The 105,293-nt window shown below is 37.6% G+C and overlaps 5 protein-coding genes and 1 non-coding gene across 16 annotated transcripts in view; 4 read left to right on the plus strand and 2 right to left on the minus strand.

The window, feature by feature from the left end:
• LOC110448996 (ring-infected erythrocyte surface antigen-like) overlaps positions 1–8,943 on the plus strand; it is a 15,795-nt gene extending 6,852 nt beyond the window's left edge. Inside the window, exon 2 of the mRNA XM_021495569.1 lies at positions 8,653–8,943. Coding sequence (XP_021351244.1) covers positions 8,653–8,943 — 291 coding nt within the window. The remainder of the gene's footprint in view (positions 1–8,652) is intronic.
• Positions 8,944–22,549: 13,606 nt separating this feature from the next.
• Positions 22,550–22,622, minus strand: Trnas-aga. Its single transcript has one exon. It is a non-coding gene; the product is annotated as a tRNA-Ser (tRNA).
• Positions 22,623–36,659: 14,037 nt separating this feature from the next.
• LOC110448974 (baculoviral IAP repeat-containing protein 2-like) lies at positions 36,660–45,232 on the plus strand. 6 transcript variants are annotated; one of them, XM_021495525.1, is made up of 7 exons: positions 36,660–36,827; positions 40,989–41,127; positions 42,724–43,179; positions 43,417–43,598; positions 44,044–44,164; positions 44,431–44,601; positions 44,945–45,232. In XM_021495525.1, exons 3-7 carry the CDS (start codon positions 42,864–42,866, stop codon positions 45,139–45,141), a joined length of 987 nt encoding a protein of 328 aa, XP_021351200.1. In that variant the 5' UTR covers positions 36,660–36,827; positions 40,989–41,127; positions 42,724–42,863; the 3' UTR covers positions 45,142–45,232. The 6 variants fall into 6 exon arrangements, with proteins under 6 accessions (XP_021351200.1, XP_021351194.1, XP_021351197.1 ...); XM_021495519.1 differs by having other exon boundaries at positions 36,662–36,827; positions 44,431–44,622; XM_021495522.1 differs by having other exon boundaries at positions 36,662–36,827; positions 42,754–43,179; positions 44,431–44,622.
• Positions 45,233–46,655: 1,423 nt separating this feature from the next.
• Positions 46,656–49,068, plus strand: LOC110449012 (baculoviral IAP repeat-containing protein 7-A-like). Its single transcript, XM_021495586.1, has 4 exons — positions 46,656–46,668; positions 47,114–47,234; positions 47,501–47,692; positions 48,015–49,068. Exons 2-4 carry the CDS (start codon positions 47,141–47,143, stop codon positions 48,209–48,211), a joined length of 483 nt encoding a protein of 160 aa, XP_021351261.1. The 5' UTR covers positions 46,656–46,668; positions 47,114–47,140; the 3' UTR covers positions 48,212–49,068.
• Positions 49,069–49,135: 67 nt separating this feature from the next.
• LOC110448971 (classical arabinogalactan protein 2-like) lies at positions 49,136–59,842 on the minus strand. 4 transcript variants are annotated; one of them, XM_021495509.1, is made up of 4 exons: positions 59,755–59,842; positions 50,811–50,920; positions 50,204–50,356; positions 49,136–49,712 (listed from the first exon to the last, which is right to left on the minus strand). In XM_021495509.1, exons 3-4 carry the CDS (start codon positions 50,340–50,342, stop codon positions 49,342–49,344), a joined length of 510 nt encoding a protein of 169 aa, XP_021351184.1. In that variant the 5' UTR covers positions 50,343–50,356; positions 50,811–50,920; positions 59,755–59,842; the 3' UTR covers positions 49,136–49,341. The 4 variants fall into 4 exon arrangements, with proteins under 4 accessions (XP_021351184.1, XP_021351183.1, XP_021351185.1 ...); XM_021495508.1 differs by lacking the exon at positions 50,811–50,920; XM_021495510.1 differs by lacking the exons at positions 50,811–50,920; positions 59,755–59,842 and adding an exon at positions 55,090–55,415.
• A 1,033-nt stretch (positions 59,843–60,875) lies between these two features.
• On the plus strand, positions 60,876–95,701 carry LOC110448975 (monocarboxylate transporter 6-like). 3 transcript variants are annotated; one of them, XM_021495526.1, is made up of 5 exons: positions 60,876–61,011; positions 64,849–65,057; positions 65,808–65,951; positions 66,430–67,218; positions 95,514–95,701. In XM_021495526.1, exons 1-5 carry the CDS (start codon positions 60,971–60,973, stop codon positions 95,699–95,701), a joined length of 1,371 nt encoding a protein of 456 aa, XP_021351201.1. In that variant the 5' UTR covers positions 60,876–60,970. The 3 variants fall into 3 exon arrangements, with proteins under 3 accessions (XP_021351201.1, XP_021351202.1, XP_021351203.1); XM_021495527.1 differs by lacking the exon at positions 95,514–95,701 and adding an exon at positions 67,326–68,496; XM_021495528.1 differs by lacking the exons at positions 60,876–61,011; positions 64,849–65,057; positions 65,808–65,951; positions 66,430–67,218 and adding exons at positions 88,051–88,194; positions 91,067–91,210; positions 92,679–93,470.
• The last annotated feature ends 9,592 nt before the right edge of the window (positions 95,702–105,293 follow it).

Below are 105,293 nucleotides of genomic sequence, written 5' to 3' on the forward strand. Positions count from 1 at the left end.
TTTTGCAAATAAATTCAGCTCTTTTATTGATTCTTTTAATGATTGTTTCGTTCCATCTAAAATGAGAGAGGTATCATCTGCATATTGTGAGAGAAGTAGTGGAGAGTTGTCTATATTTATACCCCTAATATAATTATTATTTCTAAGTCTTATTGCAAGTATTTCTGAACACAAAATAAAAATGTATGGAGCTATCGGATCACCTTGACGGCAACCCCTCTTAATTTCAAAAAAAGATGAGAGATTACCACCTTGATTAATTGCAGACATAGAATTTTTATGTAGTGTTTTTAATGCTTGTATAATCTAACACGTGTTGTATTATAGAACTTGTGTTGTAGTGAATTTGACTAATTACTTCGCAATCTTGAAAGACCAGCATAGATAGTGGAGTTTGGTTGGTTTTTGTCTGGCAAAAATTCCGAAAGTAACATTATACATTGCTTATAAAGTCTGGTAATAAGCTTCACTTACGCAAAAAGTTGAAATCAAATTACCTCGGAGAGGCAAGTTTAAGTCTGGTTTTAGCAATTCTTAACTGTGTTAGCACATAACATGCTGTTATTTTTTCAATCAAATCATAAATAGTGACATATTTTGAAAATACATCTATTCATAAATTTAACAAGTCGATTACAGCAAAGTTAAATTTTGAACCGCATCATATAACCATTTTGTCCATGTAGGACTAATCAAATGTATTGCCTTTCTCAAACATATGTGAAAACACAACTAAATGGGCAAGGTTCCTATAACACTCTTCATAACGTTACACATGTATAACGTTTGGCTAAACCAGCTTATTATTCTTATAGTAGTATTTCATGCAGACCATGTCCGAATAATTTCCAGATACAGGAGTTTATTGGGAAAGTCAATCCCCTCAGCTTAACATATTCACTGGAAATCAATATGATGGAATGGAAACTATTTAAATGAGAATAGGAATGACAATCACAAGGGAAATAACTGATGTAAAAAACGAAGCACTTTTATCATAGGAGAGATATTATACAACAAACATGTATCTAACGAACTAAAGCTCCGAATGAAAATAAAAGTAAGATTTATACAACAGGATATATTCACTTTATTTACTATTCGAAATATTAAAGTGAAAGTTCATATGTGTCGGTATATTGCTAATTATGATGGTGTTGGTGTTTTTTCGCAACATAAGGCTACATACAAATGTACCTAGATAGTTGGACCATTATTGTGGCCTTCCCCAGAAGGGCTAAAACTCGCTAGGTGTAATTAAATAGAGCCCTTTGACCTTTCAGACAAATGACCCCGAAATGTCACGGGACCCCAGTATAAACCCAAACAAAAAAACAGGATTATCCGAAAATATGAGGTTTAGGACATCTCAGAGAGATTGTCGTGTGAATGACAGTACTTGCATGACAATGATACAGTATACACGGCACATTTCATCAAACTTTATAACATTAAGTACGACTGACTCGGGCAAAATCTTAGTATGGAGAATAGTGCATTAATAACAATAAACAATGTTATACACTGTAGCAGATCAGGGTAACATGTAATAATGCATTGATAACAATAAACATTGTTAGACATAGTAGCTCAGTATACAACTGGACATTTATAGTTACAAACATGGTCATATACTGTAGCGGACCAGGACAGAATGATGGATTAATGGCTATAAACAAGGATGGAGGGTGTAGTGGATAAGGTTTATATTATGCCATTAACAGCATTATTTGTAACGAGTGCATCGGTTTCAGATTATTCTGTCTTACACGAGGGACCATATGTACTGTCATATATCCGAGGTTTATCGAAGCTTAAGGGAACATGGACAGCCTGAGACGCTTAACAAATGTTCCAAGCAAATGTTTGTCAAGCATTGTTTCTTCTTCTTATATTTCTTCTCATTCTTCTTATATTTCTTCTATTTGTTTTTTATTTCTTCTTTTTCTTTTTCTTCTTTTATTTTGTCTTGTTCGTCTTCCTTTTCTTCATGATTATTTGGTCACGTGAGCCTCCACGAATACCACCGTGACTTCTGTGAGCATCATTTATGACTTGGGGTTCTTTTTTGGACTTTGAATCGCCTGTCTTAATAATCATAACTTTTTGAATTTGAAATAATCACTCACTTCTATTTTAATTGATGCTCTGTTTGAGATATTTTTTTAAATTACACCCATGCTTAATTATAAAAGATAAATCACATTCGAAATAGCAATATGTGTACGAAATTTTCTATACAATAAACAAAAGGCTCAACTGCCGAAAGACATTAGCACATAGAACTACTTAAGTATGGTTTCTAGTCTAAAAAGGAAAATATACCTTGTATTGGCATTTCTTGTGAATCTATGTACACAGCCTAAACAAACTTCATATTGTATAAATCATTCCAAGGTTTGTAACCATCATACATTGTACAAACAGCACAGTTTGTAAAGTTAAATGTATAGCGTGTTCGGATTGATAAATACAAGTTGTTTATGGACGAGAGATACATTACGATCCTATCTGTTGGAGGCTTAGATACAATTATAACACGTAAAATGTAACGATACAACAATAGTTGTATGTGTTTGAGACAGAGATTAGGATACAAAAATAGTTATTTGTTGCTTAAAGAGATTACAATACAATACTTAATGATTCTGGTTGAGAGAACTTTCTATACCAGCTTAATAATCAAGTTTGTTTTACAAATAATTGTATCAAGGGCTTTTTCGCAAATGATAATGCACAGAAATGAATCGCTCATGCTGACTATAAACAAATATTGCAAGATGAGATGTTGAAAGAGTTGTTTGGTAAAACAGTTGCATCATCGAACACCGGCGTTCAAATATTCCCTACAATTTCATGTAATGGGTGTAGGTTCAAAAATAGCTCGGCAAACACAGCTATACATCCCACACGATCATCTCTGTAATGGTAGCAGACATCAATGCTTTGTTCTATAACACATACAGGGTACTGCAGTACACCTGCACCAAACACATGTCTTAATACATGTAATTCCTGTCTCAAATCAAACAGGCGTTACAATACCTCTCAAAGCATAGCTTCGTATGTACAGCAAAAAATGGAAACAAATCGGCTTGTGACTCCTTAAGCTGATCCCGATGTGGGAAAGCTCGCAATATCAATTGATCTGTTATACATTTCTGTAAAATATTTAAGCATTTACTTGAATATATTTCTCATGATAAGGAGATATAACACAAAAACCCAGAGTGTACTCTAAATAAACCGCGAAGCGGTTTATGATGAGAGTACACTCAGGTATTTTTGTGTTATAGCTCCATAACATGAAAAATATATTCAAGTTAATCCTTATAATTTAATCTACTTAACACAATCCTTGTGGAAATCTACTTTTATTGATGGACTCTTTTCTCTTAGAAATTATTGCACTGCTGTATCAGCCAATCAAAAGCGACGTTACAAACGGCGACGTCATTTATTTTACGCTATGGGGTGATAACATAAATGTTTAAGCCAATGAAAATGCTTGTTAAGATTAAATTAAAGCTTGATATTCGCGTTTGGATATTTTCGCATTAATTTACACAATGCCACAATCACGAGCGTTTATAGTAGAAAATCATCATCCGGATCATTCAGACCAAAACGTATTATGGTTTTTGAAAAGTACAACAAAAGTAAGCCCACTGTCTATAACGGTAGGAATTTATCAGAGGAATGATGACTTTGTTTCCCTTTGTGTTATCCAAGCCTTACTACTGACATTTGTCACCACTTACAACATCACTGGACAGCATTAAAACCTTTGCCACAAAATTAATGCATGTGTCAAAGTTAAATGTGTGGATGTCGTAATCACGGTCGTATGAAAGTGTTTGCGCCGGTTGTTGACAATTTATGTTGACGTTATCAAGTGAGTTACTTGTTTTCTTTTTTCTGTATAATTATCGTCACTTGAACATAAGCTGTATAGGGTGTTTGTAACCTATGAATGACGTGACATGATGGCTTTAAAAGTACAACATAGACAACTGTCTATAACATCACAGATATACCAAGGGAATGCTGGTTTCTTTTTTTCTGTCTTGTATCGGGACGTTATCATTCGCAGCAACATACTGGGAGTGTTTTGTTGTACTTAGACTTAGACTTGTCTCTCTTTTATCGAGACAGCAAGACGTGTGTCCCGCTCATCGCATCCGAAGTTATTTAAACCACTGTCAGAATCTTAATCCAATCTGCTTCTGTCAACTTTGAGTGATTGGGCAACGTTATCACTGTTGTATGGGAGTTGTTTTTAACCTATAGCCGGTATGATATGTTGACTTTAAAGTACAACTGGCACTTTTCTTATTTATAATTTGTCACTTTATGACTTTTGTCACTACCTTCAGCACCTTCGAATGTGTTTTTTTTTAATTGTCACGACATTAATTCAATGGTCGAATGTCAAAGTTTGTATAACGTAAATATACTGTTCTGTGGGTGTTTTTAACATTGGCTAACACGACTTTAAAAGCGCAGCCAAATTTCCCTTTATTTTATCTGAATGTTAAGAGTTGTCCCCACTTACACTATTTATTGTCAATGCTAAAACTATTTCTTACTAATAACCACATTATTCGATTGTCAACAATGTACAGGTGGATGAATTAAACACTGTTGTATGGGAAGTTTTGTGACGTACGCACTTTTGTATGTGAGTATTTTCTGACGTAAGCACTATTGCTAGGACAATTTTGAAGCGTAAATACTGTTATGTAGGAGTTTATGTGACATCGCACTGTTGTATTGTATTTTAGTTACGTAAATACTATACTATTGAATGGGACATTTTGAGGATTAAGCACTATTTTTTTTGTTTTATGTTTTTAGCGTACGCATTGTTGTATGATAGTTTTTTGTGACGTAAGCACTGTTGTAAAGGTTTTTGTGACGTTCGTAATGCTAGATGGTAGTCTTTGTGACGTTAACTGTTGTGTGATAGTTTTTAAAACTTTGGCTAACAAGACCTCGACGACTGTTAAAGTACAACTCATACATTTAGATATTTTGTGTTTGGTGAGTAACGATACAANGGGGGGGGGGGGGGGGGGGCAATACAAATGCGTCGTTGTTTCTGACAGAAATTATTATTTGGGAAACATTTATACATTATAGACTGTGTTATGTATCATATTAGCGACTAAATATCGTAAAATGCAGAGCTCGATTACAATTTAAGTAAGTGATGATATCATCAATATCAAACACATTAATTCATGCTAGTTTTGTAAGTGCTCATACCACACATCTGTAAAAATGATTAAATATATGAATAAATGTTTAACAAAACTAGGAAGTTATACATCTAAAATCAGCGGTTGTAAATGTTATATTTCAGACTCTAACGAAAATATGGTTGTTACCCTGACGTCATATAAAATATGTTTGTAACCCTGACGTCATTAGAAATATGGTTGTTACCCTGACGTCATTAAAAATATGGGGCTGCATCACTGACACAATTAAAATCGTGTCTGTATCAATAATGCCGTAAAAAAACAAAGGTTTTGTTTTGTTTTGTTTTTATTTTGTCATTTAAGGACGTGCCTCCATGTGTGTTGTGAATAATTTATGTACATGTGTGTTTGTGTGTTGGAGTCAAAGCATGTTGGTGTACTTGCCTCCTTGTGATAGAGCGGATCTGATACCGACTTTATAGTGCTATCTCACTGAAATATCTTGTCGAAGGCACCAAGCACAGCATTCCGCCCGGTCATATTACACTGAAAACGGGTGAACCAGTTGTTGCCATTCCCCTAAATGCTGAAGGTTAAGCAGCGAATAACAACAACCATTTTAAGGAGTTTGCTATGTCCCGGCCTGGGGACAGAACCCATTGCCTTCCTCACCTATGCGAACGCTTAACATCAAAGCCAAACTTGAGGTATTACAAAACAAGGCAGTAGGAATTAAAAAGTAGTTATAAGTAGAGAGAAATAATAAGATCCCAACCATTACAATTAGTGCAGCAGATATATTTTGGTCGCTTTTGTGTCCTCAAGTATAGGGCACAAAAGCGAATCCCCAATTCTGCAGGGGATTCCCACATTAGTCGCCTCTTACGATACAAGCAGGTGTATTCTTTCCTCGATCCCCGACCTGTAGGGGTGAAAAAACATAGGACTTTATATCTTACGAAATAGGAAACATTGCGGCCTAACCATTATATCTTAGAAAACGTTGATCAATTATTGACGTCATAGACAATTGTACGGTATGACTTATATGAGATAATAAAAATTACCATATTGATTTATAAATAGACTTTATATAGGTTTTTGTTGTTCAAGTAATACCGCAGCAGGGTCTCAATACAGCAGGACAAAATATCATCTCCAACTCGACAGGAATAGACAACCCGCCATGATATCTCCAGTTTCAATTTCTAGGAAATATAAAGTGTCCCGTTTCTTTTCTGAGCTTTCGAATAGGCACATATATTCTCCTAGGTAACTAACCCCTTTCCCAGATCGTTCAGACGAAACGTTAATGCGTATTTTCAAAAGTCGATTACCATTATCTTAGCGTTAAGGATGTATTAAGAAAACGCTTTTCTCTAATTCCATGTCTTTTATCGTGGCGTTATTTTGTTTGTTACTATTTGCACAATGGGGGAAAAGGTTAAAGATTGGTTCCTGGCGGTTTTGGTAATATTTCACTGTCTAAAAATCAACTGTTATGGTGGTTTACCACGAACGAATCAGTTTTAAACTTTCTTTAAATAGCAACAGTAAAGGAAAAGCCATATATAAATGCTAAAATAACACAAAATAATTACAGATTCAATCTAACAGCTATTTGTTTTCATTATATTTACCATCAGTTTAACAAAAACGTGAAACGGATGGTCGTGTATATCATCGGCATACCGATCGAGACAAGTTTAAATGAAAATTAAAAGTTTGAAAGATAAACGTTAGACTCAAACACAGGTTGGTGATTGATAGATTTTGCCAAAAATAAACTACACTTCCCCAGCTGTTTCGTCCTTCTAGAACTTATCTGTGGTGCTGGGGACTAAGCCAGAGAAAAATCAACAGAACCCTTGTTTAGAATCACTGTCACAACAACGCAATATCTGGCAGTCTCCTTTGCCTGTGGTATTACCATGTAATACAACGTCTGTAAAATTCAGACTAGTCAAATTGTTTGGTAGTATTTAAGTAATAGAAATGGAAAATATAGAAAGAATTGCAATGATAAAGGTTCGTGGTTCACGTAAACGTGAGCCATTACGATAATATTACCGGGTATACAACATACTAGTATATGAAGCAATAACAAGCAGTTGATTTACGCAATATAACTTTTTTTAATGGTATTACATTATGTAACAATGATGTAATGAATAAACAATAATAATAATGATAATAATTTGAGGTTCTTATATACCGCTTTATCACAACCTAGTCCGTAGGTCGTCTCACAGCGATTCACAAAATATTATCCGTGGTTTTAGGGCCTTTGCAATCAGACAATATCTTTCGCAACTCCCCGGGGAGCATACTGAATAACAAAGTGGGTGACAACACGGCGATTTCACAGGTGAGGTACCCATCTAATTACTGCCAAGTTTACTGCAAATTACAAACAGGGGCATGCTGTTTGATGTCCTGAAACCCTGTCGTCAGATGGTACAAAACCGATTTTCCCCTACACACCTCCCTCTCCCTTCCGCTCAGGTATCGGTTTGAGGTCAGTGATAGGACGCTTGTCCAATAACATTGACCTATCGTTGAGAGTTGACATATACTGGAGCTACAGGTATCGGTGTGAGGTCAGTGATAGGACGCTAGCCCAATAACATTGGCCTATCGTTGAAGGTTGACATATACTGGAGCTACAGGTATCGGTGTGAGGTCAGTGATAGGACGCTTGTCCAATAACAGTGACCTATCGTTGAAGGTTGACATATACTGGAGCTACAGGTATCGGTGTGAGGTCAGTGATAGGAAGCTTGTCCAATAACATTGACCTATCGTTGAGGGTTGACCTATACTGGAGCTACAGATGTGTTTCTTTCCGAATCTCAACTGCAAGACGGAGTCTGTGCGATTTGTGCTTGCGGGTATATAAAGCATTTGTAATTCTGCGCAGGAAACACCTCCCTTCGGACGACGCGCAAGTTAACTGTCCATCAAAGGGCTATAATTTTGTGTTTATAATCCTATTTTCTTATAAGATGGAAGTTAACTTTCCTTCCGAGACCAGTAATTTCGTTTTGGGAAGCTTGATTGATTCAGTAATTATGTTACACCCTAAAAAGTATTTTTTGTAGTGGGGCCGACCACTTAATCCAGTTATCGAAAAGCCAAGCAAACCCAATATAGTGTTCAATGCATGTAGATACTCGCTTTTAGACAGATTTTTTTTTAAATTTTTCACAGCGGAAGATGTCAACAAGTACGCCACAAGTTCAAACCATCATTTGTCTCGTTCTCCGGGACTATCGATGAAAAATCCAAGGACCGCAGTTTGAACCAAAACATCTTACGTGTATCTACATTTATTTAATGAAAGTGAAAAAAGGAGAATAAACAATTGGCAAAGCAGTAGGATATTGACGAGAATATACAATTGGCAAAGCAGTAGGATATTGACGAGAATATACAATTGGGAAAGCAGGAGGATATTGACGAGAATATACAATTGGGAAAGCAGGAGGATATTGACGAGAATATACAATTGGGAAAGCAGGAGGATATTGACGAGAATATACAATTGGGAAAGCAGGAGGATATTGACGAGAATATACAATTGGGAAAGCAGGAGGATATTGACGAGAATATACAATTGGGAAAGCAGGAGGATATTGACGAGAATATACAATTGGGAAAGCAGGAGGATATTGACGAGAATATACAATTGGGAAAGCAGGAGGATATTGACGAGAATATACAATTGGGAAAGCAGTAGGATATTGACGAGACTATACAATTGGCAAAGCAGCAGGATACTGACGAGAATATACCATTGGCAAAGCAGTAGGATATTGCCGAGACTATACAATTGGGAAAGCAGTAGGATATTGACGAGACTATACAATTGGCAAAGCAGCAGGATACTGACGAGAATATACCATTGGCAAAGCAGTAGGATATTGCCGAGACTATACAATTGGGAAAGCAGTAGGATATTGACGAGACTATACAATTGACAAAGCAGTAGGATACTGACGAGAATATACAATTAGCAAAGCAGTAGGATAGTGACGAGAATATACAATTAGCAAAGCAGTAGGATATTGACGAGACTATACAATTGGGAAAGGAGGAGGATATTGACGAGAATAAACAATTGGCAAAGCAGTAGGATATTGACGAGAATATACAATTGGGAAAGCAGTAGGATATTGACGAGACTATACAATTGGGAAAGCAGTAGGATATTGACGAGAATAAACAATTGGCAAAGCAGTAGGATATTGACTCTGTGATATGCATTGTGAACTGACGGGGTATGTTTGTCTTTGTATGAGGTTGCTTAGATACATGTTGTTCTTTAACGTTGAACGATGCATTTTTTTCAAGTGCTGTTTTTTACTCTGTGGCATGCTTTTACCAGCGTAATGGCGCACTGGATTTTTTTTCTTTGTGTTGACATTGTGGGATATTCGGTCACTGTGTGTTGTTGCTGTGGTATAATATAACCTATCACTCCAAGGCGATGTAGTCAGAGACATCTTTATCCGAGGGTCAGGTTTTTGAAGGCTAGCACGATGCTTTACCGAGTGTGCGCTTTTCCTGCTTTTACAAATGGTATCAGTCTAAATTTGTATGCGCCTGCGCAGATGCTTGCATAATGTTAATAAGGTTTTGCTGTTGAAACACTTTTTCCAAATGTAACTTTTTATTTATCATTGATTAGAATAAATTGAAACAAAAATTGTTGTCATTCTCGATGGATATTTGAATTATTATCTAAATCCCTGCTACATTAATAAAACCGCTATTTCCCTTCTGTTATCATAATGTGGCTTCCTCCATGTCTGTTCCATGTCGAGTGGGATGAGGAGTTAACCATCTGTCCTAATCGAAAACTCGTGTCCATTATGGACCTGTAGTTTGTAAGCAGTTCTTGTCTGTGGTTTTATTATAAAATAGTAAGCGGACAATTCACCAAATATCATTGTCTTGAATTATTACACCAATCCTACATTAAATCTCTTGCACTGGATATTACCTTCAAACAACTAGATCAAATGTCATTGTCTGGAGGTGTTACATTAAACGTATTGTCTAGGCTGCTAACTACATACAATTGGTGTACGTTGAATAGTATAGTGTTGGATTGTTACACAAATTATAAATTAAATTAATCTTACATTAACGAGTTATATGTTTTGTTACCTACATACAACTGCGTCATTGCCTGGAATTGTTACATCAATCTTATACTAAATCAACTGTACGGGGTGTATATAAAAAAGCAAGGATATTGTCCTAAAGAGTCACATGGTTACAACAAACATACACTAAAATAACTGTTCGCTACATACAAGTACGTTAGTCTGGAATTATGGTACCAAAATTACATCCTATTTACAGTATGGACTGTTATTTACGTACAAGTACATCTACATTTATCATGAAATTTCTATTCCAAAAGAATATTGAAGTTCAGGCTGTTACCTACGTAAAAGTATGAACTGTTATTAACATACAAGTACATCAGATCTTAGTGTAGCCTGTTGGCTTGATTTTCTTCTGGAATGATTTACGTGAAGAACTAGAATTAGTAGTTTAAGTTTGGTTAATCTGTTGTAGACAAACGCGTTAAGTTGGTAGCGTAATGAAGGATTTTAAGAACATCCATATATTTTCGCTGCATTCCATACACTCAAGACGTGATTTTTTAACAATCTGCTGACCTTAAGTAACACTTATGGGGGGGTTAGTGTGGGAGGAAACCGGAGTACCCAGATCGTGGGATGGAACCCCAGCCGCCTTGGTGAAAGGCAAGTGCGCTATCCACTGCACCGCCCGACCAGCTCTTTCTTTCTTTTTATTGATATATCATTCATTTATATTAGTTTTCTTGGCTGTTACATATGAGTTCGTCTAATCTCATTATCTGAATTCGATACACTGACATAGCATTACAACTCATTTTCTGGTCTGTGATTTACATAGCTACGAAATACAAAAGTGATGAGAAAAAATGTAATACGCACTAAATATCGATGAAACAATGATGAATTGTTAACAAATGGCAGATTGATACGGACACCTTTAATAACATACAAGGACATTAATACCAGGCGTTCTGGAAGCGTAAGCGTCTTATGTTTCATAGACGACACCAGACATGCTTATCAATATACATATACATCAGATGTCATTGTCTTCAATAACAAACATCGAAACCCATAGTCTGGACTGTCAATTAACTTATCATTATAGTAAATATCATTGTCCGGATTTTCGACACCGACATAACTTTGAAATTGATAGTCTGGACTGTTAAGTAGATACATGGTCGAATTTATCAGGTATCTTTGTTTGGATTTTGTTAAAAAAAATCTTGATTTATTGTCTAGAATTTTATTTCAGTGTACATAGAATATCAATGTCTGTTTAAAAAGAATTCAAATAATAAAAAGCAAACCTACATTAAAATTCATTACATGAGCAAACAAATTCCAAATAGTAATTAAGCAGAAACATGTTGTGTACTTAATTGTTTGTTACTGTAATAATATAGGGCTTTTTCATTTTTTATATATATATTTTTTTTAAATCATCTAAAACCTTGACAGAAAATCAAGCTTTAATCCTACCTCGATATATGCAATTGTTCCATGAATATTCAGATCACAAAATCCAGTCAAAAGACGCTGTGTGTAAAAAAGTATATTTCAGAAACAGAACACTTGATTTACGTAAAAACAATATGGTTTTAAATTCATTTAACGAAACTTCACACAAACATTGCCTCGAATGGCGATGCTTGGAATGGATCTTTTGAAACGGAATACCACCATTAAATTCAACTACATCGGTTGAATTGGGAATTTTGGACGGGACACCGCCATAATTTAGATAGAGTTCTATATTTCAAAACAATTCTTTTCATATTTTTGTTTACATTGCAAACAATTTAACATTATAATTATAGACATGCACAAGCATACTATATAGATTCAAAAAACTTATTCCTACAACTATTGATAAGTAATAACAAATATATTCTTTTGCATTGTTATGTCAAGGTAAAATATAAATAAATAAACAAAATAATAATAAAACCGCAATTCGAACTGAAAATCGATAGAACTAGCGTAGAATATGAACAAAGGAAGTAATTACATTGATACCCTAGCAAAGAACAAGATTGATAAGATGATGTTAAGGAAGGGTAAGCGTCTTCGTCTTCTGTTACATCGACGACACCCGCTAACGGATTTCGCATTTCATAATCCTAACGATGTACTTTTCTATTGATTTTCTTATTCAATAAGGGTCATATAGACAAAAAAACTAATAAATCAAACATTCCTATGGGATGTAGACAGAGAAATTTTCACTCGATTTGAGGATACAATTTTGAGGCTCAGTAACAGACTGTGCATGAGGCATCGTGGTTTATATGGCTATTCTTTTATGAAATGTTAAAGTTTTCAGAATGAAAGCGCGTGTGAATTGTCTCTCGTAAGAAAGGTTAATATATAGAAATATTTGCCCTTAATAATAGTGAATGTCACTCAAGTGTGAGAGAAAAACTATTTTTGTGTTGAAGCAACAGGGAGAAACAATTAACCTTATGATGAAAAAGTTATACCTTGTAACAGAAAGATTATTACGTTTCACGTGTCTAGTGTAATGTATTGCTTCCATATTATATCCGTTACAATATGGATAATGGACAATATCTCCCTTTAAACTAGTACGGGTTACTTGATAATTTTGATATGTTTAGTTCGTTTGTGCTTTACGTCCTATTTACAGCTATGGTTATAGAGTTATTTGTTAAATTGTAACAATGATGAAGCCTGCATTGGAACCATTGTAATTTATTTTATTTTATTTATTTATGTATTGAAGAAAAGTGTACTACTTTACTATGTAATCAATAAAAATCTTTTGCTTTGCAACATCAATTGTTTTCGTAAATATGGTAGTGTATAGCTGGGGAATTCTGTGGAACTTATGACTGCGAATAATGATAATTATTCATTTGTCCTGAAGAAGTTAGAATTGATGTCAAAAGGCTGTCTATTCTTAAAACGAGAAGAATATAAAATTGCATTTTTGTTTATGTCGTTGACAATGCTTATTTCTTTATTGTCCTTTAACCTCGAAAAATTGTCCTAGGCGTGAAGTCACAATTGCAACAACAGAAACTTACAACCAATCACAGGGCTGATATCACATGGATTAATACGCAACAAATATGACATTGATATATTCACTGGATAACACAGTACATAATATGATAAAATGAAATACATAATAGTCAAGCAAAGTATTACAATACACATCTTAAAAAAACAGCTGCAAATAATAATGCATTTTATAGTGTAAAAGTTTGCAAAACCATACATTATAAGTAATGACAATGAAATATATTAACGGAAATGGAAACTGCGCGTATATGGAAATAAAGTATTAATAGTTAACTGAATTTTTGCTCTCACAAATATGTGTGCACTTCTTAACAACTTTGACGGATAATGCGTTTTGTGCACTTACATTTTTTTGTCCTTGTGCGCGTGTCGAAATTTGCATTTTTCGCAAGTTTGACAATCTTTATTGACTTTGTTACTTATTTGCATCCATGACAAACAGAAAAAACCCAATGTATCTCTGTTGAAAGTGTTTGGTAAGCTATGCTTAGACTTAGTTAAAGTGGTTTGAATGATAGAGGCTGGTGTTGCTCATAATGTTGTTGCTAGACGCTTTGGTGTGCATTGGAACACTACACATGCCTTATGGAGACGTTTCTAGCGGCTGGTAAAAACTGAGACCGCCCAGATCGAGACTTCTGCTTGTGACGTCATTTAGTCAGAACAACTACATCTAGGTTGCATTTTTGCAGTCCCACATCCAAACTGCTAATTTGACGGCAAGAAGAATTTCTTGATTATAGAAGAACTATGAGAAACCGCCTGTGTGAACGGCACCTTCGTCCACATTATCTTGCTCTTCGCTGCGTCCTGCAACGACATAGTCTGGTTGCACGTTTTACTTGGTGTAGAAGACATCTGCGCGTTTATAGACGGGATTGCGTGCGTATCTGGTCCACAGACGAGCTTCGGTTCCTCTTGGACAGTTGTGACGGCTGCTCCAGAGTGTACCATTGGAGAGCGTTTTAAGGACAATTGTGTCGTGGAACGTCGTCCCCTCGGAAAGGTAGTGAGATGGTCTTGGGCGGCATAATAGCGAAGATCATCTGGGGTCATTGATGCAATTGTCACTGGTACTGCTAACCGCGATGAGATCCTGCAAACCCACGTCATCCCATTTGTTCAAAAACAACATGTTACGCTGAAACTCGCCGATTACGCTAGAACACACGTTGCACGTGTTATGACTGATTTCCTAACTCAGCAGAATGTTAATGTGTTGCCATGGCCCGCAGTATCACCTGGCCATAAGTAGCTTATGCAGTACGTGTGAGACGAGATGCCATTGTCGGACCAGACTGTGGTGTTGGCTGAGATTCTCCGAGCGTTACAATCTAGTTCGCATCTGAAACGACATCCCCAAAGCATTTTTCAATAATTGTGTTCGGTCGATGTGGCGTTGATGCAATGCTCGCAATACTGCTAACGGTGGACATACCCAATGTTTACGTTGTGAACTAAAGATACACTAAAGGTACCCTCGCGAAGGGTGTTCTTTGGACAAATTGGAATAACAGATCTTTGATGAAGTGTGTCTTGTACAATTATGAAACAAATTGTTACTGTACGTTTTGAAGGAATTGCTCCTTACTTTATTATATAATACAGTGAAAACAACCTATGAAGTCCTTCGAGTAGCAGACATTATACCCTTCTAGCATTTGTAATGGTGAAATGCATCATAATCAAGTACAGTAAGATACAATGCCCTATCATATCATACTATAAAATATGCAGTTTAAGATAGCATTATTGTTGTTTTAAGAGACCATTCAAATAAGATGAACACCTGTGCACGTACATTTACATGTTAATATGCTGATGCTAAAACGGACGGAAAATTATCCAGGTGTATCAAGATTAATCAGCCTATCATCAAATCACGATATAATTCGATTGTTTTTCTTGTATTTTCAAAGTTTTAACAATAAAAACTCAAACACCCAGGTATTAGGATCGGATTATCCAAAAGTATGGTATTCAAATAAATGATACGATAAAACGTGTCACATTGTAATTCTGAAGGAAACAATTATCCGGGAATAAGACTTGATGTGTCGCAGAGGTGATCAGCTTTAACAGAGCTGTTCCCCAACGTCACCGTCAGGTAATATAGGAATCTCTGGTGGGCTTTTAAAATTGAAATCACAGAGTAAATCTTAATGTTCTGTTAAACAATAGGATCATTTTGAGACAAAGGCAGTATTAGGCTCGTACGCAAGTAATGATTGAAGGAAACAATCAATTTAGAAGTTTACATATTTTTTCTCATTACCATGATGAATGTTGATACGTTTTTTTCGAAATTCCGCCGTATCAATAAACTAGTGTAATGCAACCCTTACAAATGTAAGGAGCCCCGTACAGCCGTCAAACACTGTACCTAAGTATTGGAAACTGTTGTCGGCAATGCTATGGCTTTGATAAATCATTTATGAAAAGCTAACAATACGTTGCGGGACTTTTATGAAAAATGATAAAGATGAAATAAGCAAAGAATAACCAACCTCGTCGATTGAAATCAGAAGCAAAAGGCTGAAATTGATGACCTCACACTTAATACACAAACTACGACCCCCTTCCACATCATTTTATACATGTTTGTAAATTGTCTATGTACTAACTTTTTTTCCCATATCAAACAAGGACGCAACACCACCTGCTACGACACCTTCCAGAGCACCAACACATACGCTTCCTACACGAAAAACGGTCAGGTTTATCGCTTCCTTCAAGATTTGTGACTAAAAATGAACCAATTATATATAAAAAAAATAAAAAAATCATAACACTTGTTATAGAAATAGCCAATCAAAAGCCTCGTTTCAAAACAAACATTCCGATGATAGTATGAAGGATTCTATACAAAAAACAAAAACAAAATGATGCCGACGCGCATCGACCCGCGACCACAGACCCCTTCCGCTAACGTTCTAACCTCTGCGACATGCGGGCGTGAGTAAAGAGCGGATATCGATAGATGATAGTGATGTCACGTTCGACGACCGTGACGTCATCAAAAGATTACCGTACGACTCTGACAAGCTCAGACATTGACGACACACCCTTCATCACCGAATCACAAGACAAGCTTATACAGTCTATCCAACTTCCTCCACAAATACCAATACAACAGCAAGCAGACATGTACAGGAAGGAACGACAAAACATATCAAACAAAAAGGAGCGCATTAGGATATAACATCGCCGAAGAATGTATAAACAAGGACGTGCAAGCGGCCAGTATTATTACACACTACCCTGGAAGTATATTGTCCAAATAGAATCAGTTACTCTATTATAATACTGTTAGCTAATGTATTATTGTGAATTGTCTACGTGTTGTCTATTATTTTTAGTTCAAACAAGGACGCAACACCACCTGCTACAACACCTTCCAGAGCACCGACACACTCACTTCCTACACAAATAAAAGGTCATCTCAATTTAATACCACACTAGAAAACATTGTAAATATGCCGTGAATTTCATATTGTAAATAGCGTATGTTTTAACTATTTGTTGTTTTTAAATATGGTTTATGCATAAGATTTTTAAGGAAAATGAAAATACATGATTGAATAAATAGCAGAAAAAGAGTAGAAAAGGAAAGAAAAAAGAAAAAAGAACAACGAAACAGCGGCAAGAGAGTCCTGGAGAGAATACCTGAAATCAGAAGCAAAATGCTGAAACAGGGGAGTTAATTCCGTAATCAACACTTAATTGTTGACGTCACACGCAATACACGCACCGTATTGAAAATAGGGGAAGATAATTCCGGCGGTAACGCGAAAATTGATCGAGAGAGAGAGAGAGAAAGAGTCCCGGAGAGAATACCTATTCTGGAAAAAAATCAATTAACTAGTCACACGACTTGACTTCCGGTTGGCCTTTATTACTCCATACTGATGACGCAGTATATACCCTGATGCGTTAGTGTTTACGCTTCTTGTTAAATTGTAGGATTAAATGTGTTATTCTTCACCGTGAACAAATATCCCTATCATCTCTCCGATCTCTCTGGGACGGTATCAATTGATTGTGAGACACATGTAATTAAACATGTTATTTTACTGCAATAATCAAAGTTGACTATTAATTACAGGGAGTACCGAGTGCAATTTCTATCACAACATTATCGCTTGTAGGCGCTTTCCAATTGCAAGAGTAAAAACAGGTTAGACTGAGTGATGCGAATTAACATAGGAACATGTAAAGACAGTCTAATGGATCCTGGGTAATCCGGCCATTATTGGTTCCCGGCAATACTGACCTGGTTGTGAGACGGTTAGAGAACTGTTACGTTACTGTACAGATTTAAAAAAATAAATGCTCAAATTAACATAAGAACTTGTAAAGACAATAAAATCATTATATTTATTTGTATTAGACTTCGTTTTATCAAACAATTTATATTTTCATTTAAACATATTTTATTGAAAATAAAAAAGGATTGAAGGGATTGAGCAAAAGTTCTTACAACTTACTAAGCCCTCTACCGACAATTTATATCGGTTTTACATGATATAAGGGGGCGGACTATGTCCTGAACAAGTTGGATCTGTAGACAATAAAGACTTACCCTAAATTGGAACAGTATCAAGAACTGCTCCAGATACAGAAATAAATAGTGACAAAAATGGGAGATAATATAATCTATAAAACTGTGGACGGATCGACTAAAGAACTCCAAGAGCAAGGGTCTTAAGATAACAACCTTATCTTGTCCCAAATCACCAGAAAAGTAGCATTAGGACAAATATCTAGACTAGAGGGGCACGAACGCCCCGAGCCCACAAAAAAATAAATAAATAAATAAATAATTTAAATGTAAAGCTAAGCTACAGAGAAGGCCGGATGAGTTCTAAAATGAACCTGATATTCATCAACGATGAAGGAGTAGCAGAGAGTTTCACATATCGCCCGAGTCTCGTAGTTCTATCTCCCTGGTGATGGTATTATACCTCGCTTCCTACACAATACTTAACACGACAACCGTCAAATGGCAACGATTCACCTTTCATAAAGGGGAGTCTGAAATGTTAAAAACAAATTGCAACTGAAATCTAGATAAATGTGTAGGAGTATCCGAGGCATGAGATTTATCTAATGCAATAAATAATAATAAAATAAAGCAAAACGTTCCAGTTAGCAAGAATCAAACGGAAATAAAATTCAAAAAACAATTACGCCTACCTACCTGTCAAAATAATAACCAATCCTAAAAGTATGTTCCCTCTCAGACAATTTGAAATACTTTCAAACCAACGATATAAACAAATAGAAAAGAAAAAAAAAGATTGATGAAGATATTGCAAAGATCATGAGCTATTATTTTGCAAGCGTTTTTCTTTAAAAATGAAATTCCTAATAACATTACCAACCGCCCATACCATTATCACTGCATTTTTAGTTTGAACCCTAAGTCCAAAAGTGCCTTGTTCATTGTATATAACAAATCCATTCGAGAAGCAAGCAACCAGAACTGTGAGAAAAGGCCAAGGGATGTTGCAGCATTTTGATTTTGCTATCAAGGGATTGTATAATTAAAGCATTAGAGATGGGTACCTTGCAAAAAGTAAGTAACTCGGGGACAGAAAATAGACTCCATTTATTGATTCTTAAACTATATACAAAAATGCAAAAGGCAGATTACCCAAAACCTCTCGATAGACAGCATTATTTAAAAATAAGTCGTCTTAAAATCAGCCTATGGTTTGTTGCGGTTTCGAAAAATGGTCGGCCTTGAAATTTGGCAGTTAATAAGAAAAAAAGTTCGATAGCTTTGTGATTGTGCATCCCGGCTCCAAATTTTATCTTAAAAAAATGAACAAATAACACGATTTTTTACGGTAAATAGTTTAAATATTTGAAACAATAATGCAACTAGGACATGGACCGTTTAGAGAGTTTCAGAAGTAAAGCGGTCTTGAACATAAGCCGTACACGTTACACAGTCGTAATGGCTTCGAAAGAAGACGAACTCGAAAATGAGACGGTTTCGAAAATAAGCCAGGTTTTTCTTACTAAAAACGATTTTTTAGGGTATTTCAAGTCGAAAGAAACATCTCTGGGTGGAACCCTTTTGGTGGTACATTTCTAACGCCGATATCGCATGTCCGATACCATGCTTGTACGGCGGACGGATGGAGAGTTGTTACACCGAGATAAAATGGCAGGTTTTCGTGCTGCAAAGAAGGTCGTTTTTCGCTGTAGAGTTTGTAAATTCCTACTGGATCTGTACCCTAGATATAACTAAACCCTTCTTTGTTGTGTACACGTAACAGTTGAATATCGACACTCTGAAACCATACCAGCCAGGTCGCCGTAACATGAATATGTTTTACTGCTTTCCACTATAATCTGTCAGTCCATTACTCACTAATAACACGTTTATGTTTCGGATATGTGACAAACGCGAAAAGTTGATGTTATTTTCAGACCGCCATTAAGAGAACCGTATCGATCAGGAGTAGACGAACCTGTAATTCTGAAACACTAAGTGACAGTGATTAAGCTTGATACCAACTATGTGTGTCATTACACGCCGCATAACAAACTTAACTGACCGAAAACGACAATTCGTGACGTATATCGTTTCCGTGTCTGCCAGGAAAACATTGCCGAGCTTGTTCATATACGTAATGGATTAAGAGTAAGTCTACCTTCACCATTGCCGGACTCTACAATTCCTGCTATCTCTAGAGTTGATAGTAATAGACTTGTCCCCTTGTCATTTGTTGCCACAATGATATCGTCTGGATAGCATGTCTCCTCTAGCATACGCCTTTATTCTACCCCTGATTGTTTCGTCCCTCATCCATCATTCACGTTTCTCACCCTCGTCCTTTCTTCCATTCCTCGTTCCTCATCCACATTTCGATTCTACATTCATCCACCCTTCATATTGTTCGTTCGTTATCCGTCTTTCCATTCCTCATTCATTCACTCATCCCATTACTTCCCCCAATCCGTAATTCTTATTCTCCCACCTTAACCTTCCTTCCAGTTCTTCGTAACATATCCTACCTCAGAGACGTATTTTGATATGTCATTGTCTACCTATTTCTTCTCTTCATCCAATCTTTCCATTCCTTTCATTCAGCCTTATTATCCTAACCCCCCCCCCCCCTCCTCCTCCTCCTCCTCCTTCTCCTCCTCACTTTCGACTCGTCCTCCCCTATACATCCCCTATACATCTAATCCCTATATAGGGTATGGAATGAATACCGTTAAACAATATCGTACAGCACGTATTGGCTTGAGACGTATTTAATCCCATTGAAATGTCAGTTTCGGACAGTTGGCGTGAAACCATCACAAACCATCACTTACTGTCTTGGAATGTCTGAACGTGACAGGGTCCGTGATTCCTGATCGATACAATACGCGTAATGGTGGCCAGAGTGTAACGACAAATTCGAAAGCTTGTCAGGTGTCCGACAATTCACGTGTGATCATTCTGTGACACAAAATAGAACAGACATGACACACTGATGTTACGACGACCCGATAGGTGTATTTTTTGTTATGATAACTCGATTAATGTCGACGTTTCTATTTTTGCTGCTGGCAATTCTCAGACATCCTCGCTACTGACCTTTCAACCCAGGTCCGATGTGGATGGACACTTTAAGGTCACTGTGTGTTTTTTAAATATAGGTCGTTCTCTCCCATACTGTATCATGTAATAGCGATTGTTATCAATCATAGTATTTCAGTGAACATACAGGGATTGGTCGACGGAAGTCATATGTCAGAGATCGGTCAACCGGAACTGAATATTGAATATTTGATCATTCGCGATGAAAACTAACAAGTACATAAAAGGAAAATGTGAGCGATTTTCCAAAGCACCAAGATGAAATTAAGTATATATAACAAAGTGTAGGGATGACATTATACATATCAGAAAACATGAAGATGAAATCAAGTATATATAACAAAGCGTAGGGATGACATTATACATATCAGAAAACATGAAGATGAAATTAAGTATATAATATAGCATGAAGATATAAGTATATATACATGATCGAAGAGACCCTCTCGTTTTGATATTTTGTAAAACTAACTTAGCCGATTACAGTATGGCGGACTATGTCAAAACGACAAGTACGTAAACATGTAACTTTTTTTATTCTATTTCCTTCCTAATACCGGTGGCTACATGTTTTCATTGTTCAGCTATTTTTCACAGTGCTCGTACTGTGTATCGTCCCATCTGATAAAAAAATTACGATGTCGGTCTAACCTCGGGTTTGTCGAATACCATGTATTCCTCGAACTATTGATCTTGACCCCACGAGTTCGAGTTACCGGGGTTTTACTGTATAGCAAAGCATGAAGATAAAATGTGTATCTTACAAACCATGAAGACGTAATATATACACACATATTTTCTAATGTCATTGTCATTCTGTCGAACACCTCCGGTGTTTTTTTTATGGTATTTTGGCCAATTTCTAAAGCAGTGATAGGTATTCAATGATCTCTTAAGGGAAATTTTCTTAACACTCTAGTATGAATTGCTGTTCATTGCCTCTATCTTCATTACATAACATCTCCGTCTAATTATATCAGTGTTACTTCTATTCCCATTTCTACACTGAAGCTTTTGATTGATTGACTTAAATTCAGGTCGAAAAAAAGGTGAGATAATGCAGTAAGCAACTTCCTTTTCCTTGAGTTTCCACAATTGACATGTCATAATTGTAAAGATTTCATTCCACACATCAAATTGTTGAACTAAAAGAGTTGTTAAAGTTACCGATTTTTGTGCCAAATTTCATAAAAGCGACATGTATTGGAATTTGATGTAATAATCTTGACCATTTTTGACAATTAAAAAGTAACTAACAAAGTGTATTAACCATATTCAGAAAACAGGAGATTTGACGTCAATGTTGACGTATGTATTGTTCTGTAATAACGGGAAGTGAATTGTTCATTATCTGCAAGTTGTACTTTGTCGCAAGAATTAACGAAGCAACGCTATTTCTTCATTTTATTTTGTTTCTATATGTATTTTTTTGTTAATTGTAAAATGCAACGAAATTATTCAATCCTTGTATCTTGATCATAAAATAATATACCAATTATTAAAGACAGAATTCGGTCTACAGAAATACAAAGGCGAAATTTGCAATAACTATAAAAGGAGAAAGAGAAAGGCAGCGGCCAGACCGGGATTCAAACCCAGAACCATCCGAACTCTAGTCGGACGCTCTACCAACTGAGCTACCTGGTCGCCAGCGAACGACTCAGTCTAGTTGGGCTACATTCTTCCCTCCTTTTTCTACGTCTTCGTCCCCGAAGACAACAGTATTTACAGCCCAGGTTCGGGTATCCCTTTGCTATCCTATGCATTAATCAAGTAATTGAAACAAGGGTTGGCAAGCTCCCCACGTTTGTAGCAGGGGAAAGAGAAAAGCACCGTTCAGATCTGGATTCGAACCCGGGCACCTCTGAAATATATAGAGACGCTGTACCAATTGAGTTACCTGGTCGCTGAAGATCGACCCAGTCCAGTTTCGCTACAATGGCATGTCAGACATGCATCTTTGATGAGTATTTAATCAAAATGAGATACAACATTAGCTTTAAACGGAGACGTGGTATAAACGTTGTTTGAATCATATCATATGTACATTATATTCTTGTTGTGTATTGTATCACATGTAATTGTTAAGGAAGCAAAACAAAGTATCGTGACTTTTGTTAATTCATTATCTTCAATATAATCGAGTGGTTTAAAAGTAATAATTACAAGATATTATAATATCAATTAAACACATGGGTCGAAATACATCAGATATAATTGCTGAGTAATAATCACATTACAATAAAAAAGCGAAGATTGGTCGACAGAGGTAAGATTGTATTGTTTACGAAAAGTGTATGCGACAAGGTCTTACTTAATTTTAACGGCTTGAAGACTTTCAATATGGCGAAAAAGGGTAATTGACAAATTGTGTTAGCTGAATTTAGAACAGTAAAAAGATATCATAGAAATAAAAACAAATAATAAGTGAATAGAGAAAAAACCCACTATGGGCGGTCAATTGTCTTGTAATATTATCAAAAGTAGTAGGAAATTGCCGCTTTTGGCGCAGTGTCATCCGGTGCACTCCCCTATATAATCCTTAGCACCCCTCCCTGGCACCCCCCTATTGGCACCCCTCTTTGGCAGGGGGGTACCGATCGATGACGTCACAGGGGGTTTCTCATGTATTTGGGTTTTCCTGACTGCATCTATTGATAGCGACAACCTATATACGAGGGGGTACCGATCGATGATGTCATAGGGGGTTCTCATGTATTTTCTTATATAGCGATCCGATTGCATCATGTTTAAAAATACCCAACCGGTTATGAAAACCACAGCGAGAAAGGCATACCGTATTCCCCATCCTACTTTAAATCCATGCCATTATTGTAATAAATTGATGTAAATGACGATTAAATCGGCTACAAATGGTCACAACCATGGTCTCTCCGAGTATGCATTTTTTGTGTGTTTACTGAAGCGGTTGTATACGTATATGCGTCCACTCTGAGTGTGTATTTTTAGCGTGTACACAATTGTACAGCTGTTATCTCTAGAGGCCCTATTATGATGACGTCACGGGCTTCCCCCGATTGCATCATCCGGTGCGATCCTCTATATATCGTTACCACCGTTATGGTGACGTCACGGGTTTTCCCGATTGCATCACGTTTTGAAATATCGAAACCGGTTTCAACCGGATCGGAACCTTCTAGCAGCATAATACAATAACAACACAAATATACGTACAACATGTTATTGTCTCTGTCAATAGAACAGACACGGGTCAGAGAGCCATCCACACGTCCATTCATACAACGAAGGGATATCTCTCGTTATTTGTTTATGTATGACTCCGTCGTATAAAAACAATACAGACTAGGTCACACACACGTTGTATGTTAACCAAGCATTTTACACTCATACAAAACTGTATTATAGCATTTCCTACGTTCTTTATACGTATGCCAATAGTACTCTCACTGTATGTGTGAATCAATCCCACATGTACATACGCTACCAACAGACAGACAATTGTTAAACAAATATCGTGTAGAAAAATGTAGTATGTTCGAGCAATTCACTGTTTCAAAAACCACAATTACAAAGATGTAATTTTGTTCTTTAGAACCACTCAAGCTATAAGGTACATCCATTTTTTTTACCTTTTTTTCCTCACACAAGAATGAATTCCATAGCTAAGGGGAGATAATTCATACAATTTGTAACAAAGAAGGTATTCAACGATGATAAAACTGACCGAGACTGGATTGAGTACTGTGGCATTAATTAGTAAGATATGTAGGAGAAAACGTGGAAATGACTTATCCTCGACTGTCATGGACATGCATGTACAAGTATAATTGATAAACATGTTAATACTTAAATGTCTCGTATCACCCGACTACACAAACAATTCAGCTTTTATTCATTTTTCATGAGTCTATGTCCCCAAATCATCTGATATGTCTCTCATATCATACTTTTATCATTCTTCATATACACAAACACAGATCATGAATGCTTCACAATTAGATGATACGTTATATACATCTTTTATCATGTATTAAACTTTCCAAATTAATAATCCAGTGCAAAATATTTACAGCAGTATTTATGTACATATGAACCTTACAGGGCGACAAGTACATAACGGGTGTTCAGTCAGGAACAGTCAAACCACCTGATATACAGGTAAATAAGTACATCAAATATCTACCTGATATACAGGTAAATATATAGTTCTCAGAAACCTATCATAAAAGGAGCACTTTACAAACATATCGTTAAAAAACAACAGATTTCGGGCGAAGTGTCAAATAAACCATAATGTCAAAATTGATAAAACTACTTTTGAAAAGTTTTGGAATCTTTGGAATCCAATACAAATGAGGTAGGTCCGTTTGATTGTAATACAGGGTTATTTGCTAGTATTTTATCGTTTCGAAAAAAAATTGGAAAATGTATAGGCAGAGTTTCGTTTGTATCTAGCAACCCTAGTGCTTTCTGCAAGCAGGCAATATATAACAATGATGATATGCAGACGAGCAATATCATGTTTTGTATTTGCCAAGTTGTAATTGATGTCGATATATCCTATCTGTAGCCGGATAATAAACTAAAGTCAGGTAAAAATTAAAAACTGATTTGACCATCCGGCTGTACTTAGTGTCATGGATATGGGCTACACTAAACGTTACTGACTAAAGCAATTACAATCTACAAGAAACGGAATGGTAAGTTATCATTATCGAACGAATTCTTAAAACAAACACTCATTTTGATTAATTTTAGTCTTTTAAATCCGTTTCGAGTGCTGTTAATTGTTATTGCCACTGACTGTTTTATTTTTTGTGTATTCATTTTTACTGGTTCAACCCTATAGAAACAGATTTAAGCGTCGAACTCCATTGCCTACAGTTAGGGAAAATCAATACAATGAAAACATGATACAATTAGTGTCAAAATGGTGTTCGATGTTTTCTTCTGATATAATAACCTTCTCAGAAATGATCATAACTTAAACGGGTTTGTTTAATTTTAGACTTATACCAGTTTCTGTTCTATTTGACCTATATTGAATTATTTGTGTATATTGATTATATATTTGCTTGTTTAATCCTAGGAACGGATTTAAAAGCCGAAAAGTTATAGCCAATCCAAGAAAAAAACAGTCACGTGATTCCCGACGACTATATTGAACAGACTAAGGATAATGAAATAGAAACGCGATGTTAAAGTAAAAGTGATCTGACGGAACTAATTACGGCAGCGGAAAGTACCACTAAAGGTAATCAGAGATGTCAAACGTGTAAAATTGTCTTTTTTTATAACTGCCGATGCTTGATTTGTTTATCTCAAAATTATTGGGCTATTTAAACACATTTTAATAATCTTGAGTGAATAGTAACATAAGTAAACATATTGAATATTTATATTTGCTCTAATCAGGGTTCTGTTTCCACAGGTATTGATGGACTAACAAAAGAAAATCGGGAACTTCGTGAACAGAAGAGATGTAAGGTTGGTTTTGACGAGGAGGCTAGTATTGTGTTCATTTGGTCACGTGTCCCATGTGTGGCTCGGCCTTACGGAAGTGTCCAGTTTGTCGGACTTACATCAGAGGCACGGTCAAGGCTATCATATCGTAATCTACCGCCCCTGTTCCCTTTCTTTAGCACCAGAGACATTCTAACAGATATAGGTCTATTGAAGGTCCAGTTCACACTGCTAAATATAACCAACCGTGGTGTAGCAAATCATGTTTCGGCGTGTACAGAGGGTCGAGCGTCCGCGGCGCACAGCGCCGGAGGAGGGCCAGGGTGTGGGAGGAAAACAATCCTAATAGACCCTAGAAGCAATATCCCGTACTCTGGGAACTCCAGAAAGACTGATTATTAACAAGTAGAACCTTATTTTTTAAATGAATAATATTAAATTTTGTACTTTACTCATAGTTTTTTTTATTAACATTAACCTTCGAGATTTGTCAATGTGTATAGACATACCTTAACGACACTATTGTATCAGACTTAAAGTTTCAAGAAGATTTTTTTATCGTTTTTTTTATGATTGATACAGGCGGTCCATGTTAATCATAAAAAAAGAAATTAATAAAAATATATGATTAAAAAAAGATTGAACATTTTAGTGTATGCTTGAACATACAAGCATACATGTATGCTACGACATGGCCACTGACATACGGTGTCGGTGTTCTTCGCTAGCTAACCTGTCCTTTATCCTACAACAACAAAGATTCCACTAACCTCATTGGAATGCGTTGCATTTAATACTACAGGAAAAACACGTCTAATATTTGTTCAACATGTGCTATGTTTCTAAAAATACTAAATATCATTTCAAAATCGGTAAGGGATCTATTACGGTTGCCGGAAATCGTGATTTAATGCGAATGTTGCCACTTCTCTTGTTTTGATATATTAGAGCTATCTAGTCTTTCATCAGCCTTAGTGTATTACTGAAATGGTAATTACGAACCAGGTTCCTAGTTGTACGAGCTGACCTTTAGGATGTGATGCCTATAAAAAGATTCGGATGTCAAGGAGATACATGGTAGCGGTGAAAATACACAGACCTGTTAACTCATTATAGTTAGTATTGTAACAGGAGGCACGGCAGCCTAGTGGTAGGATGCCGGGCTCGTGACTGAAGGGTTGCGTGTTCGAGTCACGGAACGGCACTGTGTTGTATCTTTGAGCAAGATACTTTACTCAGCTTGTTCCAGTCTACTCAGCTGTAAATGAGTACGGGGTTGGGGAGAGCTAGAATGGTTGAATGCTAGCTATTAGTGCCGAATTGGCAGCTCCGGCTGTATGCTCCCCAGGGAGTTGAGAAAGATATTGACTGGTTGCAAAGGCCTTATAACCACGGATAATAATTTGTGAACCACTTTGAGACGACCTGCGAACTTGGTTGTGATCAAGCGGTATATGATGAATAGGATATTTATAGTAAACCCCTCCCTGACGGGATGGATCAGTGAGGGACCAGTGAGGGATGAGGGACTGACCCCATGACCTTTCATAGGAATTCATAGGAATTCCCTCTCAAAATAGATTGAATACCCCATAGGGAACATTGAGGGACGAGGTATTACCTTACGTCAAGTCTATTTTTAGTGCAACTGGTTATAGCATGTAGACATATATTCGCTGGATGCTTTATGGGATGTGGATCTTGCTGATGTATCCAACCTAGGAAAAGAAAACGATGGGATGCGTTATCTTTTCATCGCCATTGACGTGTTTTCACGCCACTTATGAGTAGTTCCTCTTAAAGGCAAGCTTCACAACACAATCATCGATCGATTCAAAAAGATTTTGAACCAGGGCAGAAAACCTAGAGAAGTGAGATCGGATCCAGGAAGTGAATGGGGGAATAGATGGGTGAAGCAATATTTAGATAAAGAAGGGGTGCATGTATGAACCATTACGTCACTCATAACGCTACGCATGTAAATTATGCCAAAAGGGTGATCAGAACATTGAAAACACTCATCTACCGCTATTTCACGCACACCAGGTCCTATCATTACTTGGATGTTTTGCAAGATACGTCCGGAATTACAATGCAAGGCCTCACAGTACACTTGATGGAAAATCTCCAGACGAAATCAATACGTCAAACCAAGAACTCGTATGGAAACATTTGAACGTAGATCACAAGAAGGCTAGAACTCCAAAGTAAAAGAAATTCTCAAAATCTTTCAAGTTTAAAATAGGAGATGTGGTACGGATACCTAGTAACAGACGCACGTTTCAACGAGATTATGGACAGAAATGGACAGAATGTTCACCATTAAAGCGCGATACCTTCGACAAGGTATACCCGTTTACAAAATCGTGGACTACGACGGAGATCTGATAGCAGGGATGTTTTATAATAGTGAGCTACAAAAGGTCGGAAAGGGAAGAGACGACCTGTTTAAGGTGGAAAAGGTATTGAAACGACGCAAGAGAAATGGAATTAAGGAAGTCTACGTGAAATAGCTCGGTTACCCGAAAAAAATTAACAGCTGGATAGAAGAAAGCGACATCCAAGACCTATAAAAAGGACACCATATAAAAGTTGTCTTCATTTCCTTTTTAACAGTTTCTCACCAAGAGATGTTCTCTTAAAACACATGAAAACCATTCACGGGGCAGTCAACCATATCTGCAAATCACTCATGCCGTATCCGCCGCCGCAGGAGGTACAGTTGTTGCTTTTATCGCAGGGATTAAAGTCACCGCCGCCACCGTCGCCACAACTGCAGCATCGGGACTTTGTTTTTAAACATCCCTTCACAGCTAACGTGTCTGGTCCTACTTCCTGTGGGAAAAGTACTTTGTCAAAACTATGCTACAAAATTGTTTGACAAAAATAACACCAGGTCCTCAAAGAATCATATGGCTCTACAAACGATGGCAACCTCTATATGACGTCATCAAAGTATACCCATCAGTTGAATTTATACAGGGGATACCCCTCGACCTAGATCAAGATTCTTTCATTAATCCGAGTGTTAGAAACCTTATCATACTGAACGACCTAATGTCCATAGCATCTAAGGATCCACGAGTTGTTTACGGAGGGGAGCCACCACAGAAACCTATCCGTCATCGCCAAATCAAAATCTTTATTATAATAAGGATCCTACTCTAAGACGAAATTGTCACTATTTAGTGATGTTTAATAACCCCGTGGATAAGCAGCAAATCATGACGTTGGCCCGGCAAATGTATCCAGAGAATACAAAGCACTTAATGAGACAATTCAGTGAAGCTACAGACAAACCATACGGATATTTACTGGTGGATCTGAAACCCACTACCCCTGAATCTCTACGTCTGCGCCGTAATGTTTTCCCGGAAAAGCATATAAAAGGACCCATGCATGTTACTTCGATTCATTCTGAGGATAACACTCCTACCGTGCAGACGTATTCAGGAGTCTCTGAAGAAGATTCGTATTTAGCTGCTGTAGTAGAAGAGTCACAGATCAATATGATCAGCTGTGAAGATTGTGGTGTTGTCTTCAAAAACTTGCATGATCTCCAGAAACACATTAAGAATTGGTGTCCCGATCAATCTTCATTGAAGAGGAAAATGTCTGAGGAAGATTCTTTACATGACAAAAAGATTAAATTAGAGAAAATGATCTCGGAAGACAGCGACACGTCGCCTGAGTCATATGATGACTATGACGATGACGTATTCACGCAGTTTGCAGAAATAGCCAGAGTGAAAAACGAAGAACAATGGTAAATTAGTGAAATATGAGAATCAAGGAATCTCACATGAGGCTAAATCGAAGGCTGACATAAAACTTAAGGACGAGGACCTTAAATAATTCCTAGGTTACTATGGAAAACTGCTGTCCTATTTATTGCAGTTAAGACACGGTAGATTACACGGAGAGGTTATAGATTCCATTGAAAACTGCATGGCTGATGGCATGGATAGTGAAAAGGCCATTCGAGTAATAAAGGCTATTTGGATTCCATCAAAGACACTGATGACGAGGAGAGTTTTAATACTGATTCCGAGGGATCGGACAATGAGGAAGATTATGAAATGGATGAAGACGATGGTGAGGCTGAGGATTAGATTAAATTTTCAGCCCGAAAGTTTTGATTGAGTTAATTGTATATACAAAAATATGATTGAAAATAATTAAGAACACGTGTAAATAGTTCCTGTGGTAAATAAAACTTTTATGCATATCTAGTACCATATAGAACAAGGGGTGTTTATTTTAAAAGTAATTTACAAAATATATACGGACAATGATACAGATGTACATTAGAACATTTCCTACTTTCATGCATATATACTATCATATCATAGAACAAGAGGTGCTTATTTTAAACGTAATGAACATATCTTATACTATTTACAACCATGAAGCAAAATTAGCATTAATTAACATACATACTTTGTGAAAATAAATAGACACACGAATATATCTATATAGTTGTACAAACGATAACATCATAAAAGGTAAGATTTTGTTCTTTCATGTCAAATGTATGAAATGGTTCATCACTGTGAAGTTTTATAATGACCATAAGCCAAACTCTCTATTCCAGTGAAATACCGTGTGTCGTCGTAAGGAGACAGACTGGTCTTGTTGACCGTTATACTGTAGAGTATGTGATCAAAACTACGTATAAGATTCATTTAATGTTTGCAATTGCTTTCTTCAAAAAGACATAGTAAGTACGTTTGGTGTCTCAATTGCTTTTGAATAACAGATTTCTTCACTCCCTTGTCTGTACGTTTACTACACCCCCACACGCCAGACTATACATTTTGGGGGTTAATTCAACGAACTGATCCATGATGCGACCATTATTACACTCGTCTTTCATTTTACCGAGGACTTTGCAATTGTTCATGCTGAACATAGAACTGTCTTTTGGGAAATTGCTTGTTTCAAACAGGTCAGCGTTGTCTTGCATGTCTCTGTACCAGTCAGGTGTTTCTATACTGTATGCGAGGGAGTCCATGTCAGTGAATAATAATTCTGCTTTTGATCCATACTTTTGTTTGATGAAATCATAATTGAACTGATACATGAATATTTTCGATACCTCTAGAATACAGAACCCTGCATAAATAGACCAATTTAAAACAATGTTTGTTTTCTTCATGTTGACGGCGACCCTTTGTTAAAAAATTTGAAAGACTTAAAATTTGGTTTAGCACACACTTTTCTTAATCGTTTTGGTGTATTGACAAGTTCCACTGAAACTGGCTTTTTCATGTTTTCTATTGTTTTGCCAAATACATAGTTGTTTATAAGTTTGAAAAAGTCCTTCTCGAATCTGTTTCGTGCTTCTTTTCTTTTGAATGTATTAAAGTCAATGTAAGGCTTCAGCCAAGCGGATTGGGTAAATTCAATAACACGCAGAATTTTCGTAAATATCATACCTTTAGAAAGGTAGTATTTTAAATTCCGGTAATGGAGAACATATTGCTGCTTGGAGCAGAGATTTGGAACAAGTTTTCCGGAAGGTTTACTTTTGATATTCAACTTCTCACGAAGCTTTAGAGAATGTGGAGAGAGCATGTCCTTTGTTATGCTGATGTTCTCGGGTGCTAGGGGATATTCGTTGTGCTTGTCGTGCAAATGAATCGGATATTCAAGGTCAACTTCCAAAATGTAGCCCGTGTCCGCATTGTCGTCAATATTAGATACGTCAAACTGTGCGATTTGTTCTGCTGTCAACCATGCACAGTCCTTTTCCGGTAGGGATTCAGACATGCTTGTACCATATAGGTTATTCATGTAAAGGTACGTGAGCCAAGTGTTTGGTTTGGACGGATCGCATTCCGGCGACTTGGGATTATTAGCCTGTGCAAATTTCTTTGAAATCATTGCCACACCACCTCGAATACCCTTTTCAAACATCAGTACCATGTCGTGTTCATAGTCTGTTTCGGATAGATCTGAATCTATCAGTTTATTATAAAACCGATCCTTTCCGGGCAATTCATTTCCGTCAAACGTTTCGGGTGATGTCACGTAATCGTACGGAAACACTCCCTTCCTAAGAAGAACTTTGAGATGTTGCTTTTTTGGGAAGCGCTTTGACAAGTTTGGGAATTTATCTATTCCTTCGACTGCTAAATTTGACACCAGTTTGTCAAGCGGTGCATTTAGAAATTATAAGGAATCTATGAATCTCAGATTCCCAAGGGAGAATAACGTATTTTTCCATATGGCTTGGTATACAAGACAAGGGTTTCGATTTAAATTTCCCCGCCGATTCCATCAACAAATGCATATCATAACCACGCAAGTTATGAAATACCACGGGGATGTAAAAAAGCGAGTGTGTATGTACATACGTCTACACATCTGGAAAGTTAAAACTTTAACTGCATCCTAAACTATATTTTGATGAATCTCAATTATTAATGTTTCTAATCATAAACACCTAGGTTTGTTTTTCAACAGCAAGGCTAATTGGTATAACCACAGAAACTATTTATACGAAAAAGCTTATAAAAGAATTAATATACTTAGAATGTTGAAATACAAAATTGATAGAAAATCACTCGAAACTATATATATCACATTTATACGTCCAATTCTGGAATATGCAAATATTATCTGGACAAACTGCACGCAGAATGAATGCAGTGTCTTGGAGTCTATCCAACTAGAAGCAACACGTATTATTTCAGGATTAAGACGTGGAACAAGTCATGCTATCTTATATAGAGAATCTGGTTTTATAACACTTAATAGAAGAAGACATTTGCATCAAAATATTACTTTTTATAAAATATATAATAGGAAAGTTCCCTCTCATGTCTATGATATAATTCAACCGTACATTAATGATAATACTGGCAATTATCATCTTCGCCTCAATAGAATTTTTGATGTTCCTATACCAAGAACTCAGTTATATAATGCCAGTTTTTTCCCGAAACTGATGTCTGAATGGAATAATCCAACCTGCCTGTATCCCACAATGACATCCATTGGATCTATAAAAAGAATTTTTTTACACTCAGAGAAAATGGATTCTCAACCCCAATGTACTGATATTTTTAAATACAATGGTGATCGAAAATTTAATATTACCTTACGTCAAGTTAGAAACTGTGCCAGTAACCTGAATTCAGATCTATTTGAATCTCACCTAATTGATACCCCTGCCTGCTTATGTAGTTCTCCTGTTGAGGATTGTGATGACTTATTCTTACATTGAACTCTGTGTACTAATCAAATGCAAATTCTCCTAAACTCCATTTCTGCTCTTAATGACATTATTCCATTAAATACTCAGACTTTTCTTTATGTATGTCGAAGGCTCGATATCAATATGAATATAAGTATCTTGGAGATAGTTCAGAGATTCGTTAAAGATACAAGACGCTTTAACTACATTACACTTACTTGTTTATCTTTTTTCACGTGACTTTGCTGTAGGGAATGATTCCAGTACATAATTGTACTATGTGCTGTCCACCAGCATATTTTCAATTGCCTTTTTTTGTAAAATCTAGTTTTTGTACAACCATTACCAAAAAAATAAAATAATGACATGCAAATATTAATATTAATGTACATAATATACATGTTTTATCATTACTTCAATTCAATATGATGTGTGTAAACTGTTTATAACTGTAAGGAGAGGGCGCTCATAGGGTTTGCCTGTTGACCAATTCCTTTGTATCTAAGATCTGAACAATAACTATTCTGAAATGAAACTGATAACGCTTTTGTAAGTAAAGGCGTCTAATATACACAAATTGGGAAAACCCACACCGGGCTTAAAATAACTTCGATACAGCAATATAGAAGCGGACCTAACCGGTTTCTCTGAAAATAGACTTGACGCAAGGCAGTCACTCGTCCCTTACTGATCCATCCCGTCAGGGAGGAATTTATTATAAATATAGAGGGAGGGATAAAGTGGCGTAGAACTCTCATTTCCTATGCATCATCAGATATATAAAAACCTCGAATTATTATTATTATCATCATTATTATCATATATTACACCTTTATATCAAAAATGAAAGATAACAATATTGTATAGGAGAGACGAAGTCAATGATACACCACTGATGTTACAGTGGCGGACCCAGAGGATATTATTGGGTTTCAGCAAACAACCAAAAATCTTGTTCGTTTTTCTCAATTTCCTAATTGGAATAACCTTTCCAAGGAAAATTTGAATCCCCTCCCTCACGATTGGCGTTTGAATCTACCACTATACCGTATTGGGATTTATAATGCAGTTTTAGTGAAGACTGAATTTACCAATATCTGGCTTTATAATGAAAATGATTTTTTGTTATATCGTTAAGATATCATTGTAATATTTTTATCATATATGTGTAATGTAATTCATGTCTTTGAATTCTCTCCACATTGTATTTTGTATCATGTAGACCCATATCCTAAAGCACTAATACTAATTTAGTCATGATGATTGGTCGTTTCACACACTGTCGTACAATGTAGTAAACCGAACGATTTGTTTTCCAAATGTCGGTAAAGTTAGGCTTCATATACTTTCTATAGCATGTGTCGTTATACAAAAGTTGAAAAAGATATATCAAAGTAAACCCGCAATAAAAGTTAATTAAAGAGAGGAATTGCGGAAACACAGAGCAAATGAGAGCAGGTATTCCGGAAGTGAAAGTGTTAAAAAATATAATTAACACTTCATAAAGAATGAAGACCGCTGTCGTGGTGAAATGATGTTATCAGAATGCCAATTACTGCATATGAAACATAACGGTGATTTCTCAGGACGGCCGTTTGTTGATATAATTGTAACGGTGATTTCTGAACGGAAAGTGGAAATCAGTACCTTATCGTCTATTATTAACATGTATCAGTCAGATATACTGTTTTGTAACACCGTCTATTATTAACATGTATCAGTCAGATATACTGTTTTGTAACACTGTACTTTAAGCATGGATCAGTCACAGGCGTTCTGTTTTAAACAAGATAAGTAAATATCATTGATCAATGATATGGGAAATCCTTTTTGTCATATTTTTCAGCTGTGGCATATATTCATAGATGTCACATGAATTCCTCAAACGTATCATGTATAGGCTAAAACAACTCCTTGATTAGTGCTTCAGAATAATAGGTAAAACACGGATTTCCCGTAAATAGACATTTAAACCGTAAAGTAAATCATGTATTCAAATACCAGCCTGTAGCTATTAATAGAACATTATATGAAAGAAAACAAATTTTCTGTCCAGCACTATAGAATAATAATCATACATCACGATTAGTAGTACGTAGGTGGTATTTGATTAAAAATTAAGCAGACTATATTTACAATTTACAGAAATGTGTTATACGTGTTCCTACTGTTATATACAACCGTGACCAGACCTAGATGTTCTTAGCCACCAAGAAGCGTCATTTCGTATGATAAAATGATGGGTAATTTTCATGTCTTATTATAAAGTGATGAAAACAACTTACATTTAATGGGTTTTTTTGTTAATTATTCCATATGATTCAAATTTTCATTCTATTGGTATTTCAATATGATTAATAGCTGGAGATATATCAGCTAAATGTCAGACACTGCTCTACAAAGTGTATGAAAATTGAGAAATATCCATTCATTATTGTATCTCGGACAGAACACTCCAGTATATAGATATTAATATTCATTCATTGTTGATATCGTGAGTAAATTGTACTTCAATAGTACGTATTATCATTTGGCTGCCACATACATCGCTCAATATTATAATTGAAAGCATTTAAAGGCATAGTAGCAGTAGTGACATCCCAATGTCGTTTATTGATATATCGGGAATAAAATCAATATATTTAGAATTCTCAATCTATTTCATATTATATGTTCTGTTATTATTACGTCTAAGGGCCTCCAATTGTATGTCACGGTATAATGAACAAATCTTGAATGAGTTTCCACAATGTTTAATTATTGAATGCTGTAACGACTTCCCAAAGAGAAACTTTTATCTTTATTATTAGCTGTATTTATTGATTCAAACGATATCTGTAATATAGTTACACGGTTACTGCTGTTACACATGGAGAAGTTTAGACATTTTCACTTTTAGACCCGCCGTTTAATGTTTTATAATACATAAGGGAGGGAATGTACGAAAATAGCTAGCAAAGATCCGTCAATTTACACGTAAGCTATTCTAAAATCTCGAAATAAGTATGACCGAGCACAGAATATAGGCCTTTACGTGTGTTCGTAAATTTACAGCAGAGAACGAAAGAGAAAATACCACTGACAAATCAGAAGTCATAGAGAGAACACTGATTAGAGAGAATGACATATACATTGTATCAAGTATTCAAGTTATCGTGATGTTGGGATCGGGATTGGACGCCTATACAATGACGTGCCGAATTAACGTGAGTTGTAACCATTACATTGATTTCTAAACTCTTCCAAGTCACATAGTCAGGTGGAACGGTTAACAATTGTTTTTAAGAAATATCTTGTATTTGCTCGTAAATGTAGCACATGATACAATCTCAATATCTAATACACCTAAATTCCCCTGGCTTCGCCACCAGTTCATGATGTTTTCCTTTTTGTTTTGGTATATCCCCAGTTCCAATTATTTACTTGTCATTGATACTGTTGTGTTTATTTGTGAAATAGTTTATTATGACGTCAACTAAATTCCTGAAGGGTTACAAAATGAGCAAAATACTTCAAGAATTGCTCTATGAGTTTTGATTTGATACCATCATTACTTTGATATCAGCGTAAATTGTATTTAGATCGTTTTTCCTGTTTAAGTGTGTGAATAGTATGTTCGACTGTCCATATCGTATAAAGCAAATCAATTTAATGGTTCCAGACAGGTTTCGTAGGTCAAACTGCGTAGTTCGATTTTATCCCATCAGGAGTTGAAATGATGTTAAGAAACGTAGTGTTTTAATGAGGTGTCAGCACGATTGTAGCTTCCTCAATGTTCAGCCTGATATACTTTTTAGCGTATCAATGTATAAGCGTAAACAGAAGTGAAACATCTCTGTTTCAACCCATTTCACATGGTCCAATGTTATCTTATATACCATGTATTTATGTGCGATTACTTTGTATTTCGTCTGTATTTTATATATAAACTGTTATTTGTTATTAAACGTATAAGCGGGCCTTTTGGCTTGTCGGAGTGAAAGAAATAACTCTTTTATTTTTTCATTTTGGCAAATAATTGAACCTCATCAAGAGAAAAGTGACAAGATAAAATAAAAATACATAATTCAAAAACACGTACAACATAAGTACAGCCATGACTGATTGATCGTTTCCAATCTCCGAACGGTAAATCTTTTCAACATTTCTTTGAAGTTCGGGATGCTACTATGTTTGTGTACGCGACAAAAGCCGTGTCCCCTCATGTACAGCACTTGAACTGACCCAATGTGTATACATTCTGTAGTTTGGACCAAATGCACTATGTATTTTAGGGTTGAGGCTAATTTACTAGTTTCTTTGATCACTGACACAGTCAGTCGTGCCGACTAAACGGTTCGTCTTGACAGAGGGACAGGTAGTCGGTGAACTTGTTTCATAATTGTTGTAAAATAAATAAAGTTTAAAAAATTAAATAGTCGGTGAATTGGAGAACTTTGTTATACGTAGTCCTTTTAATGCATACTATTTGATGGGTAAGGGAAGGAATAATATAATGTAATAAAATAATATAATAATGTATAATAAACAACCTTTTTACATTTATGAATGCAATGTAATTTATATGAATAATATTAATCAATTGTTGTTGTGATATATCTATATTCGTTGACGTCATATATAAAAAAAAAAAAACACAACATGGAAATTAAATAGTGTAGTATGTCTGAACGTGTTTGCTGCGTCCGTGTATTGTCGACGTTCCACAATTTAAAGTTCCGAAAAAAGTAAACATAGCATACGTGTAGTGCTGCACGGGTCTGAGGTGCAATTAACTCTGACTCATGGTCACATGATTGTTTAGTCATCAGCTAGTGGGGACTTCCAATCCGATATACATATCAAAGCTTTTAAATTTCACGGATAATAGTAATGATTAGTCAAATTTAGATTACAATGATACGATGGCCGACAAGAGCCTGGCAAAAAGATGTGAATTTTCATATCTTTTTGTACCATGGTACTTTTTTTTATATGGTACACAAAGATATTAAAATTCAAATCTTTGTGTACCATGTAAAAGTGTACCATGGTACAAAAGATATGAAAGTTCTCTCTTGTCGGCCATCGTACAATGATCTGATGACACACACACATAAGGACATTACTGATAACTGGCCAGAACCAGTCATAGCAAGGCTGAGCCTGCCAGCACAAATATAGATCACACTGGAAAACCCCAGAACATTTTGATAGTGTCTATATTTAGAATCCGTGTATATATAAACACGACACTCTGTAACTACTACCAACATTTCCAGGTAATCCAACAATGTTTACACGGCGAGATACTTTTGACAGGCGGCCTCTTATATTATAGGAGTACATTTCCAGGATACTTCATACAGACACTGCAAGTGTTACTTTTCTTTAAAGTTTTAAATATTTTGTAATACGTTCAGTATGATAAATATAACCATTAGGTCTGAACTATAAAATAGTGTATTTTCTATGACTGGTGCTGGTATAAAGTGCGATAATATATAACTAACGTTAGGACACACTGTAATAGCGTTAATCCTCTCTCAAATACTACTTTCAAGTGCAAATTCTGTTTTCTTTTTAGGTCACACGAGCTTTGCGCAAGTGACCTATTCTGATCGCTTTCCGTCCGTCGTCGTCCGTGGTGCGTAGTGCGTAATTTTTTTACATTTTCAACTTCTTCTCAAGAACCAGTGAGTGGAATTTTTTCAAACTTGGTCAAAATCATCCTTGGTAGATGAGGCAACAAAATTGTAAAATTAGGATACCTACCCCAACCCCTGGGGCCAGGTCGGAGCCCCAAAGGGAAAATTTACAAATATTTCAAAAATCTTCTTTTCCAGACTCAGAGGTACTACAGCCATTTTCTCTGCATGGAAGGAAAAACCATCAGGGGCTTTATTTGAATTGTAAACTTCAGGACCCTCGATCTATCCGTTCTCTCTTGGGGAGGGGGTAAAGTTTACTATAGTTTATATAGGGAAATAGCACTTTTGGGTATATTTTGACAATTTTCTGAAGAAATTATTCTTATTTAGTGAGAATCATCCTTGAAGAAAGATGGTTTTGAAATTGTAAAATTGGGATTCTACCCCAACCCTAGAGGCCAGGGCGGGGCCACAAAGGGATAATTAACCATTTTTTCAAAACATTTTCTCTCCAGATTCAAAGGTACTACAGTCAATTTCAGTGCTTGGACAGAAAGATCATCAGGAACTTTATTTGAATTGTAAACTTCAGGACCCTCGAGCTATCCGTTCTCTCTTGGGGAGGGGGTAAAATTTACTATAGTTTATATAGGGAAATAGCACTTTTGGGTATATTTTGACAATTTTCTGTAGAAATTATTCTTATTTAGTGAGAATCATCCTTGGAGAAAGATGGTTTTCAAATTGTAAAATTGGGATTCTACCCCAACCCTAGAGGCCAGGGCGAGGCCACAAAGGGATAATTAACCAATTGTTCAAAACATTTTCTCTCCAGACTCAAAGGTACTACAGTCATTTTCAGTGCTTGGACAGAAAGATCATCCGGAACTTTATTTGAATTGTCAATTTCAGGACCCTCGAGCTATCCGTTCTCTCTTGGGGAGGGCGTAAAATTTACTATAGTTTATTTAGGGAAATAGCACTTTTGGGTATATTTTGACAATTTTCTGTAGAAATTATTCTTATTTAGTGAGAATCATCCTTGGAGAAAGATGGTTTTCAAATTGTAAAATATGGATTCTACCCCAACCCTAGAGGCCAGGGCGGGGCCCCAAAGGGAGAATTAACCATTTTTTCAAAAGAAATCCTTTCCAGAATCAGAAGGACAACAGTCAAGTTCAATGCTTGGATAGAAAGATCATCAGGAGCGTTATTGAAATTGTCAATTTCAGGACCCCCAAGCCATTCTTTCCGCCTTAGGGAGGGGGTAAAGTTAACCATAGTTTATATAGGGAAATAACACTTTTGAGTATATTTTATCCATTTTCAGCAAAAAATTACTCAAACTTGGTCAGAATCATCTTTGGTCAATGAGGGTATTACATTGTAAAATTGGGATTCCTGCTTTATCCCCAGGGGCTAGGGTGGGGCCCTAAAGGGAATATTTATCAATATTTTAAAATTCTTATCCTTTGATGACATGACAAGTATTGTATTTCACTTAGTTTATATGTTGATTTCCACATTATAACTAAAAAATAAAATAAAGCTACCAAAGTTTGTGTATAAAATAACTCTTTGCTATTATATATTCCAAATTGGACAACAACATTTCTTGAAGAACTGCATGTTCGTATTTGTTTCTTATTATTCTGTTTTAAACATAGGCTATCATAATTTATAACTTGTACATATTGTTTACGATACCTTATATAACGTTTGCACTTAAATTTACAGGATAATACGCAACAAAAACATGATGGGTGGATCAACCAACAATGTTGCAAACAATTCATCGATTTATCGCCATGGACTTTTTTTGTGTAAACCATTCAATGTGATAATCTTAATCTATGGGGTATTTGAGAGATACAAGGTAAGTTTGCAGTGTTGCCCACATACTATGAATCGCACTACCGAATTGTTGATCAAATAATATTTTTTCTGCCCTTTTGAACCGTTTCCGAACATAAATCATGGTAAACATATTATATAATAAGCACTGCAAGTTCTTTCAAAAATAAATTTGGCCAGCAACCTGTAAAAGTAGAAATTTTCGCAAGTGGGAATGATAAACACATCTCGGTGTGCAAATTATCGCCACGACATTAGTTTTGATATATGTATATCTTTATAATTCATATATTTGCGTGTAGACATTTACTTTACTCAATACGCGAAACTAGCGAGTATTGCCATATCGTGAACATTTCTACTTTTACAAATATAACCATATTGAACCATTTTACATCGGTATTATTTCAGCTATATAATAATGCCAGTGTACAGTGAAGTCTTTACCAATAAAACATTGAGAGTAGGTACCCATATACAATAGATGAGTGATATTATATAACGTTGTTGTATATGCAATAATATTATATAGATTTCATAAGTAAAACCGACAGTATGATCCAATTATTGACACTTGATCCTAACAAACAAATATTGGCTGGATACGTATTTCTTAAATATATATGAGCATTGAAACAATAACGAAAGTGCAGACAAAAGAATTTGCAGAATTCATCATAAGTGTTTCTGGATTGTACATGTATATATATGATAGAAATATCCAACCGAAGCGTATAGAATAATGGGCGAAAACCGAGGCTTGCCAAGGTTTTTGAACTCAAATTGTTTACCCGAGAGTAGGACATTTCTATCATACAAGAGTTATGTTATACCCGAGAGTAGGACATTTCTATCATACAATAGTTATGGTATACCCGAGAGTAGGATATTTCTATTATACAATAGTATGTTATACCCGAGAGTAGGACATTTCTATCATACAATAGTTATGTTATTCCCGAGAGTAGGACATTCCTATCATACAATAGTTTTGTTATACCCGAGAGTAGGCCATTTCTATCATAAAATAGTTATGTTATACTCGAGAGTAGGACATTCCTATCATACAATAGTTATGGGATACCCGAGAGTAGGCCATTTCTATCATAAAATAGTATGTTATACCCGAGAGAAGGAAATTTCTATCATACAATAGGTATGTTATACCCGAGACTAGGACATTTCTATCATAAAATAGTATGTTATCCCCGAGATTAGGACAATTCTATCATACAATAGTTTTGTTATCCCCGAGAGTAGGCCATTTCTATCATACAATAGGTATGTTATACCCGAGAGTAGGACATTTCTATCATACAATAGTTATACCTGAGTAATATTGTTACATTGCTTACCACTTTATTTGATTGACCAAAATCAATTAAATTGGCGTTAAACTTGCCGCGGCATGATGTCATCTAATTGTCTTTGCACTGTGACGTCATTCCCATTTAAGATAGATTGATCTAAAACGTTTTCTGCATTGTGAGCAAATTATATCTTTTATGGATGGCTATGTAAGTAAAATCTAAATTCAGTCATAATGTAAGCGATCAACAGATTGGTATTGCATGCTACAGTTAATTAAAAATTACAATTTACTTATATTTATTTTCAGAAAATATGACGATAAATCCGCCTGTTGAAGGGTGTTATTTGTTCCGAAATCAATCATCAGGAAACGAATCTATGAAATCAAAGATGGCCGACCAGTCACGTCTGGCAAGTTTCTATTCATAACCTCGTATCGCCAATTCAATGTATGACAAGGAAACGCAACTAGAACAACACCAGGCTGAACACGTTTCAAGTCCAGAAGATACAGCTCCTTCGGACGAGACACAGACAGTAGAATCACGTGATCAAAGTGGCAGAGGAAACATGTATAATACAAATCATGATTCTATTAGTCATACTAGGACCAACGAAACGTCGACTGGAACACTAGAGACAGTCCCACCGAAGTATCAGCAGTTCTCTGTACTCGCCACCCGTCTTAACTCATATAGACACTGGCCAAAGCATCTCAAACAACGTCCCGAGGACTTGGCAAAAGCTGGTCTCTTTTATGAAGGTAAGGATAATATCGGAAACCTTGAACTGTGCACTTCAATGTAAAAACCATCGAATATATAGTTAATTATCAATTCCTTTTGGATCGATAACTCACACTGACCCTATTATTATGCATTTCTAAGTGATAAATTATATATTCCAAAGTCTGTGAAGTTAAGAAATAATGTTAATAGGCAGCTCTGATCTTTTGATTTCCAATATTGTTACTGATTTTTCTTTTTGTCTTGACACACAGGAAAAAACGACTACGTAAGATGCTTCCACTGCGCAGGGGGAATGCGTGAATGGGACCCGGAAGATGAACCTTTTTATGAGCATGCGCGGTGGTTCCCTTTTTGTCCATTCATGAAACTGATCAAGGGCGACAAGTACATAATGGGTGTCCAGTCAGGAACAATCCAACCACCTGATGTACAGGTGAATATATAGACATTAACGGTTGTACCAATTTATACCAAAGCTGTTTCAAATAGTTATATCAGCTTAACGCAATGCGATTCATGTCTTTACAATGTAATAAGAAGGCAAATAAAACAACATATTCAAATGAACATACATATATTTACATTCAAATTAATTATATCACGAACATATATTTCTAGCAAGCTTCAATTCTAAAGGCTGTTTCAGAAATAAGCAAGAATCGCGTGTAAATTAGGGGTTCTTATAGTTCAGAATATTGTTAAGTTCTCTGCATCCGATATATTAGAACTTGATTTATTTTGAACGATGTCTAAATTCTAGCTTGCTGGTTTAGAGAACAATTAATGAATGTTTGATAAAAAAAAAAAAAAAATTCAAAGCTGTAGTGCATACTTGTCAAATAGAGTTCTTATTACTCATTATGTTATTTTGTTTGTAGCGCGATGAGTCCAGACAAGAGATCGATATGTTTGAACATCCAGCTGTACTCAGCGTCATGGAACTGGGCTTCAGTAAAGACATTCTGACAAAGGTCATTACAGTGTACAGGAAACGTCACGGTATGTATACCTTCTGTACAACTATTTATGTCAATACTGGTGTTAACTAAATAGTTATTATTCTCATTTGTATTTTCAATATCATGTAAATAAAATGTAATAATTTGATATTTTAACCTTAATATTTTAAATCAAATACTTTAAACAAAATTATGTGATTTTTGAAAGAAAACATATCTGAATGTCAGTTTGAATAACACTTAATGCATATATTTCTTAAAACGAATTTTTGACCATATATCTATTATCATTGGTTCACTTTACAGGCACGGATTTATGTGCTGAGAAGCTTTTGCATATCGTCTGGGAAATAGAAGAAAATTATGACATGGATGTCATCCCAGAAGACGACATTATAGAAACCAAACAGGCCAATCATAATCAAGAGGAAAGGGAATGTGAAAGAACATGTGAAGATACGGAACTCACGAAGAAAGATGAAATTACGAAAACGAAAGGTAATGAAAAAAGATATAGAAATTTCATGAAAATATGCTTCAGGATTTTTCATGGAAAACTTAATGCTACGACTGTGTGAACAAATTATAATCTACAATACTAGAAATTCTACTCTTCACGTGGTTACGGACTATTGCATAGAACATCTGCGACCATAACCATACAGTTTACGTTTGGTAAATATATGAACACGGTCTCGGAACGATATCCAATTATATGGGACTATATGGAAGCCATCTCCATTTCGAATAAATGAAAATGGGAACTTTTACGAATTTGTAGTGATTGTTTCCTTAACTTAATGTTTTATTTGTTTTACAGGTATTGATGAGCTAACAGAGGAAAATCGAGAACTTCGTGAACAGAAGATATGTAAGGTGTGTCTCGACGAGGAGGCTAGTATTGTGTTCTTGCCTTGTGGACATTTGGTCACGTGCCCTATGTGTGCCTCGGCCTTACGGAAGTGTCCAGTTTGTCGGACTTACATCAGGGGCACGGTCAAGGCTATCATATCGTAAGCAAATGTGTACGACCGAACAACATTCAGCTCAAAAATTGCGCAAGCGAGCATTACCTACAGCAAAATTGAACATGTGAGCAATACGAAACACATTCATCGTCAGATCGGAATGCAGATGATCACAGCTGACCTTGAATGTACCGTTACATGATATATTGCCGACTTGTTCATTATACTGGGCAATCATCACCCACTCACACTGTACAAAATCTGTATTTTTCAAAAGTTCATTTTCTGATATCCAAATTTTGTAAATCTTCCATGAGATCAACATTTTGTTGATACAACTACATTTCTGTTAGAGCTTTTCCATAATAAATCATGTGAAGGAGGCGAGTGGCACGTGTATTTAAACACTATTGTTGTAGTGTTAAATCCGAAACTCCCTACCATTCCATATATTGAATCAGTTTCAGCATTTGATGATTGATAGACCTCTTGAGAATAGCCTCTCACCACTCCCAAAGAGTATATCCTGAAACAGCCCTTAGTGAATCTTTGTTCAAAGAAAACCTATTTTTCTTTACCAAATACAGCTAGCAGACAATATGTCTTAATATGATAGTTCTGATTAATATATAAATGTTAACATTTTCAGGAAACCAATCTTTTGTCTATCATACAATTTTATTCAGCATTGTCAGTTAATTCAGCATTGTCGGTTCATTCAGCATCGTCGGTTCATTCAGCATCGTCAGTTTATTCAGCATTGTCAGTTCATTCAGCATTGTCAGTTTATTCAGCATTGTCAGTTTATTCAGCATTGTCGTTTCATTCAGCATTGTAGGTGCTCTTTTTGTGCAGAACTTAATTTTTTTTTTGTAATTTCTTTTATAAATTTATTTAAGATGAGATTTATGCTTGTTAAAAAAATATATTTGAAAATGAATTAAAAACACATTACACTTGTTGTTTTCTTTCCTTATTGTCTTTACAATCTTATATTGTTTAATGTTTAAACCTACACTATTGATAACCATACATAGATCTCTACCATCCACACGAAGTCTCGTATATAATCTCTATATCTTTACATATTGGACAATGTGTAAAACACAGTAACATGTTTCCTACACAATCTGTTACATCCACAGATCTCCGTCTCACACACATAACAGATATGCTCCCTCAACATTTAAGAAAGAAAATATCAAAAAGAAAAGTTGTTTTTATAAAGCATTGGTAGGAAGCAGCATTGACCGTTTCCGATGATGTGACTACTGTTGCTACAATAGGAGACACAGCTGATGCTGCGATATTTGCTGCAGCTGCACTTGGATCCCCTGCAGCAGCCGCTGTCTGTAGGGGAAGGGTACCATCTACACCCTGGGGCACCTCTCCTGTTGCTTGAGTGGGGAGAGTAAAGTTCATTGGGAGGTTAGGGAGGGGAGCAGGGGTTTGAATAGACATCGGCAGAGTAGCTCCCGGGGAAAACGCAGCACTTGGTGGTGCGGGACTGCCCCTTCCTGGTGGTGACATTGTACTGCTGGTAGTCACACCTGCAGNCCAACCACCTGATGTACAGGTGAATATATAGACATTAACGGTTGTACCAATTTATACCAAAGCTGTTTCAAATAGTTATATCAGCTTAACGCAATGCGATTCATGTCTTTACAATGTAATAAGAAGGCAAATAAAACAACATATTCAAATGAACATACATATATTTACATTCAAATTAATTATATCACGAACATATATTTCTAGCAAGCTTCAATTCTAAAGGCTGTTTCAGAAATAAGCAAGAATCGCGTGTAAATTAGGGGTTCTTATAGTTCAGAATATTGTTAAGTTCTCTGCATCCGATATATTAGAACTTGATTTATTTTGAACGATGTCTAAATTCTAGCTTGCTGGTTTAGAGAACAATTAATGAATGTTTGATAAAAAAAAAAAAAAAATTCAAAGCTGTAGTGCATACTTGTCAAATAGAGTTCTTATTACTCATTATGTTATTTTGTTTGTAGCGCGATGAGTCCAGACAAGAGATCGATATGTTTGAACATCCAGCTGTACTCAGCGTCATGGAACTGGGCTTCAGTAAAGACATTCTGACAAAGGTCATTACAGTGTACAGGAAACGTCACGGTATGTATACCTTCTGTACAACTATTTATGTCAATACTGGTGTTAACTAAATAGTTATTATTCTCATTTGTATTTTCAATATCATGTAAATAAAATGTAATAATTTGATATTTTAACCTTAATATTTTAAATCAAATACTTTAAACAAAATTATGTGATTTTTGAAAGAAAACATATCTGAATGTCAGTTTGAATAACACTTAATGCATATATTTCTTAAAACGAATTTTTGACCATATATCTATTATCATTGGTTCACTTTACAGGCACGGATTTATGTGCTGAGAAGCTTTTGCATATCGTCTGGGAAATAGAAGAAAATTATGACATGGATGTCATCCCAGAAGACGACATTATAGAAACCAAACAGGCCAATCATAATCAAGAGGAAAGGGAATGTGAAAGAACATGTGAAGATACGGAACTCACGAAGAAAGATGAAATTACGAAAACGAAAGGTAATGAAAAAAGATATAGAAATTTCATGAAAATATGCTTCAGGATTTTTCATGGAAAACTTAATGCTACGACTGTGTGAACAAATTATAATCTACAATACTAGAAATTCTACTCTTCACGTGGTTACGGACTATTGCATAGAACATCTGCGACCATAACCATACAGTTTACGTTTGGTAAATATATGAACACGGTCTCGGAACGATATCCAATTATATGGGACTATATGGAAGCCATCTCCATTTCGAATAAATGAAAATGGGAACTTTTACGAATTTGTAGTGATTGTTTCCTTAACTTAATGTTTTATTTGTTTTACAGGTATTGATGAGCTAACAGAGGAAAATCGAGAACTTCGTGAACAGAAGATATGTAAGGTGTGTCTCGACGAGGAGGCTAGTATTGTGTTCTTGCCTTGTGGACATTTGGTCACGTGCCCTATGTGTGCCTCGGCCTTACGGAAGTGTCCAGTTTGTCGGACTTACATCAGGGGCACGGTCAAGGCTATCATATCGTAAGCAAATGTGTACGACCGAACAACATTCAGCTCAAAAATTGCGCAAGCGAGCATTACCTACAGCAAAATTGAACATGTGAGCAATACGAAACACATTCATCGTCAGATCGGAATGCAGATGATCACAGCTGACCTTGAATGTACCGTTACATGATATATTGCCGACTTGTTCATTATACTGGGCAATCATCACCCACTCACACTGTACAAAATCTGTATTTTTCAAAAGTTCATTTTCTGATATCCAAATTTTGTAAATCTTCCATGAGATCAACATTTTGTTGATACAACTACATTTCTGTTAGAGCTTTTCCATAATAAATCATGTGAAGGAGGCGAGTGGCACGTGTATTTAAACACTATTGTTGTAGTGTTAAATCCGAAACTCCCTACCATTCCATATATTGAATCAGTTTCAGCATTTGATGATTGATAGACCTCTTGAGAATAGCCTCTCACCACTCCCAAAGAGTATATCCTGAAACAGCCCTTAGTGAATCTTTGTTCAAAGAAAACCTATTTTTCTTTACCAAATACAGCTAGCAGACAATATGTCTTAATATGATAGTTCTGATTAATATATAAATGTTAACATTTTCAGGAAACCAATCTTTTGTCTATCATACAATTTTATTCAGCATTGTCAGTTAATTCAGCATTGTCGGTTCATTCAGCATCGTCGGTTCATTCAGCATCGTCAGTTTATTCAGCATTGTCAGTTCATTCAGCATTGTCAGTTTATTCAGCATTGTCAGTTTATTCAGCATTGTCGTTTCATTCAGCATTGTAGGTGCTCTTTTTGTGCAGAACTTAATTTTTTTTTTGTAATTTCTTTTATAAATTTATTTAAGATGAGATTTATGCTTGTTAAAAAAATATATTTGAAAATGAATTAAAAACACATTACACTTGTTGTTTTCTTTCCTTATTGTCTTTACAATCTTATATTGTTTAATGTTTAAACCTACACTATTGATAACCATACATAGATCTCTACCATCCACACGAAGTCTCGTATATAATCTCTATATCTTTACATATTGGACAATGTGTAAAACACAGTAACATGTTTCCTACACAATCTGTTACATCCACAGATCTCCGTCTCACACACATAACAGATATGCTCCCTCAACATTTAAGAAAGAAAATATCAAAAAGAAAAGTTGTTTTTATAAAGCATTGGTAGGAAGCAGCATTGACCGTTTCCGATGATGTGACTACTGTTGCTACAATAGGAGACACAGCTGATGCTGCGATATTTGCTGCAGCTGCACTTGGATCCCCTGCAGCAGCCGCTGTCTGTAGGGGAAGGGTACCATCTACACCCTGGGGCACCTCTCCTGTTGCTTGAGTGGGGAGAGTAAAGTTCATTGGGAGGTTAGGGAGGGGAGCAGGGGTTTGAATAGACATCGGCAGAGTAGCTCCCGGGGAAAACGCAGCACTTGGTGGTGCGGGACTGCCCCTTCCTGGTGGTGACATTGTACTGCTGGTAGTCACACCTGCAGCAAACACACAAGAACAAGATAATGCCAGTTATAACACATCAAATACCTGAAGATAAAACAACCCTTTCTCGAATAAATAGACATCAAGAGTGTGTGTATATTTTACTCATTCTAAGATGTGATGTAGTTTATTTGTATTGTGAGGCATTGGCACATCCAGTTAGGATTATGATGTAATTTACCATTGGGGTGAGGGAGGCATCTGTATTAATATATTAATTTACTAGTTGTGGGGTTGAATCCATATTTGCCTACCAATCTTTATATCAAATATTTTTGCTAATTTTATGGGTGTTGGGGTCATCGAAAAAGTGCCTCCCACCCCTCCCTTATGGTTAATTAGTGAACAGCTCTTACCCATTTATCAGGTATCTATTAGTATCAATCACATTATTTCCTGATATGTCAGATACTGACACGTACCTGTGAAGCAATCAACAAAACGTCCATTAGGTTAGTTTATTGATATACAATCTGTAACTTACCTGGGAGAGTAGGTAACGATGACATGGCTGGAAGTGCACCAGGCTGCATCCCCGGCAGCGACATCGGCATGGTAAAGGGAGGTAATGATGATAAGTTAGGCATTCCCGATAAGTTAGGTATTCCTGCTAAATTAGGCATTGTTGTTGCTGGTACTGAAATAGGTACAAATAAAAAAAGTTTCTATGTAAAGCATGAACAAGTGAAAACAGTCTTTCAATTTTTGTAACATATTTTAGCTATATAATTTAGTGGTAATAATTGTAAAGCCAGGGATGTACGTAAGAGGCAATGAAATACAGCTACTCCATAACTGCCGTTTGTTCCTTCAGAGAAGGTCAGGGTTACCTATAGGTAGGTATATAGTGAGTTTTTTTTAAATTATAGGTGTTAAGGTTATTTGGTTTTGGTTCCACAGATTTATCAAAACACCCTATAAATTATACCATAAGCTTACAAGTGATTCCCTCTGACGAAAGATCAGACGTTTACAGTAGGTTCAGTGATACCCCCCACCTCAATAACTGATGACATTTTATAGATTCGGTTAAGTGATGCCCAGTAAAGGGTTTCTAGGGTAAATGAATTAAGTAAAATGTGTTTATTTACATGTGATGCCCCCGCCGGTTGACGAGAAGTTTGGTAATGGTGTTGGCTGAAAAGGTAACCCATGACCAGCACCACTTTCACTTGCAGGGATCACCGGTGTGGTCGTTTACCTAATCAATGACATTAATAAATATCTTGTTTTACATTAAATCACTGGATACTGCAAAGAGTTTATGTTTCATTTTCATGGCCTGAAAGTTATTCTGAATTTATGCAAAACTTAAATTTCACGACTTTTTCGCTTATTTAGTTATTAAGCAAAGTATCGCAAGAACTTAAACCCTTCGTACCTTTCTAAGAACAAGAGCTGTTGGAGTATAGCATAGCTCGCCTATTGGTGATATATGTTGTAAGATAGCAAATAGCAATAGAAACAAATGTACAGTAAAACTTTACTATACTGCCCGTCATTTCATTTACCACCTCACCTCACCTCAACATATGTTCAGGTCCCTTAATTATGTTTTTTCTTAATAATTCCTTTTACGTTTCCCTCAATTTATTGCCAATCCCCTTTATAATGCCACCATTTCTTTGAACAAATGATGGCAATAAAACAAGGTTTTGCTGTACCTTAACATGTAAGAAGAGATGACCAGCCACTCTGAAATAGTCATCAGCGTATTAATGGTGGTGACCGATTCAACACTGCACGAAACAAACTCGCCCAAAAACTTTAACCTTTTCCAACTAACCAGTTCTGGCCCCTAAAATAATCAAAATATAATTCAGAACATTGCTTACGTTCCATATAAATACTTCATCTTTAAAATAGACAACAGCCTATTGATGGTGGTTGTCCAACACTTTACAAAAAAAAATTGCCCAAAAACCTTAACCTCAAGCTTACCCAAAACCTTTAACTAAGTCCAATTAAGTTTTTTGGCCCCTAAAATATGAAAACATGGTTCAGCACATTGTTTACACTCCATATCAATACTTCAACCTTATAATAGACAACAGCTTATTGATGGTGGTTGTCCAACACGTCACAAACTAGAGCACCGCAAACGGATGCATAATACGCCCGTCTGGCCCTATCCAATTATTTTTTGTTTGTTTGATATTTAAAGTAGCTGGTAGCTGGTGTCATGTCTATGTGATAAAAATGGTTGCACTGACGCTTTTGTTACCAAGAGTGATTGTCATTACTGTAATGTTCACATTTATGTAATTGGTTCTTTGCTAATGTATTGCCTAATGCCTCATAATCAGGGCATGCAGTAGACCCTTAATTTGATTTGACTTGTGGGTTTATAGGGACATGTCGTCTACCATATTTGGCTACGTGCAAGTGTATATACATATTGAATCTGAGTAGATTCTAAAAAAAGTTATGCTTAAAATTATCTTCGTGTGAAATGAGTAATTGTCTTAATTCAGAATTCTATTTTTTTTTTTCAGTCTATACAAAATATGTGTGTTTCCTGTTGCATTTTGGGTTGATTCTGGCAATGTGTAATTTATTATTATTGTTCAGTACGTAAGTCGTTTTCAATATCTTTGAATTGGGGATGGTAGGCAAACAGGAAACAAACATATTTTATATTAGTTTTATAGACATGCCAGTTTTATTGATGGAAGTAAAACAATCCAGCAGGTAGAAACTGGCAATTGTCAATTAAACCACAAATTCTCACAATAGTAGAAAATTGATAATGACATGAATAGGAGTTGTATTGTCACCATCGGCAATTCGACTTCACTGGATCCAAAGATAAATGGGAATGGGAAATGTAGGACAAATTCAGAATCTGCCATCTTGATTATCAGACCATTGTAAAGTCTTGGCCAAACATTTCTTGGACTTGGTAATAATTGTCCCAAAAGTAAAGTCCAAAATTTACAAAAACAGGAATTATTTTCGCAAATTAAATCCATATTGTCCTTCTTAGACCCCACATGGAAATCCATGCTACAAATTAGGAAAATAACACATGATCTGACTGAACTGTAGACCACTGAAGAACTTGCACCAAAACTTTAATCGAGAAATTGCGCGAGAACAGTAAAGTCCAAAACACGTCCAAAATTTCCAAAAATAGAAATTATTTTCTGAAATTTAATCCCACATGAACATCCATGCAAAAAATTAGGACAAAAACACTTGATCTAACTGAACTGTAGACCACTGAAGAAACTTGCACCAAAACTTTAACCAAACAGCTGATGATGGTGTGCTTAACAAAAAGAAGTTATTTAGCTTACAGCTGCTACAAACTCTGTTACGATGTGGACGGTTAATAGGACTTTTTTATTTTCATTTGTATTAAAGGTTTAAATAGGTATACAATTACAATGTAACTGCCAAAACATCACCGATTAAGAAATACACACCATGACTGGCATTTTCTAGACATATGCTCTTTCACACACTACTTTAGGAAGAAGGTCGAAAACATATTATACTGCATCACGTACATTTTTTCATTAAGTCATTGCAAGAGACACGCGATGATTTATAAACGTTGAATGCACGATTGAAATTAAATTTTAAAAAATCCTAAAGGTCAGCGTATCTACCCTTTCCTCACAACACACATGGGTCACCTTGAACGGAACACCGAATCATAGCCTGACGTCACGCGTCGGACCAACTAACACTTGGCGATTAAGACAATGATTGATTCTCTTTCGATTTAATACACCATTCATGATCCAAGGGTAATATTTGGTTTGTTAAGAGAAACACAAAATAGTTCTTGAACAAATAAGATGTTGTTTTAGTATTTTGTTAAATATAGATCATAACGCATGTAATAGCATTCCTTTATAGTTCAAATACTACTGAGTAACATCATGACCCGTCCTAATCGTGACCTGCGACCAGCTGGCAGTCGGTACCCGTACAAATACCTAAGAAATTTTACTTGAAGAAAATACATAAAGCATTCACGACATGATACTGTATAGCGCTTTAAATTCGCGGGGTTACTTTTTCGCGGTTTCGTATTCATCACAATGTCATATTCGCGCCCGAATCCAATGTGTCGTGCAAAGTGTTTTTGAGTCTCATCTTTTAAGGGTTAAACCTCGTAATACAGGTAAACCGTTTGAAAATACCGATCCCGAGCGTCGCCATCTGCCAGTGACTTCACTCGAAAGAAAATCAAATGTGTTTGTTCTTTTGTAGGAGTTAACTGTAATCAATTAACCACCTACTGTGTACATATAGATATGTTGGGGCCACTTATATGTAAGTGTTGTTTTTACGTGGACTGCTCAGTTGTCCGGTGATAATCTGATTTGAGTTCGTTTAAGCTTGCATAACAGCGTTTGGTTATAAGTATTTTCAATATGTTGTGATAAGGTCTAAAAGTGGTTAACATTTTCGATAATTTAGCTGGTGCTAAGAATTCGCGGATATAAGTCAAAGCGTGAATAAAGCGAAATTAAAACCGCTGCGAAATATAACCGCTATTCCGTAGCTTTTATTATTATTCCGACAATTTTTAATGTATAGCAATGAATGAAGAGATATTGGCTCAAAATTGTAAAAATAATTCTATACCGAGGAATTATACTTAGTGGACAAAACACATTCCATTTAATTTTATCGCGAGTAGGAAAAGAGCGGCAAATATTTCATTTAAACATAAATATACTTATAACATCCATTTAAAATACAATTGTTGCAGTTTTCAGTATCGCCTTATTCCATTTCAATAATTAAAATGTGTCAATATTCTTCCATTCTACACAGCTAGCTGTCCAACTGATCGTGGCTACACTTACAGCGCCTCCCTTGACTGGTGTTACAAGTTATTTACAGGACTAACAAAGAACGTTCAAACTGCGAGTAGCTATTGTAAACAAGCTGGCGCACGTCTGCTCAGAGTCAACTCAGTGGAAAAGCAGCTACACATGACTGACTTTCTAAGAAAGTTTTATTAAAGATGCAGCTACACATGACTGACTTTCGAAGTAAGTTTTATTAAAGTGGCAGCTACACATGATTGACTTTCTAAGTAAGTTTTACTAAAGAGGCAGCTACACATGACTGACTTTTAAGTAAGTTTTACTAACGAGGCAGCTACACATGACTGACTTTCTAGGTAAGTTTTACTCATCTATAAGAGTCATATTGAAATCAATAACAACCAGATTGTTTTGTAATAATTCGTTCGACAAAGTATTGCATAGCCATACTGATGTTAACTCATATTTAATTTTACTGTCGTGAATTTTGTATGTGTTGTCACACACCTTCACAACATGTAGTTGAGAACTGCTCTCAGGTCCCAAAAACTATTAGAGTATGCGGAGGAAAATCACTCACGTGTGTTCTTGTTGAAGTCAGGATGTTCAATGTTGTCGGCGCGGTTATTAGTCTAATGGAGATAACTCTCCCCAAAATTCACCACACTCTTCCCCGTTTTATGAAGGCCTCCTCTTGAAGTTGGAAGCTGCTGATCAGGAATCATGGATGAGGTGGTCATTCTTGAGCATCAGATTTGGATCAGGTGTTGTTTGTGATGCTGGAGATGACTGTTCTCTGGTGGAGTTTGACAAGGTCGGGTCACTTCTTTAGCATAAGGGACCCCTATAAGGAACACAGTTTTACCGTGCCCTCGAGTGGAAGTCCTGTTGAAGGGCTTATCTTTACTGTGCCCTCCTCCAAGATACAGGACCATTAAGATATAAACTTTATGGTTGGGCATAGGCATACCGTGTCCCTGCCAGGTACTCAGACATAGTATTTGGATACTATGTCTGAAGTTTCAAAAGTGCAGGAACACCCTCCACTTGTATGCTTACTGTGACAGGACGTTGATAACACAATCCAATCCCTAATCAGATAACCGCTCAAGGGCCCGATCCCTCGCAGTTTCCGGAGACGGTTGAGAGGAAAACCCCTCTGTCTCTAGAGACCCGGAGGCTGCCTGCGACGCAGAGAATCGTCTCTTTCTGAACTTCCGTATTGATAACTGACTTAAATAGAGCTTCTGCTTAAAAGCTGTCTCCAAACTGTACAATGTGATCCCATTTACCTGGGTCACAAAAATACACAGGGATTTTTACTGTCCTTGCTCTTATTACTAGACATCAGAACACAACAGTGCCGTGAAATTTATCTGCTATGAAACTGTTGCCTAGTCACCCCAAATGCCAGTTCAGTCAACTTTTGGGGTGCTCTAGTCTAGATCTGCAGGACACCCATTGTGTTTCTATACTTGTTCTGTTGTTATCCCTGGGCTAACTTAAGTGCCTCATGTAACTCCTGGTCATCCAGTTCATCCTTGTCGTTATCTGATGAATCACATTTAGTTTGAAACATTTGCTGACGGAGGAACACAAGTTACCGTTACCTCTTCCCCGTCAAATGGAAATGAGTCAGATTTTGTTTTTCCCGCCTCACCTCCTTCAATTTTGAGCCCCACTGTTTGCGGTACATGTATATGTTTATTTTGTTTAGGACCAGGAGTACGGGCCTTGCTTGTCAACGGAACCATACTGTTCACGTCCTCTTCAAACCGTTCACAGTTAGCTTCCGCTGGACGACTGTTCAGTCGCTCTTCCTAGACCCTCACTAGCCTCTGGGGAGCTGAGGAATGACCTCTTTTGGCCCAGTAGCTATGATGTTCCCGGAGGTACTCTGGCCTTTTCCAGGAATTATGTCTGCTGTATAACAGCTCCGGGCTTCCCTGTGGAGATAAAATTTCACCTCTACATGTTATTTAACTTCAAATTTCTGTCCTTCTGTCATTATGACGGACTTGGCAGTGTCATTCATCTCTCTCATGTGGAGTGTTGGGCACCGGGCGGCACTACCGAACCGGCAATCATGACTCCCTTGGGATGTTGTGTGGGTTTAATCGTGGACATATCCCCATTAGGTCTAGCCCAGTCAACCGGACAGTGCCCTATAGTGTTTGGTGGTATTGTTACATTTTGGGCTCACTTAACAGTGGACGATGTCATCTGCTCCTCCACCGGCGACGTTATAGGTATCATCAGATTACCAATAAACAGGACGCCTGCATCTAAGTCAATGACATATAGTTGTTCCTTGACAGGAAGTCCACCCCACACAACATGTTGGCCATCATGGAGGCATCACATACACATACGGTCCAATGTATTTTGGTATTTCCTATTCCGATTTGTAAGTCTTTTATTTCCCATACTATCTCTAAATTGCTGGTACACACCCGGAGCCTCACTCGTTTCCCAAGCACTAGTGGCCCCTCGAGCCCATCCACCAGCTCCCGCTTAATTAGCGTCATCGTGGCCAATGTATCAACGACAGCCCGAATTGGAGTTCCATTTCAGGTTAGTGGTATGGTAATACTACTTCCATCTGAGACCGCAAGCTTCACCTCCGTCAAAATATGGAATCCTTTCTAGGCGCGGGGGATGGATACCTTGATCTGTCCGCCGTGTCTCTAAATGGTTCCGGGGACGCAGATGGAGACCTCGGATGGAACGCCTGTATCTTCCGTCCTCTGTCGTTACCCCAACTGGCGGTACTGTTGTTGCCTCTCCCCGGTTTCCAGGGGTCCCGACTAGGTTGATCTTGACCTCGACCTGGTGACCATGTGCCAGGTGACTCCCTATGATATCCGTGTGACATGTTGCGGTTTCGCTGGGCACCTTGTCCTGAGTATGGGGACCGTATCTCGGCGTGGACCTTCATATCTATTACGCCCGTTGTCCTGGGGTGGACGAGGGTACTGAGCCCTAGCATGATAATCTGGTGGTCGGTTCCCTTCATAGTTTTGAGGGGAACCTCGGTCGCGTTTTGGAGAACGGTAGTCTCCTCTACTTTGTCATCTCCCGACTTAGTGCCCTCAGCAAATTCCACCTGCCTACATGTACTAGGGTAACGTGGTGCGCGAGAACCAAACAGAGCACGCTGATTGGCCACGGAGGCCTTTTAGAGCTTTGTGAACCGTGTTAGGATTCCTCTTTATGGCTCTCTGCGCCGCCATCTTCTCGCAACAGCCTTTACGGAACGCATCTGGAGCGATCTGATTCCTGGTTGTGGTGTCGGAATGCGCAAAGCCATCTCCAATTATGGTTTGAATCCGATGGGCAAATTCTGCTAAGTTCTCAGTCTCCTCTTGTTTAGTGAAGTGCAGTTCTCTGCGGGACCGTTCCATCATCTTCTTCTTGAGCTTAGTGAACCCAAGAGTTCGCGGAAGTTTGTCGGTGTACTCAAACGCATCATCAACAAGACAATAAAAAACCGCTGTATAGTCTGACGGTCCTACCATCTGTTATATCATTATTCTCTGGAATTAAAGAGCGAACGGCTCCCACCGCTCTTTACCTGAGTAAGTGGGAATCCTGTGGACTTCTACTCCTTCGGCGATGCCTCTGCCCGTCATCGGAGGAGTCCTCAGAATACGTATTGCTGTCCCCCTCCTCCTCACTGGAGAGGTCGGAGTCAGATTTGTAGCTCTTTGACTAATTATCACGTCTACGCCTTGCAGGGGCACGGCGCATTCCTTGTGATTGGCGCGCATGTCGTTCGCCGGGAGTGCGAATTTTCCGTGCCGTCGCAGGGCCTTAACCCTCCAACTTGCACAGTTCATCCTCTGTAGCTGACCGTAAATTGATAACAGCCATTCTCAACTATGAGAAACTGATCAAGATAATGAAAAGTGTCTATGTTGTAATAAAAAAACAAGTCGAAACACTTAACTAAACAAGTACAACATTATGGACAATGACAGTATACCAACGTTGCTACAAGTATACACGTGTATTTGTCCCGCCAATATAGGCGGCTCACTATACAGGCGAATGGAGCTCCGTGACAAAGCAACAACTAACTTAAATTAAATTTAATTTAAATATCAGAACGCCAGGGAACCGCTGACTATGAATTACCCCTAATAAATATTTAAATAAATAACAATAAACTATAAGAACTGTCACAAAATCTCTCACTCGTAATTCGTGCAATGGTCACGTAGGTCAGCGCACGAGGCGAGCGAGAGGGATCCAGCAAGGTTAAAAAAATACAAGTATAAAATATAGACAAAATACTTGAGAACTTCTGAACACCAAATGTGCGTGAATTTGGTGTGTGGTTACACACCGTCACAATATGTAGTTGAGAACTGCTTTCAGGTTCCAAAATCAATAAGACTATGCTGAGGGACATCACTCACGTGCGTTCAGTAGAATGTCAGGAGGTAAGAGACCGCGCTGCGATGTCACATCGATGTTGTCGGCGCGGTTAGCGGTCTAAGGGAGATAACTCACCCCGAAATTCACCACACTACTATATACCACCTACCGGCAGCATGCTAAATTCATTATCATTGGTTGTCAGTATGAGAAGAAGTTGAGAACGACTTGAGAAGAACTTAAGAAGAACTTGAGAACGGATTTTCCCATTCCCCAGCACTTGGGGACGCATTTTCTCAAAAAAGAACGACTGATCGTGCCAGATAACGTCCGCAACTGGAAATAGTGTCTACACAAAAGGGATCCACGTGAGAAAATAGTTCGTCATAAACATATCAATACAAAGTTACGGAAACATAATGTGATAATAAAAACACCATTTCAGGTGTAAACGTGCTTATGGAAAACCCAATGACGATAGGATTGTTTAAAAAAAAAATCTACGTAGTTTTATGGTTCATTGTATTCCTCCGTGCAAAACTTCTATATGTTTATGTTTGTCACAGGTGATCGTTGACCATTGAGCTTAGAATTCATTTGAAAAACATGGTGTTTAGTTGAGTTTTTTGAATGAAGAAATATATAATTAAGGTAGTAGTATATAGATAATAACTAGTTTATCATACAATATTTTCAGTGTTTGTCGTTCGAACAATTTTCTCATCGCTCGCAAGTAGATAAAATCTCGAGTCCACGTGCGATGGCCTCTCGATTTTCTCCACGTGCTCGCGATGAGAAAATTGTTCTCACGACAAACCCTGAAAATACAGTGTGATAATCTATAACTAACACCTAAAACACTTACCGCTGTGTTACAGCAAAATGCCACTTGTCCTGCTGCTAATATCAGAGGGCTCAATAAGAAGACACAGTATATAAATGCACGTCCTACTCCGTCTACGTATTAGGCCAGAAAGGCCCAAATACGGTACATGACCCCAACTCTCTGGGACATAAATAGGACAACACGTGACAACACGACAGGTACACTGGTAACGCACGTGAACAGGACAACACGGGTAAAATGTAGTACTCACACAAGGGGACCAAATGTATGAAAAGGAAATGAATAGAGTAAATGAAAAACAAGATGAAAAACGTAAAAGATATACAGAAGAGGAATGAAAAGGAGGGCTAAACACTTAATAGGTGCCTGCCACAATGAACATCAATGTTCCTTTTCTATATAAACAGCGGAACTCATTGCTCTATTGTTGCCATATTTGTTGCGCAGAATAAGGCATCAAAGAACAATCCTTCACAAAAAGTATTGAAGTATGGCATAACTTATAATTGTTTGGCTCAGAAAGCCACTTTACCTGAACATGTTTACCTGAATACTTTTCAGTAATGGAATGTTTTGTATTTCAAATCCGGATTGACTAACTACCATATAGTTACCAATCAGGAATGAAAACAAGATACATGTATATATTTAGTATATAACCTTTTTTTCTTATTTATAATGCATTCATACATACACGAGAATAGCATATTTTTTTTTTATGTTCTCCAAAAAAAACTTTTTTTATATCCAGTTGCCTTCTTTAATCAAGTGCTGGCTGGATACTGGTGTAGCAGAGCTGGGCTAGGACTCCACCGTCAATCTGCCAGCTCAGTCGGTTAAAGCAAAAGCATAGTAACATATGAGCTTCTGGGTTGGAGCATCTTCATTTTTATCGTAAATGCCCCTCAGGATATGATTTTCTTTTCAGAAATGATTTAGCAAAGGAAATTTAATGCTGGCAACAGTTTCCTACTCAAACCTACAGTATTTGGCAATGGTACGGGAATTCGTAATAGATTTGTTAAAGACGCAATACACAAAGAGATGTAATGTTGTCACGCATAACTATTACTAACGTGGGATGTTTGGAAGTGTCTATTTATAGAACACAACTGCGAGCGGTAATACACAACCCATCCTGTAGTAAAAAGTTAACGTGTTAGAGCTATCTAAGAATAACGCTCGTTTAAAATTATCACAGCGGATATTTAATGCCATTGCCAAATTAATCAACATGGCGATCCATGAAGCATCATGTTTGAATTCAAGTAGTAGGTGAGTACATTATGATATTTTACAATACATGAGCAGAACCTACCCTAGGCTTATTTTTAAGTCAATCTATTTTAGGACAATCTGTCTTAATGTTTACATCATTGTATGCTTCTAATAGCTTACTTTCCAGTCGTTTTCCTATCATTTTTCATAGGAGAATATGATTTTTATTTGTTTTCTTTTATAAAATTAGGCAATAATAAATGATGTGACGAATATCTGTAAAATCTGTCGAGGCCCACTTTGCTCGTGGGACTGCATGCTCATTTTTAAGTGCGGCCTATTTCCAATGACGGCTTATTATCAAGAGTTTAGGGTTTCACCTAACAACTCTCATCAATGACATAAATGTATGGTGGCGTATAAGGGTCTAGACTTGTTTGTATGTCCTTATAGGTAGATTTGTTTATTTCTTTAATGTCTACCTGTCAATTTAATGTTTGTATACGTGTCGACATATATGTGGCGTTGTTTACCCTGATAATTGTTGACTAAATGAGATTCAATGTAATATGTAAACATATAATAAATCCATGGCTTTACGAAGCTGACAAAAAGTTTGTTCACTTACAAAACATTGAGTTATTGATGTCGACTTTAATTTAGTCTATATCATGAACATATGCTTGTTGAATTATAGGTATATTTGTTTACTTGACTTTTGTCGCCTTATTGCTGTTCAGTTTCACAGGGAAACAAAATTTATGTAGACTCCTTTAAGATGTTCACTACAATTATGCCGACTTTGATCAAGTCTATATAATTTACATATGCTATTTATCGACAGGTCGACAAAAGTCAAGTAAACAAGTCTACATATAAGTCAACAAGCATATGGAAATTAAATAGGCTTAATAAACGTCAACATCATTAACTCAAGTTAACGTAAATGAACATAGTTGTTGTCAACTTCGTTAAAACGTAGATTTATTTCACTTTTACATGGTGCATTAAATATCATAAAGTCAAAAATTAGCAAGTAAACAACGACACATATATATCGACATGTAAACATATATTATATAGACTTGATCATGTATAAAACAACACAATTTAAGTTGGACTTATGAAAATATTTTGAGCATAATTTTAGTAAACGTCTTAAAGAAGTCGATTTATTTAAGCTGACATGCTTAATGAATATCAACAGATGGACATAAAACAAGTAAGCAAGTCTACCTATAAGTCAACAAATATGTATAACTTACATAGACTTAATAACAAGTCCAGACCCTTACACGCCACCATAGGTAACTTTCTAAATACATTATAATGACTTTTTTATAAGTCAACAACTATATATAACTTACATACGAGATCATTATCATTGTAGGACGACTTGGCGAATTAATGTTGCTTCACTGAAAACAACCCATGGCAGGAATATGTAGCAATAACAATACCTTCATGGTTTAGTGATTGTGTGACGTGTTGAGCGTTAAAACAACTATAGAATTTCTGTCATTCGGCGTATCATATAAATTATTTATAGGGGTTTTATGTATATAGGCAACGGGGACAGGTTTATGTTACCAAAGTTTTTAGAATTTGAGTCTGATGAAAGGCTTTGCGGTTAGTCACGTGTAGGAAACTGGACAGGTGACACTTGTATCTTACATGAGAAGGGAAAATCGTTAACGCTTACGCAACATATTGCGATAGTAAAACTATGTATTCATGACACATTAAATAGAATTAATTGCTGAAACTTGTGAAAGCAGTTAGCTGTGTATAAACGATGTTGTTGAAAATAGGATGTAAATTTCTTGATATAGTTAATTTTCAATCTGACATTTCGTTCAGAATGTGTAAATGTCACCAATTGTTGATGAAAAAAATATCTTGAAGATCACATATCTCATATGAAACAACTCACTTATCTTGTACACACTAGGAACATGTATACATTTGTGTCCAGTAACGATGTCCGGTTGTTCGTTGGAAGTAGTAGCAAGCGCGCCTTGAACACTTTGCGATGTGTTCCGAAATAGACTTGAACACTTTGCGATGTGTTCCGAAATAGACTTGCAGAATTGTGATTTGCAGACTTAACCCCCCACGGAAAAGTTCCGGACAAAACATCGCGAAAATTAACAATAGTAGGTCTGGTATGGAAGCACAAAAGAGTAAGCCATGATAAGGGTATAATAAAAAATAACCTTTATACATAAGTTACCATGGATAACGAAAGCTGAGTGAAATAGACCTTGTAACAACTTTAAAATTTACACAGATTACACATATGATGAAATGTAAAGTGTCTGTGAACATCCTTTTAAACATCCCACAGGTAAAAAGGTGTATGGCCTATTAACATAGTGTACGTATCTTTATAAGTTTGTTAGGGTACGTTTAAGCAATAATGAATGAAAACAGATCATTGTCGAGCTACGCCGAAGGAATGGTGCCAAGAGAAAGAAATACACAAACCCGAATATACATTTTCAAATTACAAATTTATATACCAAAATACAGCAAAGAATATAGTTCTACATAATCCCAATTTCACTAAGATTTCTTGTCTTCACAAGCAATATTAAAAATAACAATACTGCCTGCTGTGGCTACTGAAGTATTTTAATAATTAGAGAATGATTAGAAAATTACATTTCAACACGAAAATTACAAATGACCCATTCGATGGTTATTGCAAGTATAAACTATACAACCGGCATATGTTAATAGTGACTCAAAACTGGTCCATACCCGTGTCCGATTCACTCTGATTGAATGTTCTTTCAAATAAACAGGTCCAATCTACAGTTACAATACACAGTTCAAATACTAAGTTCTGTTCAGAATGTGACATGTTGGAAGCCACTGTATCATTTACCACTTCACACACATGAGAGTCCCGGCTTGTGCATCCCGTAGAGGGATGGTCTGTGTGATCAGCTAAAAACGTACACTCAGATGGCCGGATAAAGTTCAGGTCGTTCGCCCATGTTATGTATGTTGACCTGATGCTGCCCGCGCTCAAGCCATGCCCAGCTGTCCTGGTTGGGTCCCCATCCTGGTGTATACTTCATCACAAGTTCACCACGAAGCCTGTCAGACCAAAAATATGTGTTTACTATATCGATCCATTTTTGTTTACATTTTAAATACTACTTCCGATTGTAACCCGAAAGTGAAAGCTACCTACGTGACATTTCGGTTTACACTTCAGATTGAAAAGTACAAAATACCACGAAATTACTCACTGACAGCTGAATATTACCAAAGACCGTTCTTCTGTTATCGTTTTATAAACACTTAAACGTCATAATACTACTGTACAACAGTGTTAAACTTGCTAACACACGTGTTCAAGCAACCAGTCCAAGTCTCGCTTCACTTACAAGAAAAAATAGCGAGTTGCTACTATAAATATATTTGACACTCAAATATACTTAATCGGTCATGATTATTGTAACAAATACAACTTGTATTCACTTTTCAATGGCCAAAACTAGCCCTTAACAGCAACGACAATTGCTCCCACCACTCGACAACATGCCGGCCACCCAGGTGAATGTTTTCCCGCTGCCCGGAGATCAGCCTATCTTATTTCTGATTGGCAAAAAAAATCCCACCCTGCACAGTTCAGCTAAATCCTATAGCTACAGATATATACGCGGCAAAATCCAAATCCCCCCATATTTCTAGTCCAGAAACATATAACTTAATTCTACAGGTAGAAATAATCAAAGAAACACATGCCATACCTTGACGATCACCACCTCATGTCGATCTACTAGCACGCACAACCTCTCATTGCACAACAACTTATGTCTATTACTATCTTACCAGACGAATATCATGACGTCGATTTATCTTTAATTTTTATTATTCCAGTTCTGATCAACAAGCAAAGACTACCAAGAAGAAATCGTCACCAAGAAGATGGTTTGTGTTGGTATCAGGATATCTAATCATGTTTCTCTGCACTGGGTTCCCCTTCAATGTGTCTGTCATCAACGCTGAGCTCCTCCGTGCATTTAAGAAAAGTAAAACAGAAACGGCTTTGGTTCAATCAATTATGGTCGGGGCGCTTTATGTAGCAGGTAGGCAACTTAGTCGTGCATTAGTTTTTGCAAATATGTGGAATTGAAATTCGGGAAATAATTAACATATGTTCATATTGTGTGGTAGAATATAAAACGAGGATGAGAAAATGCCATAATAAATATAATTTTTTCACGATCGTTATAAATTCTAGCCTTATATAAAACATGCTTTGACAAATGCTATTCTACTACGTCAACTTATGATTAAAGGTGCATCTCTGTCTTCCTGTTTGACTATGAGGCAAGAGGACCTGAGTAATATAATTATATAAAGTATGCTCTTTTTGGTGCGCGCAAACATTTGTCCCATGATGCCTTGTGTTTTCATCCTTTTGTCATATATTTGGTTGCTACAGCTTGTGATTCTATACTGCCTGCATTATGTGGATATATTTGACAATGATTACATATGCAAAACCATATGTGTTCACTCACCCGACAAAATCATCCAAAACCATTCACAGACTGCGTATTTATTTACTTTACAATGCAGGGGTAGTTAAGAAGACTCACAAATTACGTGGCATTAGCATAATACACGTACATGGCAAATCAACAACAAAAATGATATAATTATACGCCGATGTAGCATTATCTTGAATATCAAATTGATTGATCTAATGGCTTCATTTAAAATGTTTAAAGATATTTGACAGCTTTCTTCTTAACATGTACATAAAGCTGTACTGAATGTTTGATTAAGTTTTTTAAAATACTCACATTGTCTATGTTATATATGTAATACAGGAACTCTCTGTGGGAAGTCTGTAGCCAGATACGGAGCTAGAGTGACTGGGATAGCTGGAGGTTTGTTGGTGACACTCGGTCTTGTCCTCTCTTTCTTTGCCCAAAGTATCCCTCATCTCATCGTGACGCTCGGCCTAGTTTCAGGTAAAACTATGATCAAAGACATAAACATATGTGGAATTTACAGCGTCGATGCGGAAGCGTTGGAAACATGTCTGCAAATCATGGTAGCACGCATGAAAAGGTGTTTGAAATCTTAAACAAAGGCCGATTCGGCCTGCGTAAAACATTTCTTTGTAGAATGATGTCAAGTAAGATATCAATTTAACAATTCAACATGGATGTAGTTGAGATATGCACATGAATGTAACCTCACTCAATGAAGCTATTTTGTAATTCGTCTACGGCAAGTCACACACGGTTCAGCTTTTCACATTTTCAAGGGGGGGGGGGGGGGGTAAAGGTTATTTTGGGAAATAACACATGCACGCACATGTTTATTCTCAAATTTCAAATCAAAATAGGAAATTATGGTGAAAATATCAAATTAGGTTTAGCATTAATGTTAGCCTAGCTCGATAAGAAATTTGGTAAAATCAAAAAATGACTTTGCTTCCAACAGGAATTGGTTTCTCTGCGACGTTTATTTCTGCTTTAACGAGTGTCGGAGAACACTTTGAGGGACATTCTAAACTGATGGCGCTGTCGTTTCTCACATTTGGATCCGGATGCGGTGGTATAACACTTCCCTTCCTCCTACACTTCCTCATTGAAGAGTTCGGTTGGAGAGGGTGTTTACTCATCACAGGAGGACTTATGGCAAATATAGCGCCCTTTTTTGCTGTATGCAGACAGCTATCTGTGAGCGTTCAGCAGATTACAGAGAATAAATCAGATGAACTAAACACTGAAGCAAAACCGGAAGGTGACGGTTTTACGAAATCGCTACGTGCGTTAGGGAAAAATAAAGTTTATTTAACACATGTTGTTGCTATGTGCTGCACACTTCCGGTCATAAATTCGTCATTGGTTTTCATGATTGATTTCCTGAAGACACAAGGGTTTGACTCTGAAACAGCAATACTATTGTATTTGTATTCACAAATAGCAACAACAGTGTTTGCACTCGTACCAAGCTTGTGTAAAAAGTACATTCCTCACACCAGCGTTCTTATTATCCCTGCGTATTTTACACTAATCGGATCATCGGTGACTGCTTTCCTTCCTCATGCAGACACGTATGCGCAGTTCGTTGTTCTCCTCGTCTGTTTGGAAATGACGTTAGGTGTTTCCATCACAACCATCTCCATGACAACAATGAAGGTTGTGGGACTCAAGGACTACTCGGCAGGATTGGGAGTATTAATGACGCTAATAGGCATTAGTGGCAGCATTGCGGGACCAATTGTAGGTAAGAAAGACGTGATCTTTTATCATTATAATGTTATTGCCATGACCTTGTTTTTTGATAAACGTCTAAGTGAGCATTATTTCACAATACGTATTTCTATATTATAGGACTGTTCGTTGATCTGACGGGATCCTACACGAAGCCATTTTACGGTATGTCCGCTGGTCTCGGCTTGGCGGCCGGCCTGTTCGTGTTAGCTGCGGCAATAAAACAGAAGTCAAAAAGCAAACAATTGGACAACGATGATGATATCACCGAGGTCGTGGGAGCCGTCAATCCTGCATTTTCTATATAAAAAGGAGTATGATTGATTTTACTATTTTTTAAGTGAAGTAGATACAGGTGCAGCATGCGATACACTTTGACGAAGTTGTGTTTTTAGATATGCTGCACCGTATATCAACAGCGGTTGATGTTTTACATTTCGAGCTCTGGTAACTGTATTTTAAGAAAATACAATTTTTCAGAAACCAGTTGCAGCTGAGCAAACTAAAATAAACAGAACGTATTTAATCAAAAAATGATTTGGGAATATCGCATGAATAAATAAATTCCAACTAGCTTATTGATGTTATTACAGCAATAGGCATAGCAACGCGTTTTTATTAATTACTACATTTATATATGTAATTTTTTGTTCGTATAAGGAAGGGAATTTTGAAAAATGACTTTATGGCAAATGGTCGCTTAAAGGTTTCAGTTTACTTTAAAACTCCAAATTAAAACGATTGAGTGATATCACAGTCTCATTATTTCCTTTGTTTCATATGACATAGGTGCTACCTAGATTTACTGTGTTTACTTCAAATACAATGTCAACCACTAGATCAGAGTACTGTATTTATACAGCGGAAATAGAACGGAAATAGAGTAGTTATTTTCAATATTCCAACCTATTATTATCAATATGTCCACTTCATACCTGAACCCTGAATGCATTAGTGACATCGTCAATTGTTATGACAACAAGAAAGATGTTATGTTTTTCCTTCCCAGAACGTCTTTCTTCCAGATACAATGTATTGTGGTATGACTGTATTTTACAATTCTTAGATAATAATATGAAAGTCGCACATCATGATTTACTGCCACCCCTCATCAGCGCCTGGTGATTTTTTGACAATTTAATGACAATTTAACTATGGCAATGGAAGTAACTTGTTCAAACATGTGTTACATGCGCAGAAATGAGAGATACAAAATAAAGAACACCTTTATTATTTTACTTTTTAGCCTTTTCCGTTAATTAATCCCATATAATACAATAAATCAGATCCATTAAGCCAGTTAATTGCAATTATGGTGAAAATTAGCATTCAGGATGCTTAACCTATTGACTGTCACGATCGAGTCGATGGTGCCTGTATTTGCTTGAGCGGTGAATGTTTTGACGTTATAATAAGTATAACGTTTTCAATATTGACGTACTCCTTTGATTGGCATGGACTAATCGTGAATTATCGGCACTGATGTGGCACAAAAATCTCGAGGTACTCACAAAATATATCTGAGGTATACGGCAATTGAGCCTGCTTCGACCTAAACGTGACCCTATTTTGACATCACACAATGTACAAATAGACAGGTTTTCTGTTTCGGTAAAAGTTTGACAGCCTACCTAACTTGATTGAGCGTCTTACATGTACTTCATTTTTATTAATAAAACCGCTTCGATGTTGCTCTCATAAAAGATTTGAAGTGGACATGTGTGTTAAAGGGGAAGGAATTTGTGAAAATAGAGGGTCCTCTTTTCTTACAACGTGAAGCTTGGTAGACATTCAGAACGTTCTGGGTGGAAAAATGAGTGTCAGGTCGTTTCGTCCTAAATCCCGTTTGCCCTGAGTCGTTCCGTACTAAGTTGTTTCGTCTTAAATCCTGTTTGCCCTCAGTCGTTCCGTACTAAGTTGTTTCGTCCTAAATCCCGTTTGCCCTGAGTCGTTCCGTACTAAGTTGTTTCGTCCTAAATCCCGTTTGCCCTGATTCGATCCGTACAAAGTTGTTTCGTCCTAAATCCTGTTTGCCCTGAGTCGTTCCGTACTAAGTTGTTTCGTCCTAAATCCTGTTTGCCCTCAGTCGTTCCGTACTAAGTTGTTTCGTCCTGAATCCCGTTTGCCCTGATTCGTTCTGTACTAAGTTGTTTCGTCCTAAAATCCCGTTTGCCCTCAGTCGTTCCGTACTAAGTTGTTTCGCCCTGAATCCCGTTTGCCCTGAGTCGTTCCGTACTAAATTGTTTCGTCCTAAATCCTGTTTGCCCTGATTCGTTGCGTACTAAGTTGTTTCGTCCTAAATCCTGTTTGCCCTGAGTCGTTCCGTACTAAGTTGTTTCGTGCTAAATCCCGTTTGCCCTGATTCGATCCGTACTAAGTTGTTTCATCCTAAATCCTGTTTGCCCTTATTCGTTCCGTTCTAAGTTGTTTCGTCCTAAATCCCGTTTGCCCTGAGTCGTTCCGTACTAAGTTGTTTCGTCCTAAATCCCGTTCGCCCTGAGTCGTTCCGTACTAAGTTGCTTCGTCCTAACTCCCGTTTGCCCTGACTCGTTCCGTACTAAGGTGTTTCGTCCTAAATCCTGTTTGCCCTCAGTCCTTCCGTACTAAGTTGTTTCGTCCTAAATCCTGTTTGCCCTCAGTCCTTCCGTACTAAGTTGTTTCGTCCTGAATCCCGTTTGCCCTGATTCGTTCCGTACTAAGTTGTTTCGTCCTAAATCTCGTTTTCCCTGATTCGTTCCGTACTACCTAAATCCTGTTTGCCCTTATTCGTTCCGTTCTAAGTTGTTTCGTCCTAAATCTCGTTTTCCCTGATTCGTTCCGTACTAAGTTGTTTCGGCCTAAAATCCCGTTTGCCCTCAGTCGTTCCGTACTAAGTTTTTTCGTCCTAAATCCCGTTTGCCCTGATTCGTTCCGTTCTAAGTTGTTTCGTCCTAAAATCCCGTTTGATATCTAAGCCGTACTAAGTTGTTTCGTCCTGAATCCCGTTTGCCCTGAGTCGTTCCGTACTAAGTTGTTTCGTCCTCAATCCCGTTTGCCCTGACTCGTTCCGTACTAAGTTGTTTCGTCCTAAATTATGTTTGCCCTGATTCGTTCCGTACAAAGTTGTTTCATCCTAAATCCCGTTTGCCATGAGTCGTTCCGTACTAAGTTGTTTCGTCCTAATTCCCGTTTGCCCTGAGTCGTTCCGTACTAAGTTGGTTCGTCCTAAATCCTGTTTGCCCTCAGTCGTTCCGTACTAAGTTTTTTCGTCCTAAATCCCGTTTGCCCTGAGCCGTTCCGTACTAAATTGTTTCGTCCTAAATCCCGTTTCCCCTGATTCGTTGCGTACTAAGTTGTTTCGTCCTAAATCCCGTCTGCCCTGAGTCGTTCCGTACTAAGTTGGTTCGTCCTAAATCCGGTTTGCCCTCGGTCGTTCCGTACTAAGTTGTTTCGTCCTAAATTATGTTTGCCCTGATTCGTTCCGTACAAAGTTGTTTCATCCTAAATCCCGTTTGCCATGAGTCGTTCCGTACTAAGTTGTTTCGTCCGAAATCCCGTTTGCCCTGAGTCGTTCCGCACTAAGTTGATTCGTCCTAAATCCTGTTTGCCCTCAGTCGTTACGTACTAAGTTGTTTCGTCCTAAATCCTGTTTGCCCTCAGTCCTTCCGTACTAAGTTGTTTCGTCCTCAATCCCGTTTGCCCTGACTCGTTCCGTACTAAGTTGTTTCGTCCTAATTCCCGTTTGCCCTGAGTCGTTCCGTACTTAGTTGTTTCGTCCTAAATCCTGTTTGCCCTGAGTCCTTCCGTACTAAGTTGTTTCGTCCTAAAATCCCGTTTGCCCTCAGTCGTTCCGTACTATGTTGTTTCGTCCTAAAATCCCGTTTGCCCGCAGTCGTTCCGTACTAAGTTGTTTCGTCCTCAATCCCGTTTGCCCTGACTCGTTCCGTACTAAGGTGTTTCGCCCTAAATCCTGTTTGCCCTGAGTCGTTCCGTACTAAGTTGCTTCGTCCTAAATCCCGTTTGCCGTGACTCGTTCCGTACTAAGTTGTTTCGTCCTAAATTATGTTTGCCCTGATTCGTTCCGTACTAAGTTGTTTCCTCCTAAATCCCGTTTGCCCTGAGTCGTTCCGTACTTAGTTGTTTCGTCCTAAATCCTGTTTGCCCTTAGTCGTTCCGTACTAAGTTGTTTCGTCTTAAATCCCGTTTGCCCTGAGTCGTTCCGCACTAAGTTGATTCGTCCTAAATCCTGTTTGCCCTCGGTCGTTCCGTACTAAGTTGTTTCGTCCTGCATCCCGTTTGCCCTGAGTCGTACCGTACTAAGTTGTTTCGTCCTAAATCTCGTTTTCCCTGATTCGTTCCGTACTAAGTTGTTTCGGCCTAAAATCCCGTTTGCCCTCAGTCGTTCCGTACTAAATTGTTTCGTCCCAAATCCCGTTTGCTCTGATTCGTTCCGTACTAAGTTGTTTCGTCCTAATTCCCGTTTGCCCTGAGTCGTTCCGTACTAAATTGTTTCGTCCTGAATCCCGTTTGCCCTGAGTCGGTCCGTACTAAATTGTTTCGTCCTAAATCCCGTTTGCCCTGAGTCGTTCCGCACTAAGTTGATTCGTCCTAAATCCTGTTTGCCCTGAGTCCTTCCGTACTAAGTTGTTTCGTCCTAAAGCCCGTTTGCCATATTGAATATAAATGAATGCAATTTTGGACTTTTTTGGTATTTCTGCTAAATCCCGTTTGCCCTCAGTCGTTCCGTACTAAATTGTTTCGTCCTGAATCCCGTTTGCCCTCAGTCGTTCCGTACTAAGATGTTTCGTCCTAAATCCCGTTTGCCCTGAGTCGGTCCGTACTAAATTGTTTCGTCCTAAATCCCGTTTGCTCTGATTCGTTCCGTACTAAGTTGTTTCGTCCTGCATCCCGTTTGCCCTGAGTCGTACCGTACTAAGTTGTTTCGTCCTAAATCTCGTTTTCCCTGATTCGTTCCGTAGTACCTAAATCCTGTTTGCCCTTATTCGTTCCGTTCGAAGTTGTTTCGTCCTAGATCCCGTTTGCCCTGAGTCGTTCCGTACTAAATTGTTTCGTCCTAAATCCTGTTTGCCCTTAGTCGTTCCGTACTAAGTTGTTTCGTCCTAAATTATGTTTGCCCTGATTCGTTCCGTACTAAGTTGTTTCATCCTAAATCCCGTTTGCCCTGAGTCGTTCCGTACTAAGTTGTTTCGTCCTAAATTATGTTTGCCCTGATTCGTTCCGTACTAAGTTGTTTCCTCCTAAATCCCGTTTGCCCTGAGTCGTTCCGTACTAAATTGTTTCGTCCTTAATCCCGTTTGCCCTGACTCGTTCCGTACTTAGTTGTTTCGCCCTAAATCCTGTTTGCCCTGAGTCGTTCCGTACTAAGTTGTTTCGTCCTAAATCCCGTTTGCCCTGTGTCGTTCCGTACTAAATTGTTTCGTCCTTAATCCCGTTTGCCCTGACTCGTTCCGTACTTAGTTGATTCGCCCTAAATCCTGTTTGCCCTGAGTCGTTCCGTACTAAGTTGTTTCGTCCTAAATCCGATTTGCCCTGAGTCGTTCCGTATTAAGTTGTTTCGTCCTAAATCCCGTTTGCCATATTGAATATAAATGAATGCAATTTTGGACTTTTTTGGTATTTCTGGAAAGAGTTATTTTTTCATATTTGTAATTTACAATGTTTGACCAATTTGTCGGTATATAAAAGTAAATGGTTTGCTAAAAGTGATTAAAATCATAACTGTCTGCATAAAGAAGGTTTTTGTCATTTTATTGGACTTTGAACAGAAAGCGCCCCCAGTGGAGTTTACTTATAAAATGCATAAAAACTGGAAAAATATGCGGTAAAAGTTCATAGAAAGGGAAATACTTCACTTCCAAAAAACTGTGTATTATACATTGAATACCTGAAGGATGATTTCCTTTTTGCCAGTCCCCATTTTTCTTTTTGTTTGAAAATCACGTTAGCACTGAATTTGGCGGGAAAATGATAGTGGGCTTTCCTATCTTGAATGTGTAAGAAATAATATGTCATATGTAGCTTTATATATATATATATATATATATATATATATATATATTATGTTATACAAAGGTAAGGCAAAGTGTTGCAAGGCAATCCATCGTCCCCCCCGGATATTGATTTCTATATCTATCAAATAGTACACTTATGTCAGGAAGCATAGGTCACAATGAGGTCATAGCGACCTAATTATTGCACTCCGCCCCAAAGATGTCCTTATGTACACAATATCTGGTTACCCAAGGTAAAACAGTATAGAAGATATGACACGGACATTTTGTTTTCAAGTCAAGTCATGGTCAAGTCATACGTCACAGTGACCTAATTCTTGCACTCTTAACTCCGTCATCCCAATATGTCCTTGTACATAAAAACTTGTTACTCCAGGTGAAATAGCATAAAAGATTTGACACAGACAAACATTTTCAACAATAAAGGTCAAAGGTCAAGTCATAGGTCACAGTTACTTTATTTTTTCACTCTGCACTCCGCCAACCCAAGATGTCGCTATACATCAAATATGATTACTCTAGGTTTCAGACGGTAAAATGGTAAAATTTTGATTAATTACGTTTTTTGAATTGTAAAGAGATTTTACAAGAAAATAAATTTGGTTTTTCATCTATATCTAATATATTTTTTTGTACAAATATTTTTTTTACTATTAACCATGAAAATTGGAGAACAAACATTTGAATTTCACGGCAATATTGAATATAAATTAACGCAATTTTCAATTTTTTGTATTTCTGGAAGGAGTCATTTTTTCATATTTGTAATCTACAATGTTTGACCAATTTGTCGGTATATAAAAGTAAATGGTTTGCAAAAAGTGATTAAAATCATAACTGTCTGCATATAGAAGGTTTTTGTCATTTGGCATAGGTCATAGTGCTAATTCTTGCACTCTTAACTCCGCCATCCCAAAATGTCCTTGTACAAAAAAACAAACATTTTCAACAATAAAGGTCAAAGGTCAAGTCATAGGTCACAGCTACTTCATTTTTGCACTCTGCACTCCGTCACCCCAAGATATCGCTTTACATCAAATATGGTTACTCTAGGTGAAATGGTATAGAAGATACGTCCCGGACAAACTTTTACAAAAGTTAAAGTCAAAGGTAAAAGCATAGGTCACAGTGAGTGAATTCATAGTGATCTAAATCTTGCACTCTTCACATCGTTAACCCAAAATGTCCTTGTACACCAAAGCTGGTTACTCCAGGTGAAATATAAGTACAAACTTATAGCCCCCCCCCCCCTCCCCCCGGGAACCGGTGGGGGACTTATAAAGTCAACGTTGTACACAGCTTTCATCCGCTGTTCCAGAGTTTTGCTACCGTTTGGTTCCGACAAGTAATAATTGGTCACAAAATGTGCGCTTTGGCACAGAAATTGTTAAAAATTAATAAAGACTACAAACGAAACATTCAATGATACTGTATTCTGTTTAGAAGTTTGTATTTTTATTTTACTTTAAGCAATTTTGATATTGGTACACTGGGGCAACATTTAACCTTCTAAGGTCTTGAATACCACGATTTAACGACCGCCAGGGACGACCGTGTTTTACGGATACTCTTTGAGTGAGACTGGCTTCTTTTACCAATGGTCATTACTATGATAAAGGTTCTTAATTTAGTTTTGACATATCATTGACTGTTGGTAAGGCAATTGAGTAAGATGCTGTTTTCATATGAGTATTGCATTTTTTAGCCCATGGTAATGACAGGCAGACAGTGGGGCGACGTCGATTGCGCTCACTTTCGCTCTCTACACCCCTGGCATACGTCATAGCCAAATCGAAGGCTCAGTGTACACGGTCTTCTGGATAAGACGAGAAGGCTAGTTCGATCCGTTGATGTACATCAAAAGAATTTCGCGGTCGCGTAACGGTAAAATTGACAGGCTTTTAAGTCGGGCGCCCTCCTCTGTTATCTTCAAAAGACAAGGATCAGCCTAGTGATTGTTCAGGTTTTTATTACATCACACCAATCAAATAGCTAGCCGCGTGTCTTCAATTTTGCTATGACATAGAGAGCGAAAGTAAGCAAAACACCTGGATATCGAGGAGGCTACGTTCGTGATGGTGACTAATTTGGTAGCGTCCTGTATTTAGTGATGGTTGTCGGAAAATGAATTTTGACCGACGTTGGTCATCGAAAAGAAGTATTTAAACATGCCGTTATCCCCTGTTTTTCCAACAAGGCAATGCAAGCCCACATACCATCACGCCAGCAGGACTTTTTTTGTAGCAAAACAATGTCTGAAGTCTCAGGATGAAATAAAAAAAAACACACCATTTTTTGTATGTTTTGGGCAACAATTTCGACACTACTGAAGTCAACCTTGTAATTTACATTAACTCAATGAAACGGCCATGCAAAAACCGAACAGCGTTTGCCACAAAACGTCATCATACACCAAACACTGTCTATACGGGGGTACATCAGCACAGTGATGCAGGCTTAAAGAGGATACAACCACTACAAGATTTTTTCCATTATATAACCACCCTATAATGTATTACCCTAAACGCACGCATACATGTATTATTAGAGTCTCACCTTCCAATTATATTAACGGGTTTTACGGTATATATCATCACGGGGGTAATCCCGATACTCGCTATTTCGCTTACGTCAGAGACATACTCACTGTTTGGATAACGTCGGAGCAAAAAGTTAGATTTGCGCCAAATAAGGCTAACGGCAGGGCAAAATGCTCCCATGATGGAAGAACGTGAGAAGCATTTATGCGCTTTCTTGTACAAATACTGAAAATTTACCATTGTTACTCAGTCAATATGCTTTAAGTATGTCTTAAGCTGCTATATCAATATTTATTTTTTTAGATTGAATTGGTTTTGACAGAACAATCATATATATATCCGGACACCACTTTACAAACAGCTTTGTGGAGATTTGAATGTAATAAATATTTAATGACATTACTTTTTACACAACACATGTGTTGGCCAATGACCCATCAACAAAACAACATTGAATAGTCTGAACTAAACACAAGTGTTAGTTAAATTTTTATCAAAATATGCAGTTGGTATGCATGCTGATACGGATTACGACCCTGTATGATGCGGATTACGTTCATTTACAAAGTATTGAGACTTCCCAAAAGTTAGATTTTTTCGTCTGGGTTTTAATACCACACTCATTACAAACTTGGCCTAATTTGGGGTAGATGTGTATCAGTTATATAGACCCAACATTTTTATAATTATATAATCTAGACAGGTGCTATCGGAATAAATAATTATCAGACAATTATATAAACTTACAATCTTATTCATATCACTTATATTTCATTCACCACACACACTGCAGCTCGCACATGAACGGTGTGACTATCAAAAACAAAATCATATGACTAAACAAATGATGTATGTTTCCAATGGAAAATTCTGTTGTCAAATGAAAACAATTATTCTGTCTCGGAATTACTTTAGTTCAACTAATGAGTTATGATTTATTTATAATTTATAAATCAATAACTAAAAGCATTGCAAAGAAATCCACAGTCTCCCACCAGTAATGATGTCTTTATTCACTGAGCGGTACACTTATTTAAGTATATAGGTAACTGATATACTTTCTGTACTCCCTCCCAATTGCAAAACATACTGGCAAACCAAATCGTGTTTGCCCAGATAAACATGTTTTGCTGATATCGTCATAGTAGTTAAGGAAGAGTTGTCAGGACAAAGATTTCAAACAAAGTGCCATAACTCATTAAAAAGGGTCAAATGAAAAATATGCACGACATCAGGGGGTAATTACCATACATGTAAAGAATTCGGAACAGCAGTTTAGGAGTCATAACTCCATAAAAAAGGGTTGGAAAAAAATACCTATATACCCATCAGAAGGTAGTTATCATATCTGAAAACTTCAGCTGAAATTGGCCCCATAGTGTTGGAGGAGTTGTCTGGACAAATATTGTTCAACAAAGGGCCATTACTCCGTAAAAAGGGTCTGATTGGACAAATAATACCTGGATGCACAACATCAGGTGGTAGTTATCTATCTGAATCCTTTGAAATTGGCCGAGAAGATAAGTAGAAAATGTCAGGACAAGGATTTTTCAAAAAAAGGGTCATAACTCCATAAAAGAAGGGTGGGGAAACAACATGCCTGGATGCTCAACATCAGGGGATAGTTATCATATCTGTAAAGTTTCGTTGAAATTGGGCCAGCAGTTTTGGCGAAGTTGTCATAGCAAGCATTTTTCAACAAAGGACAATGACTCCGTAAATAATAAGTGAGAATGAAAAAATAATACCTGGATGCACAATATCAGATGGTAGTTATCTGATCTGTAAACTTTATTTGAAATTAGCTCCGTAGTTTTGAAGGAGTTGTCCGTGCAAAGATTTTTCAACAAAGGGCTATACTTTTGTAAAAATGCTCAAAATAAAATTTAAAAAATACATGGATGCACAACTTCAGGTGGTAGTTATCATATCTGTAAAGTTTCGTTTAAATCGATCCATAACATTAAAAAGAGTTGTCCGGACAAAAAGTTCCAGGATTTGTTCACCAAAGGGCCATAACTTCGTCATAAAGGGTCATAATAAAACAATGGTACCTTAATGCACAACGTCAGGTGGTAGTTATCATATCTGGAAAGTTTCGTTGAAATTAGCCCATTGCTTTAGAAGGAGTTGTCTCGTAAAAACTTTTTCCATGGACAGACAGACGGACAGACATGCTGATTCCAGTTTACCCCCTAACTTTGTTGCGGGGTTATAATAAGATGTCTAATTTGCTTACTAAAAGTGAATTACAATTACATGACTGATATGGTGAGGGTATATAAAAGAGTAACATAAATTCATTTTCAAAGCTACTTTGTCTCTCAGAGTTATTAATTTCTTAACATTGGCATGCTTTTTCCAAATAAGGGGAGGGCGCCAGTGCTTGTTATGGCTCAACATTATCCAAACTATAAGTGTGCTGGTCAACATGTAGCACCACCACAACTATTGTGCCAGGTTTTTTTTTACATATGACAAGATACATAGCTCACCTGAAGAGACGGAGATATAAAATAGTGATACAAAATTCTCGCTTGATAATGGATTTAATACAACGTAATTCGTATCAACATAGAACGTAGTCCAAATAGCGAGTATTACTCTGACGTAAGCGAAATAGCGAGTATCGGGATTGCTCCCGTGAACTTGTGATGTAATAAAGATGTTAGACATTGCAACATATATTATTTTCCTTAAGAGACAGATACGTATCCTTCATACACTTAATATACTGTGAAATCAGATATTTGCGTCGGCCCAAACACCATTTCGTGGGTACCATGAATTTGTTTACCAAGAATATCTACTGAAAGGAGAAATGTGAAACTTGTAGTTTCTTCATGAACCTATGAATTTGTGAATGATGATTACCCACGAAATCATCGAAATTCGATTCCCCGAGGAAATTAATGATATCATAATGTGACCATTGATATTTAACATAGAAAATACTTATAATTCCCCTTATTCACACTGGGATTTCAACCAGATTCTCGAATTAAAGTCATTGAATTATCATAGGTGAAATTTAAACAATGCTGTTGACCGTTAAATTCAACATAAACCAAAACGTTTTGGATAGAAAATCATAGCTAAAATCGGAGTTGGTTTCAATAATAAAAAATGTACGTAAATTATGGACAATATTAATGTAAAAAGATATAATAAATACTGATATTAATCTTTTATAATTATCCTAACTTACTCATTTTAAATACGCCATTGCAATAGTAACCCTTATATTTTAAAGACCTGCTCTACGTTTTAAATATACAGATATGTTGTCGCCCGTATCTGCTAAGAGGATGAAGTATTTTTATGAATGCTAGCGGTTGTAATAGGATTTGTTTTAATTCCATGTTAATAATGGCAGTTGGAGTAATGATTATTGTCTAGTTGTTTAAATTCGGGGGGCTTACATTTCGCTCGATCAGAACTCGTTTGCGGTAATGAAAGTGCACGTCTCATAAAGTAGTTTGGTAGAACATCGCACTCACGAAGTTAGTTTCTGTATATGAATGATGAAATATATTGTACAGGTGATTATGAAAATAAACAAAAATGCGATATTGAATTGTTGTTTTATCTCTATTATTAGGATAAAAGAGTAAAAATATATTTTCTTTTGTGTTTGTAGATACATATTAATGGATATTATAATGCATTGTATTAATAATTAATATTCTCTGGGTACTTTATTTCTCGTCATCTTTGGTGACCGTGAATATAGTGAAGTAAAAAAAACACGCGAATATTGCCAACCATACAGTATTCAGTATCGCCTTATTCCATTTCAATGTTTAAAATGCGTCATTATTCTTCCATTCTACACAGCTAACTGTCCAGCTGATCGTGGCTACACTTACAGCGCCACCCTTGACTGGTGTAACAAGTTATTTACAGGACTAACAAAGAACGTTCAATCTGCGAGTAGCTAATGTAAACAAAATGGCGCACGTCTGCTCAGGCAGCTACACATGACTGTCTTTCTAAGAAAGTTTTACTAAAGATGCAGCTACACATGACTGACTTTCTAAGTAAGTTTTACTAAAGAGGCAGCTACACATGACTGACTTTCTAAGTAAGTTTTACTCATCTATAAGAGTCATATTGGAATTAATAACAACAAGATTTTTCTGTTATAATTCGTTCGTCAAAGTATTGCATAACCATACTGATGTGAACTCCTATTTAATTCTACCCCACCCACTCATTATATTTATTCGAGTATAAACTTAATCAATTCAAATGATAACACTATCCGTTGATGGTGGGATCATAACGTGCTACTCTTTTATTTATTTCAATCCACATCTGTATAAAAGGAACGAATGTTTTTTGGTTTTTTTATCTTTTCAGCTTCCCATGGAGTAAAAAATCCATATACATTGCGGTTCGTTCTTAGAACAAGGATTCTGACTCCATTTATGAGGACGGTACACCTTTATCTTACTTCAACTGGGCTACAAAACAACCCTATCAGCAAACAAGCATCAGTATGGTGTTTTATGGCTCTAGTTATTTATGGAGTTGTAGACACAGGACAGTATCTCTCGATTTTATGTGTGAAATATAAAAAAAAAAAAAATGTTTTCAAAATACAATGTAAACCGTTCGATCGTCATATCGATACCAAAATAAACATGTTAAATAAAAAAAAATTTGAATCATAAAATCACCATCATGTTAAATGAACATTAAAACTAAAGTTAATCTAGCTTTAGGTATATCTTTAATAAAGAGAGAATGATGTCAAATTCTTGTTATGAAAATCTGGGGTTTATATTATCATTCTAAATGTAAAAAAATCTGTCCTACTTCGTGCCAAACTCTTAAGGTAATTGGATTGTGTCACCATTTCTCAGTTGAATTTTTTAAATTTTGTAGTTATATTGCTTTGAAGTTAAGAACATTTTCTGCCACAAAAAAAATTAGGTAGTCAGAATTTTAAGGATTTAAATAAAAATTTATGTAAAAAGGAGTGAATTTTGGAGAGAAAAAAATGAAAGGCACAATTGTTCGAAAATAATGTCAATAAAAATAATACTGCCATAGATTAATATTGCATTAATGTATATCAATTTAATAAATGCTGAAATTGTGTCAAATAAATTGTCTATAAATGATTAAAAATTGACATTTTATAATAAAACCATATACACATAGTAATTGCATGTAAGAGTTATCTGTCTTGGAAAACTTTACAGTAGTCAAATAGGTAGCCGGTTTCCTGAAGTACAGAAAAATGGACACATGTGACTCATTGATAAAAAAAACCTGAATTAATGCCTGGATTGTTTTGAAATACTTAAATATTGAGAGAACACACTGTTCTGTCAATAATACACATACAATATTTATCAGTTTAATATTAAACATTAGAAAATGCGGAAATTGTGATACTGTCTCCCTACATTGGATTTTCAACTAGAGATGTAGTTCCTATTTCCGTTTATGAATACACTCCTATGACCTTAAGAATTCCACCGTCGTAGCCATACATGCAGTTATCTCCCCTATATTTCGGGTTAGTTATCTCCCCTATATATTTCGGGCTAGTTATCTCCCCTTTATTTCGGGTTAGTTGTCCCCCCTATATATTTCGGGCTAGTTATCTCCCATATATATTTCGGACTAGTTATCTCCCCTTTATTTCGGGTAAGGTACTGTATACGAAGCAAGGAAGTATGGGATAGTTTTTCGATAATTTTATCTGTGGTCTGTTTTGTATAATCTGACATATATGTTAGTTACAGATTGTAAATAGATTTATATTGTGTTGATTGTAGATATTTTATATATTAAAATATTGCATTATTTATGCGACACATGTTTTATTTTTATTTTTGAATGTGTTTTATAGCTATCGTTACATATTTATTATCGCTATTCGACATCGTGTATCCTATATTACCATTACATCTAAGGTGCTTTAGAACACAAATAGCAACAATTCATACCACAAATTAGGAATCCCTATTCCAGTGTAATGTGTTTTTCCTATATTCAGTTACCTTACTTTAATTTGATTTGCGAAACAGTTCATGTTGAATTTTCTTTAAGACCAACTCAATTTATCTCCCCATAAAACCGACCAAAGCAAAATTCAATCCTTTTATTAATAGAATAGCAAATACAGACTGATGTTCAGTATATACACTACAAGTTAGAGGTGCGATTCTTCTGAAACGTATTGAACCGGATGATAAACGGATATGGTGCGTGCTGGCCGGATATGTCGCGTGCCTGATGGATATGGTGCGTGCCGGCCGGATATGTCGCGTGCCTCACGGATATGGCGAAATCCGAGCGGTTTGATTTGGTTTGGTTATATTTTGTATAACATCCTATTAACATCTAAGGTCATTTAAGGACGTGCCTCCGTGTGTGTTGTGTAAGCGTGCAAGTGTGCATAAATGCCGGAGACAGGGTATGTTACTGTTTGCCTCCTTGTGATGCCACCTTTCAGTTGATGCCATTGCCTTAAATACTGAACGTTAAGCGAGGAATTATAACAACTATCATGTTTAAGGACTTCTGTATGTTACCAATACTCAGAACAGATATATGTGGTCACCCAAGTTACAGCAAACCGTTGGGACTAAATAATCCACCTTGTATCTTGAACATGAACGTGACCTTATTCAAATAATGAGATTATCAAGGTCACCTTGCTTTTCAAATGTATATGGACACTGAGACACAAAAATACTTGCGTTACATTTTGTATTTTACTTGGTAGAATAGATATAATTCAACATGTGTTAGTATAATATGATGGAATATGCAATTCGAGATTCGAAATTGTTGGAACAATAATCAATTCAGGTCGCAAGCGGTCTGTTTTGAGTGAAAGCCAATTACAAAAATGGAATTAATTCTTTTTTTCTCTAAATAGTTGCATGTTCGTTTCATTATTAATATGATAGACAGAACCAATACGATAGTAAATATGCAGCATTGGCTTTAAAAAAATGATATTAACATTATTTTTTCTTTTCGCAATCAAATATCAAAACTTCTATAAACAAAGATGAACAAAATACCTCGAGTGCCTTTTTAATCTGCTATGAATACACGTTCCATAAATATAAGATAAGTACACATCTCGGTTGCATAGCGACGTTTTGTCATGCAATATGATTGACAAGTTGAACACACACTAATATCCGTGGCGTTATTTCGGCTCTTTATCTTGCAAATTAAATATCCTCCCAAGATGGTTTGGTTTGGTTTGGTTTGATTTAGTATTGTTTAACGTCCTATCAACAGCTATGGTCATTTAAGGACGGCCTCCTCTGTGTGCAAGATGCGTGCGTGTAGTGTATGCGTTTGTGTTTTGTTTTTTATGCTGCGATATGTTTGTGTTTGTCTCCTTGTGATAGCGCGGAACTGATGCCGACTTTATAGTGCTACCATCACTGAAACATACTGCCGAAGACACCCAGAAGGATACCCACCGGTCACATTATAATGACAACGGGCGAACCAGTCGTCCCACTCCTAAATTCCTGAGCGTTACGCAGGAGTAGAAACTACCATTTGTACAGACTCTGGTATGTCTCGACAGAACCCAGAGCCTTCCTAACAGGGGCGAACGCTCAACTAAAGGCCAAAAGTGAGACATTTTCAAGGGAGACATTAGGAAGAAGAAAGTTGTTTAAAAAGAAGAGAAAAGATAAGATCCCAAATTGTGTCGCCTATTACGATCATGCAATGGGGGTAGCAGGTACAATTCTTACGCTCCACCTGCAGGGAGCCCTCCCAAGATAATCATTATCTACATTTTTTTAAAACGTCATTTAAGATATTCATTAGAAATGTTAACAGGGTATCATTTCCCTTTTCGTACTGTATATTGTTGTAGGGTTCATTAGAAAATCAGCTGACGTCATTACAACTACTAACGAGTTATCTTGTATTGACGAACCATCGACAGGTGACATTCTATGTTTTTAAGCAATGACTTATTAATCTGATAATATACAAAACAGTCTACGGGACCATATGACATGACTATGACAAAGGTGAAACACAAGCGTATATTTTCACAATAATTTTTAATCCTGAATTTTTTAAAAAAAAACCTCAAGGACAGAGGTAATTATTATAAAAGAGTCCATAAATCGATGATATGGTCCTCGTTGAGTTCCTTGAACTTTAATACTCACAGACAGTCCTTGGTAGCAGTGTTGCAGTACTTAATGTCATAATAAATCAATAACAAGACACAAGTGATCAAGACAGTGTATCTTCTGTTAGAGGATCTTAATATTATAAATTACCGAATGACGCTGATTTCAGGACATTAAGCACACAGTGAAATAATATGTTTAATATTAAAAACAATGTGTGTGTAAACTGCAGTCAGTTTTCACATGTTCACTAACTTAATGGTTTCTTATTTTTCTTAGGATTATATTCTAGTCCAAGAATACTTAGTCGAGTGGTTTGAAGCGCCTTCAAAACCCGACAGGTGCCAATTTTGAGTACGTGAACCAATTTAGACGTATTACTGTCTTTGCAAGGAGTAGCTCGCGTCTGTAACACAACCGACATAAGAATTTATGTTTAAATCGCTTCCTAGCTAACGACACAACATGTTTCCGTGAGAGTTCATCTCGGTAGCTCCTATATTTGCCACTTTAACAGTCAGTCGTGTCTTTCCTGTACTTTGGAATTATGGTTTTTCTGTGTTGCCTGACCTGTGATTGCTGGTTTACAGATCAAGGACTCCGACCGCCTCCTTCCTGTCTGAATCGGATGATATTCTTGTCCTGAATGAGTTTCCGTTATTTTCAGCTGTTCACCTAACGAACACCGAATCTCCTTTTACTCTTTCCGATGTATGATTCATCGCTGTTCCGACATGCATCCAATTCTGTACACGCAATCTACGACGATTTCTGTTGCGTTTTAGGACATTACTTGGCGTCTTGTTAAGGCTCTTGGCTTCCATACCTAAGCCATGGGCATAATAAAACTATCTGCTTGCATACATTTGTTATTCACCTGGACTGTCAATTTCTTCTTCTTCCACTTACATTGAAACTGAGAATGTATTCTTTTGAGTGCCAATCCTGGATGTAAACATGTTTTCATTGTCCGAAGCATACGATTCTGCTCTTGCATTTTTCATGTTTTACTTTCGGATAACATCATGTCCTGTATTTCCTTACCTTTTTTTTTGGTCGAAGAATATATGTTCTAGAGATTTTTAAGAACTTGATTAAAGATTCTTTGATCATCGTTAAAAACAAATGACAAAAATAACAAAATTCAAAATTCGATCTTCATACACCTTTTGTCTCGCTCTAAACCGAGAGACATTTGTTTGTACTTCAATTCATGATACATGCGTATTTAATATCTGTAAGTTCATAGAACAGCTTCGCTTTGCTACATTACTACATTTAGTGATGAAAAATGTTTGTTTTTCCATAATTTTGTAATTTTATGTAGAAGGAGTATATACTTAATTAACAAGTGTCACGGTGCTATCCTAATGTAATCTGTATTAAAATGAATGCAAATGACAGCACGACGAGTAATCTTCAGTTGACATAGATATTGTATCCTTCGCCTCAAAATCTAGACAGTGAACAGGGCCGTGTTCTTTTTGATATACCTATATATCCGGATCCTGACAAAAATAAGACTTGAAAATCCGGCAAATATCGCTTAATTCATTTATTGTGTGTGTGTGCGTGTGCGCGCGCGCGTGCGTCCTGTTCGCGGTTTCATCAATCTAGTGGTTAACGCGGAAATTGTAATTATAATCCGTCACAATATGTCAGGAATGGAATCAAGCTTTATGTTATGCTTTAGGTCCCTGTAGGGTTTGTTCTGCATATATATCCGGATCCTGACAACAAAGAGACGACTGGGAAGTCGGGCAATAAAAACGATAAATACATTTCCTTTTTATGTGCATGCGCGCGTCCTGTTAGCGGTATATTTTAGATCTAATTTCGCCAGGAAGCACAATTTGTTCTATTTCTTAATATAGCATATCATTCATAGCAAATATTTCGATTTTCTTTTGCAAACAACCCTGGTGTTACATGTAGAAATATGTGAAATTATTGTTTTAAACATATTCCGCTCTTAGGTCGTAAATAGCAGGAGATGTGTGAAGCTGATTAAGCAGAACTGTGTCTTAAGGGCATTATGTCACTCTTGTTAATTATTTCCCCGTAAAACGGATATAGGTTGTATTAGCTTAACATATGAATAACGTTAAACGACATCCAATTTTTAATCTGTAACTAAAACAAATATTTTGACGTAATACACTTGGACAGGTAATTCCATAACAAACTGTGTGTGTTTTTGGTGTCTATATATAGATGACACAATATCAGTAGTGATGATATAACATATAAGTCTACAACCTGCACAGCAGTAGAAAATTACATTTCTTTAGTGTGATGCTCGTTTAAAACATTGTCACATCGGATTCTTTATGTTATTACCGAATTAACTGACATGGCTACCCATACCACGTGTTGTCCGGATTGCAGTAGGTAAGTGCATTGTAATATTTGACAATATATGGGCTGACAAATTTCATTTAGGCCTGATAATACTAACTCGTTCCTAAGATGTTTTTCAAATCATTAGTTGCAACATCATTGCGTCTTAATCCCTTACTTTACCGCATCGTTCTGAATTAAGTGAACTTCTTAAAATATATCTAAACACAATGAAACCAATAAATCACAATAAAAAAATAAATGAAAATTTTATTTTATATCTATTATTTTCTTTTGATGATTAGAGTATACCAGAAGATTTTGAAGATTTCTCCTGCAGTTTTAATTAGAGCTACTATTAGTCGCAATCAACAGGAGCTCGTTGATTTGACGATTGGCGAAAATCGTAACACATATGAAGAGCATAAAATAAGCTTTGGGATAACATCATGGGATGTATTGCCTTACCTTTTTTGTTAAAGAATCTATGTTCAAGATATATTTAAGAACATGAAACTAAATACTTTGATCATCGTTAAAAATAACTTTTAAAAAAACGAACAGAAAAAAAAAGAAAAAAAAATATACGCGCTTGCGATTCGGTGTACTTACACCTTTTGTCTCGCTCTAAATCGAGAGCCGTATTCTATATATGTTATTTTAATTTAACTTCAAAGATATAGATTAGAGTGTAACATAAGGTGTTGAAGATTTCTCCTACAGCTTTTATTAGGGCTTTAGTTAGTTAGAATCAACAGATGCTTGTTGAGATGACGACTGGTTAAAGTTAACCTTCCCTTAATTTTGGATATAACTGTAGCGCATTCCGTTGACCGATTAGCTCTTTCAGATAGAGCAATAGTAAAACACTTGTAATTTCCTAATTCGATTCCTGGGCCCGTATTTATGAATCCGTTCTCATGATCAAACATGGATTTAGTGCTCAAATCTACCGTCTTTTAATTCACTTAAATCATATTAAATTAGCAAAAGTCCAATAGAAACATTGTAAACAGTACTAGTACAGTCATAATCTTCAAATCATTTTTCAAATCATTGGCAAAATATTAATTCATTATTAATTGATAACAATTTAAATCACATAGTTAACACAAACAAAAAAATCTCCACTAAAACACTAATATGGCTCACGATTAGGTAGAAGCACCGAAAACATTTCTCATTACCTGCTAGAGTGTACATTATACACTGACAACTACACATTGAAACCCTTCAGTATCATTTAGCTGTCAAATTAGTATTATATGGCGATGAATCGTTATCTTTAGAAGAAAGTAAAATAACTGTTTTCGCTGATTACAAGTCAAAGCTAATGAAGGTTGCAGATTACATATCTGACTAGTCATCGAAAAGTTTCACATGAACATGTACATTGTTTATACTTACTAACCGGACATCAGCGTTTAGAAATAATGGTTGTTCTCTTTGGTGACGATAAGTGGACCTTTCATTCTCAAGGCTTATAATCATTTCATAGAGCAAAGCTGTAGACTGTAACCAATAATAATAGTAAGGACATTCTCACTGAACCATCCAATACGTTTGGAAAATTAGAACTCGTCGAATATCATGAATACTTCCTTTCAGTATTCTTTTATTATCAAACAACCCTGCGAATGAGAATGGATAATTAAAATTGAGAAACATCTTTGTTTTCGCTCTGATGATGCTTTTATTCACATTTTTAAACTTTTTTTGTCTGTTTCAAACGTTTAAAGCTTTTATTCCAGTTCTGATCAAGAGGCACAGCATAACAAGAAGAAATCGCCACCCAGAAGATGGTTTGTGTTGATATCAGGCTATTTCGTCATGTTTCTCAGCATTGGGTTCCCTTTCCATATATTTATCCTCAACCCCGAGTTCATTCGTACTTTTGAGAGCAATAAGGCAGAAACGGCTCTTATACAATCGATCACAACCGGGATGCTTCGTATAGCAGGTAAGATACTTAGATGTATAGCAGAAATGGGATGATACGACAACCAGTAAAACAGGTCCCAGAGGTCCAGGATTTAAACCCGGATTCGATCCCAGTCTGCCCGTTACATTTAAAATTACTTTCATGTTGCATCTTGTGCCTAACTTAGTATACTCCGGAGGGTGGAATAAGGTCTCGTGTCTTCAGGGTTGAAGACATTGTGGAAGGAGGGATAGGTTTAGCGGAACCTGACTGGGTATAACGTCGGTAACCAGGTAGTTCAGTTGGTAAGAACGACGTTCTAGAGTTCGGAGGATCTGGCCTTTGTATTTTTCTTTTCTTTACCCGTTTCAACGGAGAAATTCAACGATAATGTACAGTTAACCACTGATAACTGATTTCAATCGTTTCAACGTAATAATAATTTCAAGCGTATGAAATTGATATTTCAGAATAAATCACATAAAACATATGTCCGTATCGCACTGTGGAATACGTAGCAAACCTCGTTCTATGTGTCATGTATTTGATGCTGGAGCTTGTGATTTTTGGATTTTGCCGACACAGCATGGATTTATGCGGAATTGTTTAGATATATACTTTCACTCGACAAACGTCGTGCAAAACTATTTAGATACTGCTCACTTGCTTACATTTTCAATACGGGTGAGAGGGTTGACTTTCTGGAAACATACGTGGTTTAAAAATTGGGGCAATAATGTTCACATCTCCCAATAATTTATAATTAAAAATCAAAGAAAGGTGTCATTACATCACCGACATGGTGGAATATACAATCATGTACCGTACAACGCACCAAAAATACCGAGATACATCGTTCACACACAGTCCGCACATCGTCCACACATAGTGCGCACAACTGTGCGATTTAACAATCGTTCGCCCCGTTGTGCTCTTTTCTCCGCACAGCTGTGCGATTCGATACAATCTGTTGATCAATATTACGGATGCAATGATGTACACTGTATATATTACTGTAATTTCTCATCACAATAATTAAGATTATGTACAATTTTACAATGTGTGTTACACAGTTTTACAGTGACCGTTAGACTGTCAAGAATGGGTTTAGCTTCTAGGTAACAGAACAGGTAAATTACAATTTGATGAGTCACCAGAGTTTTATCTGGCCTGTCCCTCCCACATAGAGCTGATATGCGATACCGTATGACCGTTATTAAAACACAACTGGATGTTAAGTATTTGTTATTTGCATTCGTTTTGGTCTATAGCTCCCCTTCACCTGGTCTTCACACCTTGGCGAGTTACGTAAGTGCCCCGGGCGGGGAATAACTACGGTCTAGGTACAGGTACAAAGTGGCTATGTTTACCTGTATTGCCGAGACTGTGTTGTAATTTTACATGTGTCGAGTTAGGTTGTTTATAAAACACCAAAAACACCGTTTCTAAATTTAAGAAAATATAGAGAGAAAGATAAGCTTATCGATGTAGCTAGCATAATTATAGACACATACTAAATAATCAAGTTTATGTGTTTGAACACATGCACGACAGCGTATATATTGTTAAGGCATTCCTCAATTTACACCAACCACGATTGTTATCGCTCAACATTCGCCCATCGTCCGCACAAATGTGCCCAAGCAATGATTGCCCAATATTTGTTCGTTCGCACTTCGTGCACACATCGTTCACACATCGTGCGCACACCGCACATCGTGTAACGCTGGCGACCCCACAACTGTACCGCCACCTTCCGCTCAAAGACATTTGCGGTACAACGAGTTTGGCGGTACAACGAGTTGTCCCTGTTAAATGACAGGTGGATGAACGCTTGTTTGTTTTGGGGCACATATCCAATACCAATGAGAACTCAAATATACATGTATATATGCAATTTTTAATATACACACCGTTTTTGAAAGAAAGATTAGTTCGGGAATATTGATTTAGATCTGGTATTACGATCAGTGACTCACATAGAAGGCATACACTTTACGAGTGAGTACCGCGGCGAGAATGCCAGTTAGGGTTAGATTTTCCAGGTTTATTTATTATCGGTAAGTAATGTCTGCATAGCGGTGACAATTTTCGCATTTCTCCACTGCAAATGCCATCATTTCTGTACGTCAGACTCTGTAGTCATGTGTAAGTGTTAAAAACCGTCTCAATATGGTGTTTTCTGCCGCACAACCCAGGCGGATATCGTCAAGAGTCCATCTCGTTATGATTTTTTCACATCAAGAATGTCATCGTCCGATAATACCTGAGTGGGTTGCAAGCATCTGATCATTTCAATAAACTGTCTCATAGTCAAACGTAAATCGGGATCGAGATCAAGTCCGTTTGCACTTGTTGTAACACGGCGATCGCTCAAATACGCATCCGAACCTTTGACTTTTATTTTGTCAGTGATAGCCAGATGCGGTATGTCACAGTCACGTGGTAAGATGATATAGCATTTGCACGATGAGTCCAACGGCGATGACCCGTCGGTCTCATCAAATCAATTTCGATTTGTTGATCCGAATATCATATGACCGACAGGTAATATGGTAAATTGTATTCAGATGTAAACTTAATTAATAAATTGATTAGACACACAAATAATACGTAATTACAACATCTAAAACTGATCCCCAGGGCTGAGTTAACCGTGAAATCAACGATATAGGTAAATTTCTTTGATGAAGCGTGGCGGCCGGTGTTGTAGGGGGCTAACAAAGGGGTATTTGAACGGCGGTACCCGAGTTTGGCGGTATCAGTTATCAGTTTAATAATGAACATATTTGGTAACAGTTTTTTCAAGATTCTTTCGTCGATACATTAAATCATATATTTTCAGACGTAAGTCTGTACCGAAGGTTTAACAAAAATGTTTTAAATACTTGCTTTGATTTTATCCATACAGGAACTTTCTGTTGGAAGGCTGTGGCTAGATACGGACCTCGAATGACTGGGATAGCTGGTAGTCTTTTGGTGACACTCGGTCTGGTCTTCTCTTTCTTTGCCCAAAGTATCCCTCATCTCATCGTGACGCTCGGCCTAGTTTCAGGTATGACAGAAAAACTATTATCACAGACATAAACTATTGTGGATTATACAGAGACGATGCAGAAGTGTTGGAAACATGATTCAAGAAAGCAAATTTGTCCAGAGTAAATTATGTTTTAATATATTTCACTCAAACATATGCTGAATGTTTATATTCTACCATTTGAAAAAAGGAATATCATGTTGTTTCGTATTTCATTCAGTGTCGATAAGGTCACGTGACCTTCATAACTCAATAAATAAAGCTTAGTTCCTTCTTTTTGCACTTGGAAACATTTGTCACTTGATGCCTCTTTTTCCTTTTCACAAACAAACGTGCCAATTGTGCACCTCTACATTTGTATTGCAGCCGATGGCATAGTTTCTGAACGTTGCAGTAATGTGTCCTGTCCTGCAAGTTAAGATGGATGTGTGTGAAAAAAATAGATATATACATATGACCGCGTGTCCCCTCGCATGACTAAGTTAATTCGTTGTTTACAATGGAATATAGAGGAGGCTTTTGAAAAGCATTGCACGTGAGTTGTTTATTTAAAAATTAGGCATCCCTGTCCCACTGCAATGTGTTTTCCCTTATACAGTAACCTCCCCATAACCTCCGTTTGGATATAACTGTAGCACTGTTGGACAAGGACACATCCATTGTCAAGATGGTTAAAGCATCGGTTAAAGCATTAATAAAACAACCTGAATCCCGGTCTTTTCCTATGAATGTTTACACTCAGAACACTTGTTGGTTAAGAATTGGTTTATTTCATATTTTTGTCATTTCTCATGAAGTCCAACAAGGTATGGTTTTCCTTTTTCAGAAATGATTTTACAAAGCTATTGTCATGCTGGAAAAAAACAGTTTCCAATACTAGTTATATTCAATATTTTCAATATTTTTTATGTCAATTTATACATTGTTATCAACCAATGGAAAGAGTCGTGGAAAACTTCAAATCCGATTGTTTATGATAAAGAAACATTATGGAAGAATTGGTTTTCGTTTGGATCAGGTTATGAGGTGATATGAGTACGAGTAAATCTAAAAGACATCGAAGCTGTGTATCAAAACCAAAACCAATATTCACATTTAGACTATTGTTTAACAAATTGGCAAGCTGGTTGCTTTCACTAACTTGGTTACAAAACAAAACACGAAATAATACGTCGATTCAATTTTTAAATTATATAAGTCAAAAGACATTCCAAACAAGAATAATAAATATTTTGTATGTTCAAGAATTTGGGAATTTATAGTGGTAGATTCAAGGGACTCTGGTACTTGGTATGCATAAACATACCAGGGACAATATTTCAGACTACTACGAGCATTTGCTCAAGAGTTGGTAATAGAACAATGCAATATCACTCAAAAGAGTTGCCCAATCAGGAGGGGAAATTATGATGATTTTAACATGTTCGGTAGTATTTATACTAACTTCAAATGTTTTATATACTAATTATGGCTTCAATTTCAACAGGAATTGGTTTCTCTGCGACTTTTATCTCCGCAGTAACAAGCGTCGGAGAATACTTTGAGGGGAAATCTAAACTTATGGCGCTGTCGTTTCTCACTTTTGGATCAGGATGCGGTGGGATATCAATTCCCTTCCTCCTACACTTTCTCATTGAAGAGTTCGGTTGGAGAGGATGTTTACTAGTCATAGGAGGACTTATGGCAAACATGACGTGTTTCTTTGCAGTATGCAAACCACTCTCGATCGGCCTCCAACAAACTACTAAAGCGAATAGATTAAAGAAAGTAGACTCTGAAACAAAACCTACAGAGCAGGGTTTTACGAAATCATTAAGATCACTGGTCACTAATAAAGTTTACATAGCACACGTCGTTGCCATGTGCTTTACACAACCGATTATAAATTCTTCATTAATTTTCATAATTGATTTCCTGACGACGAAAGGTTTTGACTCGGAAACAGCAATATTAATGTATTTATATTTACAAATAGGAAGCACTTTATGTGGAGTCGTACCAGGCTTGTGTAAAAAGTACATTCCTCACACCAGCGTCCTTATTATCCCTGCGTGTTTCACAATAATCGGATCGACGGCGACTGCGTTGCTTCTTCATGCAGAGACATATACACAGTATGTTGTCCTCCTGGTCTGTTTGGGGATAACGTTAGGTGTTAGCGTCACCACGGTCTCCGTGACAACAATGAAGATCTTGGGACCCCATGACTACTTGGCAGGATTGGGAGTATTAATGACGATGATAGGCATCAGTGGAAGCATTTCAGGACCAGTTGCAGGTGAGTTCCTCCAGAGGCGTCGCTTCTCTGTAATCTTCAAAGGAATCTTCGTCAGCCTTGTGATTAGTCATTTTTTACTTGAGATCATTCAAATAGCAAGCCGCGTACCTTCAATTTTGCTATGACACATCGAGGATGGACCTGTAACTATATTGCTGTTATTGCCTAGGTTTTACTTTATTTACGTTAGCTCTCCTGTTACGAGTATTTTACGGTGTTTTGGGGTGGATATTTTTGGCGTGCCTTTACTTTGATTTGACCTAGAATTATATTGCTGTTGTCGTCAATGAAGAAGAAGACGCTTTTCCTTCCAGAACAACTGGTCTTATTCTCCTTGTACATTTTCAAGAGCCTCCATGTTAATCTTTTTATTGTTCATATACTACCGGAAAAAAGAAACTGTGCATGCCTAAAATGTGTTATAAAAATAAATGTGTATGACGTAGAACAACAAGGTTTTCGGGGACAATTTATTTGTTATTTATCAACAGTTGCATTTCATTTTCCACGTTATGGAATCAAGAAGTTCCGCTCAGGAGTGACGTAAACACAGCAGGGTCAATACTAAGTTCACAAAGTTAATAACTCTTATGTCTACCGTTCGCCTGAATGCAAGCCTTGCAACGTCGACGCATGGAGCCCATCAGACGGTTCAAGAATGCTTGTGGGATGGCATTCCTGATCTGTAACAACGATGCAGGCAAATCAGCGAACGTCACCGGTTGATTGGGTAATGCCCGTAATCTGCGCTTCATTTCATCCCAGACGCGTTCAATGGGCGACAGATCGGGGAATACAGCAGGCCAGGGCAACACGTCAACGTTCTGCTGGGCAAGAAAGTCCATAGCGACACGAGCTGTGTGTGGTCTGGCGGTGTCCTGCTGTAGCGTAATGCTGCCCTTGCACGAATGGAACGACGTGGGTCCCGAGGATCCCGTCACGGTAACGTAGAGCGTTCAAATTCCCGTTAACAACTACCAGAGACATTCACCCGTTGGCTGTGGTGCCGCCCCAAATCATAACGATGCCTCCGTCGAAAGAACGTCGTTGTACCACACACGCGTCACGGAAACGTTCTCCAACGCGAAGATACACTCTGGAACGACCGTCACTACTATCCAGGTGGACTCGCGACTCGTCCGTAAACAAAATGCCTGCCCGATCCCGTCGAGTACATTGCAGATGCCTTCTGCACCAGTCTAGACGTGCTGCACGATGGCGTGACAGAAGAACTTGGCGTATTGCAGGACGTCGCGGACGGATAGCTCTTTCACGAAGTCGGTTCCGTACAGTTCTCGGGCTTATTTTTGGTAGCAACCCAGGGATTGTCCTTGCAGTCAAACTTGCTGTTTGGAAGCGATTTCTCAAATGGACAAGCTGAATATGGTTGTCCTGTTGACATGACGTCACACGTGGACGTCCCGCTCGAGGTCGATCGCCGACGTTACCAAACTGTTGATGTCGTCTCCACAAATACCGGATTGTGTTTCAATGGACATGAAAACGTGTAGAGACAACGGCTTGGCCCATACCAGCTTGAAGCATACCAATAATCCGGAGGCGGTCATTTTCATTGAGCCTCGGCATAGCATTAATCACAAATTAAAAAGTTATAATGCTGTTTTTACTGTTCACTTGTCTCAACAGAGTGACCCAACAGTTGAAAAATAAACTTTCATTGTCGAATGGGATGGCTGGACGAGAAAAACGTGCAAACTGGTCAAAGCCTATCGAGAGCAAACTGCACGGGGAAAACTGTCCATGACACACGGATAGTGTGTATGTGTCATACGCGGTCATGTGTGTGAATTTTCGTGTATATACAGTTGGTAATATATAACAATTCTCCGCATGCACAGTTTCTTTTTCCGGTAGTATATTTAGCCCTAGTTTTGTCAATTTTGAGTTTGAATTACGTTATTATCTTGTATTTAGGATTTGTTTACGCTTTGCCTTGATTTTGTATATTCATGTTTTGCTGTCAGTAAAGATTGTGTACGTTTTCGAAGAACTATTTTTCAATATGTATTTTCTATATTATAGGATATTTTGTTGATCTGACGGGATCCTACACGAAGCCATTTTACGGTATGTCCGCTTGTCTCGGCTTGGCGGGCGGCCTGTTCGTGTTAGCTGCGGTACTAAAACGGAAGTCAAATAACAACCAATCTGACCACGTTTCGGATATTACTGTTGTTGAAGGAGACGACAATCCTACGTTTTCCATATAAAGAGAGAACATTTTGGATTATTTCTTATCTAAAGAAGTAGATATACCATCTTATGTGTGGCAATCGACGTTATATGGCGAAGTTATATTTTAACACAGCTAGAAGTTTTATCAAAAATGAACAATAACCTGAATTTCAATCAAAAATGAATAATAACAGTAATACAAAAAATACTTATAATATGCTTTAAAATATGCCTATATTTTCGAAATTTCGTAAAATGAAGCGATTTAACGCATATCCCTTCTTTTAAACAGCTAACTAGACAAATCGCGATCCCAAGTGTTTGGCCCCAAGCATCGTCGATGAGTCCAAGAAGACGAAACAGCTGAATATGCAGTGTTAATCATTTTTGTCATAATGTGTTTATTTCCCAATTTTAAAGACAAAATCATCTGTGTGTTTTACATTCAACTTATAGGGTAAAACAAGCAGTTTCAACAGAGCAAGCATGCATTACACTCTAGAAAAGAATGTGTCTGAATTATGATAACCCCTTGAGGGGTTCAGTGATAAGTGTTCACGGGTTGAGGCACCAAAGCGTGACGACATTCACCAAGGGAAGCATTCATATTTCCAAGACATAAATATGGTATGCAATAAAATGTGAAAGTGAAGGATATGTTGATATGACAATCTCATTTTATTTTTTGCAGTACCCTAAGTACTGATAAACTCTGCAAACACGCGTTGGTCGGCTTGTTTTATAACGGGCGACCATTTCTGTAACTGTACTCTGATTTGTAGAATATGAACTGTGTCTTTCCGAAAGAGATAAAGAGTTGCATTATATAATCCAAGAGATGCTTTAGTATATTATCTCATTCACGCCTGAAACGTTGTTATAAACTATTCTAATAGTTGAATTGGAGGAGCTCAAATGTGTCTTCAGGGGTAAATGAGTTAAGACCTTTATAAGCAGTAATGATTATTAGGTTTCCATAAGATTACTGATGTTATTTCAGCTAACCAAATTAAGGTAAAAGCAATACTCAATACTTCCGCAATGTTATTGTGAAAAGATCACTTTGTTTTTTGAATTATGATTGCTAAGGTATCCAGGTCCAATTTTCATATTTTAGAGAAATTTATTAGAAAATAGGTCAATTTTATCGACCCTTTCATAATTTCCTCATAGACGCTATAGAGTAAATTCTTGATCAACCCTTATATTATGGGATTTTGTGTAATAATTTGTCTTTAGAATAAATATTGTTTGCTCAATGAATTTGCTGAATGAGCCCAAGAAAAAAACTAAAAAAAACTTGACAGAAAAAGAATGAATACTAGTATTCACATTCCCTTAATTTATGCAAATTATCAACTGGTTGCCATGTCAGGCATTTGAAAGGAAACGCAAATAAGTAATATGTATGAAGGATTATCCAAAGTTTAAGACACATTGATTTGAACCTAATTTGAATTTTGAGGAATTTTTGGGTCAAAAAAAGAAAACCAACCATACATGTGAATACCTTTAAATAAAATGTTCTCCAATTGGCCCTACCCATCTTGTACCCAAGAGGTTATGTATCCAAACAAGAGGTCCAGAGGGCCTGTATCAACCAACTGAATATTTAAGCAGTCATAGCAAAACATTTTTATTAAATATTATATTGCACTACAAATATTTCCCTCGCAAACTTTGTCGGCTCCATCTGAATATTTTTCCGTGACCTTGTCAGTAGGTCAATGTCATTTTCCTTCTCAAGCTTTGTTAGCTCTATCCCAAGAGGCTACCAACCAAATCTTATGAATCCATTCCTTTTGGTTCTTAAGAACAAACCCTTTGAAATGTTGTTGACCTCTGTGACCTTTAAAGTAGGCTTAGGTCGTTTTCATTTGCAAACCTTGGTGACCTCTATCCCAGGAAGCCACCTGACCTTCGGGCAGGCGAGTCAAAAAAACAAATGGCATGGAATTGTATTATTCTCAAGATCAATGGCTACAATCAATTTATGTTAAAAATACTCCATAAACATGACAGAATGAGATGTTAACGTTATTTCCCTTTACAACGAAACTACAGTCCCATATATAGGTCCATCGGAGATGGTATTAACAAGTTACTTTTTTTTTCTCTCAGACCATTAGACATATGAATAAGAAAAGCCCTGCCTTTTATGAGTCTCCTTCACAGTTATTTTTTAATTCCTTTAAAATATTCTCATTTCAGACCCGAAATTATAAAGTTCAATCCTACCGTTTCTATAACGTGAGTCCCACGTCATTGTCCTTGCCAAATTGTAGTTGTCAAATGAGTTTGGGGAAGTTGAACATATGAAAATTGCAATAGATGCCAAACATCAACAATGAAAGGTTACATTAGCCAGCCAAAGGTTCAAGTTCCATAAAAAGCAAAACAAACTAACTCACTTGTCTATTAAAAGACCATTTATTTACTTTTAAAACATGTATTTCCATACACAAACGCTTGCACCGTTTTCAATAATCTGTTACCATCTAACAGGACATAATATCTCCCGAATACAGACTTGACAACTGTAAAAATAAAACATTCATTCATTACATTTAGTAATAAATACCAAGATCCCCTAAATTTTTGCTTACTCCAAACTTTTCAAACAAAACAAAAAAGCATTTAAATAACAAACACCAGTGATAGGGACAACAAATGAACGATTCTAAGGAAGACAATTCTGAACCAGTAAAATACTTCAAAAATTTAAAGTGACTGGAAAAAATTACTTGTTTATTCAATATAAAACAAATCAACTGGTCATATTTATTATCCACAAGAATAAATATACCGAAATAATTATAATTTACTAGTAAATTCAGATAAGATTTATTATTAGAATATTAATAGCAGTACGTTCCTATTTTAAAATCAATCAGAGAAGCAGAAAAGTTAAACGAGCTTTTGCAAACATTTCATTTAATTCCCTTACTGAACATACCAACTTAAAAAATCACTGCACCACGTAGATTTCAACCTCAGAGCTGGTCTTTCCACTGAGAGATCTCCTTACACATGTATCACTACATAGATACAAACCTCAGAGCTGGTCTTTCCAATGAGAGATCTCCTTACACATGTATCACCACATAGATTTCAACCTCAGAGCTGGTCTTTCCACTGAGTGATCTCCTTACACATGTATCACCACATAGATTTCAACCTCAGAGCTGGTCTTTCCACTGAGAGATCTCCTTACACATGTATCACCACATAGATTTCAACCTCAGAGCTGGTCTTTCCACTGAGTGATCTCCTTACACATGTATCACCACATAGATTTCAACCTCAGAGCTGGTCTTTCCACTGAGAGATCTCCTTACACATGTATCACCACATAGATTTCAACCTCAGAGCTGGTCTTTCCACTGAGAGATCTCCTTACACATGTATCACCACATAGATTTCAACCTCAGAGCTGGTCTTTCCACTGAGAGATCTCCTTACACATGTATCACCACATAGATTTCAACCTCAGAGCTGGTCTTTCCACTGAGAGATCTCCTTACACATGTATCACCACATAGATTTCAACCTCAGAGCTGGTCTTTCCACTGAGAGATCTCCTTACACATGTATCACCACATAGATTTCAACCTCAGAGCTGGTCTTTCCACTGAGAGATCTCCTTACACATGTATCACCACATAGATTTCAACCTCAGAGCTGGTCTTTCCACTGAGAGATCTCCTTACACATGTATCACCACATAGATTTCAACCTCAGAGCTGGTCTTTCCACTGAGAGATCTCCTTACACATGTATCACCACATAGATTTCAACCTCAGAGCTGGTCTTTCCACTGAGAGATCTCCTTACACATGTATCACCACATAGATTTCAACCTCAGAGCTGGTCTTTCCACTTAGAGATCTCCTTACACATGTATCACCACATAGATTTCAACCTCAGAGCTGGTCTTTCCACTGAGAGATCTCCTTATATATGTATCAAAAACAAGAAGATAAAAACAGGAAAAAATATTTTTTCTAAAAGTATTACTTCCCTTTAAAGTGTATTCATTTTTCATTTTTATACTGTGCATTAACACAATTTCTGGTTTGCAAAATTGGTTAAGTGTCGAAGGATTGACAAACGATAGGTTTTGAATTTAACCTCTGGAAACTCTGTTTTACATTTTTTGTTTATTTTCATTAATGCGATGTAGTTTACAATTACTAAAATGTCGAACTATAATTCTGTAAAATACATCACAAGATGTGTTTTATATGTATTTAATCCATAGTAAAATAGCATGAAACTAACTTTTCATAATATTTTCAAAGGTTATATAATGTATTCACTCTCTAAAGTGAGGTAAGCGTGACCTATTCATCTGGAATGCTAAGGCAATTCTGTATATCAAATAATCTAATTAAACGATTTAAAGGGAGATAACTTATTCTGAATTAAATCTTTTTAAGGGAGATAACTACCACAATTTAAAGGTAGCATGTCTCCTTTAACACTTAAAAGGAATATTTTGAAAAAAAATGTAGAGGGGAAAATAAAGCTTNGGGGCACTATTTCCGTTTCATCCTCAGCCACGCTACCCTCAAGTTCTGTTGCCTGATCCGTGGCAGCCTGAGTTCCCTCCTCTCGTTTATCGGTCAGGAAGGGTGCGGAACAATCATCCCCGTCCAAGCTATCAGGACGCTTCTTCAAAAGTCTGAGCCGGTCATGATGAACAATATCAAAATGGTTGGGGGGTTTCTTTACCCGGTAAGTAACAGAGTCAATTGCCTCCACTACCTCGTACCCTTCTTTCCAGCAGGACTGCAACTTTGGCGAGAGACCGACAGTCTTACGCCCAGTGTAGACCAAGACGCGGTCACCAGGCTGATATGACATTGCCTTTGTACGTGTGTCATATTGTTTCTTCTGTCTTCTCAAACTCTCGCCTAAGTGTTGCCGTGCAATCTCATGAGCCTCTTCTATACCAGTTTGTAGCTCCTGGACCCACTGAGTAGTTCCCGAAGGAAATTCCTGAGAAACACTACCCATGGTCAGATGGACAGGAAGCGCTACCTCCCTCCCCAGCATCATACGGTTGGGGGAAAACCCTGTGGACTCATGTTCAGCGGCTCTGTACGCCATGAGTAATAGAGGAAGGCGAAGGTCCCAATCCTTCTGATCCTCGGCGATATACGCTGAGAGCATCCCCTCCATGGTGCGGTTAAATCGCTCTATAAAACCGTTGGACTGGGCGTGATAAGCAGTTGTTCTTGTTTTATGGACACCCAATAACTGGCACATCTCCCTGAAAACTCTGCTCTCAAATTGACGCCCCCTATCAGAGTGGAGGATGCGAGGCACCCCAAACCTTGACACATAAACGTCCACCAGAGCGTGTGCACATGTCACAGCTTCTGCGTTAGGTAGAGCTACCGCCTCCATCCATTTGGTGAAATGGTCCCCTATAACAAGGACATAGATGTTGCCCCGGTCAGTTCTTGGAAACGGTCCAACCAAATCCAGAGCGACCCGTTCTCCTGGGCCCCCAGCAGCGCTATTCTGAAGTGGGGCCCTGGGTTTCTGGCCATATCTTTTGTGCTTGGCACATGACTCGCAGCTTGCACACCACAATCTGACATCTTTCTGAAGTCCAGGCCAATAATACGCCGATCTGATTTTAGCAATGGTCTTGTAGACTCCAAGGTGGCCTCCGGTTGGTTTCTCGTGGCACTCCCGTAATACCTCACTCTTACGTGTCTTGGGCACAACCACCAGGTGACGGTCCAATTTTCCACTGTGAAGGAACCAGCGCCGGCATAGCAGACCATCCTTTAGTTCTAACCTGTCAAGCTGCCCCCAGAGCGTTTTTATAACTGGACTGCACGCAGAAATTTCCTTGTATGCTGGTTTCTTGCCATACCTAACCCAGTCACAAACTTGGTTCAGGTCTGGGTCCTCCTCCTGACTCTGTTGAAGCTTGTGGGTACTGGCCTCAAACTGGACTGCTCGTGCTCTCAGTCGGTCTTTTCCCCGACCGCACTGCTTACATGGAATTCGAGACATCGCGTCGGCATTCTGGTGTTGGCGACCCGGCCGATGTTTGACTTCAAACTTGAAGGTTGACAGAACCTCTAGCCATCTGGCGAGTTGGCCTTCGGGTTCCTTGAAGTTGGTTAACCAAACCAACGATCCATGGTCGGTCCTCAGTAAGAACTTTCTACCTAGGAGGTAGTGCTTTAGCTGCTTGCAGGCATAGACAACTGCCAAGAGCTCTCTGCGGGTGACACAGTATCGCCGTTCAGTCTTACTCAGGGAACGGCTGATGTAGGCAACTACCCGTTCTTTGTCTCCATACTTCTGTGACAGGACGGCTCCGATGCCAGTCCCACTAGCATCGGTATCCAGAATGAAAGGCAGGTCTGGCCGGGGCAGGACAAGTACTGGAGATGTGGTAAGATGGTGCTTTAGTTGGTCAAAAGCAGCCTGGCAATCCTCCGTCCAAACAAACGGCCTATCCTTTTCCGTCAGCTTATGTAATGGCGCAGCCGTGGTAGAGAAATCTTTTACGAACCGCCGATAGTACCCGCAAAGGCCTAAGAAACTCCTGACATCGGTCTGGTTGCTTGGTTCCGGCCACTCGCGAACAGCTTTAATCTTCTCTGAGTCGGTTGCTACTCCCTGTCCAGAGATGACATGGCCCAGAAAACCAACCTCCCTGGCAAACAGGTGGCACTTCTTAGGCTTCAACCTCAGTCCAGCATCGAGAAGTCGTTGGAATACCTCCTCTGTGCGGTCCGCCAGCTGGTCGAACGTGGAACCAAATATGATGATGTCGTCAAGGTACACCAGGCAGATTTCGTACTGCAAACCAGCTAGGACGGACTCCATAAGTCTTTCGAACGTCGCTGGGGCGTTGCACAGGCCAAATGGGAGGACGTTAAACTCAAACAATCCCCGTTTGGTTACAAAGGCCGTCTTCTGCCTATCAGCAGGGTCCATTTCGACTTGCCAGTACCCAGACATGAGGTCTACTGTGGAAAACCAGCTAGCTCCAGCCAGGGAATCGATCGAGTCATCGATCCGGGGTAACGGATATGCATCCGGCTCGGTAACAGCATTAAGTCCTCGATAGTCCACGCAAAACCGAAGCTTCCCATCTTTCTTCCTTACTAAAACTACGCCGGCGCCCCATGGGCTGGTTGATGGCTGGATAACTTTGCGATGCAGCATGGATTCAATTTCCCCATCATACTCGTCTTTGCAATGTAAAGGCACACGCCTAGGAGCGTGCTTGATCGGCCTAGCACTGCCGGTGTGTATTGAGTGTTTGATAAGACCAGTACGTCCCATGTCATTCTCAGTCCTGGCAAACAATCCAGAATATCGCTGCAACAGCTTAATAGCTCTCTGCTTCTGCTGACCATCTAGAGAATGTGAACATTTCTTCCACAGGTCCTTCAGGTGCTCTGGTAGGTTAGCATCTTGGTTAGTTTCATCCTCGGTCTCACACGTCGGAGTAGGAGAGGCCTCCTCAATCCAGCCCAAGTGTGTACCTGCTCGGATGATTCTAGGCGATAGTTCTGGGTTCATTATACGGACCGGGATCATACCGTCTTCGTCAGGGTTGACCAAAGCCCTAGCCATAAGTGAGCCATGTTTTTCTACAAATTCCCTTTTTGGCTCCACTATGTACTCAGTGTCAGTACAGCATCCAGGGGCTGAGGCAGCTGCAGTTACCTCGCTAGCAGGGGGTATGGTCACGCTCTTATCTAAAACTACTCTGAATGCACCAAGCTGGCCAACAGTATGGCACGGCAGGACTTGTCCCCCCGTTTTCAGAGTGTTTCCACTGATATCGAGATGACAATGGTGGTCTCTCAAAAAGTCCAGTCCTAATATTGCGTCTGGGTGGATGTCGGCAACGCAGAATGAATGAGTCCTCTTGGTACCTCCTAGCCGAACTACAAAACGCCCAGTGCCTTGAACTGGCAGCTTGCTCCCGCTTACTGTAGAAAGTGGAATTCCCCCTGGCATTAGGCTTGGTCTTTGGTTCAGGCTGCCGTACAAAGCTGAGCTAAGGATCGAGATTGTGGCACCTGTGTCCAGTAGAAAATTCGCCGATTCTCCATTGACAGATCCTTCTACATAGAGGCCAGCTTCCTTCACCAGGATATTGACCCTTGGGGGGCTGGTATCTGATTGGTCTACCACCTCAACAGCTGGGTCTGTTGAGGACTTAATCTTTGGACAGTCCTTTATCCAATGGTCTAACTCCCCACAATTATAACAGGCACGCTTTTCTCTCTGCCTAGCCTGGCGGTGGCGCTCCTTGCGGCGTTGTTTCATTTGTTGCTTTGCTTTACTTGGACTGGCCTTGTCCATGGTGAACAGAGCAGATCTAAGACGTTCTCTTAATTCATCCTTTGACAGATCTTCGAGCCTTATGTCCTCATTAGCAACATCCGGCTTCTGTGTAGCTCTAGCTTTCCGGTCTGACTGCCCACGGTGCTCTGTACTTTGGAAAGCCTCAATTTCAACTCCTGCCTGGATAGCTTCATCTAATGTGGTAGGTTTACGTTGCCAGATGAGGAAACGAAGGTCGCTGCCGATCAAGGCCTCAAGGAATTGCTCTTTGCCCAGTATCTCTTGTAGACTAACTCCCGCTCCAGGGTACGCCAGGTGAACCAATCGGCGGATGGCCTGGCCCAACTCTTGAAGGGTCTCTCCCTTGCCCCGCACTCTGGCTTTGAGCTGGGCTCGGTATAGATCAACCTGGTTGGGCGGTGCAAACCTCTGCTCCAATGCGTCCCTCAATACTGTGTATGGAACCTGGCTTCCATTCATGGACAGGTTGGCTAAAACTTGTTGTGCTGGTCCCTTAAGGCTTACAGACAGAAACAGACCTCGTTGTCGGTCGTTCCATCCATTCAATTCAGCACATGCTTCAAAATGGACCAGATATTCCCTCCAGGGGCTAGAGCCATCAAATGAGTGCGGCTTATATAGAGTGGATCGACTTAGGAATGGCCCTGGTGTCGTCTTCAATGGAGCCTGTACCTCGTGTCCAGCCTGGCAGGCGGTCACGGATGGCGTACTTGCATGCTTCGGAGTAAGGTGTGATCCTAAACCCGCTGTCGCTACAGTGTTTATCAGGTATTCTGTAGGGATGCTATTTCCTCCCGCGGTGTCCGCTATGGGATTGGGAACCTGGTGTTGACCAGACTTGTGTATGTGTTGCCTACCGAACGAAGCCCTTTCTGATCCATAAAGGTCTGGGGTCTCTGGTATTCTAAACTTGGATGTGTCAGTTGGCGATGATTCCTCCCGGTACAATCGGGACCTAGCATTCCTGGAAGGCTGTAACCCTGGTGTCTGATATAGCACTTGGTCCGTGGTGGGGTTGTATGTTTGACCTGTAAGTGGAACCACGCCAGCTGGATTCGGCTCGGCGCTGCTGCCTACACCATCCAGGTTGTATCTCGCAGCAGGTTCCCCGGAGCTTTCAAATTCTGCTGAAGTAGCTGGCGTGGGAGGTCTGGCTATCATCCCCTCTAACTTACTAAGGCTGGCGTTAATCTGGCCCATCTGGCCTCGAAAGAGCCGTAGTAACTCTCTGGAGGATTCCGTACTCCACTCTGTTTGATCTACACTCGGGTT

This window comes from Mizuhopecten yessoensis, unplaced genomic scaffold, assembly GCF_002113885.1.
Source record: "Mizuhopecten yessoensis strain PY_sf001 unplaced genomic scaffold, ASM211388v2 scaffold4411, whole genome shotgun sequence".
NCBI classification, from domain to species: Eukaryota; Metazoa; Mollusca; class Bivalvia; order Pectinida; family Pectinidae; genus Mizuhopecten; species Mizuhopecten yessoensis.

Excerpts from the sequence above, each read along its gene's own strand:
- LOC110448974 (XM_021495519.1), top strand. The coding sequence starts at position 42,864 with ATGTATGACAAGGAAACGCAACTAGAACAACACCAGGCTGAACACGTT. Across the intron at positions 44,165-44,430 it reads AGTGTACAGGAAACGTCACG|GCACGGATTTATGTGCTGAG; the intron begins GTATGTATACCT and ends TTCACTTTACAG. Across the intron at positions 44,623-44,944 it reads TGAAATTACGAAAACGAAAG|GTATTGATGAGCTAACAGAG; the intron begins GTAATGAAAAAA and ends TTTGTTTTACAG.
- LOC110449012 (XM_021495586.1), top strand. The coding sequence starts at position 47,141 with ATGTTTGAACATCCAGCTGTACTCAGCGTCATGGAACTGGGCTTCAGT. Across the intron at positions 47,235-47,500 it reads AGTGTACAGGAAACGTCACG|GCACGGATTTATGTGCTGAG; the intron begins GTATGTATACCT and ends TTCACTTTACAG. Across the intron at positions 47,693-48,014 it reads TGAAATTACGAAAACGAAAG|GTATTGATGAGCTAACAGAG; the intron begins GTAATGAAAAAA and ends TTTGTTTTACAG.
- LOC110448971 (XM_021495508.1), bottom strand. The coding sequence starts at position 50,342 with ATGCCTAATTTAGCAGGAATACCTAACTTATCGGGAATGCCTAACTTA. Across the intron at positions 49,713-50,203 it reads ATCGTTACCTACTCTCCCAG|GTGTGACTACCAGCAGTACA; the intron begins GTAAGTTACAGA and ends TGTTTGCTGCAG.
- LOC110448975 (XM_021495526.1), top strand. The coding sequence starts at position 60,971 with ATGGCGATCCATGAAGCATCATGTTTGAATTCAAGTAGTAG. Across the intron at positions 65,058-65,807 it reads CGGGGCGCTTTATGTAGCAG|GAACTCTCTGTGGGAAGTCT; the intron begins GTAGGCAACTTA and ends TATGTAATACAG. Across the intron at positions 67,219-95,513 it reads CATTGCGGGACCAATTGTAG|GATATTTTGTTGATCTGACG; the intron begins GTAAGAAAGACG and ends TCTATATTATAG.